At 42.8% G+C, this 102,352-nt stretch overlaps 1 protein-coding gene and 1 long non-coding RNA gene across 3 annotated transcripts; one reads left to right on the top strand and one right to left on the bottom strand.

The window, feature by feature from the left end:
- Positions 1–2,922: 2,922 nt before the first annotated feature.
- Positions 2,923–89,570, bottom strand: ANXA4 (annexin A4). Of its 2 annotated transcripts, none has more exons than XM_010367619.2 (13): positions 89,178–89,570; positions 50,605–50,659; positions 43,425–43,512; positions 25,070–25,164; positions 23,396–23,509; positions 21,926–22,016; positions 18,924–19,003; positions 16,859–16,915; positions 13,425–13,518; positions 10,619–10,714; positions 9,981–10,039; positions 8,516–8,638; positions 2,923–3,938 (listed from the first exon to the last, which is right to left on the bottom strand). In XM_010367619.2, exons 2-13 carry the CDS (start codon positions 50,611–50,613, stop codon positions 3,879–3,881), a joined length of 966 nt encoding a protein of 321 aa, XP_010365921.1. In that variant the 5' UTR covers positions 50,614–50,659; positions 89,178–89,570; the 3' UTR covers positions 2,923–3,878. The 2 variants fall into 2 exon arrangements, with proteins under 2 accessions (XP_010365921.1, XP_010365922.1); XM_010367620.2 differs by lacking the exon at positions 89,178–89,570 and adding an exon at positions 86,368–86,435.
- Positions 31,007–42,028, top strand: LOC115894253. Its single transcript, XR_004054323.1, has 3 exons — positions 31,007–31,217; positions 41,116–41,286; positions 41,623–42,028. It is a non-coding gene; the product is annotated as an uncharacterized LOC115894253 (long non-coding RNA).
- Positions 89,571–102,352: the final 12,782 nt, after the last annotated feature.

Raw genomic sequence — 102,352 nt, 5'->3', positions numbered from 1 at the left:
GCAAAACCCCAAAGCTATTTGGTCTCCTTGCGGGAGCTCGGCGCTTGCGGGGGCCACGCTCTGCTTTGTTGGGCGTGGCCTCCTGTGAGAGGGCCCCTAGGCTGAGGCGCTATGCTGGATTCCTGGGCTTCCTTAACAGGAGCCCTACCCTGCTGTAGACGTGAAAGGAACCCGTTAAGTTACGGGAACGTTCCCGGCACTCCTTTCCTTTCCTCTCAAGTGCCAGTGGGATGTCCGAATACGGTCTGGCACCATGACTGTCCGTACTCAAAAAAAGTGCCTTCAGGAGGCCCTAGCAAAATTGACAAGTGTCTGCCTGGAGGAGCTGCTCTTGTGATGGACTCCGGACAGCGAGCGTTCACTCCCTGACTCCCTTCTGTTACTTTTTAAGTAAAATAATAAAAATATTTATCCTGTGGACCGACCACTAGCTTGAAATTTTATACTTGGTTTCGTTCTTTTTTTCCTCTCCGCTTTATTGAGGTGTAATCGATGATTCATTCTTTTTAAATAGAACAGTACAGATAGGCAGAAGCCCCTGTGTACCTCCTCCATCTCATTCTGTCTTCCTCCCCAGTGGCAATCACTGTGCTGAGAATGTTGTATATCATTATGTCCATGTATGTCCTTATATGCGTACCCATATTTTCTTTTGCATGTTTAGACATCATGGAACGGAATCACAGCTGTACCTCTCACTGTGCACCTTTCTCCTCTCAAAATTATACTCTCGAGATTTGTCCATTTGGTCAATTGCTAGATAATTTTCACTGCTCATTGAATGACTGAACCATATTTGTTTTTACATTCCTTAGTGAGAGAGGTTATTTCTACTTTAACGGCCTTACAGAGCAGCAATGAATATCATGTGCAATGGATTCGCCAAGCCGATTCCCAGAAGTGAATTTACTGGGAAATTTGCAACTTTGTTAGCTATTACTAAATTGCTCTCTGGGTTGATTGCATCAATGTACCAATTTAGACTCCCATCGGCAGTATACGTAGTTTGAGGGCCCCAGTGGACTAATGTCTGATTCGTGTATGAGAAATCTGAACTGAGAGAGGCTAGCCGACGCAGCTTGGGGTGGAGGTGGGAGGCAGAGAATGATGGCTGCAGAGGGATCAGCTTGCATACACAGAATTTGCCAGCACAAAGAACGTGCAGGTGTTTCCCATGGAGCAGATGTGGACCACCATGAAAGAGCTGGGATAGGATCATCTTAGGTCCTGCCCAACAGGTCTAGGAGGAAAGCAATGAACTTCAGCACTGAGAACCTCAAAGAGTCACCAAATTCCTGGAGGCTGAAAAAGGAGTACACATTTGCCTTGCCAAAGGAACCGCAGGTGAGTAGGATGATGAGGTCGACAAAGGAACCCACAAGAATGCCTACAAGAATCAACTTTAGTCTGTCAGAGTCACGCAGGGCTGATCCTCTACCACTACAGCAATGACAGTCAGGTAACAACTTTCCTGCTCCCCTTAACTCTCTTCTCTGCTACAGCCCAGACATGGTAGGTTGGGGCAGGGGAAGAACGTGGAAGGAAAGCTAGGTGGAAAAAGAAGAGAAGCCCATAGTCACCCTTTCCCCAGAAACCAGCTTCCTACTGGCAGTAGGCCAGAAGTAAGTGAGGGAAGAAGCCTCAACTATAGATCAAACTTGGAATTTTGACTGGATATATTACTTACTAAAATGACACTGTTTTATGACCTTAAGGGACTACACAGTAGGACTTTAAAACCTAAGACTGAACAGAAAAATTATGACTCTATTCTCTATCTGAATCTACATCTAAAAGAACTAGGCCCGCTGAATAAATGTAAGTGGACAGTGGGGAGGGAAAAACAAAGTTACTTCATAATTATATCTCAAAGTCATGCTAATTCAATATGACAAACTTTCCTCCAGGGTGACTTTATCCTACCTTCTAGAAATCTGGTGAATAAATGCTATTTGTTTTAAAATTTTGGCCAACCTATGTATCATTTAAACATAAAACTTCTACCAAAAAATTCACCATGCTTCCAAAGACAAAATAAAGCTGATTTGGAGATTCTGTGGTCTTCTGGGAAGGCCCTGAAATGGCAGTATTATTTCCTGTAAGTAACTGGAGTGACTAAATATTCACATAAGTAGCTTCTACCAGTAGCTGTAGCTTTTATAATAAACAACACAAAACTAAAAAATTATTATTCCACCCACCAAAATACAACGGATGTTATAAAATGAACAAAGAAGGCAAGTATTCTTACTATAAGAATATAAATGTCTTTCATACATTTATGATATTTAATATAAATGGTCTACTTAGAGCAGACAGCATCACTCATTTCCAGAGAATAAGTTCATACATTATTTTATGATATTGAGTAGTGTTTGGCATATGTGAACATTAGCCAGTAGGCATACATAAGACTAAATATGTGATTTTTTTCTTATATTTTAATTCCTATAGAAACTGAGCAACACAAGGCCTTCAAAAATAGCTCCTTTCAGGGGTTGGGATGAAAAACCTCAGAAGGTGAAAAGTGGATCACAGAAAGACTATACCTCGTTTTAAAGACACTCTCCTCTCCTCCCCTCCCCTCCCCATCCCTTTAAGATTTGGTTTCTCGCTCTGTCGCCCAGGCTGCCGTGATCTCGGCTTACTGCAACCTTCACCTCCTGCCTCCTGGGTTCAAGCAATTCTCCCTGACTCAGCCTCCTGAGTGGCTGGGATTACAGGCACCTGCCACCAGAGCCAGCTAATTTTTGTATTTTTAGTAGAGATGCGGTTTCTCCATGTTGGCCAGGCTGGTCTTGAACTCCTGACCTCAGGTAATCCACCCACCTTGGCCTCCCAAAGTGCTGGGATTACTGGCGTGAACCACTGCCCCCAGCCTAAAGACACCATTTTAAAATTAAAATTATTTTTCCATGTTCATACAAAGTGAACTTTTTAATTAAATCCAAGTACATCTTCAGAATGTTTCTGGAGTTGAAAGGCACAGTGCAAACAGAAATTACTACAATCAACGAAATTGAAAAAGATTTTAAAAAGTATTTTTAGCACAAAAAAGTTTTCTTTATATCAAACTAAATTCAGAACATTACATAATTCCCAGAATACCTAGTTTGAAGCTTATTTGTTTTTTCCATTCACTTGCAAGCTGGATTAAGACATTAACTATCATAATATGGAATGTTCGGCATCTATGTTTGGTAACCAGATGTATATGGTTTGTATAACCATACTTTAGAATTTAGTTTGTTCAGATAAATTGGTTTTGGTATACGTTGACTACAGAAAGTGATTTCAACATAAGATGTGATGAAGGAAGTCTCCCATGAAAAACTTAGTAAGGATCAACTAATGCTATGGACAAAACCTAATAAAAGAGATTTGTAGATGCTTTCAAGGCTTTGACTATGAAATATAGACAACTGGATAGGCGTTCTCACTAACCAGATGCTTACAATTGCAAATGAAGAAAATACTAGCTACTCTAAAAATTAGATTAGGGAAAAAAGTGATTTTAGAACAGTTTTCCATTTAAAAAATTTTTCACTGAAAAGAAAATATGGAATAATTTAATATATTCAATGTCTGTGAAACACAAGGTATAAAGTAATCTTTTAAAAACATGGAATACATTTTTATTTCTATTTTTAAATCTCCATTTATGTCTTACAAGCTTTGAAATGCAAGTACAGCTTTAAAGCATTATAATGACTAATTATAGGCGAATAATAATACAGACAGTCTATATCCTAGGAGGCAGCTGTAGGCGTTTTAATTGGAAATAAGCATTCTGAGATAATGATAATAGCAGTGTAGAAAAATGAAGTTAAAAAAATTCAAAGTGTGGAGAATCCTCCTGTCCTTCTGGGATTTTTATTTTAATCGTCTCCTCCACAGAGAACAAGCAGTACTTTCCTGTAGTCTCCGGATGTGTCACCCTGTTGGATAGGGAAGCAAAGTTAGATAAATAAATTTTGAAACAAAACACACAGTTCAAAGTCATCTAAGCCAACTTTTTCAAGCTTGGCTGGATTTTTCTTAGCTTTAAATTTTTTTTTGTTATTTTTTATTACAAAGGTAATACTTATTTAGTGTAGAAAATAAAGACAAAAAAGAACACAAAAATCAACCATTATTCCATCATCTAGAGACTACTATTCTTATCATTTTGATGTGTGAATGTCCTTCCAGTCTTTTTTCTATGTATTTAGATAACCAATGTGATAGAACAGTAGTAGTCTGTATTCTGCTTTTTCACTTAACAATATAGCCTATTTCCCTATTTTGTTAAATTTTTTTTTTTTTTTTTGAGATGGAGTCTCGTTCTGTTGCCCAGGCTGGAGTGCAGTGGCGTGATCTCAGCTCACTGCAAGCTCCACCTCCCGGGTTCACACCATTCTACCTCAGTCTCCAGAGTAGCTGGGACTACAGGTGCCCGCCACCATGCCCAGCTTTTATTTTTGTATTTTTAGTAGAGATGGGGTTTCACCATGTTAGCCAGGATGGTCTCAATCTCCTGACCTCGTGATCCGCCCACCTCGGCCTCCCAAAGTGCTGGGATTACAGGCGTGAGCCACTGTACCAGACCCCTGTTTTGTTAAATATTATTCTACAACATTATTTAATGGTTACAGACTATCCCATTGTACGCAGGTAAAATTATTTAATCACATCCTCCCTCTCCCTATTGTTGGATATTTATGTTGTTTCAATTTTTCACTATTATAAACACTGCTTCAATAAGCATATTGTAGTTACATTTTTGTATATTTTCTTAATGATTTATTCTGGACAAATTTTCATAAAATAGGAATTACTGGACTAAATGCATTTTCTTAAACCTGTTTTTTTTTTTTTTTTTTTGAGACGGAGTCTCGTTCTGTGGCCCAGGCTAGAGTGCAGTGGTGCAATCTTGGCCCACTGCAACCTCCGCCTCCCAGGTTCAAGCGATTCTGCCTCAGCTGCCTGTGTAGCTGGCACTACAGGTGCACACCACCATGCCTGGCTAATTTTTATATTTTTAATAGAGACGGGGTTTCACCATGTTGGCCAAGTTGGTCATGAAGTCCTGACCTCAAGTGATCCACCCACCTCAGCCTCCCAAAGTACTGGGATTACTGGTGTGAGCCACTGCACCCAACCTGTTTTCTTAAACATTTTGATATGGGTTACAAAACAGTCTTCCAGAAAGGTTCTATAATTTCTACATAGAAATTTTAGTGGTCATAATTAATTTTTAAATCTTTTATTTATTTATTTATATTATATTTTTAGAGACAGGGTCTTGCTATATCACCCAGGCTGGAGTACAGTGGTGTGGTCATTGCTTGCTGCAGCCTTGAACTCCTGGGCTCAAGCGATCCTCTCACCTCAGCTTCCCAAAATGCTGGGATTTTAGGTGTGAGCCACTGCATCTGGCCTAGATTAATATATATTAGTCATTCGTGGGGACTAGAAAAGATGGAATCTCTGTATATAGGGTTCAAAGTTTAATAAATATCTGTTAAACTCAATCTTAATATATCCTTGTTTATACTTTGCCTTACTGATCTGCCAAAGCATAGTATGTATTAAAGTCTCTCACTAGCATAGTAATTCCATTATATGTTTTCTTTGGGAGCCTCGAGTTTCTTATTTATACATTTCAATGCAATATGATTTGGCACTTGAAGTTTCATAACAGTTTAATCTTTGCTGTGAATTGTTGCCTTTGTCAGTATAAAGTGATCCACTCTCTCCTATTTAATACTTTTTCTCTGTAAATTCTTCTTTTTACTAATAGCATAATCTCCACTTTCTTTCTTATATGTCCGCTTTCTTTCCCTGGTGTTTTTCTTTAAGCTTTTTATATGTCACTGTTTTTTAGTTGTTTCTTATAAACAGCATGAAGTTGGATTTCATATTTTTACCTAACCTGAGAGTTTATTTTTATAACTTTTATTTTTATCTTTTGTCATTTTTTTCTATTATTTACATATTTTATGCTTCTATTCTGTGTCTTTTGTTTCTTTTGACAACTATTATTGAATGAGCAATGTATTCTTTTTAATCTTTTCTAGTGGTGTGTGTGTATACACACATATATTTACATATTTATATATACAGACATATATACACTAGATTATAGTGTTTTCTTCCCAAGCCAATCAATATATTTGTACTCAATCATTTTAGTGTTGGTGTAGTATTATATTGTATGAATTTTCCATAATTAATTTAAGTTATTCCCTATTAATAGTAATAATAATATAAAATTATATACTATAATACCATATTATTGATATAAATATAAATAACATAAAGCAATGTAAATAATATAATGCTGTGATTAAGTATTATAATAGTCTACTCTTTTCACATTTCATTAAACAATTTTATTTAAATTCTTTCAGAGACTTTTTATTGTGGTAAAAAAATATATATATATAATTTGTCATTTTAACCATTTTCAATGTTACTTTTACAGTGTTATGTAACCATCATCACTGTCTATTTCTAAAACCCTTTCATCACCCCAAACAGAAACTCTGTACCCACTAACCAATAACTCCCATTCTTTCCTCTCCCTCCAAATTCCTGGTAACCTCTAATCTACTTTCTGTCCCTATGAATCTACCTATTCTACATACTTCATAAAGCAGAATCATACAATATTTGTCCTTTTGTGTCTGATTTATTGCACTTAGTATATTTTCAAGGTTCATTCATGTATCAAAAATGTCATTCCTTTTTTTCATGACAGCCTACCATTGAACATCATTGCTTTTTATGTATGTATATATATTTTGTTTAGTCATCTGTTGATAGATATTTAGGTTGTTTTCACCCTGTGCCTATTGTTAATAATGTTTATGTTGATGTACAACTAGCTGTTTGAGTTCCTGTTTTCATTTAAGTATATAACTGAGAGTGGAATTGCTGGATCATGTGGTCATTCTATGTTAAAAATTTTTTTTTCTTTTTTGGGAAGGGTCTTTACTCAGGCTGGAGTCTTGAAGTGGTACAATCATGGCTCACTGCAGCCTCGACCTCCCCAGCCTCAGGTGATCCTCCCACCTCAGCCTCCTGAGTAGCTGGGACTACAGGCGTGCACCACCACACCAGCTAATTTTTGTATTTTTTGTAGAGACAGGGTCTCACTATGTTGCCTAGGCTGGTCTCGAACTCCTGGGCTCAAGTGATTCACCGGTCTCGGTCTCCCAAAGTGCTGGGATTACAGGCGTGAGCCACGATGCCTGGTCTATATTAAACTTTTTGAAGAAGTTTGGTGCTTAAAGTTTCTTAACAGACTGTTTTTCACAGTGGCTGCACCACTTTACACTCCTACCAATGGTGCACGAGAGTTCTAGTCTCTCCATATCATCCATAAATCATTTGTCATTTCCTGGGGTTTTTTTATTTTTATTTTTTCTTGTTTGTAGTATATTTTCCCATAACTTCACTTACTGTCATCCTTGAATCTTAAACTAGTTATACAGTTCAGCTCTGCAAAATCAAGTTACCTTATAGCCTAGCCAGACATAGAAACAAGTTCCTGCATGCCTTGCAGACATAGTAACAAAATCCACAGCTTGGTGGGGCATGGTGGCTCATGCCTGTAATCCCAGCACTTTGGGAGACCGCGAGGGGTGGATCACTTGAGGTCAGGAGTTCAAGACCAGCCTGGCCAACATAGTGAAACACCATTTCTATAAAAAATACAAAGCTCATGCCTGTAGTCCCAGCTACTCAGGAGGCTGAGGCAGGAGGATCACTTGAACCAAGGAGGTGGAGGTTGCAGTGAGTGGAGATTGTACCACTGCACTCTAGTCTGGGTGACACAGTGAGACTCCATCTCAAAAAAAAAAAAAAAAAAAAGAGAAAAATCTGCAGTTTAAATCACCTAATTGTCACACCTCTCCAAGCTTTGAGTAAGATTCAGAATATTTAATTCACAGATCAAACGCTAATTTGAAGCTTGCAGTGCAGGCAACCTTAGCTGCTAGGGAAATCTGTCTCACTTTCATGTCCATGAGAGTCTTCTGGCATCCTCAAGAAATAAAATCCCAGGAAGCCCGGCTTTGAGGGAGGTGAATCATTTCTCACCACTACCATGCCCTCTTAGGACTCCTAGAAGTCTGGTGCCTGGTAAAGAACAGTAATTCAGGATAACTAAAATGCTTTTCCATGTTCCCAGCAGACCTCAGCTAGCCCTGCATAGGACTCTGGATTCAGTTGTTTATCTTCTATCATAATTAGGTAGACGAGGAAATTGTGGGCTTAACACTATTCATTAAAATGTAATCTTTGTCTGGGGTCAACATAAAATAATTACTGTATTTAGAAGGCAAATTTCCAGTTTGTATCCTGGCAAAGGTTTAAATATCTGTGTGAAAGAAGAGAGACTGGAAATATCGGGAGTATCATCTTTAAAGGAAATTGTATATACCAAGAAGAGGGGACAAGTGCTAAATGCCAAGGTCAGAGGGGTCCTTTTCTGGATCCTTTCCTCTGGACTGAGGCTGCTGTGACCTACCTTGATGAATGAGTACAGAGACTTTCCATAGAGTCTCTTGAAGTGTGCCCGGATATCCAACATGTCAATTTCTGCTCGAGAAACCATCACTCTGATGAGGGTGTCATCATCGGTGCCCAAGCCCTAAGGAAGAAAACGAAATCCAAACATATACAAAAACCTAGCTGTTTTTCAGTGTCTTCTTTAGTCTGCCAAAGCAAGACTAGAGATGACTGTGCTGATGATGTCCTCTGCTCCACTGCTTGGCAGTCCTGAGGAATATCCTCACTCCTCATCACGGTATTCACAGCTCTCCACAACTCACTTTTCCAGTGCTATATGTTCTGACCACAGGATGCTGTTCCCTGCTTTTCTAGAGCCATAACCTGTGCTGTCCAGACATACCCTGCCACCTGGCTCACCTGCGATTCCTTCTCATAGAGTACTATCCTTCCCTCCCCAGCCTTATCACCCCTTCCCCTCGCCATGTGAAATCCTCTGATGTAAAACTTTTACATTTGGAAGGTCCTGCTCAAATATACCAACTTCTTTATACATTCTTTGCAGACTCCCTATCTCAGAAAACAAATATTGAAAAAAAAAAAAAAACCCTTTCCTCTGTGTTTCTACAATGTTTGGATCCTCAACTACTGTCTTACATTCTATCTTGTTGTAATTGGTGTTTTGCACATACTTGTCTGGGCTAGACATTCTTTGAGAGCAAGTTCTACATTTTTCTTTTCTTTTCTTTTTTTTGACACAGAGTCTTACTCTGTCACCCAGGCTGGAGTGCAGTGGTGCGATCTCAGCTCACTGCAACCTCTGCCTCCTGGGTTCCAGTGATTCTCTTGCCTCAGACTCCCAAGTAGATGGGATTATAGGCGTGAGCCACCATACCTAAGTTTTGTATTTTTGCAGAAACAGGGATTTCGCCACGATAGCCAGGCTGGTCTTGAACTCCTGACCTCAAGTAATCCACCCGCCTCAGCCTCCCAAAGTGCTGGGATTACAGGAGCCACCGCACCTGGCCAAAAACTACATTTTGACCTTCCCTGCACCTCCTGTGATTCTCAGCACAGGTGCCTGCAGAGTACGATGGAGGGTTAGGAATATGGGCTCTGGAGCTAGAATGCCAGGTAAACACCTGGCATTCTAGCTCCATTACTTCCTCACTGAGAATCTTGGGCAAACTGCATATCCTTTCTATGCCTCAGTTTCCTCATCTGTAAATTGGGGGTTAGTAATAGTACCAGCCTCATAGAGCTGTTGCGGGGATATAATTAATCTATTAAAAACAGTGATCTACACATCCTAAGTACTCAGTAAATATCACCTAGTATTATTATTAGCAGGCACTCACTGAAGTATTCGATGAATGGAATTGGATCTTTCAGAGCAAAGTTTGGATAGGGGATATAAGTAGGCTTAAGAAGGTGGACACAAGATAACTCAAATTCATTTAGATGCTAAAAATAAGGCCATTTACCTTCATTGATTTATAGAGCTTTTCAGCAAAATACGCAGATTTGTTCCTCATGCACTTTACTGGCAAAGAAAAAAAAAGAAGAAATGAAAAGATTACGGATAAGACCCATGAAAAAAGGAAAGTGACAGTTGTTTCCTCTGTTTCTACAAGTTATCAATATTTGCTTTGCCAGGGAAATTTTAACCAAGCAATGTTTCATGAACATAGGCTATGCTCTATGTATTTTCACAGATAGAAAGTACCCTCAATTTATCAAGTTCCTCGAGAAGTAATTGATAAAGTCTATCAAAGCAAAGGGTGGTATTTCGTTTCAAAATGAGGATTATTGTATCTGCCATATGAGACAGTTACTAGTTTCTAACCATTCACAGACTTGCAAGCTGCAGCTTGTTTATCTGCACGCTATTACCTTTCACATAGGAGATACAAAAGCATAGAAGATATAAAATATATAAACCACATGGCACAATAGCAATCAGGTTGTATATGGTATTTCTTGTTTAAAAACCTGGAATGTACCATGAGTGATTCAAACAACTTTTTATCTCTGAAAATAATTCTGTATCCCCATATTGCAAGCTGATAATGAGAAGGAAAATCTATAGACATTTGTTTCTCTACTCCCCCTACCAGCTTACCTATAGCCAGCAGAGCGTCTTCAAAGCTACCTGATGTTTCAGATTTAATACTCTGTTCAATATCCTTCTGTGATATCCTTTTGTATTCATCAAACACTACAAACAATAACAAAATAGTATTATTGGGAAGAAAAAATAGAGGAAACTGAAATGTATGGAGCAAATGAGCATTTTTAACTAGCCTACACTATTTATTTTTCAGCATACTTGAGGAGGAAACTAATTAGTAATGTGGGTAAGCACACAAGAGGGAGGTGCAGAGTGGACAAGAAGGAAGAAATGCTGTGATGTTTGCAGGACACCAGTCAAGTCCTTTCCCTTATGTGGGACCCTTATCCATAAAATGGAGATGGCCTCTGGGGACCTTTGCTTTCCTTTCTCATTATTTCCTTAATAAGTAGAATGTGTCTTTTTGTGTTTTTGTCCTTGGCAATCACCTCCCTGTCATCTCCTTTTTGGCTCATCAAAACTAGAACAATTCAACTTCTTCAAAACTGAGTCACAGTTAATAACAGCTGGTTGCATCTTTTAAAATACTTAAACATAATTACATTTGTTGTTGTTGTTGTTTTTTTTTTTTTTTTGCTAAGTATTTTTGAATGTGGTGAATATGTTCCCCTCTCTTGCTGTCTCCTTCTGGAACCTTCTTAGAGCAGGTATCCATTTTATCTTCCCACCATCGCCTTCTTTGGGGTGCTGCCTCACTTCCATCAATGTGATTTTAACAGGGCTGTCAATCAAGGGACACCATACTCAACAACATACACCACAACCTCTGTCAAACACGTGAGCAGTTCACCCAGTCAGGACCCATTAGACTCTCTCCTGGGAACTTTTTAATTGAGCAGCTCACGGGGATGGCCAAAAGCACTGCGTCATCTTTACCCTCAGAGAAACCTGTTAAACTTCCTGGGTGTCACACTCAGAGGTTCTAATTCAGCCAGTTTCAAGTAGGGGGTCAATAATGAGCATCTTTAATAGAGAACGAACTTCAGAAACTCTGCTTTAGAAATAAAATCCATTATTCCCTTCTACTGAGACCCCCAGAACTGCCTTGATTGCTGTTCTTCCTGAAGGTGTTCAGCTCTCTGTATAAATCTGTGAGCTACCAGTATTTTCCATTTTCCCTCTTGTGCCATTCTATATTATTTCTTTTTTTTTTTTTTTTTTTTTTTTGAGACGGAGTCTCGCTCTGTAGCGCAGGCTGGAGTGCAGTGGCCGGATCTCAGCTCACTGCAAGCTCCGTCTCCCGGGTTTACGCCATTCTCCTGCCTCAGCCTCCTAAGTAGCTGGGACTACAGGCGCCCGCCACCGCGCCCGGCTAATTTTTTGTATTTTTAGTAGAGACGGGATTTCACCGTGGTCTCGATCTCCTGACCTTGTGATCCGCCCGCCTCGGCCTCCCAAAGTGCTGGGATTACAGGCGTGAGCCACCGCGCCCGGCCCATTCTATATTATTTCATATTTTTTTTACTTAAATTGAAGTCAGTGTGTGTGGCTTAGAATCCAAGAACTTAATTGACACATTTCTAAGCCTCAGTTTTCTCCACTGTAAAATGGAGAAAATAATTACTGCTCCACTGGGTGTTGCAAGAAACAATGCTTATAAAATGCTTAACAATGCACCTAGAAAATAGAAAATTATTAACAAAACCATAGTTATTATGAAACCTCACCATTATTGTTGGTTGGTAAGACAATTATGAAGTTTTCCTAATCCAAACAGTGCTTAAAATATTTTCTCCCGGTGGCTTACAGATATTTCATAATTGCCTAACTATTGACTTGCACCCAGAAGTGAAAATGCTTGCAAATGCATTTATGCACTAAATCGGCTTCTGAGGACCTGCAGTTCTTGGAAAATACCACCAGGGGGAGATTCCTATTATTTGTAACCAGGCAAGGGAAGGAAATGAAGTAAGAAGCTGAGTCAGAAGTTTGTGTTTCTGATAGTAGCCTGGGATATTGATTAACAGGAGTAATCACCTGTTTCTTGTCACTGTGAAAAATCTGAAATAATTACAACTTCAGAATGTGTTGTACTTCTCAATTGCTTTATGTTTTCAATTCAACAAACTCATTCTCAAATTTCCCACAGGCTTTGCAAATCAGTGTGTGTGACTAAAAAGGTATGGTGGGTGGGTTTATAAAATTATAATGTACTTAAAGATCTAAAGAACTCGTATAAAAGATGAAATATCTTATTAAACCCTTACTGCTGTTTAAAAGAATATAAACCTGACAGCAAATATTCTAAAATTGTCTAGTATCTTTCCCCCAAATAAGTTAAAATCACATTACAAAGTTTATATTTATCAGAAACAAATCAGAAACATTTCAAATTTGAAATTATCCACTATTCATCTCATACAACGTAACCCCTAAAGAAATCACTTGTATTAGCTTTACAGCTTGGATGGTACACGGGAATAAATATCAACCAACATTGCTATTTTATTGCTACCTGATCTACTACAGATTACTTTCATATGTAACTAAATTAGAATGCAAATACTGGGGCTACTTTAGAAAAACGACTGACTATGAAGGTCAGTTTCCTAGAAACAAGAATGCCAAACTTCTATGACTACATGCATTTTTGCTAATTATTCATAATTAATCTTTCAGAAATTAGCTTTCATACACGTCATTGGACTAATACATTTCCAGGGTGAGAATCTAAGACACTTGGGTACAATCAGTTCTTTGTACCCACTGAAGGAGAAAAGTTATCAATTACTTATGGGCAATACAGTTTTTGCTATCTTTCACACCCTTTCTTTGGGAAATGAAGTAAGTGCCTTACCATGCAACAGGTGATTTCGGTTCCGGGAACAGAGAACAGTTAGAAATTTTACCTCGTCTGTCCCCCATTTCTTCTCTCCAGCCTCATACAGGTCCTGAAGCCAAACAAAGCACAAGTCTAAAACTCCAAAAAGGATGTGCCAGGACACAGGCAAATATTTCCAGAAGCTCAAAGAGCTGAGGTAGATTAGTTTTATTTTGTTGGTGATGGGGGTGGAAATGGTGGTGGTGAGTGGAAATGACTCAGGACCCTTCCTCAGGCTGCTGGGACTCCGTCATACCTTCCTGAGAGGCAAGGCAAACACTGGCAGTTCCCTAGCTGGAGACTACATGGTTCTAGCTTAAGAGCTAAAAGAAATGTCCTAGATTTGGGCTGTCCCCTACAGTTGCCACTAACCATATGTGGCTGTTTAAATTTTCATTAAAATTAAATACAATTTAAAATTCAGCTCATCAGTCACACTAGCCTACAGGTGGCCAGTAGTCACCCATACAGGACAGTGCAGATGTGGAATGTTCTCATCACTGTGGGGAGTTCTATTGGATAGCCCTGCTCTAGAATGATCTGTGATTTTCCTGAGGCTACAGGTCTCACAGTAGAACCAGGGACCCATTGCCAATTGCTTACATTCCAACCAGGTAGGAATACAACAAACTGATTCTGCTCAATTTAACTACATTATCGCTAAATTCAGAATTACTGTTCATTTATAATAAGCAGCTGGCCTGTTACATTTCTCAAAAAGATCTTAACTCACACATATTGTCGCTCGTTGGGCTTACCTCCATATACTCCCCTATTTTTTCACTTCTTTCTCTGATTCCCTCACTGCTTTAAAGTCAATTCACATAATCACAAAAATTTAAAGCTGAAAGCGTTCATCTAATTCACCTAATTCAAAAACGTTCATCTTATTCAGCACTTCTGAAACTTGAATCTCAACAGGCTTGTGACAATTTATTTTATGTCAACTTGACCAGGCCATGGGTTACCCAGATTTTTGCTCAAACATTATTCTGGGTGTTTCTGTGAGGGTTTTTGGATGATCCAATATGGAAGAGGGGCCCTCATACAATCAGCTGAAAGCTTTTGTTTTCAGGAACAAAAGGGCTGACCTTCCCAAGAGTAAGAGGGAGTCCTCCTGCCTGACTGCCTTGAGCTAGGGCATCAGTTTTTTTCCTGCCTTTGAATGTGAACTGAAACATCAGTTCTTCATGGGTTTCCAGCCTGCTGGCCTTCAGATGGGAACTGCTCCTGGTTGTCAGTCCTTTGGACTCAGACTGGAACAAAATCATGGCTGTCCTGCATCCCCAGCTTGCTGACTCCCTCGGAAGATCCTGATACTTGCCCACCTCCATCCTCTCTTTCACCCTCCCCCACCACACACATACCCCCTCTGTGTGTGTGTGTGTGTGTGTGTCTGTGTCTGTCTCTCTGTCTCTCTTTCTCTCTCTATTGGTTCTGTTCCTCTGCAGAATTCTGACTAATAACATTGCTTTAATTAATAAAGCATAGTAGTTGGCTGGGCATGGTGGCTCATGCCTGTAATCATAGCACGTTGGGAGGCCAAGGCAGGTAGATTGCTTGAGCCCAGGAGTTTGAGACCAGCCTGGGCAATATGGCAAAATCCCACCTCTACCAAAAAAAAATTTAAAAATTAGCCAGGCATGCTGGCATGCGCCTGTAGTCCAGCTACTCAGGAGGCTGAGATGGGAGGATCACTTGAACCTGGGAGGTGAAGGTTGCAGCGGGCCAAGATTATGCCACTGCACACCAGCCTGGGAGACAGAGCAAGAACCTATCTCAAAAAAAAAAAAAAAAAAAAGAATAAGATACAGGTTAGTGGAAGTGACACTGATTTCTGAGACTAGATCATAAACAATCATGCAACCGCCATTGGTTCCACTGGAATGCTTGCTTTCTGGGTGCTCCCTTTTGAAACCCAGCTGCTATGCTCCAAGAAGCCCAAGCCACACACAGACCTCTATCCCCTCTAATGAAAGCAACAAGTTCTCTTTTGCATAAAACTAAGTTGTTCATACCTCACACACTGAATGGGACCAATCCCTCATTATGGTTATGTACTGATTAAGAATACTGGGTCTATGGCCAGGCGCGGTGGCTCATGCCTATAATCGCTGCACTTTGGGAGGCCATGGCAGGTGGATCATTTGAGGTCGGAGTTCAAGACGAGCCTGGCCAACATGTTGAAACCCTATCTCTACTAAAAATACAAAAACTAGCTGGGTGGTGGTGGTGCATCCTGTGATCCCAGCTATTCGGGAGGCTGAGGTGGGAGAATTGCTTGAGCCTGGGAGGGGGAAGTTATGGTGAGCTGAGATCACGCCACCATACTCCAGTCTGGGTGACAGTGAGACCCTGTCTCAAAAAAAAAAAAAAAAAAAAAAAGAGAGAGAATACTGGGTCTAGATGCCAATTGGTTCAAATCCTAGCTCTGTCCTTTATTATCTGTCTGAGCTTGAGCAAGGTACTTGACCTCTCTAAGCCTCAGTTTCCCTGCTTGTAAAATGGGGATAGCAATACTTACCTTATGAAGTTATTGCAAAGATTCAATGACATACTTAATATAGAATTTAGAACAGTGGGCAGGGTGCGATGGCTCATGCCTGTAATCCCAGCACTTTGGGATGCCGAGACAGGTGGATCACCTGAGGTCAGGAGTTCAAGACCAGCCTGGCCAACATGGTGAAAACCTGTCTCTACTAAAAATACAAAAAATTTGCCGGGTATGGTGGCAGGCACCTGTTATCCCAGCTATTTGGGAGGCTGAGGCAGGAGAATTGCTTGAACCCAGGAGGTGGACGTTGCAGTGAGCCAAGATCACGCCATTGCACTCCAGCCTGGGCAACAAGAGTGACATTCCATCTCAAAAAAAAATTTAGAACAGTGTTTGGTATCTGATAATGACCCACTTTTTATTAGCTATTAGTGTTATCTGGCCACAGCTGATTAGACCATGGGTTGGTTCCAGGACAACCATCACCAGGCTGGGAAACAGACAGGCAAATGCCTCTTGGGGTTTCCTATTAATTTTACCCAGCAGGGTATACACTGTGCCAGGCTATTTTATATAGGTTCTATCAAATGTCCTCTTTGATGAAGAAAAATGCACAGTGAACAGTCCCTTTCACCTCCAAGGCATTCAGAAGACACTCAGTGGTTCTCCGGTATTGCCACACAATGGTCCTAAGGTTGAGAAACCTGGAACCCAGAAGTGCTTATATAATGATGTCCAGCCCCAGGTACCTCCGCGAGAAACCTGTTATTAAAGGCCATCTGTGGGAATGTTTTTAAAGAACATATCCAAGCCTGGCTAATATACACTGTAACATAAGATGTTGTCCACCCACTAAGGCCTGTCTTATTGGCAAAAGAGAAGAAAACTGGAAGAAAGAAGCTGCAGTTCTACCAACCTGGGCATCCTGTCTCACGAGAGCATCGTCCAGATAATTTCCTTCATCCCTCCCACCCTGAGGATGAGAAAAACAAACAAAAAGTAATTTGAGAATATACATGAAGATCTGGGGACACCATTAAGATAGCAGGTCTAGAGTAATGAAACAAAATACCATGAGGAGTGGGGCTTCAGACCCAGGGACGAAGGACAGACATCCTCTAAACGTGCTCGCATTATTACCATGGCTCTGATGTGTGCCTAGAGGGCTGAGGCTCAGTGTGGCCTCTAATGTTGCATGGGTGCCTTTGCCAATAGAAGGAGAAGGAGAAGAAATGCTTCCCAGGGACAGCTCCCTCCACTATCTCCTGGCCTCACCCACCACCCCACTCTCCTGTGTCTTCCCAGCTGACTCATGCCTTCCTAACTGGCAAATCTACATTGATCAACCTCTGCCAAAGGGGGTCAGGGTGTGCTTGTAGTTCCAGCTACTCAAGAGGCTAAGGTGGGAGGATGGCTTGAGGCCAGGAGTTCAAGGCATTGAGCTAAGATGGCACCTGTGAATAGCTGGCCTGGGAAACACAGCAAGACCTTGTATCTTAAAAAAAAAAAAAAAAAAAAAAAGCTGGGGAGGCTGGGAACAGAGGAGAGTCAAGAGAATATGGGACCTATGGTGGGACTTGAGGATCCCATAAAAATGTCCCCCTACCCCTCACCAACACCAGCTCACAAGAAGGCAGGGTGGAAGCCTCTGAAGAATGCTAACAAGTGACAAAATGGGCTACTTTCCTCTAGTTTTTAGGCTATTTTTATTGTTACATTGTCTCGATGTTCTATGGTCTAGGCATGCCTCATCAGAGTGGTAAATATGGGAGGAAAAGAAAAAGTGGGAAAGAAATATGAGACACAGGCAGGTGTTACTAAGTAAATATTGGAGACAAGAACAACGTGAAAATTGGAGACGATCTCCAGGGTTCTGCTTCTTTAAGTGTAGGAGGAATAGCAGCAACATTAACAGAAACAGACAAGTCAGGAAGAAGAGCTGGTTTGAAGGGAAAATGAGTTCCAGTTTAGTTCATGAGGACTGGTTTAAGGGGACAGTAGAATATCCATAAGGAAACATCTAAAAAGCAATGTGAAATGAGAGTCTCACGCTCAGGAAGGAGGCCGGGGATAAAGATGCAGTTGGGAAGTGAGGTGAAATGTCTCGAGTCTCCAACTTCCCTTTTCAGGCACCCCCTGCCCCACCTAGCTCAGTCCTGCTTAATTTTCCAGCTGGAATTTTCCAGGTAGCTTCCTACCTGGTCGTCCAGCCTCCAGTTCTCACCACTGTTCATCCTACACGTCACTATTACATTACTCTTCTGAAAGTGCAGCTCCAGTCACATCACTCCCATCATCGTTGTCATCATCATGTCATCTACTGCTCCCAAATCAGTAAGTGTAAACTCCTCCCAACATAGAATTCCAGTTTATCCTCCCACCCTGTTTCCAGAATCACCAGCCCAACTGTTCAGTCAGTTGTTCCCTGAACCCCATGTTCCCTGCCTTGTTCTTGCTGTTCTTCCTGTCTGGAATATACCCACCCACGTCTCTGCCTCTTGAAATTCTAGTAATCCTCCAAGTCCTCTCTGAACCAGCATCTCTGTCATGAAGGCTTTTCTTTGTTTCTACAACCAAAATTTCTCCTTGAGTCTTCTTTTTCCTATGCGCCTCTCCTTTGGCATGTAATCTTCTCATGCCTTCTAGCAACTTGTGTACCTGATGTATTCCCTTATGACAATATATACTCTTAAGGCCCAGGAACTGCCTCTGAATCATCTTCATAACTCTCAATGCACTGAGTGACAGGGGGATCTGGCAGGTATTAGGTACTTGTAAATATCAAATTAAAGTAGAACAAATGGGCATGAAGGATTAGCCAGAGTCTCTGAAGAAGAAATAAGATAAAGGAACAGAGGGGTCCAAGAACAGCACCTGGGGAATATCCACATGTCAGGGACTGCAAGGATGAGAAAGGCTGGCAAAGGGGATAGAGTGGACGTTTCAACAAAACCCATCCCCCATCAGAAGCAGTCACTCACAGCTGACAGAGACACCAGCACTCGCTGGAACATGAACGATGTGTCAGAGCGAATGTCATCTTCAAGGCTCCGTCCATATTCTAGCAAGGGAGTGAAATTAGCTACATCAGAATAAAGAGTGTTGCCCAATGCCCTGTCACACTCCAGAGTACTCTGTCCCCTCAAGACCAGTCTGCTTATGGAAGCAGCTTATCATGAGGTTTTTTTTCACCCCACACACAGTTTTTCAAAAACTAAACTCTGGTAAAATGGTCAAGATAAGCTTATCCTGTCACAAGATATTCCTATTTTTGTTTTGTTTCTTTCTAGATGGAATCTCATTCTGTTGCCCAGGTTAAGAGTCTGGAGTGCAGTGACACCATCTCAGCTCACTGCAACCTCTGCTCCTGGATTCAAGCAATTCTCCTGCCTCAGCCACCCGAGTAGCTGGGATTACAGGTGCGCCCCACCATGCCCGGCTAGTTTTTGTATTTTTAGTAGAGACGGGGTTCTGTCATTTTGGCCAGGCTGGTCTTGAAATCCTGACCTCAGGTGATCCACCTGCCTTGGCCTCCCAAAGTTCTGGGATTTCAGGCGTGAGCCACCGTACCCAGCCGAGATATTCCCGGTTCTTAAAATGTGGGGTTGAAAAAGCTGGAGCTAAAATCCTCCCTCTGTGCTTCCTGCCACCCAGGGGTATGATCTGAATGTGGTTCTCAGTGATGCAGAGAGAACCACAGCTGTGGAGCAGCCCCTGCTGCTTCATGGATGGAAGGCAACCACACAGGAGCTTCTGAACCCAGCTTTGGAGCGGGGCTGGGGTCGGAGCACTGTCAAGGGCAAATCCTAGCATATGCCTTTCTGCCATGTCTCTCACTTGGGAGGTTCTGACAGGTTATCCACGAGAAGTTCCATGGCCAAGCACAGTGGCTCATGCCTGTAATCCTAACACTTTGGGAGCTGAGGAGGGCAGATTGCTTGAGTCCAGGAGTTCGAGACCAGCCTGGGCAACATGGTGAACCCCCATCTCTACAAAAAGTACAAAAATTGGCTGGGTATGTTGGCGCATGCTTGTAGTCCCAGCTACAGGGGAGGCTGAGGTGGGAGGATCACCTCAACCTGGGGAGGTCAAGGCTGCAGTGAGCCATGATCATGCCACTGCACTCCAGCCTGGGCCAGAGAGTGAGACCCTGTGTCACAAAAAAGGGAGGGGGAGCTTCGGCAAGAAATTAAAAATCACTTCTTCATTATTAATTTTTAAAAAGCAAAAACAAAAAGAGAAGCTCCAGCCCTTCATAGCCCTCAGGGAAGAAAACCCTCATTGGGCAGATGTGGGGACTGGGTTGCTAAATCCAGACTCCTAAGGTTTAGAATCTCCTGCTCTGAACACTTCCCACAAAGCTCTTATTGTGGTTGTTTTTCTTTCTTTCTTTTTTTTTTTTTTTTGAGAGGGAGTCTCACTCTGTTGCCCAGGCTGGAGTGCAGTGGCCGGATCTCAGCTCACTGCAAGCTCCGCCTCGCGGGTTCACGCCATTCTCCTGCCTCAGCCTCCCGAGTAGCTGGGACTACAGGCACCCACCACCTTGCCCGGCTAGTTTTTTTTTTTTTTTTTGGTATTTTTTAGTAGAGACGGGGTTTCACCGGGTTAGCCAGGATGGTCTCGATCTCCTGACCTCGTGATCCGCCCGTCTCGGCCTCCCAAAGTGCTGGGATTACAGGCTTGAGCCACCGCGCCCGGCCTTGTTTTTCTTTCTATAAAGGTAACACATGCTGACCACAGAAGACTTAGGAAAAAACAAATAAGTAAGATGAAGGGACAAGGTGAGGAACTCCACTGCAATCCAATCACCCAGAAATAATAATCACTGATAACATTTCTGTAAATATCCTTCCTCATTTTCCCCCATATGCACACATTATCTTCATTTATTTAAAAAATAATGTGTTATTAACTGTGTTAATGTTTTAAAAATGGGATCATAGCATACTATTTTATGGCTTGTCTTTTTCACTTATACATACTACACCATTTAATAAATACTTTAATAATATTGTTGGCCAGGTGCAGTGGCTCACACCTGTAATCCCAGCACTTTGGGAGGTTGAGGTGGGCAGATTGCTTGGGCGCAGGAGTTTGAGACCAGCCTGGGCAGCATGGCGAAACCCCATCTTTACAAAAAATACAAAAATTAGCTGGGTGTGGTGGCGCACGCCTGTGGTCCCAGCTACTCAGCAGGCTGCAGTGGGTGGATTGCTGAAGCCCAGGAGGTCAAGGCTGCAGTGAGCTATGATGGAGCCACTGCACTCCAGCCTGGGCAACAGAGTGAGACCCAGACCCTGTCTCAAAAAAAAAGGTTAAATAAAAGAAAGAAAAATACTCTTTAAGTTTTAATGACTACATAACAGTTCATTGTGTAAGTGTATCATATTTTGTTTAGACACTCGGCTACTGTTGGACATTTTTAGCTAATGTAGACAACACTGAATAAACACTGTGAGATCTAAACCTTCATTCATTTTTAGTTATATTCTCAGGGCAAAAAGTCAGGCATTTTTTAAAGGCACTTCGTATGTATCACCCTCTGGAGGTCTCTAAGGGGGAGTGAATGGCTGTCATTCTGATTTGGCTGGAGGACATACAGTCCAGTCTGAGGGGAAGACTATGGGCCAGACAGCCCCTCCAGACCATTCCTTGGAATGCTAAGATCTGCTGGTGCCACCACTTTTGAACAAGTAACTTAGATTCTTTGTCTGATAATAAGGAGCAACTTTCCAACTTTTAGGGTAATAAAATACTGCACTGGGTAGGCAAAATAGTGTGTCATCTTCACCTGAGAAATCTTAAGAAGCCAACAGACCACCATTTGCCTAAACAGGGATCTCTCTCGAAGCAGAGCTTGGCACTGAGGATCCCTCATGCTCAGCATTCTATGAAAAGTCTAATCAGCAGACAACCACCCGCTGCTACGCTCATCCTCTCATCCAGCGAAACCTCAGCCAGGGCCACTGCGGATGTCACGTACGCTGCTGGTAGGTTTGGCTTATGCGCCGGATCTCCTCAGGGGTCCGGGAGGCCAGGATCTCAATTAGGCAGCCCTCATCAGTGCCAGCTCCCTAAACAAGAAACCAGAGGACAGGGCTATATGAGCCAGTTTACAAAGCCGAGGCCCAGACACAGAAGGAATACAGCCATGAATCTGCAGAGAATAAAGACAATCCACTGTGTTCTAGCAACAGCATTTGTTCACTTTTATTGTCCCGCCTGAAACCCAAAGTGTTTGCCATAATAATTATGAGTAATAACAAACATTTCTAGGCTGTTTACTATGTGTTGGTTACTCGAGGATAGGTACAGTTTCTGCCCTCTGGGAACTTAATTTTTCCTTGACCTCTTCTACTCTCTTCCTCTGAAGGGCAGAATTTTCTGGCAAAGACTTTGTCACCTCTTTGCTTTCCCAGAGCCTGGCCCAGAACCTTCCACAAGTCTGAGTATTTATTGACCTGGTTGAGGAGGATAACTGTACTCCTCGACTAATGATGAGGAGTACAATACGCTGAAAATTTTTAAGTAGAACCATCCTAAGTTGGGGACCATTTGTATTTGCATTACATACTTGGTCATTAAAATTCGGCAGACCCAGGCTAGGGCACAGTGGGTAGGTCATCTAGGGAAGCCAAGAACTCTTTTGCCAGTTCTAAGCCTATAGTAGACCTGGAGGCCCCATGGTATCAGTCATAAAGTTACATATCTCAAAAGTAGTTAACATGACCACAAAGTCTCTAGAGCTGTACTAAAAGCGACAATTATAATCACTCCCCATTGAGCCACAGGAAGGAGCAAGTGATGCCCTTTATGGAAAAGAATTTTTAAATTATCATTGGTATAATGTAATGTTGTTTTCAAGTTGTCATAAATGAAGGAAAATCTCCTATACTTTACACCTGCCACTCTCAGAAGGCCTTGGTCATAGTTTCTTTTTTAAAAAAATTTAACTTTTACTTTAAGTTCAGGGATACATGTGCAGTTTTGTTATATAGATAAACTTGTGTCATGGGGGTTGTTGTACAGATTATTTCATTACCCAGGTATTAAGCCTAGTACCCATTAGTTATTTTTCCCGATCCTCTCCCTCCTCCCACCCTCCATCGTCCAACAGGCCCCAGTGTGTGTTGTTCCCCTCTATGTGTCCATGTGTTTTCCTCATTTAGCTCCCACTTGTGAGTGAAAACATACAGTATTTGATTTTCTGTTCCTGCCTTAGTTTGCTAAGGATAATGACCCCCAGTTCCATCCATGTTCCTCCAAAGGACATGATCTTGTTCCTTTCTACAGCTATTCCACGGTGTACATGTACCACATTTTCTTTATCCAGTCTACTATTGATGGGCATTTAGGTTGCTTCCATGTCTTTGTTATTGGGTGACAGTCTCTTAAGAAAGCACATCAGCGTTTGCATCAACAGCACCAAGAGCACAAGAGGAAGAGCACAGACCTTCATGGCCCTTTGCAGCTCTTGCACGTCATACAGCACCGTGGGCGTCATCATCCCCACAATCACCTGCTCGAAATTGCCACTCAGTTCTGACTTCAGGTCGTCTATCAAGTCCTGCAACGCAAGAAAGTAGCTCCACTTAACTGCGACAGCAAATGAGACTAGCCACTCTCCAGTGTGGTCCAGGGATGTCTGGGGTCTCCAAGACCCTTTCAAGGAGCCTGCAAGTCAAACCTATCCTCGGAATAATACTCAGATGTTATTTGCCTTTTCACTGTCATTCTTCCACAAGCATACAGTGGGCTATTTGACATTGTCTGTGCATCAACAACTGTTCAAATACTCCCCCCATTTTCAAGTACATATCTGTACAAGACCAGATTTTCTTCATATACCTCAACCCAAACAACATATCATAACAAATTGAAGTAGAAATAGATATGAGAAGCCATCTGTCTTCCATTAAGCCAGACATTAAAGAGATCTGCAAAATGTAAAATGATGCCAGTCTTCTCACTAAATTTTTTTGTTTTGGGATATATAGCTATTTTTTCATTAAAATGTTATTTATAGTAACATACACTTATTGTTTTTACTAAGTTAACAAATATATATTTTTAAATGCCCTCAGTTTTAGTTTCTAATAAGGCAAATATCAAAAGATAGAACCCACAAAACCAAAAGTCCTAAAAAATTTAAGAGGTAAAGGAGCCTTAAGGTTAATATGCTTGTAGACACCGATGTAAATGTACTTGCCTACTTAACAATATGTCTTGAATGTATTTCCAAGTCAGTATTCACCGATAACCTTTTTAGCAGCTGTGGAGATTTCTATGGATAGGTGCAATATAATTTCTTCTTTTTTTTTTTTTTTTTTGAGACAGAGTCTCGCTCTGACGCCCAGGCTGGAGTGCAGTGGCACAATCTCGACCTCACTTGCCTTGGCCTCCCAAAGTGCTAGGATTACAGGTGTGAGCACCACACCTGGCCTAATTTCTTTAACTAGTCGTCTGGTTCTATTCTTCTATTGTTATATATATAAGGCATTTAGTTGTATCTTTGTGATCATTCATGATTATTTCATAAGGCTCAATTCCTAAGATATAATTTACAAATATAAGTATTTGGAAAATGGACCAAATTCTAAAGATGTTTATTCACATTTCCTCCTGGAACGGGTCAGAGAGTTTAAGAACCTGTTTAAGATCAATTGACTAAGAAGGATCGTAATCGTTCTTCTTTTTTTTTTTTTCTTCAGATGGAGTCTTGCTCTGTTGCCCAGGCTGGAGTGCAGTGACATGATCTTGGCTCACTGCAACCTCCACCTCCTGGGTTCAAGCAATTCTCCTGCCTCAGCCTACAAAGTAGCTAGGATTACAGGTGCCTGGCACCATGACCAGCTAATTTTTGTATTTTTAAGTAGAGATGGGGTTTCACCATATTGTCCAGGTTGGTCTCAAACTCCTGGACTCAAGTGATCAGCCTGCCTTGGCCTCCCAAAGTGCTGGGATTACAGGTGTGAACCACCACACCTGGCCTCGAGAACATCTTTAAACAAGACAAAGGATCGATCTTTTAAAACACAGGGTCACTTCAGGATCCTAGATCAGGAAGAGGCCCTGCTTCCTGTTGCTGCCAAGTCAGCCAGACAGAGCAGGAAAGACTGTGGCCTACCCTGCCGATGGTGCTCTTGTAGGCCGTCCTGATCTCCTGGCGCTGGGCGGTGTTGCGGTAGGCAAGGACGCTAATAATGGCATCTTCATCGGTGCCTGGGGACAGAACAGAGACAGCGGGTGAGTGTTATTGGAGAGAGGAATGAGAAAGCGGGTTCCTCTGCGGACACTGGAGTTACCCAAACACACGCAGAGGGCTTTCTAAGAAAAGAGGCCCTTATTCAGAGGGTTTTCTACTTTTTGGGAAACAGATGCTAGGTTTGGGACTTACCCTGTCCTTTAATTGGCTGTTTACTACTGAACAAAATGGTTAACTTTCTAAACATTAGTCAGTTTCCTTATCTGCAAATGTGAATGATGACAGTGATTTCCTTCAATAGGCTGCTGCAAGTGTTAAACAATATAATTAAATGCCCAGCACTTACTAAACATTTAAAAAATGTTGGCTGGAGTAATTATTCTTCCTCTCCTCTAGAATTGTGTGTTTTTTTTTTTTTTTTTGAGAGGATGTCTTGCTCTGTCGCCCAGGCTGGAGTGCAATGGCGCGATCTCAGCTCACTGCAACCTCCGCCTCCTGGCTTCAAGTGATTCTCCTGCCTCAGCCTCCTGAGTAGCTGGGATTACAGAGCTGTGCCACCACCCCCAGCTAATTTTTGTATTTTTAGTAGAGACAGGGTTTCACTATGTTGACCAGGCTGGTCTTGAACTCCTGACCTCAAATGATCTGCCCGCCTCGGCCTCCCAAAGTGCTGGGGTTACAGGTGTGAGACACCGTGCCCAGTCATCTCCTCTAGAATTCTTTTCATGTCTTTTGAATCTCCTATCTCTCTCTTCCATATTCTTGCATTTTCTTTATCTCTTTATCATCTCCTCTGAGTTTTGAAACAATTCAAACTTGTCTTTTAATTCACCAATTTGACATTTTGCAGAGTTTAAATTGGCTGTAACTACGTTCACTGTGTTTTAAAATCTGGAACTATGTTTTTCACTTCTAAGCTATCTTTCCTGAACACAAATGGTTCCCTTTTAGAACTGCTGACAAATTACCATGATACAACATCTTACCAAAACTTTAAGCAAAAATTACAAATTAAAAATGTTCTAAGTTTTGCTTGCCTGTTTCTTGCAGCAGCTTTTACAAAGAGACTTTATTCTGATTTTTCAAATTGGTCCCTTATCTTTATAACAGCTGGGATGTTCATAAATGTTTGGTGAATCTTCTGTTTCCTCGTTGTTTATGCTGTATGGGGGGTTGGGATAGGTTTCAGAAGTGATTCTACTGAAAATATTTCAGGGAGAAGTGAAAAAATACAGCCTCACCTTAGTTATCCTTGGCAAGATTAGAGATAAGATGTGAGTTGTGGAGAGGAAGCTATAGAACTTTAAGTTTACATACCTTGGGGATCACTTTCTGTTCTTTTTTTTTTTTTTTTGAGATGGAGTTTCGCTCTGTCACCCAGGCTGGAGTGCAGTGGCACAATCTTGGCTCACTCCCTCCGCCTCCCAGGTTCAAGCAATTCTCCTGCCTCAGCCGCCCTAGTAGCTGGGATTACAGGCACCTACCACCACGCCTGGCTAATTTTTTTTTTTTTTTTTTGTATTTTTTAGTAGAGATGGGGTTTCACCATGTTGGCCAGGCTGGTCTCGAATTCCTGACCTCAGGTGATCCACCTGCCTCAACCTCCCAAAGTGCTGAGATTACAGGCATGAGCCACTATGTCCAGCCGTGTTCCTATTTTTAAAAAGGAGAGGACAATCCATACAACAATCAGTTTCTCCCTTGGCACTCTCAGCTAGGAGGGGGTGTGGAGGGGGCAGAGAGGGTTCATTACCTTTTGTTCTCTCCCTGTTTCTTTGAAAGGGATCACTCTTCTCCCCAGTCAAGCCAAGCTGAAATTCTCAAAATAGACTTGATTTTTTTTTTTTTTTTTTTTTTGAAGCGGAGTCTTGCTCTGTGGCCAGGCTGGAGTGCAGTGGCGCCATCTCAGTTCACTGCAACCTCTGCCTCCCGGGTTCAAGCGATTCTCCTGCCTCAGCCTCCCTAGTGCCACCATGCCTAGCTAAATTTTGTGGGGTTTTTGTTGTTGTTGTTGTTTTTTTTTGAGACGGAGTCTTGCTCTGTCGCCCGGGCTGGAGTGCAGTGGTCGGATCTCAGCTCACTGCAAGCTCCGCCTCCCGGGTTCACGCCATTCTCCTGCCTCAGCCTCCCGAGTAGCTGGGACTACAGGCGCCCGCCACCTCGCCTGGCTAGTTTTTTGTATTTTTAGTAGAGACGGGGTTTCACCGTGTTAGCCAGGATGGTCTCGATCTCCTGACCTCGTGATCCGCCCGTCTTGGCCTCCCAAAGTGCTGGGATTACAGGCTTGAGCCACCATGCCCGGCCAATTTTGTGTTTTTAGTAGAGATGGGGTTTCACCTCGTTGGCCAGGATGGTCTTGATCTCTTGACCTCGTGATCTGCCCACCTAGGCCTCCCAAAGTGCTGGGATTACAGGTGTGAGCCACTGCACCCGGCCAATAGCTTTGATTTTTTCACCCTCTCCTTTCCTCTACATTCAAGTCCACTGTCATGAAAAATGTTGCTTTACAGCCTCTTTTGCATTCTTTCCCTCTTTTTATTTCCTACCATAACCACTCCAATTCAAGATTTCAGGGTTTCTTCTTAGACAAGTGCAGATGTCTGCTAACGAGCATTCTTAACTCCTGATTGGTCTTCCCAGAGTCTTGCCAGATTCATTTGTGTAAAAAGAAAAACTCACAATGTCCCTCCCCTGCTCAGAAATACACAATGGCTCCCCATCATCTACTGGATTTACTTTAGGCGCTGCAGCCTGACATTTGAGACTCTCTACAATATCCCATTCACTATTGTAAACAGCCACATAAAAGGACACTAGGCAGCCAAATTCACGGACTCAGCTCTTGAAATATTGTGCTTTACCCAACTGTGCTGCACTCCACGCTCCTGACCTCTTTCATCACCAGTCTATTGGTTTATATGTCTCCTTAACCCCCTCCATTTAGCATCATGATTCTGGCATATGTTGTTTCCCGACCAGTGCCTGTGGGACAACTCCCCGTCTGTGATTCTTATGGGTGGCTTTCTCAGTAGCACCCCCTAGAACCTCCTTCTGGTACCTGCTTTCTCAGAAAGCTCCTGCTTTGCAAGTACCTCCTGCTGATACAGGAGATAGAAAGAAATTGTTTAGGCAGATAGTGAGGGCAGGCCGGGTGTGGGGGCTCATGCCTGTAATCCCAGCACTTTGGGAGGCTGAGGTGGATGGATCACTTGAGGTCAGGAGTTCAAGACCAGCCTGGCCAACATGGTAAAACCCTGTCTCTTATTTAAAATATAAAAGTTAGCTGGGTATGGTGGTGGGGGCCTGTAATTCCAGCTACTCGGGAGGCAGAGGCATGAGAATCACTTGAACCCGCAAGGTGGAGGTTGCAGTGAGCCGAGATCATGCCAGTGCATTCCACAGCCTGGGTGGCAGAGCGAGGCTCCATCTCAAAAGCGAAAAAAAAAAAAAAAAAAAAAACAGATAGTGAGGGCAAAAGAGTCCTTGGCAGAACTTCCCTTCTAACAAAAAGCAGCCCCCAAAATCTTTTTTTTTTTTTTTTTTCTAACAAAGAGAAGCCTGAAAGATCAAGCTACAAACGTAGATAAGGAAACTGAAAGCTTGCACAAGGGAATGCTGGCCACTGTGCCAATAGAAAAGGGCTACCTGGGGGCCAGGCATGTCCACCATGGAAACTTCATCTTCCCTTTTTTGTTAGCATGTGTACAGTAAGAAAGAAACGTAAGAAAGTACAGCTCAGGCTGAAAACCCACCTGCATAATAAAAGACTGGGGTAGTGGCTGCCAGAGATTTGTGCCCTATGCAGATAGCCCACCTGTTTCTAACTGGTTTTTGGTGCCCTGTGTAGATCAGACATCAGCCCTCCCCATCCCCAGCCCCTGCCACAGCTCATCTATAAACCCCTTTGCATTTCACTGTGAATTGGCAACCCATTTTTCTGGAATCCCTTTCTGTAGCAGACAGCTAGTCTCTTTCTTTTCCCTATTAAACTTCCACTCTTAACCTCACTCTTTGTGTGTCCACATCCTTGATATCTGTGGTCATGAGACAACAAACCTTGGGTGTCATCCCAGACGAGGCCACTTTCACTGCTATAAGACACTTTTCTGTGTATTTACCATGACTCCCCTAGACCTCAGCACATGCCATTCCATTCATCTGAAACACCTTGTCTCTTAACTCTGTTTACAGAAACTCAATCATCTCCCAAGGTCCATTTTAACTTCTACATCCTCCAAGAAGCTTTGCCCATTGCCCCCAAGTGAAACGTGATCTCTTCTCTCTGAACCCCAGTGGGATCTTATTTGTGCCCCTCCTGTTACTGTTATATTATGAATTAATCATAGTTATTTCTGTGCAAGCCTTAGCTGTGCTAGCATTCATAGACTATTTGAACACAAGAACTAGGGATTATAATCCTTGTCTCCTCCAACAGTCTGCTTTGCATTGGCCCACACATAACAGGCACTGAAAAAGGGTGGTTGTGCCAAATGTCTCCTCACCCTTTATGTTGCTAATTTTGAATGTGACCTGGGCTACATTTTGAATTATGGTGTCCTTGTAATACACCAAAGAATTAGGATAAACTGAAAAAAAAGGTGGGTCCTGTACTTTTCTCTTTTTATGAAAAAGGGAAAAGAAGAAGATACATAGATTCAGGACAATGTTCTCTTCAGAGATGGGCAGCAGCATAGAACAGTGGCTTAAACTCCAGCTCGGGAATCAGACATGAGGCAGCTGATCATGCAAAGATGAAAGGAAAGTGTTCTAGGAATTACCTAGAATCCTGAATATACCACTTAGTAGTTCTGGGACCATGGGCAAGTTAACCAACTTCAGTCACTATACTTTACCTTCTCAACAGTAAAACAAGCTGCTGTCAGGATTAAAACAGATAACCCATGGAAAGCATCTATCTCTATGTCTGACGCATAGTAGAGCTTAATAAACATTTCCTATTATTGCTACTGTTGTTACTGTTAGCAACCTTGAGGCTGAGTAAAATGAACTCTTTTTGGATAGAAAAGAGTCATGGTCTCACGGTCATGTGTTTTTACCCCAATCTCAAGGAGATTCTAAATAGCAGCTAAGAACCAGGGGATACTTCTCTAGCCAAAAGTCCACTGAGACAAGGTCTTGGGGGTAGAGGCTAGGCCAGGTAGCTTGTGGTGCACATAGAATCACTGTACCTACCCAGCATGAAGGTGGTGGCCCCCAAGGAGCTAACTGGAGGGTAGCATGCTGGAAGACACTACCAGTGTTATAGGACGCAAAAATAAATTATTTAGGTAGACATTTAGGGTAAAGTCCCCCAGCAGAAAACTTTCCTTTTAACAAAAAGCAGCTCAAAAATAGCTCCCTTTCTAACTACACACAGTTAAAAAAAATCACTTCTAACAATAAGCAACCTGAAAGTTCAGGCTGTAAAACACAGATAAGACAGCTCAAGCACAGAAGGAGGGGTGGAAGTCTCCTGGGTAATCGCCAGCTTCACACTTATACAGTGGGCCCCAGTAAAACAGTGGGTCTTAATAAGCACATTCCTTTCCCTTTAGGTGCACTAAGATAGAGAAACTAAAAGCAGACTGGGGGGATGCCTGCAGCTGCAAGAAGATGTATGGGAACAGACACAGAAACTCTCCCTCCCAGATAAGCAAGACAAAGAAACACAGACTAAGAGTCAGCCTATGTGGTCAGGGAATGGGATAAGAGCTGATAAAAAAAAAATTCTGCTCTATACAGACAGCACACTTGGTCCCAACTAAACTGTCAGGCCCTAAGAGGATAAGATATCCCCTCCTCATGAGGCCCCTCCTCCCTAGACCATTTATAAAAACCCTGACATTTTTACTACTGCTTAGCAACCTGCTCTAGACCCCTCTCTGTGACTGTTCTGTTCTGTTCTTTTGCCTATTAAACTCCTGCTCCAAACTCACTCTATGTGCGTGTGCATGTCCTCGACCTCAATCTCCTTGGCCATGAGACCAAGAACCTCAGTATTTACCCCAGACAACAAGGCTGCTTCATTTTGAGGGCTCGTCCAGGATTTGAAGGTGACTTCATCAGAATGGTGAGTAAAGGAGCTGACTCTACTTTCACTTCCGAGGTTTCTTGTCCTCCGTTTTTATTCTCTCAAATAACTATCAAAAACACCAGGCATCTGACAGTTGATTAAGGAGCCACAAGGGCTGGCCACCAGTCTTGAAGACTCAGATGTGAGGCTTGCCGGGGAGGACCTAGCCAATCCCCTAGTGACCTCAGGGTGCTGGGAATGTTGGCTCTGTCCAAACTAGTTTCTTTTCATGGAAGGCCTGGCTGTTGCATGGGGCTGGAATAGGTCCTGGAGCAACTGAGAATTTCTGGCCAGGACCACACCCTGGTGTTATTCAAAAGGCTCCTGGACTGACCTCAGCCTCTGACTGCCTGACTGGGTGCCAGCCACAGGATCCCCAAGTTTTCCTATTGCAAATCTTATTTTCCTCCTTTCCTTTCTGCAGTCACCATGTCTCCCATCCCCTCTCTGTATGAAATGCTGCAGGAATTTTTACAGCCCAGGAGATAATTCAATTAGGCAGGCTTAGCAACCACCTTAGTAACCAGGAATACAGTTCAAGGGATTGCTGTTTTTGTGACTTTTTACAGATAGGGGGATTCCATGATCCAGATCTCAAAGACTATTTTACTCCTAACGATAACACTTCCTGGGTTTGGGTGGGAGGTTACTTTGCCCCCAGTAAATGCCCCTCTGTCTACTTAGACTGTTTCTTTTCCCATGTGAGGAGCCAGCACTGTCCAGTCAGACTGGATAGCCCCTCTATGAGGCGAATTAACTTTCTCCTGTTAGGAGGTATGCTGTGGGGACAGCTTGCCACAGGTCAGACTTCTCTCTCCGTCCTTTGTTTAAAGAGCATATGGAGGCAAAGTTACTGCCTGGTATTCCACTAGCACACCTAGTAAAACGGGAATCCTCTCCATGAGGAATCTTGTCTGTCCTTTGCTAAAAGTCTCTGGCTTTTCAGTTCTTCTCCCTTTTACATCCTTCTAATAGATACCAAACCTTATGCCTCCTCTGCAAATGGGAGAACTCTGCTTTCAGCAGTGAAGAGGAATATGTCCTCCAAAACCAAATTTTAGTCTCAGTACTCTCTCTGTTAGCAGGAAGGCCACCATTTGACCCTTATGTTCTCTGGAGACACCCATTCTGCCTACAACTAGAATGGCATCGAAATAGAAAGGGGATTTTATGTCTGGAAGTTTATCGGAAACACCACCTAAGAATAAATTCTCTAGTCCGGTCCATAATAGCAGAGTATAAAGCTCAATCCAGTATACTCCCTCCATTAATGGGCCTTGCTCAAATGTAAGAGTTACATAATCTCTCCTGAGACCCATTTATCAAGAAGCCACGTGGGTCAGAGGGTAATTATCCAATTATTAGGCAGATGACTAAGGTCATACAGGTAAACATGACTGGCCCATTGATTAGGGCCTCTGGTATTATGCTTGGGGGTCACACCTGCAACCATTGGGCTGCAATTATGGTGCTGGGACCTGGGGACCAAGGAGGGAGAACAGCTGGGAGGACGCTCCTACTGTGTCCCCTCCTCCCTGAGTCACATTGAAAAGAACCAGAAGACCGAGGAACACCTCTACTCTTGTCTCTTTTTCAGATGGGTAACAAGCCATCTTTGGCCGGCACTCCTCTGGAGTGCATTCTGAAGCACTGGGACTCCTTTGACCCTAAAACTTTGAAGAAAAAGCAGCTCATTTTCTTTTGCACAAGGACGTGGCCTTCTTACTGTCTCTGGAATGAACAGACATAGACAGCTGAAGGGAGCCTTGATTTTAATCTTATCCAACAGTTAGATCTTTTCTGTAGACAGGAGAGCAAATGGTCCAAGGTGCCCTATGCACAGGCTTTCTTTGCCCTGCAAGACAACCCTGACCTTAGCAAGCACTGCACAATTGACTCAGCTCTCTTAGCAATCATATCAGGCAGGTCTGTGGAGAGTAATTCCCCTAAGTCAGAAGAGCAAGTTTTGGAGGAGCCACTGGGGGCAGCTTCTAAGTGCCCCAGTCCTAGTTTTCCTAATATGGGGCCCCCTCCAACTGCACCATCAGCTCCTCCAGCTCCACCATCTCCAAAGCTCCCTACTGCCCCAGCTTCACTCCTACCCCTACAAGAAATGCCAGATGGAAGGGGCACCTCTAGGGTACATGTTCCCTTCTCATTACAGGACCGTAGACAAATAAAGGAAGACTTGGGCCGATTTTCTGATGACTGTAATACGTAGAGACCTTCCAAAATCTAACTCAAGTGTTTGACTTCACATAGAGGGCTGTTATGCTGCTTCTAAGCCAAACCCTCACTGCAGCTGAAAAGCAGGCAGCTCCTGATATCAGAAGGAAGCCACAGAAACAGGTTATAGGACCAGATAGTACCTTGGAAGATCTCCTGAAGGTGGCCACCTCAGTCTTTTACCATAGGGACTGGGAGGAGGCCCAGGAGAAAAAGAGAAAGTGACTAAGGCTCGAGTGGCTGCTTTGCAGGCTTGCAGAGTCCAGGATCCTCAGGAAGCAGCCACTAATTGCTACTGGTGTGGCAAGCCAGGGGACTTTGAGAAGAATTGCCCAGGCAACAAGAAAAAGCCACCTTGACCCTGTCCAGCCTGTGGTGGAGACCAATGGATATTAAACTGCCCCTGAAGATGGAGGTCACTAGGTCCAGAACTGGTCTCACAGATGGTCCGGCAGGACTGACAGGTCCCAGGGCTCAAACCCCTGGCTCCAGTGGCTCAGACTGCCATCACTGCTCAGGAGCCCCGGGTGATTCTGGAAGTTGAAGAGAGGAGGGTGGGCTTCCTCCTGGATACTGAAGCCAGTCTCTCTGTTCTCTTGTACAATCCAGGCCTCCCCTCTTCCCATAGCACAACCATGGTGGGTGTCTCAGGAAAGACTCTAACCCAATATTTCTCTCAATCCCTTAGCTGCAGTTGGGGGAGACTTATTATTTACACATGCCTTCTTAATTATGCCTGGAAGTTCCACTCCTTTATTAGGTAGAGACATTTCAGCCCACATGGGCTCAGAGTCCTCATGGCCCCAGGACAAACTCTTTGTCTTCCCTTAGTGAAAGCCAATATTAATCCAGAAGTGTGGGCAACTCAAGGAAGAATAGGTCAAGCTAAAACTGCTAGGCCAGTTCAGATCCACCTTAAAAATCCCACTTCTTGGCCGGGCGCGGTGGCTCAAGCCTGTAATCCCAGCACTTTGGGAGGCCGAGACGGGCGGATCACGAGGTCAGGAGATCGAGACCATCCTGGCTAACACGGTGAAACCCCATCGCTACTAAAAATACAAAAAACTAGCCGGGCGAAGTGGTGGGCGCCTGTAGTCCCAGCTACTCGGGAGGCTGAGGCAGGAGAATGGCGTAAACCCGGGAGGCGGAGCTTGCAGTGAGCCGAGATCCGGCCACTGCACTCCAGTCTGGGCGACAGAGCGAGACTCTGCTTCAAAAAAAAAAAAAAAAATCCCACTTCTTTCCCTAACCAGAGACAATGTCCTCTAAAGCCAGAGGCCAGAAAAGGACTAGAAGCTATTATTAATAACCTAAAAATGCAGGGCCTCCTCAGACCCTGTAACAGTCCTTGCAACACCCCTATACTAGGAGCGCAAAAACCCAAGGGGGCATGGAGACTAGTTCAGGACCTCTGCCTCGTTAATAGGCCATAGTCCCAATTCAGCCAGTAGTCCCTAAAGCCCACACCTTGCTGACTCAAATACCTAAAGGAACTAAATGGTTTATAGTCCTAGATTTAAAGGATGCCTTTTTCTGCATACTGTTACATCCTGACTCTCAATACCTGTTTGCCTGTAAGGATCCCTCTGGCCAGACCACGCAGTTAACATGGATGGTGCTGCCTCAGGGATTTCAAAACAGCCCTCATTCGTTTGGACAAGCACTGTCAAAGGACCCTTCTAAGTTCTCCTGTCCTCAGCTCAGGGTCTTGCAGTGTGTAGATGACACTTTCCTCTGTGCCCCAATCAAGGAAGGCTCAGGAAGACGCTAAGACTCGCCTCCATTTCTTAGCTGAAAGGGAGTATAGAGTCTCAAAATCTAAAGCTCAGCTCTGTCAGACTTCAGTAAAGTACCTAGTTGTAGTCTTATCAGAAGGGACCAGAGCACCAGGTAAGGAAAGGATTAGGCCCATTTCCTTTGATAGTTAGGAAAATTCTTGGGCATTAAATGGATTTTGTAAACCATGAGTACCTGGGCACAAGGAAATGGCTCACCCTTTATACTGCTTCATAAAAGAAACTCAAACAGTTAAAACTCACCCCTCTCTTTTTGGGGAACCTAAGGCTCAAAAAGCCTTTAACCAGCTAAACCAAGCCTTCCTGGCTAATACGGTGAAACCTCGACTCTACTAAAAAGACAATAAAATTAGCCGGGCGAGGTGGCGGGCGCCTGTAGTCCCACCTACTTGGGAGGCTGAGGCAAGAGAATGGCGTGAACCCAGGAGGCGGAGCTTGCAGTGAGCCGAGATGGCACCACTGCACTCCAGCCTGGGCGACAGAGCGAGACTCCGTCTCAAAAACAACATAACATAACATAACATAACATAACATAACATAACATAACATAACATAACATAACATAACAGCCCGCAGTATTTCCATGGGGAAAGCATTTAGTCTCTATGCAACAAAAAGGAAGGAAATGGCCCTGGAAGTTTTAACTAAGGCTTGAGGTCCAGCTCAACAGCCAGTGAGTTACTTAAGCAAGGAACTTAAAACTTGGTGGCCAAAGGATGGTCAGCCTGCCTCCAAGCAGTTACAGTAGAGGCTTTGCTGGGTGCCAGAGGCCACTGGGTTAACCACAGGAAATAACTGTTTAACCCCACACAATGTAACAGGACTGTTGTCCTCTAAGGAAAGTCTCTGGCTAACAAACAATTGCCTCCTCAAATACCAAGCTTTGCTGCTAAAGGGATCTGCAGTCCAGTTGAAAACCTACCCTTGCCTGAGCCCAGCCACTTTCTCCCAAAGAAAACTGGAGAACCTAAACATGATTGTGAACAGGTAAGTGGAGCAAACTGGGTAAAACAAATAATAAGAATCACTGTTTGCATTCTCTGTAAAGTTTTAATTAATGAAAAAGGATTTTCTTAAAGAACATTCAGCTCAATTAAAAGTGGATATCCAAGCTATGGTTATACTTAAAAGGCCTTTATGTTTTTCTTTTCATAAATCTTCTTTTCCTGGAAAACATTTTTTTATTTTTTTCTCAGTCGACTGAATTGCTTTTTTTTTTTTTTTTTTTTTTTTTTAACTGTGTCTTGCCACTCTTGGTCTACCTAGAATGACTTCTGGTGGCCTGGGACTCCTTGGGGAAACAGAAAAGGCGCCACAAATCCCATTTTAGGAAAAAATCTGTTTTCCTCATGGAGCTTCTAGAATTAAAGGTGAATAAATACTTCTCAAAATCTGTCTTTGTCTTCCGGCTATGCTTGCTTATTAGGCCCTGGAAACTGTATTCCTAGAGTTGTTCTTAAAGAACCTCACTCGGGGCCGGGCGCGGTGGCTCAAGCCTGTAATCCCAGCACTTTGGGAGGCCGAGATGGGCAGATCACGAGGTCAGGAGATGGAGACCATCCTGGCTAACATGGTGAAACCCCGTCTCTACTAAAAAATACAAAAAACTAGCCGGGTGAGGTAGGCGGGCGCCTGTAGTCCCAGCTACTCGGGAGGCTGAGGCAGGAGAATGGCGTGAACCCGGGAGGCGGAGCTTGCAGTGAGCTGAGATCGCGCCACTGCACTCCACCCTGGGCCACAGAGCCAGACTCTGTCTCAAAAAAAAAAAAAAAAAAAACAGAAAAACAAAAAAAAACCTACTTCGGAGGCCAATAATCCAACTGGGACATTGGCACATGCAAAATCTTATAACTACTGGATCTTCTTCCTTTTGTCTGTGTGGTTACGTATATGCTACTTGTGTAATGTCTATTTAAAAAAGGAACTCTAATTAATTGGCCTAAGAAAAATAAATGCGTAAATCAAATATATAATTTTTTTTTTTTTTTTTTTTGAGACGGAGTCTCGCTCTGTCCCCCAGGCTGGAGTGCAGTGGCCGGATCTCAGCTCACTGCAAGCTCCGCCTTCCGGGTTTACGCCATTCTCCTGCCTCAGCCTCCCGAGTAGCTGGGACTACAGGCGCTGGCCACTACGCCCGGCTAGTTTTTTGTATTTTTTAGTAGAGACGGGGGTTTCACTGTGTTAGCCAGGATGGTCTCGATCTCCTGACCTCGCGATCTGCCCGTCTCGGCCTCCCAAAGTGCTGGGATTACAGGCTTGAGCCACCGCGCCCGGCCGTAAATCAAATATTTTTAAGGGAAAAATAAAAGCTGTGGTACCTTTCAGTTCATGTGACTTCAATCTTTAAAAATAAAAAGAGTCTTAGGAATTATTGGCAAAGTACAAATGTCTTCAAGGTATCAAAATGTGGTCTAAATTCTGCAGCTCAAATACTAGGTTTGCTAAATGTTTTAAGGTTATTGTAAACTTTTTTTTTTTTTTTTTTTTTGAGCCGGAGTCTTGCACCACCCCCAGGCTGGAGTGTAGTGGCGCAATCTCGGCTCACTGCAAGCTCCGCCTCCCAGGTTCACGCCATTCTCCTGCCTCAGCCTCCCGTGTAGCTGGGACTACAGGCGCCCGCCGCTACGCCCGGCTAATTTTTTTGTATTTTTAGTAGAGATGGGGTTTCGCTGTGTTAGCCAGGATGGTCTCGATCTCCTGACCTTGTGATCCGCCCACCTCGGCCTCCCAATTCTTTTTTTTTTTTTTTAAGACACAGTCTTGCTCTGTCACCATGACTGGAGTGCAGTGGAACAATCTTGGCTCACTGCAACATTTGACTCCCTGGTTCAAGCGATTCTCCTGCCTCAGCCTCCTGAGTAGCTGGGATTACAGGCACGTGCCACCACACCCAGCTAATTTTTGTATTTTTAGTAGAGACGGGGTTTCACCATGTTGGCCAGGATGGTCTCGATCTCCTGACCTCAGGTGATCCACCTGCTTCAGCCTCCCACAGTGCTGGGATTACAGGCACTAGCCACTACGCCTGGCCTTAAACTGCTTCTTGAGCCTTTACAAACTGTCAACTTGCCTGCTTCACAATTGGTAGGGCCTGGGAACATGTGGAAGTAATCATGCCCCTAACTATGCTGAAAGGAGTCAAACTTTATCTGCATCTAGCGCATAATTAAAACAACCTAACAGGTTTTACATTAAAGTTAAAAATTACTAAAAGTTACCATTATAACATGTGATTGAAACTACTGAACATGGAATTGCATGCAAAGTGTGTAAAAACAGTAAAAGATGTTTTTATTTAAAGATTATAAGAAGGCATGGAAATGTATATTTTGCTTAGAAATAAAGAATTGTCTTAAAGTAGAAGGTTTAAGCAAATTGTAAAAAAAGTTGTAAAAATTAATCTTGCAAAGAAAACTCTGTGTGTGAACATATTAACTAAATCAAAAGGGCATTATATGGTTTTTTTCTGTAAATTAATCACTGAAATAAAAGCACAGCAAGGTTTTCTTAAAATGCTAATCCCCTCTTTAGCAAAACATGTCAAGGACTATAACAGGTATGTGAAAATCTCACTTCATGGTCAAACTGGTTAACATTAAATAGGATTGTCTATAATGTTTCATTTAAAATTAAGGTTAACATTAATAGTAAACTAATGCAAAAGGTAAAATTTAACTTTCTCTCTTAACACAGGAGTTTCATGGAATATAAAAGAATGAATGGTTTTTGCTTTTTTAAATTTCTGGCTCATCATTTTGGCAAAAACAAAAAACGGTAATCTAAAAGTCTATTTCATAATATCAAGTGTTTTAAATTTTAAATATACTTAACAGGCTTCCCAAAGTCAAACTTTAGTCTCAAGGTTGTCTTTCCTAACCCCTGGCTTTTGGGTACTGCAGAGGACCCCTGAAGCATCTAGAGGAGAGGTAAACAGAATTATTTAACATGTTGAGGTACATAAAATTACCAAAATGATGTCTAATACTCTTCAGGTTATATTTTAGGGGATAATATTAACATGTGTTCCAAAACTGTATGGGATGTCTGTGGTTCTAGTGTCTGAATGTGTGCTATTACAATTAAGCTTGTTATGCTGGGTTTTTGAAAACCACAAAAATAACGAAATTTCTTTGTTAATTGTATTTCTGACTATCCAAACTGGACATTTTGTCATTTACAGACAATTGTTGTTTTGTTTTAATTACCTTCAAAAGATGGTTTGTAATCAAGCCATGGGACTTTAACAAGTTCTCTCCAATGCAGGTTTGTCATGACCAAAAAATGTACAGGATTCATAACAGGCTAAAATGTTTATAAATATCAAACAAAACAAAAGTTAATGGAATGAACTAAACTAATAGAAAACTAAAGCAATATTCCTCATTTATGCTTAGAACATGGCTAATCCTTATTTTATTTTTTAGAGTCAAAAAAATTTGTCTTTAGCTACAGCCTTTGATAACTAAGCAAAGTGTACTACTATAGGCAAAGTTTGGAGCATGTTTATTTCTCTCTGCCTAATTCCTCTAGAATTTGGAAACTAGTTATAAATATTCTTAAATTACAACAGTATAGTTGTTTGAATCAGTGCAGCAAGAATCCATTTTCTTTTTTTTTTTTTTTTTTTGAAACGGAGTCTCGCTCTGGCGCCCAGGCTGGAGTGCAGTGGCCGGATCTCAGCTCACTGCAAGCTCCGCCTCCCGGGTTCCCGCCATTCTCCTGCCTCAGCCTCCCGAGTAGCTGGGACTACAGGCGCCTGCCAGGTCGCCCGGCTAGTTTTTTTTTTGTATTTTTAGTAGAGACGGGGTTTCACCATGTTAGCCAGGATGGTCTCGATCTCCTGACCTCGTGATCCGCCCGTCTCGGCCTCCCAAAGTGCTGGGATTACAGGCTTGAGCCACCGCGCCCGGCCAAGAATCCATTTTCTCTTGCAACAAAACACAATTGGAAAAACTGGTTGTTTTACCAAGGCTTTGACTGGAAGGGTATGTTTCCCTTTAAGGAATCAAGCTTAACTTGCTGAGCCAATAAAAAGCCCTGGGGAAAACTGGCCTCATACCTGTCTACACAGTCTCCATACCGGGTTCCCGACCTGCGGTGAGTAAAGAATGTCACTTTCTAACAGCCCTAGGAACCCCATGCTTCTGGAACCTCAAGAAGGAAAATAACTTATCCAACTCACAGGTATTTAAAAGTACAAACCCATGGCTGGGCTTGGCTTTAAAAAGTCCTATCTAAAATTCCTCATGGAACAAGGTTCCATCAAAGCCAATCTAAAAGGCCTGTGTAAGGATGATTATTCTTGCTGTACTTTATGCAAATAATTAGGCCAAGTATAGGACTGAAGTCTGTTTTACAAACAGCCCAGTCCTATCATAGATTGTTTTTAACAAAAATGAAGACAAGAGAAAGAGAAATTATGTTTTAAAACTTATCATACCTCTGTTATTAACTTCTAGTCTCATTAGTTGTTTTTAAGTTCTTGCCGACATTTTAAACTATCCCTGCTTATTCCTGTCAACCAACCAGCAATCTCTGGCTGCAGCTCAGAGAAAACAGAAAGGCATGGGTGATAGAAAAATCTGGAAACATGTTCTAGTTCTGGGCAATTATCCTACAAATCCTGCCAGGTAAACTGTAACCCCAAGGTTTCCCTCTTTTTTGGGAAAGTAAGACCAAGGAAGCTAAACAAAGCCAAACCCCATATACCCACTTACAACAGCACAACCCATCTGAATGGCTCACGGGTATCAAATAAACTCTGTTGTCATGGTTACGGCCTATCCTGCCCCCATTAATAATAGTCGTCTTAATACTCATATTTGGAACCTATATTCTAAACCTCCTTGTAAAGTTTATCTCTTCTCGTCTAGAAACCAACAAGCTTCAGATGGTGCTGCAAATGGAGCCGAAAATGAAACTGCCCTCCTACGAAGGACCCTTAAATCAGCCCCGGAGGAAGCCCCAGCTGCTGTTCCCCACACAACACCACTCTCCAGCAGGAAGGAGCCAGAAGAAATGTCACCGGGTTTCCCCTAGCGGCAGTTAGGGATTCCATTTCTGAGGGGGGAAATACAGTATAGGAGTCAGAAATTATTTAGGTAGACAGTCTACCTAAAAAACTGAGTCCCTGGCAGAAAACTTTCCTTTTAACAAAAAGCAGCTGAAAAATAGCTCCCTTTCTAATCTCATGCAGTTCAAAAAAAGCGCTTCTCTTCTAGCAACAGGCAGCCTGAAAGTTGAGGCTGTAAAACACAGAGAAGATGGCTTGAGCACAGAAAGACAGGGGGAAGTCTCCTGGGTCATCACCAAACTTCACACTTACACAATGGGCCCCAGTAAAACAGTGGGTCTTAATAAGCATATTCCTTTCCCTTTAGGCGCACTAAGATAGAGAAGCTAAAAGACTGGGGGGATGCCTGCAGCTGCAAGAAGATGTGTGGGAGCAGACACAGAAACTCTCCCTCCCAGGTAAGCAAGACAAAGAAACACAGACTAAGAGTCCATCTGTGTGGTCGGAGAATGGGATAAGAGCTGATAGAAAAAACTCTGCGCTATAGACATAGCATACCTGGTCCCAACTAACCATTGGGCCCTAGGAGGATAAGACATTCCCTCCTCAGAGCCCCCTCCTCAGTAGCCCGTTTATAAAAACCCTGACAATTTTACTACCACTTGGCAACCTGCTCGGGACCCCTCTCCGTGATGGAGAGCTATTCTTTTCTTTTGCCTATTAAACTCCTGCTCCAAACTCATTCTCTGTGTGTGTGTGTGTGTGTGTGTCTGCAACCTCAATCTCCTTGGCCATGACACCAAAAACCTTGGTATTTACCCCAGACAACAAGGCTGCTTCACCAGCCTTCTCACATTAAATTCCACACATTGCATGTCAGTGCTGTCACAGCTGTGTCTATCACCACAGCAACAAGCAGAGGGACTCAAGGCAAGAATGTGGACTTAGCGCTGATGACCCGGAGCTTGAGATGGGATCTGTCTAGTGTGAGCCATGGCTCAGTTTCACTCACTATGTGACTTGGTGAGTTACTTGGCCTCTCTGGGTCTCAGTTTCACATGTGTAAAATGGGGCTAAAATGACAATAGGAATAGTTGCTTTCACTAAATCACAGGTTGTTGCATGTATCCAATGAGATAATGTTTGTGAAAGTGCTTTGTAAATCTATGGCACTATATACATACCAGCACTAATTGGAAAACAAATGCATTTCTAAAATTTAATATGCAGATTCATGATGTTGTAATTCTTTTTTTTTTTTTTTTTTTTGAGATGGAGTCTCACTCTGTCGCCCAGGCTAGAGTGCAGTGGCGCAAACTTGGCTCGCTGTAAGCTCCGCCTCCTGGGTTCATGCCATTCTCCTGCCTCAGCCTCCCGAGTAGCTGGGACTACAGGCGCCCGCCACCACGCCTGGCTAATTTTTTTGTATTTTCAGTAGAGACGGGGTTTCACCGTGTTAGCCAGCATGGTCTCAATCTCCTGACCTTGTGATCCACCCGCCTCGGCCTCCCAAAGTGCTGGGATTACAGCCTTGAGCCACCACTCCTGGCCGATGTTGTAATTCAAAGCAGGTTTAAACAATAGGGGAAATCCATAACAAGTATATTAAATGTATCATTCTTTATTAAAGTGAAGAACTAATGCCCCTCCCCATCCAATTTGTCCCAACTTTTCTCAACTTGTCCCATGTGTTTTCTTTCCCTCCCTCCCTCCTTCTCTTCCTTCTTTCCTTCCTTCTTCCCTTCTTTCCCTCTTTCTTTCTTTCTTTTTTGAGATGGAGTCTCATTCTGTCTACCAGGCTGGCGTGCCATGGTGAGATCTCAGCTCACTGCAACCTTGCCTCCTGGGTTCAAGTGATTCTCCTCCCTCAGCCTCCCAAGTAGGTGGGATTACAGGTGTGTGCCACCATGCTTGGCTAATTTTTTTATTTTTAGTCTAGATGGGATCTTGCTATGTTGGCCAGGCTTGTCTCAAACTTTTGGCCTCAAGTGATCCGCCCACCTCAGCCTCCCAAAGTGCTGAGATTACACGTGTGAGCCACCACACCCAGACTCCCTTGTGTTTTATTAAAGGAAGACCCACGTGATGGCCAGCAGAAATGGCACTCTCCTGTGTGACCCTGTGATGTGCAATGAACGCAGGAGGATTCACTTCCAGCAAGACACTTACCGAGCCCTTTCATGGCCTTCCTCAGGGTCTGGGCATCTTCCATGGCGTTGAATCCTGAAGCAGCTTTGACAGTACCTCCTTTGGTTGCCTGAGCACAAAAGACAGTGATGTTACTGAGAGGCAGCCTCTTACCAACACGGAGTCATCTCATTCGGCAAACATTTGCTGAGCACTGACCATAGCCTAGACAGTATTCTAGGTTCTAGGGATATGGCAGTGACCGTGAAAAATGGAGCTCTTGCTCTCCGGGACTGATGCTCTAGCTCATGGGAGGCAGACAGTGAACAAGCCAACAATTCTCAATTCCATAAACTGCCTGGGGGTGAGCAGTGCTGTGAAGCAGATAGAGAGGTCCTGCAGGCCCATTCTGAGGAGTGACATTGAGGTTAAGAGCTGAATGAGATGAAGCAGTTGCCCATGCAAACACGGAGGCAAGAGTTATGGGCAGAGGAGACAGCTCCTGCAAAGGCCCTGAGGCTGGAACTAGTTTGTAGGGAGAGCAGGATAGAGGCCAGTGTGGCTCAAGTTGGTGGGCAAGGAGGGGAGGGGAAGATGAACTACATCACTGTGGAATCCCGTTCCCCCTAAAAGGGAAAAATATCAAACCTGAATCCAATCAAGCCTCTAGAGCCAAAAACAAATTTACAGTAAATAGGAGAAAGGAGAATGTTAAACCACACCAAAGGGTTGCAGTCAGCAAAATCCAGACTCTGAGACACAGCACTTAACAAACGACCTAGGCCGGGCGCGGTGGCTCAAACCTGTAATCCCAGCACTTTGGGAGGCCGAGACGGGCGGATCACAAGGTCAGGAGTTTGAGACCATCCTGGCTAACACGGTGAAACCCCGTCTCTACTGAAAAATACAAAAAGCTAGCCGGGCGATGTGGCTGGCGCCTGTAGTCCCAGCTACTCGGGAGGCTGAGGCAGGAGAATGGCATGAATCCGGGAGGCAGAGCTTGCAGTGAGCTGAGATCCGGCCACTGCACTCCAGCCCAGGCGACAGAGCAAGACTCCGTCTCAAAAAAAAAAAAAAAAACAAAAACGACCTAGTTTCTTCGACAAATAAATGGCAAGGAGAATTTAAAGAGAGAGATGGAAGGGAACTACAGTTTAAAAGACATTGAAAAGGAACATCAATGATCATAATGTGAACCTGTAGTACCATAATTTGGATCCTAAACAGTAAAAAACAAAAGACATTTATGAGACAATGAAAATTTGAACATTGACATTTGATGACACTAAGGACTTGGTTTTAACATTTTTAGGTATAAGAATGGCATTATGGTGATATTTCATTTTGAAAAGAGGTTTAATCTACTGAAATAGTTTACAGATGAAATGACAAGATGTCTTGGGTTTGCTTCCAAATCACACAGGTGGAGAGAAAGGGGAGGAAGTGGAGATAAAGAAGAAACAGGCCGGACATGGTGACTCACCCCAGCAATCCCAGCACTTTGGGAGGCTGAGGCGGGCGGATCTCTTGAGCCCAGTAGTTTGAGACCAGACGGGGCAACATGGTGAAACCTCATCTCTACAAAAACATACCAAAAGATTAGCTATGCATGGTGGCACAGGCCTGTAGTCCCAGCTACTCAGGATGCTGAGGTGGGAGGATCTCTTGAGCCCAGAAGGTGGAGACTGCTGTGGGCCGAGAGCGCACCACTGTGCTCCAATCTGGGCGACAGAGTGAGACCCTGTCTCAAAAAAAGACAAAAAACAAGAGTGACGATGAGTTTATAATTATTGACAGGTACACAAAGGGGTTCCTTATAGTATTCTGTTTACTTTCATATATGTTTAAAGTTTTCCATAATAAAAATATTTAAATAAATGAACTAAAAATAAAAAAGAAGGAAATCAGAGAGGTGGGCTGGGACCAGAGCAAGGCAGCCCTTCAAGCCAGGTAAGGAGTTTGTATTTTATTCTAAGTGCAGTAGAAAGCCACCGACAGGTTTTGAGCAAGGAGATGGGGACACATGATCTGACTTATCGATTTAAAAGATCCCCTGGGCTGCTGTAGGGAGATGCAGAGACCATCTGAAAGCCTGGGCCGAGATCCGGGGGTGGGATATGAGCTAGACTAGGGTGAAATAGTTAAGATGGAAATAAACAGGAGAACAGACAGCTCAGCACGTGTTTTGGAGCAAAGGCGACAGAACTTGCTGATGGACTAACGTGGGAGGTGAGGAAAAAAAAGAATCAAGTATAACTCTAAATCTTTTCCCCTGAGCAGCTGGGTATCATTTACCCAGACGGGGAAAACCGGAGGAAGACTACTAGATTTAGGGTGGCAGTGTGGGGTGGGATTTAGAGGTTCTATGTTGGAAATGTTCAGTTTGGGATGTCCATTAAATATCCCAGGGGAATTGTCAAAAAGACAATTGGTTACACAATATAAGTCTAGAGGTCACATCCAGCATAATAAAGTTAGGACGCATCAGCATTTGGGTGGTACTTGATGAGATGACCTGGAAAGAAAGTGAAAATAGGGACAGGAACTTAGGATAAGCCTGGGTCTCTCCAACAGTACAGGTCCAAGACGGGAGAGCCCAGAAAGGATGGCTGAGAAGGGGCGGTCCTTGAGCTCATAGGAAATCCAGGATCGAGCACTGTCCAGAGGCTGAGGAATTAGGGAGTAGCTGGCGCTTGGTCTAAGAAGCTTAGTGGGAAGGAGCATAAGCACTGGAGTGGGGTATGAATCTTATCTTTACCTCTTTCTAGCTGTGTGGCCTGGGGACATTTCATTTTTCTCACTTGTATATTGGGAATAATGATAACTCACAGAAACAGGATAATATGGGAATGTACTTAGCACAAAACCCAGAAAAAAGTAAACACTAAAACAAAAACTCAGAATCATCATCATCATCATCATCATCATCATCAAAGAGGACTTCAGCTGTGCCTCCATAATAAATAAAATAATGAGATTCTTTCATCTATTTCTTGTATTACACCTCCACACAAGCCTATGGGGTAATGCCAAAGCAGAATCTAGGATGGAGCATTTGTGCAAGGTGGCAAAAACGGTGTGGAATAGAGTTAAAGTTTTCTGATAATCTAATTGGATCCAAGAATGTAATATGGGCCATCTAAAGGAATGGAGGATTTTTATACCCTTAGTGCAGTTCTCTAGTGAGCCTGACTTGAGCTTACTGCACTAGACCACCCTGGCCTGGACCTCTCAGGCCCATAGTGGCCCACATCAAGCCCGTCCAAGTCCTCAGGTACCCAGGGCATAGGCCTTCTCTGCTGCAAGACCAGGCTTCCATGTCCTGGATATGGTAAACATTTAGCACTTGGCCATCACCCTTCTATGTCTGACAGAGGAACGTAGAAATGTATGACATCAACTTCCTTGGGCGCTGTTATTGGATGAATTGTATCTCCCCCACAAAAAAGACACATTGAAGTCCTAACCTCCAGCACCTCAGAATGTGACCTTATTTGGAAATAGGGCCGCTGCAGATTAATCAGTTAAGATGAGGTGATACTGGAGTAGGGTGGGCCCCGATCCAGTATGACTGGTGTCATTATAAGAAGATGTGGATATGAGAAGACAGAGATAAAAGGGGCAAGCACCGTATGACAAAGGCAGAGACGGAAGTTATGCAGCAGCAAGCCAAGGAATAGCTAGGATTGCCAGCAAACCCCCAGAAGCTAGGAAGAGGCCCAGAAGGCTTCTGCACAGGTGTGAAAGGGAGCACAGCCCTGCTGACACCTTGCTTTGGGTTTCTGGCCGCCAGAACTGTGAGGCAACACATTTCTATTATTCTAAGCCACCCAGTTTGTGCTATTAGGTTGGTGCAATTACTTTTGCACCAACCTAATACTTTGTTTTGGCAGCTTCAAGAAACTAACAGAGTTACTTTACTTCTTTTCTTCTATTACATATCAGTAGTAATATGCAAATTGGTGACTTGCTGTCAGAACTCCAACATGGCCTTTGGCCCCAGCATGAGACAGCTTTCTGAGTTGAATGTTTCACAAGGTTCTTTTGGAACTCCCTTATTGAAAAATTTTTGGATGGCACTCAAACACTGCATTCAACTATTAAGCAAACTACATTGCTGAGGGACACTACTGTGGGATTAGGATTAATATATAACAAGGTGAATCAATAGAGGAATTGGCAAGGGTGGTTCTGTTTACCAGTTAGCATTCTTAGTGACTCTTTTTCTCCAGGAAAAAGATCAAGAAATGTGTTCCCTGTTAGCATGATAAATACCCATATTGATTAAATTTCCGGGTATAATATACCATTATCCATTCTGGGAAGATATGGAATTCTGTCCCAAGAGGGCCCATTGTGATAGCAGGCAAAGGAAACAGAGGATACAGGAAGGAATGATGAAAATGAATAGATAAAAATAGGTGCCATATCACAATTGATGAAATGTTGTTATTACATTAATAATGAAGAAGATATATGCCAAAAAGAACGGAATACAATACAATGGAATACTAATTAGCAAAAAAAGGAATGGAGGAACAAACTACTGATGCAACAACACGGATGACTTGCAAAAGAATACAATGCCCAGAAAAAGAAGTCAGACACAAAATAGTACCTACTCTGATTCCATTTATAGGATGTTCTAGAACAGGCAAAATTAACTTATGATAACACTCAGAACAGCAGTTGCATTGCCTGTGTGGAGTGGAGGGTGGGAAGGGGAGTTGATATGAAAGGGGCATGGAGGAGCTTCTGGGAACGATAAAATGTCCTACCTCGATACACGAGTAGGTTATGTGGGTATATACATTTGTCAAAACTTATCGACCAGTAACCTTAAAGGATGTGCATTTCACTATATGCAAATTATACCTCCATAAAACATGTTTTAAAATCTTGAATACAATGATTTAAAAACATATTGTAGAGAATTCGGCAAATTTTTTAAACATTAAGAAGAAAGCAGGGCGCGGTGGCTCACGCCCGTAATCCCAGCACTTTGGGAGGCCGAGGTGGGTGGATCATGAGGTCAGGAGTTCGAGACCAGCCTGGCCAACACGGTGAAACCCTGTCTCTACTAAAAATACAAAAAATTAGTCGGGTGTGGTGGTGGGCACCTGTAATCCCAGCTACTTGGGAGGCTGAAGCAGGGGAATCGCTTGAACCCAGGGCGGAGGTGGTAGTGAGCCGAGATCACGCCACTGCACTCCAGCCTGGGCAACAGATTGAGACTCTGTCTCAAAAAAAATAAAATAAAAAAATTAAGAAGAAAATTAAAACATAACCACTAGAGTAAATAATTTTAATGATATGAAATGTAATACAAACATTACATTATCTCATTAGCATAGAGAAGAGGTAAAGCATAAGATCAGAGTGAATACATAACTTGTTTCCTATACTAAGTAGAGGAAAAGAAAGGCTATAAAACTGTTGTTTATCCTCTTATTACTTATTGAAAAATCATTATACATATGAGTAAAGTCTAAAATAAAATAATGGCAAATAGTTGGTGTTTCCAATGTCGCGACTGGATAGTGTCGTTTTCTTTTTAAAATGTCCTTTATCTGTCTAATAAATAATAGTCAGGACAGAAAAACAGGTTTTAGGAGGAAAGATGAGAGCAACTGAGGTAATTTTCCTAGAGTGGAAAGCACACAAAGGGCCACTTGATTACAGTCTTCATTTGTAGGAAAGCTGTGAGCCTCCTGAAGACAGGAAAAGCATCTCATTAATTCTGAGTCCTAGTACCACATCTGGCACAAAGTAGGGGCACCATAAGCATTTCTGAATAAATATTCTCCATGTTGGCCAGGCACAGTGACTCACGCTGTAATCCCAGCACTTTGGGAGGCCAAGGTGGGAGGATTGCTTGAAGCCAGGAGTTTGAGACCAGCTTGGGCAACATAGCAAGCCCCTCATCCCTATAAAAAATAAAAATAGGCCAGGCTGGGTGGCTCACGCCTGTAATCCCAGCACTTCGGGAGGCCGAGGTGGGTGGATCACGAGGTCAGGAGATCAAGACCATCCTGGCTAACAAGGTGAAACCCCATCTCTACTAAAAGATACAAAAAATTAGCCGGGCCTGGTGGTGGTTGCCTGTAGTCCCAGCTACTCAGGAGGCTGAGGCAGGAGAATGGCGTGAACTGGGAGGCGGAGCTTGCAGTAAGCTGAGATAGCACGACTGCACTCCAGCCTGAGCAATAGAGGGAGACTCTGTCTCAAAAAAAATAAATAAATAAAAATAAATAAATAAAATAAAAAATAAAAATAAATATTTTTTAAAAATTCTCCATGGCCAGGGAGAATCAATCAGCAAGAAATTGATTTTAAACTAAAGCATGAGAGATTTGGGGCACACATGAATAAGCCTTTGACTGTCAGAGATCATGAAGAAATTTCTGGAACATCTAATGCAAAAAAAAAAAAAATTAAGAGTATATTACTCTTTGTTCAGGATAATTCACTTTACACATCCATCTTCCTAAAGGAAGGCATCTCAAGCTGGCAGGCTCTCCAGTTCCTCTCTAGGTATAAGATTTCCACTTCTATTATTGCTTCCTCCAGAAGACCATGGACCAGAATTACTTGTCTATTCAGAAACATACTTGGGTGAGAGAAGGAGAGCAGATGGCCAGCCTTAGGTAGAGCCATGTTTTCAGCTAAGAGGCTCAGCTTCCACCTCAGAGCTGAACTTTACAGAACTCTCAAAGGGATTCAATTCGATGCTTGTTCCAAAGATCAGATAACCAAGGTCCAAGGCGTCTGATTACTGTGTAAAGCAAGAGGCGGCCGACACAGCCATCTTGTTGGGAAATACCTCTCTTGAAGAGCCTGAAATGATGTGGCTACCTCAGAATATGGATAGCAGTCCTCTTCTGGTGGTAGAACCTGCAGAATTTTTAGTTTTTCCTTTTTAAATGTTCTAAAATAAACATGTAGTGCTTCTGTAGACAGAAAACTACAACTTGTTTCTATATTCTCAGGATGTTAAAAGAATTCAAGTAATTCTCTCTTTGAATCAGTTTTCAAGGTCAAGTTGCTTACCACCCCTAAAAGAAATTTAAATGATGTTTAGAAATAGATCTGCCTTTTCATGTCCTCCTCCCTCCCCTCTGTTGAGTAAACAAGGCTTTGTTTAAGCTAACAGTCGCTGCGCCCACATTCTGTACCTGTTGGCAGCTGGCATCAGATAAGGTTGAGGTAGTTCACAACTTACCATGGCCATGACTCTAGGTCAAGATCAGAGTTCAGTCACCCAAGCAGAAGTTCTTCTGTGATAAAAGCAGAGGGGAAATGATTGTGATGAAGGAAATGGCATTAAAATCATTTATCAGGATAACTTGCAGTTTGCATGAAGCTAAGCCATGAGGAAATGACATCCAACTTAATCAAAAGGCCAGTTACTGATTAGCCAAAGATATAAGGAGTGGGCTAGTAATTAGAGGAACTGTGTAAAAAGTCAAGCTTATCATACTGGTAAAATATTTTCCCACCTGTTCTTCTGTTTGGAGATACACACGACAGAAAGGATTCCTATTGTTTCGTTAGGGTAAGGTACCATTACTTGTACTCAAGCTGGACACAGATTCTGAACTGAATGTTATAGCAGACCAGAAGAGGTTCCCCCTTTGAGAAAAGAGATAATCCAACTGCATCAGAGGAAAGTACAGCATACCAGCCTCCCCTCTGTGTGTGCATCTGTGTGAGTGTGTTTGGGTGTGTGTGTACGTGTGTGTGTGATGACAGGCCGGCAGCCCAACCAACATGAGAATCTTTTCATTTCCCAATGGTGATTTTTACTGCCACTATTCTAGGATTAAAGGTGTTTCTTCCCTTTAAGCTGCAGGCTTATACACTTAACTGTGTCCTCGGTTTTCAGCACCCCCTCTTTCATCATCATCACACATTTCTTTCAGTTGTTTAGAATGCACGAAATGTCTTCATTGTAGTCTAGGACTCTTGTGGAGTTCTCGTGATATATAAACAGTTCCCTAACGGCAGCCCACCACCTCCTGTTCCCATATCTAAGTCATATGAACAAGGCACCTGCTCTTTTCTTGTTTTTTTTTCAGTCAGGGTCTCCCTCCATGTCCAGGCTGGAGTATAGTGGTGCAATCATAGCCCACTGCAGCCTCGAACTCCTGGACTCAAGCGATCCTCCTGCCTCAGCCTCCCGAGTCACTGGGACTACAGGCGCAAACCACCTGGATAAGGCTCCTTTTCTCAGAATTTAGTTAGATCTTTGATACTCAAAGAGTCATCTGAGAACCAGGAGTACGTGCATTCCCGGGAGCTTGTTAAAAATGCAGAATCTGGCTGGGCAAGGTGGCTCATGCCTGTAATCCCAGCACTTTGGGAGGCTGAGGCAGGTGGATCATTTGAGGTCAGGAGTTTGAGACCAGCCTGGCCCACATGGTGAAACCCCATCTCTACTAAAAATATAAAAATTAGCTAGGGGGTAGTGGCACACGCCTGTAATTCCAGCTACTTGGGAGGCTGAGGCAGGAGAATCACTTGAGCCTGGGAGGCAGAGGTTGCAGCGAGCCAAGATCATGCCACTGCACTCCAGTCTGGGTAACAGAGTGAGACCCTGTCTCAAAAGAAAGAAAGAAAAAGCAGAATCTCAGATCCCTACCCCAGACCTACTCCCAGAATCTGCATTTTTACAAGATTCTCCAAATATTTGCCTGTACAGTAGTTTGAAAAACACTGGTCTAGATAATCTGACCAAGCAACGTGCCTTTTGATGATAACTAAGTCCTTCTTAACCCACCTGATTACCACTTAGGCCTTGTTTGATCACATTTGCTTTTTACCTTCCAGTTTCATTCTCCCTGTTTCCCATCATTCATTGCCCACTGACCCCTATTACCTGCGGGTTCAACTAAGGGGAGAACCAACTAGTCCTGGGGCACAGCCTGAGCAAAGGTGCAGAGTGGGAATGAGCTGCAGTTTCAGGGATAATGAGGAAATGCGGGCATGACAGCAGAGGGCTCATTCCAGGGAAGGCTCAGAAACAAGTTGGAAAAGCCAAAGTAAACTGAATGGTATGGGCCTTGCATGCCTGGCTGAGGAGTCTGGCTTTACAGCATACCACAGGTCATGGGAATACTGTGGAAAGCTTTTTGTCATTTGCAGAGAAATGCCATAATAAAAGAAAAACTTTAGCAAGGTACTGTACTTTACTATAGGGTAAACTGGAAAGAGAGACTGGAGTGAGGGAGAAGGAGTTAAGAAGGCTTGAGAGATGACTACAGGAACAGATGGGTAGAGGCAAAGGCCTGGGCAGGGTGTGGCACTGGAATATGATACACGGGGGATGTTTGGAAGGCTTTATCAGATGTAGTGACTCATGGACTGTATAGATTTACTCATTCAATCACCAAATGTTCCTAAATGGCCTCTCACAACACCTCTCCAGGCACACCTGTTCTGTTGAAAGAGATAATGCAGTGGATAAGACAATGAACCTGCTGTCAAGGTATTTATAGTCTACCAGGAGAGATAAACAACACATTTATTTTTTAATTTTATTTTTTACATAACTAGACATCTTTATCTTTTGACAAATAGCTTTAACAAACGTAATTTTCAAGCTCTTTCCACAAAAGAAATCATTACTTGAGCCCCCTTATTAAAAAAAAAAAAAAAAAAAGATTCATTCTGACTTCTCTTTCCTTTTTTCTGCAGGCAGAGTGTTGCTCTGTTGCCCAGGCTGGAGTGCGGCGGCACAATCTTGGCTCAGTGTGACCTCTGCCTCCCAGGTTCAAGCGAGTCTTCTGTCTCAGCCTTCCTGGTAGATGGGATTACAGGCATGCATTACCATGCCCGGCTAATTTTTGTATTTTTAGTAGAGACCAAGTTAGGATTTTAAGAATCCAAGACAGGATTTCACCATATTGGCCAGACTGGTCTTGAACTTCTGACCTCAAATGATCTGCCCACCTAAGCCTCCCAAAGTGTTGGGATTACAGGCGTGAGCCACCGCACCTGGCCCTCTGACTTCTCTTTCTTTCTTTCCTTTTTTTTTTTTTTTTTTTGAGACAGTTTTGCTCTTATTGCCCAGGCTGGAGTGCAGTTACATTTAACAAACGTAATTTTCAAGCTCTTCCCACAATAGAAATCATTCCTTGAGCCCCTTATTTCATTAAAAAAAAAAAAAAAGGATTCATTCTGACTTATCTTTCCTTTTCTTTGGAGGCAGAGTGTTGCTCTGTTGCCCAGGCTGGAGTGCAATGGCACCATCTTGGCTCACTGCAACCTCTGCCTCCCGGGTTCAAGTGATTCTCCTGCCTCAGCCTCCTGAGTACCTGGGATTACAGGCATGTGCCGCCATGCCTGGCTAATTTTGTATTTTTAGTTGAGACAGGGTTTCTCCATGTTGGTCAGGATGATCTCGAACTCCTGACCTCAGATGATCCGCCCGCCTTGGCCTCCCAAAGTGCTGGGATTACAGGCATGAGCCACTGCGCCCAGCCCAACTTCTCTTTCTAAATGCCAGATATACATCAACCAGGCCTTTTCTGACCCCAGAGACAGTAGACTTGGTGACAGTGCTGATATCTGCTGTAGAGATGCATTGTAATTTGGCTAAATCTAATTCGTTCTGATATTAACAGGCCCAGCATAGGCTGCTAAAACACTTTGACAATTTTAAAATATATTTTTAACTCTTACTTCTAACTTCTACTCAACTTTTTTGCCACCAACAACAAATTTTAGAAGGAATAAATGAGATAATTTCTGATTTTGGTGAGATGATGAAAATATAACAGGATGAGAGCACAGAACAAGGATCGGCAAACCACAATAGCTCACGGGTGAAATCCTGCTTTTGTATGACCTACAAGCCAAGAATGTCATTATATTTTTTTATAATTGACTAAAAAATCAAAAAAAATGATATTTTATGACGTGAAAATTATACAAAATTCAAATTTCAAAGACTTATTGGAACAGTCACACGTGTTTGTTTATATTTTATCTGTGGCTACTTTCAAGCTACAACAGCAGAAATGAGTAGTTGTGACAAAGACCATGCGGCCCAGGAAGCTAAGAATATTAACTGTCTGGCCCTTCACAGAAAACATTTGCTGACCCCTGACATGGAGGATAACAGGATCAGGTTACCAGGAAGAAGCTGGCCTGGGCAGGGCCATCCAGGAGGCATCTCTGAGTTGACATCTGAACTAAGACCTGAATGAAGGGAAGGGGCTAGCCAAAGTTCTGAAGGAGAACTCTCAGGCAGCTGGAACAGTCAGTGCAAAGGCCCTGAAGCAGAAATGGACTTACTGTGTTTGAGGGATGGACAAAAGCATTGTGAACAAGGGCAAGAGTGTCATGAGATGAAGATGCAGTCAGGCCATATAATATTGTGACCTAGAATAAGGAATATACACCTCTTCATCCTCCTATTCCTGGTACAGAACTCCTAAATCCCTTGGAATTTTCTAAGTGATAAGAACAATAAGGGTGAAAGGAGCATATTTTGTTATTCATAACAAGCCCCATTAACCACACCTGAGTTCATGTTAATGTGGGGATGTCTGGAAAGCCACCAGATAACTATAGGATGGGGGACTGGTTGCTCCAGTAAAAAAACTCTGTAATTAGAGAGTTGGAATTTTCAGTCCAACCTCTCATCTCATAAGAGGGGAGAAGGGTTGGAGACTGATTTCATTACCAATGGCCAATGATTTGATCAATCATGCCTATGTAACGAAGACTCCATAAACACCCAAAGGACAGTGGGAAATAGGGAGTAAAGGGTTTGAAGAGCTTCCAGGTTAGTGAACGCATGGAGGTGCTAGGAAGACGGTGCATCTGGAGAGGCCGTGGAAGCTGTGAGCCCCTCCCCACATGCCCCCACTCTATGCATTCTTCCATGTGGCTGTTCCCAGACTGTATCCCTTTATTATAAACCGATAATCCAGTAAATAAACTGTTTTCCTGAGTCCTGTGAGCCATTCTAGCAAATGATGAAAGTCAACAGGGGGTCATGGGAACCTCCGATTTCTAGCCATTCCATCAGAAGCACAGGTGACAAGCTGGACTTGCCACTGGCATCTGAAGTGGGGAGGCTTGTGAGACTGACCCCTTAACCCAAGCTTGTCCAACCTGTGGCCCATGGGCCACATGCAGCCCAGGACAGCTTTGAATCTGGCTCAAGACAAATTTGTAAACTTTCTTAAAACATACGAGATTTTTTCAATTTTTTCAATTTTTTTTAAGCTCAGGAGCTATTGTTAGTGTTAGTGTATTTCATGTGTGGTCCAAGACAATTCTTCTTCTTCCAATGTGTCCCAGGGAAGTCAAAAGATTGGACACCCCTGCCTTAACCAGTGGGGTCTGTGCTAATTTGATAGTGTCAGAACTGAGTTAAATTGTGGCATACCCAGTTGGTGTCCAAAGAGAACTGAAGAACTGCTTGATGTGGGAACCCCCACCCCGCCTCCTCACCCACCCACATCTGGTGCTAGAAGTGAAAAAGTGTTAAAGTATAAGGAAAAAATTGTTTTCCTATACAATCGGTGTCAGAAGTGAGGTTTGCTAGTATGGCCCTGGCTTGCAGAAATATGTGGTTTGGAAAGAGAAAGAACGAAAGGGTTAGGGATGAGGAACTTTGATTCCTAGGTGGCCACATGGTCATGAGACAGGCAGGCTGGTGGGCTCCCTATTTTTAAACGGTCTGGACCAGGCATGGTGGCTCATGCCTGTAATCCCAGCACTTTGGGAGGCTGAGGTGGGTAGATCGCCTGAGGTCAGGAGTTCGAGATCATCCTGGCCCACATGATGAAACCCCATCTCTAATAAAAATATAAAAATTAAGCTGAGCATGGTGGTGGGTGCCTGTAATCCCAGCTACTCAGGAGGCTGAGGCAGGAGAATCATGTGAACCCCCAGAGGTGGAAGTTGCAGTGAGCCAAGATTGCACCACTGCACTCCAGCCTGGGCAACAGAGTGAGACTCTGTCTCAATAAATAAATAAATAAATAAATAAAATAAAAATAAATAAAATGGCCTGGAAGAAAATGATAGAAGCCCTTCACTCAAGCTCTAACTTATCTAACTCTCAGTCAATTAATAACAAAAGACCCAAAAAGCTTATTAACCACAAGCTCCTATTTCAGGGGGCTGGGGACTTCCCTGGAGCCCTGCATGCATAGCTAGACTTAAAAAGTCCAACCTACAGTTACCCTTCCTCATTTTAAGGCTCAAAATGAGTGGGGTGGAGATTTAAAATGCTAATGTTGCATATGATGCATGAAGAAGCAGGCTGAGCTACTGTGTGAGTGCTAGAAAAGCCTCTCCTATACATGCTCCGATGTAACCCTTTCCCATGGAAAGACCCTATAAAACTAACCCACACACTATCCTCTGAGAGCAGTCTGTTTCTTTTCCTTTCTCAGCACTGGCTCCCTTGTGCACAAGCCAAAACAAACTTTTTCTTTGCTGCTATGTATGGTGATTGCTCTTGATTTCTATCCTGGGTAATTACAAGAACCCAGGGCATTGGTAACAGCCACCCATGGTACAGAGTAGCATACCATGCTGAGATCTGTTAGTAAAGGTAAAAGCTACCCCAAGGAGTTGGCTTACTGGATGCATAGGGAAATGCAAAGTAATATGAAAAGGCGACATATTCAATCCCTTGCTTATTGTTATCTGTAATAGCTAAAATAAAATTAAAAGAGAGTGCTGGGTCAGACCAAGCTCAGATTTCAGTGAGTCTATGCTCTAGCCACTAACTGCAAAGCCACCCACCAATGGCAAAATTATGCTGAGATTACAGACAATATCACTAAGAACTCTGGTAACCAAGAAGGCAGTTCATGTGGGGTGAAAGGCAAACCATGAAACGATTGAAAACACAGGGTAGAGTGTGAAGAAATTATTTCTTTTCTTTTCTTTTTTTTTTTTTTTTATGACAGAGTCTCACTCTGTCGCCCAAGCTGGAGTGCAGTGACACGATCTCAGTTGCCCAGGTTGGAGTGCAGTGACACGATCTCGGCTCACTGCAAGCTCCGCCTCCCAGGTTCACGACATTCTCCTGCCTCAGCCTCCAGAGTAACTGGAACTACAGGCGCCCACCACCACACCCGGCTAATTTTTTGTATTTTTAATAGACATGGGATTTCACCGTGTTAGCCAGGATGGTCTCAATCTCCTGACCTCGTGATCCGCCCGCCTTGGCCTCCCAAAGTGCTGGGATTACAGGCGTGAGCCGCCGCGCCCAGCCAAAAATTATTTCATTTTGTAGATCAGTATCATAAACTTCCTGAAGAACCTTTATTCAAATGTGTTGTGTGAGTAACTAAGTGAGTGACAGTGTCTTAGGTTTTGAACACTGCAGAGTATTCAAAGCACTAGCATTCACGTTTGGGTTGATGCAGGACCCACAGCTCTCCGTGGAGCAATTGCAGATGTTTCCGGTAGTCCAGAGGCACAGGAGGTTATTCCTGAGAGAACATCCAGCCTGGTGGACTGGAGAAAAGCCACACTAAGGTCTGTTTACCCTGAGAAGGGGGACTGTTCCTCTCCCCTTATAAAAGTAGAACACCCCTGATGAAGCAGCTGATATGCTTCATATACAAACCACACAGGACTGGCTTGATGATCATCGGGGTATTTGTCTGATGAATATGCCAGTTACCCAGGTCATGGTAAATGCTGTGGTTAAGGGGGCTCCTTTCGGCCGGATGCGGTGGCTCACGCCTGTAATTCCTGCATTTTGGGAGGCCGAGGCAGGTGGATCACCTGAAGTCAGGAGTTTGAAACCAGCCTGGCCAACCTGATGAAACCCCGTCTCTACTAAAAATACACAAAATTAGTCAGGCGTGGTGGCAGGCGCCTGTAATCCCAGCTACTCGGGAGGCTGAGGTGGAAGAATCACTTGAACCTGGGAGGTGGAGGTTGCAGTGAGCTGAGATTGCACCACTGCTCTCCAACCTGGGCAACAAGAGCCAAACTCCATCTCAAAAGGGGGAAGAAAAAAGGCGGGGGGGGCGCTCCTTTTACATAAACACCTCATATAACCTTAACCGCTGCAAAACCAAGGGAGTCTTATTGAATTTGCTCTCTCAGTTTCCCCTTATGGGTCTTACAGATGCTAATAAAAACATAAGGTTAGTTAACAGAAGAATGGAGAAAGGCACAGAGAGTCAGAGACTCGTCTTAGCAGGGTGGAAATTTTTAAACAGTTATTAACACATAGGGCAGGACGAGATGGCTCACGCCTGTAACCTCAGCACTTTGGGAGGCAGGGGCGGGCAGATCACTTGAGGTCAGGAGTTCGAGACCAGCCTGGCCAACACAGTGAAATCCTGCCTCTACTAAAAATACCAAAATTAGCAAGGCATGATGGCGCATGCCTGTAATCCCAGCTACTAGGGAGGCTGAGGTACAAGAATCGCTTGAACCTGGGAGGTGGAAGTTGCAGTGAGTTGAGATTGTGCCACAGCACTCCAGCCTGGGTGACAGAGTGAGACTCTGTCTCAAAAAAAAAAAAAAAAAAGAAGACGAAAGAAAGGAGAATAAAGCAAATATTGATAAACAAACAAACAAATAAAAGTCATGGGCAGAGCTTAAGACCTTCACAGATCCCAGCCAGTCCTTGGTCTGGAGGCCCTGTTTCATGTCATGTGAATGATCCACATGTACCCATATCCCTTGGTAAGTATGATTCATATGCTAATTGGCTGACAACCCTGGCAGATACAGCTTTTCAGAGCAAGGGCCTTCCCTTTGCTTTCATGTAGTTTTGGAATAAATGACAAGTGAGGAGGCAGGGATGGGGGACACCTCTCCAAAAAAGGCAACCTTTAATATGAACATTCCACTCCTTTTTACCACATCAAGAAGTGGAAAGACACCTTGATAAAAGCCTTCTGGAAATACTGAGAGTCATTATGCAAGGAGCTAGAAATATTTCACTTAAGGAAAAAGAAGGTATCATACTTGAACACTGGATACTTTTAGTCAATTTATTTTGAAACTCGGACAGCACACAGTGTAATATACACATTTATATACAGACAGCTATTGTTTATTTATTAAAGTTTTACTAGTATGAAACAAATTTCTGTTTTTGTTTAAAACAGAGTCTCGCTCTGTTGCCAGGCTGGAGTGCAGTGGCCTGATCTCTGCTCACTGCAACCTCCGCCTCCCAGGTTCAAGTGATTCTCCTGCCTCAGCCTCCCCAGTAGCTGGGATCACAGGCGCCTGCCACCATGCCCAACTAATCTTTGAATTTTTAGTAGAGATAGGGTTTCACCATGTTTGCCAGGATGGTCTCGATCTCCTGACCTCATGATCTGCCCACCTCGGCCTCCCAAAGTGCTGGGATTACAGGTGTGAGCCACTGTGCCCAGCCACCAAACAAATTTCTAAATAGAGTATAGAAATAAATGCAGAAAATGGTACTCCTTGATTCATTGTTATATCAGATAATATGTATAAAGTCAGTCTACACAAATGCTTATTAGCCTAGAGCCTGGCACCTGGTAAGGCTTCAATAACTCTTGGCACAAGGATGGGGGGAGCAGAAAGAGGAAAGAAATGCACCCCCCAAAACACAATTGCTATAGGCCTCTCTTAGCTGCACACAATGGTAACTCCCAAGGACTGAAAAGCCTTTCTTCTGGAAGCTCCACCTATAACCTTCCCACCTCATTTTCCACCTGCCTCACAGTGCCATACTCTTAGCAGAGCCTCTGCCCAACATTCTTTGCTACCTCAGCTTCCTTGATTCCTTTGCTCTTTCTTTCTGAAGGCCTTTCTACAATCCATAAGCTGCACATTATGACCAATTCCACAATGACTCAGACTGTGTTGGGGGTTTAAAAGCTCCTTTGCTGCTCACAGATGGGGCGAAATAATTAGCAACTATACCTCAGTTTTTACATCTGTAAAATTGCAAACATGCCCCCATTTTAGGGGTGACTCAAATAACTCTAAAAGCATCAGGACTGTTCCAGATGGAAGGATGAAGCCTGAAGGTGACGCACTTTTTAGTGATGTCTTTAAAAACCTAGGGTTGGCCGGGCGCGGTGGCTCAAGCCTGTAATCCCAGCACTTTGGGAGGCCGAGACGGGCGGATCATGAGGTCAGGAGATCGAGACCATCCTGGCTAATACGGTGAAACCCCGTCTCTACTAAAAAATACAAAAAACTAGCCGGGCGACGAGGCGGGCGCCTGTAGTCCCAGCTACTCGGGAGGCTGAGACAGGAGAATGGCATGAACCCGGGAGGCGGAGCTTGCAGTGAGCTGAGATCTGGCCACTGCACTCCAGCCTGGGCGGCAGAGCAAGACTCCGTCTCAAAAAAAAAAAAATAAATAAATAAATAAAAAATAAAAACCTAGGGTTATGAAGAACATGGGTAGGTGAGTACAGCTTCTTAACAGTGTCTGAACTCTACAACTATGGCTTATGATAGGGATCTGAAGTTTTAAGGCATAGTTTTAGAGCAACTGAAAGATCGTTGGGAATTAAACATATGAGACCTATCTCAATAGCAGTTACCAAAGGGAAAAATAAGTTGTAAATAACTTCAACTTATTCCAACTAAGATTAAATAAATTCATGGAAATAATTTACAATGAATTCATAAAGAAAAAGTAGGTATGTTGAGAATACATCTATCCTGGTTTCCAGGATGTCCAGAAGGATAATAATACACTACAACACAAACTGCCTGCTTGTATCTGCCAGAAATGGGCAAGCCAGGTGCTGACTCAAGTAGAAAGTTTATGTCCTTATGGCAAACTGCAGGGATGTGGAATAAGGACTTCTGATTTCAAGTCCTATTTAGTAGGCTATATGCGGAGGCAATGGTGTGGTGCATTCTCCTCTCTCACCCAGAATTTGGAAAGCAGGCAAAGTAGATACTTCCCTAAGCATTAGACTAGTAACATCAGCAAACACCCATCAAAACAAAGATATGCAAACGCATTTTAATGAGAAAGAACAGCTTCTGGGTTGAAGCAGGCTTGATGGAAGGTATTAACATGTTTAAAGAAAACTTGTGTCTATCAGCAAAGCAAGCTCCATGCAAAACTGGCACAGATGCTTACTTTGAAACATTCATCTAAGCCCTGTCCTACAGAAAGGGTGAAGCCAGTGGTCAGGGGTCAGGTATTTCCCCACTGTGAAGATGAATTCTGTCCATCTAATACTTCCTTGTTCCATGGTTGCCAAGCACCTTTTAGACTAGAGTTTGGCTTCCCAAATCAACCTGTCTACAAATATTGGAGCATGAGGATTTTTGCCTAAATTTTATATATATATATATATATTTTTTTTTTTTTTTTTAGAGACAGGGTCTCACCCTGTTGCCCAGGCTGCAGTGCAGTGGTACAGTCATAGCTCACTGCAGCCTCGAACTCCTTAGCTCAAGAGATCCTGCCGCCTCAGCCTCCTGAGTAGCTGGAACTACAGGCACATGCTACCATGCCCAGCTATTTTTTTTTTTTTTTTTAATTTTCTAGAGACAAGGCCTTGCTGCATTGCCCAGGCTGGCCTTGAACTCCTAGGCTCAAGCGATTGCCCGCCTCACCCTCCCAAAGTGCTAGGATCACAGGTGTGAACCACCATGCCTGGCTCCATATTTCTTAATATAGATAAATAAATTAGCAACATGTGTGTGTCTGCATGTGTGTGTGTTTGCACATGTGTATGTGTGTACAGGTTTAATGAGCCTGGTGAATAGGAACCTTCCCTTTCTTGCTGTGCTGAGAGAGAGTTTCTCTGGGTCTGCTGGATGTTGCATTGTGGTGAATTCACCCCAGTAACTGATGCTCTCCTTCAGACCCCATCACAACTTGGCAGCCTCCATTCAGGTTCCTAACATTGACCCATATCCCAGAACAGGCCACCTGAGCCTACATTATGAAGGGACCTGCCAGCCTTGTGGCACATTCCTACAGAATCCTTCTCTTCGCTGGAAGATCACATGTGAGTGAGTCATTCACTATTTTTCTTTGGTACATGGTTTCACTTTACAGCCCACAAAGATGACAAATTTAAACCACTGGTCTGCGGATTGCGAAGGGTGTGACTGGGCCCCACCCAAACACTAAAGGCTTTCAAAACCGTCTATGAAATAGGAAAATGACAGTAACTCTCTTTTTCTCCTTCTTTTTTTCTTGGAACTTAGATCCTTCTAAAAGTAAAGGAAGTTTTATTGCAGTGATGGGGTTTGAGTCAAGAGAAATAACATTTTAAACATATATTCAAAGGCAAGATGTAGAAGCTAAAGGAATGAAAACAAATTTGGAAGCCTGCCTGCTTGGCCATCTGAAGTAAGAATCGATTCCACCCTAGCACCCAGCTAGTCACTTACAGAGGGTCTTTTGTCCATATTTTGGCCAGTTATTCACAGCATTGTTGAAGGCAATAATAATCCTTTCAATCCACAAGTAATTCAAAAATACATATCTTAGGCCTGGTGCAGTGGCTCACATCTGTAATCCCAGCACTTTGGGAGGCTGAGGCGGGCAGATCACCTGAGGTCAGGAGTTTGAGACCAGCCTGACCAACATGAGGAAACTCTGTCTCTACTAAAAATACAAAAATTAGCTGAGCGTGGTGGCACGTGCCTGTAATCCCACCTACCCGGGAGTCTGAGGCAGGAGAATCTCTGGAACCTGGGGGCAGAGGCTGCAGTGAGCTGAGATCACCCCACTGTACTCCAGCCTGGGTGACAGAGGAAGACTCCATCTCCAAAAAAAAAAAAAAAAAAAAAAAATGTATTTTACATATAATTTAAAACATCCCACGCCTTCTCTGCCCTTCCCACATCATGCCAAAGCCAGTTTTGCCTAAAAGGCAGGGGAAGGAGGGAAGGAACACTTATTAAATACTCCTCCATGTTATCTTAATCTACTCAATAACCTCTGGGACAATGACTATTATTTCTACTTAACAAGTTAAAAACTGAGACTTAGAAAAGTTGTGTAATTTGCCTGAAAGTCACACAGTTGGCATGCGGCCCAACTGGGATGAAACACCTAGTTTGCCTGATTTGAAAGCCACTAGATACTACAGTAGTGAAAACTGGTTGTGGTGAGTTCTACCTTGTCTTAAGAGGAAGGGCTAATCTACATTTTACAACACTAAGGAAAGTCACAGTGGCCTCAATGGTTGCTGGGAAAGTTGGTTGGGTCCCACATGCTGATAGTTTAATCCTTGCTTTGTTGTATGGTCTTAGTTCCCAGGCTGAGGCTTCGAATACTGCATAAATCAAAGCATATTCTAATAAGCTTTATAAATGTGCAGCTTCCCTACCTTGTTTCTCTGGGCACCATATTCAACTTGCTTCAGATATAATGAAGCACCAAATATAGTGCTTTAGATTTTCCTAAGTAATTTTTTGTTTTATTTTTATTTTCTGAGTGACCCCTAGTGCCACCTGTGGACTACAGCCTTTGGAATCTTGGTTGGCTGTTTTTTTTGTTGGTGGCGGGTTTTTTGGTTTTTTGTGTTTTAACTTTTCTTTTGAGATGGGGTCTCACTATGTTGCTCAGGCTGGGCCTGAACTCTTGGGCTCAAGTGGTCAGCCTGCCTCCACCTCCCAAAGTGCTGGGATTACAGGCATAAGCCACTGCACCTGGCCTTCTGCCTTTTAATTGCAGACAAACTAGTTGGATTTCTCTCCCCCCAGGCCAGTGAGCTCAGAAGCAAGAAGCTGATGTGGTGGTAAGGCTGCTGATTGCTATCATGGGACCGACAGGATAGTTGTACTGATGTTCCATATTCATTCACCGACTCATTCAACACACATTATCTGAACGCCTGCCCCATGTCAGGTACCATTTGAGGTACTATATGGCACGCTTTCCTTTCTGCCTGTATACCTTTCATGACAGTATATGATCCCCTATGCCTTGTAAGTTTAAGAGTAACATGCCATTTAAAAAAATCCTGGAGGCTATGGAGATGACTTGGTTGAACTTCCTGCTATGAGGACTCTACAATTTTTCGCAGTGGTCCTCTCTCAGCTTCCAGTCACCCTGTCTCTGGTCCTGGGGTTCACGCCTCCACAGGTAGGCTTTGCCAGTGCTAAGCAGCGGTAACCATCAGGAGAGCTGGCCTTATATTCCTTGTTCTGTCCTCTAGAGCCAGAGGGACTTTATTTTAAAATAAGTATTTATTGAGCTAGTTGTACTGAATGCCTATGTGTTTTGTCACTATTATATCATTTTGCCCTATTATTGTCCAGTGGACTGGAAATGATAATTTAAGTTTTAGAGAAGTTAAGCATAGTACCCCAGGTCACTCAGTAATAGGTGATAAGAGCTATGTTTTCATAGGTCTGCCTGTCTTTAGAGACCTTTATAGATGCTGAATACATGCTATAATATATACTTGCATATACTATATAAAGTATGTGTATACTAATGTGTATAATTATATAAGTATTATATATGTATATACACATACTTTCAATATGTGTATATATGTATATATTTACATAATATGCATAATATATGCAAAGTATATATATAAAGAGTGTGCATATATGTGTATAATTAGGTGAAAAGGCAGATGACAATTCTAGAAGCTTTTAGAATAATGATAGAATAAAAACTAAATTGTTACATTTCTTGCTGAGCTAAAACTTTCTCATTCTTCATATCTTTTAACAAGCTGGATGCAAAAAACAACAAAAACCTTCCTCTTCCAGACTTATCTGATGGAAACTGGACCACACTTTGATGGGCAGACAGATGGCCCCGGTCAAACGTATTTAGTACAAGGCTGGTGGCCATTTCAAGAAAGCGGCGCATTTCTAACCCCCACACGCTCTAATTCAGCCATACAGCCTTTCTGGTGGGAGAACAATGCGGCATGGCTCTGTAATATGTCTCTTTGGGCAGACATATGGTCAGAGTTGTGCCATCTCCAGCTAAAAGGGACATAAAGATTCCACACAATCACATTCTGTGGCCCCCATCCCTTAAAACAGGGCCCAGCATCCTGTGTTTAGTGATTAGTGCAGGTAGGGAGGTCATGGCTGATCCAACCACAATAGCAAAGTTCCCAAAGTACAGCCTGCTTCAGAGACTACTGATGCATCATGCCTTTGGGGTATCTGAATCCAGTGTCAAAACAGGTTAGATATAATGACCCCATTTGGTTATGTTTATTTTAGCACCAGCAATGTTAAGACTATCCAGTATATACCAGTAGGGAGAGAAAGGAATGCCAAAAATAGCTCTTTTAGCTCTTGCTACAAACTGAAAATATTATGGGCTTTCATTCAAAGCCTCAGATGGAGTTGGCACAGCTGCAACATGTGCTTTCCAGCCCTGGATGGCAGTTGCTTATGCTTTTGGAGGCAGCGCCCCTCCAGGCTTAAAGGCACAACTCTTCTTTTGATCACTCAGGGTTGATTTTCCCTGTTTCAGATCAAAATGTGAAGTAAACCATACATGACAGAGTAATTCTAAGGCTAAAATATAAGTATGCAAAGAAAATGGGAGTAGAAATAGAGGGGAAATTCTTGCCCCCCAGAAAGAGTGCATTTCTGCCAGACTGGATTGCTAGGGTAGAAAAGACTTTAGAGAGCGTCCGACCCACCCCTCCACTTCTAGCTAGGAAACAGGCCTATCTACAGGTGAGTGATGGGTTTGCCTTCTGGGCAGTGTCCTTGGTAATAACACGTTAAGTTCTGTCAGCTGACACAGGTCTGGAAGGTGTTGGCACTGTGGGCAACACAAATTCACCCTGGGATGGGCGATCTATGCCACCCTTCTGATGAGAAAAGAAGGAAAAGTGCAGGTCTAAATATGGTGCAGCCAACTTCCTGGCCTAGTTGCTAATTTTGCATCATGGGCCATTCAGATAAACAGAAACTTCTCCTTCAATGACCACCCCATCCTTCCTCCATAACAAAGTGGTTGGAGCCCTGGAGCACAACCACCTGGGTTTATAATCCTCCTAAAGATACCTTCTGACTGGGTGATTTGGGCCAAGGTATAGTCTCTTGTGCCTCAGTTTCCTCATGGGTAACATAGAGTTAATAACAATAGTTCCTTTATAAGACGACTGCAAAAATTAATCAAGTTATTACATCATGTAAGTACTTAGAATGGTGCACTGTGTACTCAACAAATGTTAACTACTCTTCTATTGCTGTTCTCTTCCAAGTAATCTTTATCACGTCTACAGTATTCTAGCATTACCTGTTTAGGGAGTTGTTTAAGGTGGGGTTACCAAATCTACCCACATGAAAAGCATCTGCGGCGTACAGAGTTCAGGCATTCACATTTACCAACAAGTCAAACTAGATTCCTTTGCAGTTCTTCTGGTCACCAAGTCCATAAGGTCCTCAGTGTGTGTCTGTCCTCTGACAAAAGCATTATCCAGTTGTATGAATTCTAAGGCAGCATCTTCCCTCACCAAATTCTCATCCTAGGCCTCTAGTTTCCTGTTTCTAAATTTTAGCAGTGCCTTGAACATAGCAGGCCTGCAAGAAATGCTTGCTGATTAATTGAACTGGCTGCCCCTGAAGCCATAGGACTGACATTAATTGCTATGGCTCCTTGGGCTTCCTGAAGGCCTCATTGCTAGGAAGAACCCTCTCCAGCCTTCCTCAGCCCTCCCCAGGATCTCCTCCTCTCACTTTGTTTCTGAGACCCATCGTATTCTCTAACCAACCATTAGCACAGTATCAAACTCCAGTCACACTGGGGTTTATTTTCCATCCACATTTAATTTTAGACTAGGGGTTTGGATAAGCCTCAAAAGCACTACTCTGGCTAAATGAAACCAAACAAAGTATTTATATGAAATGCTAGAACAAAGCAAGCTAATATATAGTGCTAGAAAGTGCAAAAGTGGTTGTCTGGGGCCAGTGATTAGGGGCACTGGTGAGGCAGAAGGGATACTAACTGTAGAGGAGCATGAGGCAATATCAAGGGGTGATGAAATGTTCTTTACCTTGATTGGGGTAGTGTACCCAGATACGCACATCTGCCAACACTCACTGAACTCCACTCACACCCATTAGAATGGCCATTAGAATGGCTATTACTCAAAACAGAACAACAGAAAATAACAAATGTTGGTGAAGATGTGGAGAAACTTGAACCCTTGTACACTGCTGGTAAGAAAGTAAAATGGTGCAGCCACCATAAAAACAGTACGGCAGTTCCTCAACAAATTAAAAATAGAATTACTATATAGTCCAACAATTCCTCTTCTAGGTATACATATACCCAAAAGAACAGGAAGCAGGAACTCGAAGAAATGTTTGCACATCCATGTTCACAGCAGCATTATTCACAATTGCCAAAAGTGGAAGCAACCTAAGTGTCCCTCAACAGATAAATGGATAAACACAATGTGGTGTGGGGTGTGTGTGTGTGTGTGTGTGTGTGTACACATACGTACATTGGAATATATACAGTATTATTCAACCTTACAGAGGAAGGAAATTCTACCACATGCTGTAACAGCGATGAACCTAAGGACACTATGCTAAGTGAAATAAGCCAGTCACAAAAGGATGAATACTACATGAATCCACTTATATGAGGTACTCAAAGTAGTCAGATTCATAGAGACAGAAAGCAGAATGATAATGCTGGGGGAAAGGGAAGAGGGAGTTACAGTTTAATAGCACAGAGTTTCAGTTTTACAAGATGAAAAGAGTTCTGTGAATGGATGGTGGTGATGGTTGCAAAACAATGTGAATATACTTAATGTCACTGAACTGTTACACTTAAGAATGTTTAAATGTATTTCATGTGTATTTCACCACAATTTTTAAAAGTTGATTTTAAATGTTAACTCCTTAAAAGAAACAACGACTCATCAAACTAACCACTTAAGATGGGTGCATTTTATGGTGGCATAAAACCTAAGTAAGAGGTCAAGTTCTCAACCTAAGAGGCTCACAGTGGCCTCTCGGGGAAGCACGCCGCTGTTGTCCATCACTCAGCAATGCCCACTCTAAGGCAAAATCCAAACCAGTGTAATCCATGTAGCTTTTGCACAGCATCATGAGTAAAATCATCTCCTCAAGTATAACTGTTATTTAAAGAGAAAATGTGTCAAGCATGGTTGGAGTTACATCATGTTTCCTGATGTGTTCTCAGAGTTATTTTAGAATCAAAGTCCCTCGAGGAAACATGAAAGGTCACTTAATTTCATGTTCATCTTTCAGAAACACCATTGGTAAACTATTACAGGTGAGTGTGAAACTAATACAGAAATCCCAACTGGCTGATCACACAGGAACCCCAACGCGTTCATCACAAACTACTGGCATTGATCTCCAGTTCTTGTCCGTTCTATCACCAGGGGTTCTCATCTGTCCGTCTGCGCTTAGGCCCCTTCAGTCTCTCTTTATGGGTCACAAACTACAGGCCTCCATTTCCCAAGGTCCAAATTCCAAGGCTGGCCAGTAATGTTGGTATCTTTTGTTGTCGTAGCAATCGTAAGTCTTAGGGATAAAAGAAGAGGACCTTGTCAGAAAAAAACTAAGACCAGGTGCGGTGGCTCACATCTGTAATCCCAGCACTTTGGGAGGCCGAGGCGGGTAGATCACGAGGTCAGGAGTTCAAGACCAGCCTGACCAACGTGGTGAAACCCCATCTCTACTAAAAATATAAAAATTAGCTGGGCATGGTGGTGCACACCTGTAATCCCAGCTCCTCAGGAGGCTGAGGCAGGAGAATCGCTTGAACCCAGGAGGTGGAGGTTGCAGTGAGCTGAGATCATGCCACTGCACTCCAGCCTGGGCAACAGAGCAAGACTCCATCTCAAAAAAAAAAAAAAAAGTACAGGAGGGAAGGGATTTGCAGTGAGTCAGTGATAAAGCCAGACTGTCATCCTTGTTGGGTTCTATTTGCCTGGAATACAGGCATTATGCAGTCCAGAACTTTCTTTCTGGCTCTAAACACACAACATCAACTACCTTTATTTGCCCATGTGGGGAAAAAACAAAAAGCCCTCTCTTTCCAGATGAACTGGAAAAGCAGCTTCGTTTCCTACACAGATTTCAACTGGCTCCACCTTGGAGATCTGGAAGTGAGCAGAGAGTAAGTACTGCTCTCTTCAAAGTCTCACTTTGTTCTGAGGCCTCCCGCGCCCTGAAGTCATCAAGTTCCAGCTCTTTGGGCAACTCCTCCTCCCCTTGGATCAGTCACTCCCTCTCTGGGCCAGGGCAGGGTTCTGTCTCCACATCTTTCCAAAATTCAAGCTGACTCTGGCAGAAGAGCACAGAAACAGAACTGTAAAATTCTTGCACAGTGGATTTCTGATTCACGTGAGGAACTCACGCGATCCTCCCACCTCAGACTCCCAAAGTTCTGGGGTTTCAGGGGTAAGCCACTGCACCCAGCTATGTTTTAAGATTGATAAAGATTCTTTATCTTTTGATGAATTGATTTCAGTTGATAAGATTGAAAAACAAAGGCATGTTACTGGTGTACAATTGAGGAGAGTGGCAGAAGCATCACAGCTGGCACAGTAAAGAACAAGAGATGGAACTGACAAGAGAGTTCGTGAATTAACTTGGAAAGATGCAGTTTTTTTTTTTTGTTTTTTGTTTTTTTTTTTGAGACGGAGTCTCGCTCTGTCCCCCAGGCTGGAGTGCAGTGGCCAGATCTCAGCTCACTGCAAGCTCTGCCTCCCGGGTTCACACCATTCTCCTGCCTCAGCCTCCCGAGTAGCTGGGACTACCGGTGCCCACCACCACGCCCGGCTAGTTTTTTGTATTTTTTAGTAGAGACGGGGTTTCCCCGTGTTAGCCAGGATGGTCTCGGCCTCCCCAAGTGCTGGGATTACAGGCAGAAAGATGCAGTTTTAAAAGTGAGAGGCTTTTCACTTCAAAGTCAAATTCTTCTAAAAAACATGAATCAGTTTTTTCAATGTGCATGCAAATATTAAAGGAAAATTATTTTACAGTACTTGATCTAGTTATTGGAAAAATTTTGCAGTACGTTTGAAATTATTTGAGCACGTAAATTGATGTGAAACTGAACATTTCATGAAATCTAAATACAGACAAAATATTTGATGAAAAATTTGCATTTAAATTTGGATGTGCTATCAGTTTAAAATACACATCAGACTGCTACAACACAGCATGAAAAGAAGCCTATAAAATATCTCCTTAATAACGTTTATATTGATTACATGTTGAAATAATACTTCAGGTATACTGGGTAAAATAATCTATACGATTAAAGTTAATTGTGCCTGTCTCCTTACTTTTTTGAATGTAATTATTAGATAATTCAAACTTGCATTCGTGGCTTACTTTATATTTATTTTTAAATTAATTAATTAATTAAATAAAGATGAGGTGTCACTATGTTGTTGCCCAGGCTGGCCTTGAACTCCTGAACTCAAGCTATCCTCCTACCTTGGCCTCCCAAAGTGGCTCACCAGTGTGAGCCACCACACTCAGCCTCACTTTGTATTTCTACTGCATAGCACTACTCTACACATATTTCATCTTATTTGTTAACAATTGTTATAGCTAATGTTGACTGAACATTTATTATGGTCAGGTACTGTTCTGAACACTTTACATGAACAGTGAGACTAGCTCTTTAAATCACGCACACAAAAACATGTTTATTTATCTTCTCAGTGCCTTCATTTCCCCATTTGCTAAAAAAGAAAAAGAAAAACATAATATGCACCTACATCAAAATGCTAGAAAACAAGGGAAAAAAACAAAGCCCCATAATATTTAAAAGAAGAGTCTATCTCTGAAAATAATCCACTGAATTATTCAGAAGAAACACTTAGGAAACTATTAGGCATCCTCAGCGTTTGGTAGAATAACACAGCATTCCAAACAGAGAAGACTGGCTGGCACCAACATATTACTCAATCCTTTCAGACTACAGATTTTGGCTTAAATATTCCATACTCATCACATCAAGGGCAAGATTCATTTTCTATGACCATCCTTCTTCTCCCTCTATTTAATCAAGTGACAAGATATTTTAGATTTTTAAACCATATGTGCATTCAAAAATGACTTGCCAACTCATATCTAAATATCACCCTTTTCACTACTGTTTGGTTTCCATGAAATTGTTTTTTCATAAAAATGGAATCCCCCCTAAAAGAAATGAAGACTAACTGCAGAGGTCATAGAAAATGTAATACTAATACCTCAAAAAATCAAAAAAGATAAAACAGGCCAGGCGCAGTGGCTTACGTCTGTAATCTCAGCACTTTGGGAGGCCGAGGCAGGCGGATCACAAGGTCAGAAGATCGAGGCCATCCTGGCTAACACGGTGAACCCCATCTGTACTAACAATACAAAAAATTAGCCAGGCGTGGTGGCCGACACCTGTAGTCCCAGCTACTCGGAAGCCTGAGGCAGGAGAATGGCGTGAACCCAGGAGGCGGAGCTTGCAGTGAGCCGAGCTTGCGCCACTGCACTCCAGCCTGGGCAACAGAGCGAGACTCCGTCTCAAAAAAAAAAAAAAAAAAAAAACAATTAGTTGTCTTTTTAATATTAATCTTTATTTAATTTTGAATTTTAAAGATAATATGTGTACACGGCAAAAAAAAATTATTGTTTGGTTTTGTTTTAGCAGCCTCAGGATCTTATGGTAGTAACAATGAAGTACGCATCCTGGACAGTCAGTGCTGGTTTTATTCATCCCTATTAACCTCTCCTTCCCTCTAGCTGTTATTATTATTGTTATTATTAAAGAAACCTGTGTGATCTGATAAACTTGTTTTCCAAACCCTGCAGAATCTAGGTAGAGGTAGAATTTTTCACTGCAGTGTTGAAAATAATGAATCTTTCCACACTTACAAATACAAATGATTAACTTTCACAGAATTTTAGAGACTGGAAAGCCATCAGCAATCATCTATTTCCCCCTTTCATTTTATTTTGTAGATTATTAAATCAACTTTAAACACTGTAAAGGACATTTTTTTAAGTAATGTAAACTTACCATCTACTTTCTGTTTATTCCAGTCTTTCAGCATAGTTGTAATCACAGTATGTATATAATTTTGTGTTCTACTCTTAATTTTCTATATTTTATACAATCACATTATTTTACTATTTTACTATAGTCTTCCATCAAACTGATATAATTTACTCAATGTCTCTACTATTGGTTGTTCAGATTTTCTATCTCAGAATTATAGTCTTTTTTTTTTTTTTTTTTTTGACAGAGTCTTTCTCTGTCACTGGAGTGCAGTGGTGCTATCTTGGCTCCGCTTCCTGTGTTCAAGTGATTCTCCTGCCTCAGCCTCCTGAGGAGCTGGGATTACAGGCGTGCACCACCACACCTGACTAATTTTTAGAATACTTTTAGTAGAGATGGGGTTTCACCATGTTGGCAAGACTGGTCTTGAACTACTGACTTCAGGTGATCTGCCCACCTCAGCCTCCCAAAGTACTGGGATTACAGGCATGAGCCACTGTGCTTGGCCTATAATCTTTACAATTAGCTTTGTAGATATTTTCTTCTGTTGGCTTATTCCTTGTGATATCTGATAATTAGGAACATTCTAATTGTCCTCCAAATTTATAAGGCTATCCAAAGCCCAACCACCCATAAGTTAGCTTGCTTGCTCAATTTATTTATTCTTAATTTAATATTTAGGCATAAAATTGAACCTTATTAACTTGCCTGATATTTTTTATTTTTTTAAGAAACAGGGTCTCACTCTGTTGCCCAAGCTGGAGTGCAGTAGCACAATCATACATAGCTCACTGCAGCCTGGAACTTCTGGGCTCAAACAATCCTCCCATCTCAGCCTCTTGGGTAGCTGGGACTACAGGCATGTGCCATCACTTCCAGCTAATTTTTAAAATTTTTTTGCAGAGATAGAGTCTCCCTATGTTGCCCAGCAGGCTGGTCTCAAGCTTCTGGCCTCAACCGATCCTCCTGCCTCAGCCTTCCGAAGTGCTGCGCTTATAGGCCTAAGCCTCTGTGCTGGGTCTCCTTTTAACCTTAGTAGTAGGGGTCGGATACGGTAGCTCACGCCTGTAATCCCAGCACTTTGGGAGTCCAAGACGGGCAGATCACTTGAGGCCAGGAGTGCAAGACCAGCCTGGCCAACATGGTGAAACCCTGTCTCTACAAAAAACACAAAAATTACCCAGGCATGGGGGTGCACGCCTGTAATCCCAGCTATGCCGGACGCTGAGGCACAAGAATTGCTTGAACCCAGGAGGCAGAGGTTGCAAATATTTGTTTTCATATTTACTACACTGGGACAGAGATGAAAAAGAATAAGATATAATATTGGGTACACTCTACTGTACTGCAGGTAGGGAGTATAAATTGGACAGTACTTTTTTTTTTTTGAGACAAAGTCTCGCTCAGCCACCTAGGCTGGAGTGCAGTGGCATGATCTTGGCTCACTGCAACCTCCCTCCCCTGGGTTCAAGTGATTCTCCTGCCTCAGCCTCCTGAGTAGCTGGGACTACAGGTGTGCGCCACCACGTTCAGCTAATTTTTGCATTTTTTTTAGTAGAGACCGGATTTCACCATGTTAGCCAGGATGGTCTCAATCTCTCGATCTTGTGATCCACCCACCTTGGCCTCCCAAAGTTCTGGGATTACAGGCATGAGCCACTGTGCCCAGCCCTGGACAGTACTTTTGGAGGGCAATTTGGCCATTAGAAAACTGTATGCACCATGCAACAAGAATTCTACTTCTTGGGATTTATCTTTCAAAATATAACAGAAAAGGCTGGGCGCAGTGGCTCACGCCTGTAATCCCAGCACTTTGGGAGGATGAAGTGGGCAGATCACAAGGTCAGGAGATCGAGACCATCTTAACTAACACGGTGAAACCCCGTCTCTACTAAAAAAAATAAAATAAAATAATACAAAAAATTAGCCAGGTGTGGTGGCAGGTGTCTGCAATCCCAGCTACCAGGGAGGCTGAGGCAGGAGAATGGGGTCAACCTGGGAAGCGGAGCTTGCAGTGAGCCAGGATCACACCGCTGCATTCCAGCCTGAACAGAGCGAGACTCCACCTCAAAAAAAAAATATATATATATATACACACACACACACACAGGAGTTCAAGGCCAACCTGGACAACAATATATATATACACATACAGAAAAATGGCTGGGTGTGGTGGCTCACACCTGTAATCCCAGCATTTTGGGAGGCTGAGGCGGGCAGATCACCTGAGGTTAGGAGTTCAAGACTAGCCTAGCATGGTGAAATCCCGTCTCTACTGAAAATACAAAAAAATTAGCCAGGCATGGTGGCGCATGCCTGTAGTCCCAGCTATTTGGGAAGCCGAAGCAGAAGAATTGCTTGAACTTGGGAGGCGGAGGTTGTAGTGAGCCGAGATGGTCCACTGCACTCCAGCCTGGGGAACAGAGCGAGACTCTGTCACAAAAAAAAAAATTAATTAATGTAATTTAGTAAGTAGTAGGAACACTGACTCTTCCTTTTTTTTAAACTTGTATTCTTCTTTGTGAATTATTGGTGCATATGTTTTGTCCATTTTTAGGATCTTGGTGCTTTACTGACATGTACATTATGCATATATTATAAATTTTAATATTTTATACCAAAAATTAATTCTAAGTATGTTTCCAATTTAATATTCTTCTTTTAGTTTTGCATAGTCAAAATTTGGGAGAAAAAATTCAAATTATACCTGTCCATCTTTTCCTCTGTATTCCTCCTTATTACATTTCAATAGTTAGAAAAGTCTCTTTTTCATGGAAATGTTGGTATCTGTTGAGGTGGGTGATGAATAGTTACATGGCGATTCATTTTGCTATTCTCTCACTTGGGTGTATATTGGAAAATGTTCATAATAAAAGCTTTTGTTCTTTTTTTTTTTTTGAGATGGAGTCTCACTCTGTCGCCACCGCGCCCGGCTAATTTTTTGTATTTTTAGTAGAGACGGGGTTTCACTGTGTTAGCCAGGATGGTCTCGATCTCCAAAAGCTTTTTTTTTTTTTAATGCTAGTCCAGGGAAACAGTAGAAGTGGAGAAGAAACAAAGAAATCTCTGTAACTGGCTGTGATCAGTAATAAAAACTTTTTAAAAAAACTCTCTCTTCCTCATTGCTAGAAAACTCATCCTATTTTATTTCTACTAGTTTTTCTCCCACCCCTTTCATCTTACAGTTGAGGAAAGGCACCCAGGAGGTTAAAAAGTAACTAGCTGACTGTGACTCATCTTCCCCCCTACTAAACTTAGCCACCACCCTTTCTTTTTTAGGCACAGCAAAAACACCCCAAGGTAGGGCTATTTGGAAAGGGCTAGGATTCAATTAAAGAAAGCTGGGCTGGTAGCTTCCAAGCAACTGTTGTTTTATTCCTACAAACTTACACCAACCCTAACCCACACGGTAAGGCCAGGGATGTGCTGATAAACCTAATAGCCAGCTCTCCAAGGAAAGGACACCCTGATGTGTAGCCACTTCTTTGGTGTAAATCTTTGCACCCTGACCAATCTCAAGTTACTATTGTGATGTCACTGAACTGGGAGTTGGGGGTAGATGGGCAGCAGCACCCCATTACACATTAATACCAGTTTCACCACACAGATATAATAGACACAAATACCCTCAGGAGCATAGATAACGGCAAAAGGTAACTTAAGAATTATGAAATGATGAATTGTTTTAAATACAAATTACTTATAAATATTCATATTTCAATATAACTTATTTACTCATTAGTTCATATAATTTAATTTTAAATCACAGCTGGCTATATTTAACAATCATCTTGCAAAACCTCTAAAAATTTTAACAGTCAGTTCTCAGGGCCTGATACAAGGACAATTTAGCACATCACTGGGAGATAGAAGAATAACAAAAGCAAGACTTTTTTTTTTCCAATCATGGTAACATATATATAGCAAAATTTATCATTTTAACCATTAAAACATTTTTTTTGAGATAGGGTTGCCCCGGCTGGAGTGCAGTGGTGTGATCTCAGCTCACTTGAGTCTTGACCTCCCTAGCTCAAGCGATCCTCCTATTTCAGCCTCCCAAGTAGCTGGGACTACAGGTGCAGGCCACCATGCCTGGCTAATTTTTGTAGAGACAGGGTTTTGTCATGTTGTGCAGGCTAGTCTTCAACTCCTGAGCTCAAGTGATCCTCTAGTCTCAGTCTCCCAAAGTGTTGGGATTACAGGTGTGAGCCACTGTGCCTGGCCTATTTTAACCATTTTAAAGTGTACAATTCAGTGGCATTAAGTACATTCGCAATGTCTTGCAACAATCATCATCATCCATTCCTAGAACTCTTCCATCATTCCAAACAGAAACTCTGAACACGTAAAACAGTAACCCCCTCACCTCGGCCCTTGGTAATAACCTCTATTCCACTATCTGTCTCTATGAGTTTGACTATGGTAGGTACCTCATGTAAGTGGAATCATATAACATTATCCTTCTGTGTCTGGATTATTTCACTTAGCATAATGTTTTCAAGGTTTGTCCATGTTGTACTATGTGTTAGAATTTCATTCCTTTTAAAGTGAAACCAAAATTTCAAGACCAACATTTAGAGCCACCATCAGTATACAGACAATTAACCAGGCCTGGAGGGAAGATGCATTGACCCCACTTCACCTTCTCACTTCTTTTGGAACAAGCCCAGCCTAGAGTTACCAAAATACAGAAGGCTAGATGAATCCCTCTATGCAAAACACAGCCAGAGGGGAAGGCCCCGGGATAGCCTAGGAGGGAGCACAAAAGAACGTGGAAAGGATAGGATGTGTGTGGCAGGCATGATAAAATCCTATTATGTCATCTTTTCAATGAACCCAGATCAGTATTATTTGTTCTAAAAGTGTGGTTTCCAGACGAACAGCATCACCATCACCTGGGACCTTGTTCAAAGTGCAATTCTTAGGCCCAACCCTAGATCTACAGAATCCTAAACTCTGGGGATGGGATCCAGCAGTTTGGGTTTTAAGAAGCCTCCAGGCCATGCATGATAGCTTGTGCCTGTAATCTCAGCTATTGGGAGGCTGAGGTGGGAGAATCCCTGAGCCCAGGAGTTTGAGGCCAGTCTGGGTAACATACCAAGACCATCATCTCTAAAAACTAAAAATAAATAAATAATCTTTGTCAAGTGCAAGAATCCCGCCAAGTGATTCTGATACATTCTGAGGTTTGAGAACCCTAGTTCTATAGTAATAATTCTAGACTCAAACTATTGATGTCTAAAAGGTCCCCAAACCACCCCATGAGCATTTCATAAATATAGATTGCCAGTCATGACTTTACATCAAGTATGAGGAAATGGGAAGGGGGATAAGTTATATTAATGGGGGAATTTATAATACCTTTTTTTTTTTTTTGATATAGAGTCTTGCTCTGTCGCCCAGGCTGGAGTGCAGTGGCGCGATCTCGGCTTCACTGCAAGCTCCGCCTCCCGGGTTCACGCCATTCTCCCGCCTCAGCCCCCAGAGTAGCTGGGACTACAGGCGCCCGCCACCTCGCCCGGCTAATTTTTTTTTTGTATTTTTTAGTAGCGACGGGGTTTCACCGTGTTAGCCAGGATGGTCTCGATCTGCTGACCTCATGATCCGCCCGTCTCGGCCTCCCAAAGTGCTGGGATTACAGGTGTGAGTCACCGCGCCCAGCCATTATAATACTTTTAAAACACTTGCATAAACATGACTTAGGAAGTATTGTGTTTGCCAAAGATTATTTAAACAGCAGAGTTCTCAAAACCATCCACTGCAAACATGCATTACTCCTGGTAGGCCAGATCTGGTATTCTATGATATCTGTGAAACTCCAAATTAAATTCTCTTCCCACAGATGGGTGCTGGCATAGGCTGTCATGAAGAGCATTCAGGCTTAGAATCCAGAACAAGAACCAAGTTCCAGTCCCCGTTCTGCCCTCCAGATTTAACCCACCTATGAGAGCTGGTTTATTTTGGCATAAAATTGGGACAGTAGCAGTTCCTGCAATGCACAGACTTTTTTGCAAAAATCAGCAATAATGTCAATCTCCATTACACTTTCCTTCTTCCTTAGGAGCACCTTCTTTCTGTTTAGAGAGTGGGTTTGGTAAACCAGGAAGGTGGGGCTAGCCCCAGAAGGAGATAATAAGTGGTCCAAGGCAACCCCATTTGAACAGCCATGAATGGGTTAGGAGTGGCCACGTGACCCACTTCTGACCAAAAAGAAATAAGGACAAACCTGCTAAGACGCTTTGAAGTTCCTCCAGGCTAAAAAGACAGAGTCAGCCAGCCAAATTCCCCCTTTCTCCTGGCCCTGGATGTTGTCAGGACATGATGTCTGGAGCTATGGCTTCAAAAGGATTCTACTTAATGTCGATTGTATAGCGTCTGTCTAGCTTGTTATATGAGGAAAGTTCTCAAATTCAAAAGTACACAAAAGTCATGTGGGGAGCAGTTAAAATACAGATTTTTGGTGAGGACCCTGAAGATCTTGGGTAGGCCCCAGAAACTTCATTTAATCCAGTTTAAATAAGCAACCCTGGCATTCTCCTCCTAAGAATCAGTCCAGGCCCTGTTTCTTACACAAGTGGTTTTCAGACCCCAGTTCCAAAACTGCCACTCGCTATGTGTGCAGCCACTCACAGTCTTTACTTAAAATTTATTTTGCCCCTATCATGTGCGAGGTGTGGCAGGAGAAAGATGGAGGGGACATGATCTTGCTCTCAAGGAGCACGTAATCTCCTAAGAGAAATAGAACAGGTATATAAGTAGTCTAAGGACAAAGTGGCATGTGAGAACTATTACAAATTGCATTGCAGGGTAGAGGAAGATGGACAATGTACCCCTAAGAAATTCAAAGAGCTCTCATGTGACTTAGGCTTTGAACAATAATGGGATTTCAATAGGGAAATAATTTTCCAGGCAGAGAAAACAGTAAAAACAAAGCTCCCACTATGATTATGAACACTGAGACTTATTTGGAAAAGAGTAGTTAGTTTGGAGTTGAGTGGGAGTTTAAGGACACCATGAAGGGAGCAAGAGCTACAAAAGTAATTTTCAAAACTGGATCATTTTTGTAGCAGGCCAGGACTAGAGGGTGGACGAGATTTTCTAGGCCATGGGAAACCGTCCATTCACACTGCACACTTGTAGCAAGGGCCGAGTATGTGCTCAGCAGCACTGTGCTAGCCAGAGGGGACTGCATGGTCCCTGCCCTCAGTGGAGCTCAAAGCTGAAGAGAGGAGGCAGGTATGTGATCAGACATAGTAAGGTGTGAACATTCCCATCCTGGGGAAATCACAGAGTCAGGAGTGTGTAGGAGAGGCCCCTGACCCAGATTATATCAGGGAAGGAGACCGTATCTAAGATGAACATTGGAGGTCTGGACAGGCTAAGCAGGGAAGCAAGGAGCCATGTTTCTCCAAGGCTAAATCTCTGCCTTGATTTCCTTCCTGTTACCCAGCACTTTCATTTTATCTGAAAACATTTATTACATAACTTTGCCATGCACTGGGGCAGCTGCAAAGGGAAGCAGGGATTTATATTCCAGGCCAGCAGTTCCTTACATGGGATCCTCGGACCCTCTAGGACCTATCCCTCGATACTCATCTGGCCTGTCTCCCATACACCTACAGAATGGATTTAGTTTCTAAGGGACCTCCATCTCCACCTCTGGGACTTGCCTGCCGTGACAGACATGCCATTCCTTCAGTGTGCTTTGGTCTAGCTTTCTCATCTCCATGACTGTGCATAAGCCCTTCTTCTCTAGCCCTGGCTCAATATAAAGCTTCCTCCTCCCGGAAGCCTTCTCTGACCACTAATGATACAGTTAGGTGCACCTCTTCTGTTACTCCATGGCAGTCTGCACATATCTGTCAAATTATTATACTAATCATATAGTCCTATGATTTTTGAATCATTGATTTACTGATCTGAGTCAGTGTGTTTCATTCTTGAATCTCTAGTGCCTGTCACTTATATATAAAATAAAGAAATGCACCTTTGCCCATTTGGCAGAGGCCACTGACCTCCTGCCTAGCTCTCGAAGACCCTACCCCAAGGTTCGGAGCTGTCTCCCCTCCCTTTAGATGCTGCCCTAAGTCTTGCTCCCACGAGGATGGGCCACCAGAGTCATGATGCAGCACATCATCCTGCTTCAGCCTCCGCTGTCCACTCCTCACCTGGACCCCCTGCATACTCAGAATGACCTAGATCAATATTAAGTTCATCTTAGACAAGTGGTTTGGACTTAGACTCTCCTTCCCCTCTGAAAGAATTCAGCCCCATGGCTTAATCTCCCAGCCCTGTCTTTTTCAGCTGATTTCCCTTTATATTTATTTATTTATTTATTTATTTATTTATTTATTTATTTATTTATTTTTTGAGACAGGGTCTCATTCTGTCATCCAGGTTGGAGTTCAGTGGCATGATCTTAGCTCACTGCAACCTCTGCCTCCAAGGTCCAAGTAACCTCCTACCTCAGTCTCCCCAGTAGCTGGGACTATAGGCACATGCCACCATGCTTGGCCAATTGTTTTATATTTTTGGTAGAGTAATGGTTTCGCCCAGGCTGGTCTCGAACCCCTGAGCTCAGGAGATCTACCTATTTTAGCTTGGGATTACAAGCATGAGCCACTGCGCCTGGCCTGATTCCCCCACTTTTAACCCATTATACAGAATGGTAAAGCATAGGATATAGTCATACTGACAAGTTTAAATCCTGGCTGTGCCACTCGTCAGTGTGCAACTTTGAGCAAATTACTCAACCCCTTTGTGCCTCTGTTTCCTCATCTTACATTGGCAATGATAATACTAGTACCCACCTACTATGGGTGAAAATTTAATGAAATATCATACCAGATGTCTGGCACAGGGTCAGGATCATAGAAGACACTTGGTGAACATTAGCTATCAATGTCTCCAGCAGAGAGAGGCAGGTCTCTCACAGACTAAGACACAGTCTGGCTGAAGATAGGGGTCCAGGCTCCAAAGTCAAGGTCAGGCCCCTCAGTACCCATGGCCATTGATATCACCAGAAGAAATTTCTCTGACAAAGGCCCCTGCCCCAGAAAGTCTACCTAGTCTACGGGTCCTGATTTATTCCATCTACCTCCTGTCTCTGCTTCTGCAGCAAAAGACACCCTGGAATCAATCAGACCATTTAAAAACAGAGCTAGGCTAGGTGCCATGGCTCATGCTTGTCATCCCAGTACTTTGGGAGGCTGAAGCAGACAGATGGCTTGACTCCAGGAGTTTGAAACCAGCCTGGGAAATGTGGTAAAACTCTGTCTCTACAAAAAATACAAAACATTAGCTGGGCGTGGCAGTACATGCCTATAGTTCCAGCCACCTGGGAGGCTACAGTGGAAGGGTCGCTTGCATGCAGGAGTTTGAGGCTGCAGTGAGCCATGGTTGTGCCACTGCACTCCAGTCAGGGTGACAGAGTGAGACCCTGTCTTAGAAAAACAAAAAGAAAAACGAAACAAAACCAAAAGCAGAGCCTTCTCCACCATCCAACTAGAGGCACCTTTACATTCTTTTAGGAACCAGCTACCCAAGTGAAACACACGGCAAGAATGAGCGGTAGCTACTTTATCTCATTGGAAACTGAAGGATACTTGCATGTTAGTTCTTTGTACACATATAAGGAAGTATATGATCAAATGTTAATTTTACGGTTGGAAAATCTGAGAATTATACATTCCTCATTTCTATTTAATTCTCTCCCTTCACAAACAGTGTTAAATGGGCAGGTGATATCTGTAATGCTCTATTTTTTTTTAATTAATAGGTAACATATAAACATAATAAAAAATTCAAATAGTACAAATAAGTACATAATGACAAGTCTGTAAGACTTTCCTTTCCCCTCCCCAGGCAACCACTCTTATAATTTTCCTGTGTATCCTCCTAGAAGTATTTAATGCACTAATAAGCATATGAGAATATAGATAGCCTCCATCTTTTTTTTTTGAGATTTTTTTAAAAAGTAAAGTACAGCTTTACGTGGTATGCTACCATATTGGTGTATAAAAATGATGGAGGCTCTCACGCCTGTAATCCCAGCACTTTGGAAGGCTGAGGCAGGTGGATCACTTGAGGTCAGGAGTTTGAGACCAGCCTGGCCAAAATGGTGAAACCCCATCTCTACTAAAAATAAGAAAAAATAGCTGGGCGTGGTAGTGCACGCCTGTAATCCCAGCTTCTACGGAGGCTGAGACAGAAGAATTGCTTGAACCCAGGGCAGAGGTTGCAGTGAGCTGAGATCAAGCCACTGCACTCCAGCCTGGGTGACAGAGTGAGACTGTTATTAAAAAAAAAAAAAAAAAAAAAAAAGAAGTAGGGTATATAAGCATCTGTACCCCACTGTAATGTCAAGTAAAATCACTCTGTGATTTTCCTCCATGTATAATATGGGGGAAAATGAATATTCCCCCATAAAATATGTATTAATACAAAATTAATGTGAAATATAAGGTAAAATTAATAAAGTAAATGAACATAATTTATGTAATATAATGTAAAATTAATATCATTTACAGAAATTAGTTATAATTTTATAATTAACACATTGATGTAAAATTAATATTCCCCCATAATATATGTATTTTTCCCCATCTATGCCTTTTCTCTAATTATCCTCTTTTGTAAGTTGACTTTTCAGTAAACCTTCAGAGGGCAAAGGGGATCCTTTCGCTTGTCCCCTACAGTAATTTTATACAATATTTTAAAATAATTTTGGGCCAGTGGTTCATGCCTGTAATCCCAGCACTTCAGGAGACCAAAGCAGGAGGATCACCCAGGAGTTTGAGACCAGCCTGGGCAACATAGCGAGACTCTATCTGTACAAAAATTTTTAATAATAATAATAATAAGCTGGGCATGCCTATAGTCCCAGATACTCTAGAGGCTGAGGTGGAAGGATTGCTTAAGCTCAGGAGTTTGTGGGTATGGTGAGCTATGATTACACCAGTGCATTCCAGGCTGGACTACAGAGCAAGACCCCCTTTCTAAAAATTAAAAAAGTAACAATTTTGTGTATGAAACAAAGTTTTGACCACAACTCATTATGAGAAGTCAGGTGTGACATTTCCACTTGCAGTGTCATGTCGGCACGCAAAGTTTCTAATTTTGGATTTTCTTTTTTTTTTTTTTTTTTTTTTTTTTTTTTGAGACGGAGTCTCGCTCTGCCACCCAGTCTGGAGTGCAGTGGCCGGATCTCAGCTCACTGCAAGCTCTGCCTCCCGGGTTTACAGCCACTCTCCTGCCTCAGCCTCCCGAGTAGCTGGGACTACAGGCGCCCGCCACGTCGCCCGGCTAGTTTTTTTTTTTTGTATTTTTTAGTAGAGACGGGGTTTCACCATGTTAGCCAGGATGGTCTCGATCTCCTGACCTCGTGATCCACCCATCTCGGCCTCCCAAAGTGCTGGGATTACAGGCTTGAGCCACCGCGCCCGGCCTACAGATTGGGGATACTCACGCTGTATCCATGACTGAGTTTAGAACTGTGTCTATAAACTCCTTGAAATTGTATGAAAAATGTTAAGTATATATTTATTTTTATCAAGAAAGGATCCATGGCTTCATTCAGATTCTTATAGGGGTCTGTGATTCTAAGGATGAGAACCAGAGTCAGCAGGTGCTTGCACAGCATCAAAAAGTAGCAGTAGCAGAAGCTGAAGTTGGGTAAGACTCAGAAAATGTTTTCCTGAGTCCCCTGTAGAGGAGTAAGAGAGAAGATGCTGGGAGCTGATCATGGCACACGCTTATAGCTCTAAAGGACCTTCTCCAGGGAAGATGGTTCAATCGCATATAAACCAGGAGAACTTGTTCCCAGTAATCACAGGGCCCCTCTATATTAGATTCTGTTAATGATTTAACATGCCACCTCTCTAGCAGGGGTGAGTGTCTAAACCCAGAGGAATGAATCCACAGTGACTGGGCAGGGAGGTCTCTTGATGACTTGACAAAATGAAGTAGAGGTGGGCATGGGGGGGCTTCCTGCTCCGTTATATGTCAGGCTGCTTGTTCTGTGTGTTGCTTCTAGGCCTAAAGGGTTAATTATTTCATAAGAGAGGAGGAGGAAAATGAAAGGATTTTTTTTTTTTTTTGAGATAGAATCTTGCTGTCACTCAGGCTGGAATGTAGTAGTACAATCTTGGCTCACTGCAACCTTTGACTCCTGGGCTCCAGTGATTCTCCCACTTCAGCCTCCCATATAGCTGGGACTACAGGAGCACACCACCACACCTGGCTAATTTTTATAGTTTTTTTCATGTGTTTGTTTGTTTTTGGTAGAGACAGAATTCACCATGTTGCCCAGGCTGTAGAAGGTCTTTTCCATAGTAATTTACAGTCTGACACTTGGCTGCAATTTATTTCTGGTGCTGATTGTGGATATAATATTCACTCTATTTTTTCATTTCAAGCAGTATGGACTAAGAAGCAGTATGGCAATTTACTGACATCAAACAACCTGAATCTTTAAAAAGAATTCTTCAAAGGTGGCGGTTCAGGTTCCCATAGCAAAAGCTCTCAGTCCAGTTCAAACAAAACCAAACACTAATAAATTACTCCCAATAAAACCAACAACAGACCTTAGATAGAAATCCTAAATTCCTCAGGGAATTAATGTAGTACTCCATCTCAGTTTCAACTAAGTTAATCAACAAACAAACAAACAAACAAAATTCAGTTGGAGCTCCACATTGTTCTAGAGTTGTTAGTGCTGTAAGACTATGTGGTGAGTTTACAGAGGAAAAAAAAAAACTGCTAATCAAATCACAAGGGAGATGTGATTGGTATAATAAAGAACTATCCTTGGCCGGGCGCAGTAGCTCACGCCTGTAATCCCAGCACTTTGGGGGACTGAGGCAGGCAGATCACGAGGTCAGGGGTTTCCACCCTGACAAACATAGTGAAACCCCGTCTCCACTAAAAATACAAAAATTAGCCTGGCATGGTGGCGTGTGCCTGTATTCCCAGCTACTTGGGAAGCTGAGGCAGGAGAATCACTTGAACTTGTGAGGCAGAGGTTGCAGTGAGCAGTGGGTGACAGAGCAAGACTCTGCCTCAAAAACAAACAAACAAACAAACAAAAGAACTATCCTTGAGAAGGAAGGTTTTAGCATTTACCATATTACCTAGAGTTTATACATAATAACCAAAATCTAAGTTTCCTTGGAAAGGTGATATGTTTTTATTAATGCTTTATTCAATTTATGAAGTATGCACATATTCATATAAGTGTTTCTAAAACATAGTTTCTCAGTCGGGCATGGTGGCTTACACCTGCAATCCCAGAACTTTGGGAGGCTGAGGCGAGCGAATCGTCTGAAGTCAGGAGTTCGAGACCAGCCTTGGCAACATGGTGAAACTCCACCTCTACTAAAAACACAAAAATTAGCTGGGTGTGGTCCCAGGTACTCAGGAGGCTGAGGCAAGAGAATCGCTTGAACCTGGGAGGCAAAGTTTGCAGTGAGCTGAGATGGCACCACTGCACTCCAGCCTGGGTGACAGAGAGAGACGCTGTCTCAAAACATAAAAAAAAAAAAAGCATAGTTTCTCGAATTGAGTCCCGAATCCCAGTCATCCAGGGAGCTGCTTAAATAAGCAGAATCTGAATGTTGTATAAGCTTCCTGGGTGATTTTGATGCACCCTGAAGTTTGGGAACTACAGCTTTAGAAGTTACCTGAGCTTAACCTGCTAACCCTTCCCAGCTCCATCAGAAAAGGGCTGTGAACCTCTGCCTGAACACCTCTAGTGAGAGAGCTCTCGCCAACATCAAGGCTGCCTAGTCTGTGGGTTTTAAAAGCCACTTCCTCAAATTCAACCAGAGCCTACCACCCAGCTCTGCCAAACACCTCAAAGAGCGAGTTTATTCCCTTGTCCACATGTCAAACACCTCTGGCATTTAGGGCTGTTGGCTAGCATGCACCCCCCACACTCACTGCAAACTTCTCTCTTCTTTTTCTTTAGAGACAAGATCTCACTCTGTCACCTAGGCTGGAGTGCAGTGGCACAATCATAGCTCACTGCAGTCTCAAACTCCTGGGCTCAAGGGATCCTCCTACCTCAGGCTCCCAAGTAGCTGGGACAACAGGTGCGCTCCCTTTCCAGTTGAAACAGTTCTAGTTCATCCAACCCCATTTCACATCAGCTTGACAAGAAGAAAATAAGAAAAAGAAAAACATTTGTTCAAATTTAGTTAACAATCTACGAAGCCACAAATCCAAATTACTATGAACCAAGCACTGATGGAGTTATGGTAGGGCGGAGAGGATAAGAGAACAGGCTTTTGTATCCTGGCGGCTGGATTTAAGCTTTAGTTCACAAATGGTCTGAACTTGACCAAGGACGATGATATGGAACCTTGGGATCCTCAGCTGTAAACCAATGTTAATAACCCCAGTGCAGGTTGAAGTGAAGATTAGATAAGACAGTCTAAGATGAGTGTTACTAAAAGTTGCTCCAGGGAGGACACTGCAGTGTCTATCAAACTGCCTCCATACGTAGCCCTAACTGCAGTGAAAACAAACCCTCAAGGGCTAGGTTTGGACCAAATTGCAGCCCAAATCCCAAGCAAAATGTTTTCGAGGTTTCTTGTTTTAGATTTAAAAGGTATATAATTTTTGGATTCTACTTCAAAATATATCTGATTGTTTTAGTATAAAAAGTGTTTTTAATCTGAAATATTTGTGTAAAAGTGACACTCAAAGAAAATCTCCTCCTCTTGTTTTTGTTTGTTTGCTTGCTTGTTTGTTTATCACCCAGGCTGGAGTGCAGTGGTGTGATCATAACTCACTGCGGCCTTGAACTCCTGGGCTTAAGCGATCCTCCCTCTCCAGCCTCCCAAGTAGATGGGACTACAGGTGGGCGTTACCATGCCCAGCTAATTTTTAAACTTTTTGTACAGATGGGGTCTTGCTATGATGCCCAGGCTTCCCCACCCCTTGTTTATTCTGCAACTTCAGGTACTCCCTGGCACACTGCCCACCATCCCCAGTGCCTGCCATTCATCTTGATCTCCCTCGGAGAAAAGCAGGCTTAGTCTACAAGCAGATAATAAGTGAGCTCAGGAAAACAAAAGAGTGGCTGGACATAAACAAAGAAACATACCACTGGACATGAGCCTGGGGATGACCAGGAGACTCACCCTTTAAACACTAAGGCCTGGAGTGGTACATGGCTTGACTGTGCAGGTTACTCTCTAAATTGCTTGCAGAGAAAAATGATCCCTAACCAAATGCAAGAACATCTAGGAGGGAAATTCACAGAAGCCTTTGATCCAGTAGCTGTGTGTCTGTGCCTGCCTACATGTGGGTGGGGGCAGGGGTGTACTTGCATCCATATCCTCAATCAACAGAAATCTGACATGAGCTGAATGAAGATGGCCTTGGCCTGATAGGGCTCTGGGGAGTCAGCAGCTCTTGGGTCGCTGGGGTTATCCATTTTCTTATTCCTGTCCACTTCCTCTCCTAATTGCTCTTCCATTTGTGTCTGAGAATTCCCTGGCAACGAAAAACCTAGGGTTTGGGCGCTGGGCATAGTGGCTCATGCCTGTAATCCCAGCACTTTGGGAGGCTGAGGCAGGTGGATCACCTGAGGTCAGGAGTTCAAGACCAGCTTGACCAACATGCCAAAACCCCGTCTCTACTAAAAATACAAAAAAATAGCCGGGCGCAGCGTCAGGTGCCTGTAGTCCCAGCTACTCGGGAAGCTGAGGCAGGAGAATGGCGTGAACCTGGAAGGCAGAACTTGCAGTGAGCCAAGATCGAGCCACTGCACTCCAGCCTGGGCGACAGAGCAAGGCTCCATCTCAAAAAAAAAAAAAAAATTCTAGGGTTTGGTTATCGATAGTTACCAGTTACCTCCTGAGTAGCTGGAACTATAGGCACGTGGTGGCATGCACCTGTAGTCTCAGCTACTCAGGAGGTTGAGGTGGGTGAAACACCTGAGCCTGGGAGGCAGAGTGAGCTGTATCCAGGCACTGCACTCCAGCCTGAGCTACAGGAGTGATACTGCGTCTTAAAACAAAACAAAAAATTAAAGGGCAAACAGTAGGGAATGGAAAAGGGTGGTGGGGTGTCATGGACTGGTGGGCAGGAGAATGGATAACTTGGAGAGGACCACCCTATCTATCCTTCCCACTGTCAGCAGGAGAGAGCAGATACCGAGTTCCATGAAAAGCACGAGTTATGCAGGACCCACTGTGCTCTATCAGCTCAGAAGACTTGCATTGACCCGGGGGGCACTTCTGCCGGCAAATTGTTGAGAAGCAATCCTCCTTGGCCCCAAAGTCTCCAGCTGGTCAAAGTCATGACAAACTGGTGAGACTGCGCCACTGGCCAACTCAAGTCATGGATCCTATAATGATCAGACTCCGATGTGCCGGGCACTGTGCCGAGGGCATTAGACACACGAGAAGGTAAGAAAATGGTAAGGATCTAGGAGAAAGGAGTAAGTTTCTTAAATGGAGTAAAGAAAGAATCAAAGAGTAAACTGTAAGAGGTGTTAGGCGCAGTTAGCTACAGTCAAGATTATCTCGGTCCTTTCTTTTTGATGCCCGAGCCCAGCACACGGACTGAATAAATAACTGCCGTGGTCTCTGACCCGCGTCCTGAGCTGTGTAAGCGGCCCTGGATGTCTGGATGGTGCCAGTAGTTAGGCGCCGCACTCGCCTCCCTCTCGCCCACCCGGAGCGCGTCCCGGGCCCGCTGGCCCCCTCCACCGTGTGGCCGCCCGGGCTTGCCCGCAAGCCGGCGGCGAGCACCCACTCTAGGGCGCAGCGCGGAGCCGGGCATCCCCGCGAGACGCTCTCGGGCCATGTTCCACGTTCCCCGAGCCCAGGACCCCCGGCCCGGAGCCCCTTTACCCCTCGTACCGAGGCCGGGCTGCGCTCCTCCTCTGCGGCTGCGGAGGTCACACCCTGCTCAGGGCCAGACGGCGGGTCTTATCCGGGACGGCGGATCCGCCCCGCTTTGGGGTGGAGACTGAGCCCGAGTTCCTGGTTTTTCCTCTGCCCACGAGACCGGAAAATCCCTGGCTAGGCGAAGCGCACCTGGGGCCCCGGGCCTGGACGGCCGCGCCAGGAGCTCTCTGAGGGGCGGGCCTCGACCCTCGGCGGGTCCGCCCTCCACACGTGCCCGCGCCCCGGGCCGGCCTGGTCCCCCGGCCTCGCCCCCTGCCCGGATTGGATAGTGCCGCCAGTACCGCCAGCCCCGCTCCTGGTCCCGCAGGGTGGGAGCAGTTGGATTATCGGGGTCCCAGTTTCCCGGGCGCTCCACACCCTCGGAGGGCCGAGCCCGGGCCACCTCGCCAGTTCCTCCCTGCGCCTGCCGCGCCCAGCTCCGCGCGGAGCCGGAATCCCGCCGCGAATCCACGCTTCCCCCAACCCCGGAAAACCGTTTCTCTCCTAACGGCAGGCTAGTGCCGAACCCGTGGCCGGAAAAGTAGAAAGTGAAATCTGAAGGGTACATTTCATTTCCCTCTTTCACATGAAAACACATTCCCGAAAGTTTCCAGCCCTTCCCTCTTCCCTGTGCGCCCAGCAGGCCGGGAAAGCTTTGGAGTAGGAGTTAGGAGCAGCTCCGGATCTTTCTCTGTACTCCTGTGAGTGACTGAGGTTTAGACACTGTTCGTAGCTCCCAGGTTCGACTTGGCGCGGCGCTCATCCCTTGTAATAGTGTTGTGTTTTCATATCTGCTTCCCCTGCTGGACACAGCGTCTTGAAGCCACCAACTAGGGCCAGGTCGTCTTAGCACCCATGCCCAGCACCGATTCCGCCACGTAGTGAATGCTTGCAGAATGAATCCGTTGAGTCTATAGGCAAATTCGATTTTTTAAAAAAACAGAGAACAGCCCGTTTGGGGAGTGTTTTCTATCCGACACATCAAAATCTAAGTGGTTAATGGCACCCTTAAAGCTGGAGAGGTAACATTAAATTATTTCATTAAGATGTAATTTTAAAAGGTGGTTTAATATGGTTTAGAGCATGGGTTTTAGGATCAGTCTGATTTGGATACTAAAACTGGTTCTGCCTCTTTTGTCTGCATGTGATAACTTAAAAAATTAAGGCTGGGAACGGTGTAATCCCAGCACTTTGGGAGGCCAGGGCAAGTGGATCGCTTGAGCCCAGGAGTTCGAGACCAGCCTGGCCAACGTGGTGAAATCCCATCTCAAAAAAAAAAAAAAAAAATACACACACACACACACACACACACACCCACACACACACACACACATTAGCCGGGTGTGGTGGCATGCGCCTGTAGTCCCAGCTATTCAGTAGGATGAGGTGGAAGAAACACCCGAGCCTGGAAGGTGGAGGCTGCAGTGAGCTGAGACCGCACCACCGCACACTAGCCTGGGCAACAGAGCGAGACACTGTCACAAATAAAAAAAAAGAAAGAAAGAAAAGAAAAAATAAGTAAAATAACTAGCCGGGTGTGTAGCCACGCCTGTAGTCCCAGCTACTGGCCAGACTGAAGCAGGAGGATCACTCTAAGCCCAGGAGGTCAATGTTGCAGTGAGCTATGACTGCACCACACTGCACTCCAGCCTGGGCAACAGAGTGAGACCTTGTCTCAAAACAAAAACAAAAACAAAACAAAACAAAACAAAAAATTAAAGGGCAAACAGTAGGAAGAAATGAAATACGGATAATTCATTTCCTCAGCAAGATGAGAGAGACACTGCATCCCTTACAACCAACAGTTAGTCTGCGTGAGGTGGCTCAGACTGTAATCCCAACACTTTGGGAGGCCCAGGTGGTTGCTTGAGGCCAGGAGTTCGGGAGACTAGCCTAGGCTACATGGTGAAAACCTGTCTCAAAAAAGAGAGAGAGAAAAAGAAAAAATTAGGCTACACGAAAAAAATAAAGGTTAGGAATGAAGCAGACGCTGTTGGCACCCCGCTCAAATAATCTTTACTAGGTGGGTGCACCCAGCCCCAGCTCACTGCCCCTGACTGCCCACTTCTGCCAACATTTGCGCTCAGACCAGACTGGGGAAGCCACAGCTAGAGACTAACTTTTTAGGGTATAAAAGGCCAGGAATAAATCTGCGGTACCCTTCATATGCCAGAGCTCCCATGGGATCAGACTGAGGCTAAACTTCATCAGAAATTAGCCCAGTTTCTCCCTCTGGCCTATCCTATTTCCCTCACTTACCTAGAGGCTTCCCTCGAGAATACGCTCACTACAGCACTTGCACTAGAATCCCAGGATCAGGCTCTGTTTCTAGGAAACCTGATCTAAGAGTATTTAAAAAATTAATATAATTATAGAAATTCGACTCCAAGAAGCCTTTAAATTAAAGACAGGGCTGGGTGCTGTGTCTTTAATTTAATCACGCCTGTAAACCAGCACGTTGGAACGCCGCAGTGGGAGGATGGTGTGAGGTCAGGAGTTCGAGACCAGTCTGGGCAACATAATGAGACTCTCTCTCCCCCACTCACCATGTCTCTTAAAAAAAAAAAAATAGCCAAGCCTAGTGACGCACACCTCTAGTCCCAGCTACTGGGGAGGCTGAGGCAGGAAGATCACTTGAGCCCAGGGGTTTGAAGCTGCAGTGAGCTATGCCTCTGCACTCCAGCCTGGATGACAGAGCGACCACGCCCTACCCCCCGCAAAAAAAAAACAAAACACTTTTTTAAATTAAAAAAAAATTTAAAATCTCACAAGGACAAGGGAATAAAAGAGGAAAAATAATAAGAGTTTGGAACCTGGAAAGCACGTGGACAGGCAACAACTGACTTAACAGACCTGAGAAAGCCGACTTCCAAACCAGGAGTAGGGAAAACCAAGAAACAACATGACAGTGGGATTTCTCGGGATAGGAGAGTTTGCTGCACTGGATGCGTTTGAAAGTGGGTGTGTAGGTGAGACTAAACCCAGGACGATTTCTCGTAAGTCTGTACAAGAAGCAGTGAGCCTCCCCAACACTGCACAGTGGCCACTGCTCCTCTTCCGCCAGGGCGGATGATTGGACGCGTGTTCTCTGAAGAATCATGCAGGGCTCTCTGGAATGGGGACACCAGACGTAGTCGAGGTGTTCTGGTTGTCTAAGGTTGCCTAAAAACCACCCCAACACTTGAAGATGACTTAAAACAATGACCATTATATCTCATGATTTTCTGGGTCTGAATTTGAACTGAGCAATTCTTCTGTTCCACCTGGCACCAAGAAAGGTCACTTGGTGTTATCCAGCTGGCAGATGGGCCAGTCTGGAGAACTCACATATTGGGTACCATGATCAGAAGAGCTGGAAGGTTGGTCTCGACTGGCACTGTCAACTAGAGCATCTACACATGCCCTCTTCACATGGCAGGCTCAGGGTCAGATTTCCTTCATGGAGGCTCAGGGTTTCCAGAAAGGATACTCCAAGACATCCAGGCAGAAGTTACAAGGCTTCTTATTATGCAGGCTTGGAAGCTGTTGAACGTTATTTCTGTTGCATTCAATAAGTCATGCCTGTCACTAGGGCCAGCCTAGATTCGAGGGAAGGGGATTAGGCTCCATCCCTGAGTGGGGAGGGGTGGGAGGGTGCAAAGAACTTGCAGCCATCTTTCATCAAGGCCAATAGATGAACACAAGACTAGGGCTACTGCACTGAAGTTGAAGAGCCACATGAAACTTAAGATGATGTCTACTGAGCTGCTTGGTATTCTTCCCACTTGGCTCCTAGAACTCTGGCAGCCAGGATCAAACTCACTAGGATGGGGAGTTTGGAATATTCTTCTCTGGGGAATCTAAGAGGAAAGACCTGAAAAAAATGTAATCATTTGCGCAATTAAACTGGAAGAACCTGTTGGTCAACTCATCCTTGTCAAGCCCCACCCACTTACACACGCACTCAGGGCTTCCAGGCAGCTTTGCAGATCTCACTCTTAGGTTTGCGAGATAAAATACAGGACACTTAGTTAAATTTGATTTTCAGTTAAACACCAAGTAATGTTTTACTAAAATATAAAATACTCATGTACTATAAGTATGTCCAAAATATTGCATGAGACATACTTATACTAAAAATTATTCATTGTTTATCTAAAATTCAAATTTAACCAGACATCCTGTCTTTTTTTTTCTTTCTTTTTGTTGCTAAATCTGGCACACTTAAGTAAGAGCAGGCAGCTGAAGGTCATCACAATGTAAGGGAAGGATCTGACATTAAAGACAGAACCCAAAACATGCTAACAGGAAAAAAGAGACAAGGAAGGAAAAGAGTATATAGGGAGAAGAAAACTGAGAAATCTATTATTGATCTTCTCTGAGAAAGATCAAACAAAACAGAAAAACTGGGCGCAATGACATGAGCCTGTAGTCCCTGCTACTTGATAGGCTGAGGCAAGAGGACCACTTGAGCCCAGGAGTTTGAGGCTATAGTGTGCTATGACCACACCTGTGAACAGCCACTGCACTCTAGCCTGGGTGACATAGCGAGACACTAGCTCAATAAGTAAATAAATAAATACTCTAAAAAAGGAACACTCATAGAACCAAACAAAGCTCTTTTAAATTAAAAATACAATAGCAAAAATGAAAAACTCAGTAGAATGTTAAGAAGATAAAGTTAGAAAATATCCTAGAATGCATAGACAAAAGGCAAAGAGAAGGGGAAGAAATATTAAAAAATAAGAAGATTAGAAAGCCAGCCCTGGACATCTGGGAAACGGGAAGAAATGAATTATTCAATTATATATTTTGAGAACTAAAGAGCATGCATTTCCACATTGAAAGTGCTCACTGAGCACAGTGCAATGGACAAAACCAGAACCACACCAAGGCACATTGTGATAAAACTTCAGAAGACTGAGGACATAGAGAAGATCTTACAAGTACCCAAGAGGAAATAAGGTTTCACATAAAGGATCCAGAATCAGAATGGCATCTGATTTCTCAGTAGCAAAGCATGAAACTGAAAGACAATGGAATAATGTCTTTAAAATGCTGAGAGTAGGCCGGGTGCAGTGGCTCACACCTGTAATCCCAGCACTCTGAGAGGCCAAAGTGAGTGTATCACTTGAGGACAGGAGTTCAAGACCACCCTGGCCAACATGATGAAACCCCATCTCTACTAAAAAATACAAAAATTAGCCAGGCGTGGTGGTCGCCTGTAATCCCACATACTCAGGAGGCTGAAGCCTGAGAATCACTTGAACCTGCGAAGTTTCAGTGAGTCAAGATGGCACCACTGCACTCCAGCCTAAGTGATGGAGCGAGACTCTGTATCTAAATAAATTAAATAAATAAGTAAATAAAATGCTGAGAGAAAATTATTTCTAACATAGATTCTCATACCCACACAAATTAGCAGTCAAATGTGGGAGTAAATATATTTCAGACACGTACAATTTCAAAATATTTATCTCCCATGTATCTTTTCTTAAGAAGTTTTCAGATGATGAAAGCTTTTCCACCTAAACAAGGACATAAACCAATAAACGTTTTTCTTAAAAAAAGGCAATAGCAGAATGAACAACTGAGAATTGAATGATGGGGAAGGGTAATTCGTTAATACTATAGTTATGAACTTCTAATTTTTCTTAACTCTAGAGTACAGCTAACATTTACTTACTGTATGCACTTACTATGTGCCAGTCAGTATTCTAGGTGCTTTAAATATACGATATTAATGAGTTAATCCTCACATGGCTCTATGAGTTAGATACTCTCATAGAGTAGGTGTCAAGAAGTATTACTATTAATGGTATACAATCATTTATTAATTCAACAAGTTGCATTAAACTTCCTACTGCAGATTGTATTTTTCAGAATTGCTGCAACAATATGTTCAGTCCCATGTGCTCTTCCAAAAACCCTGCCCCCAACCTCAATCAAGAGGTGGCATCTAAGTCCTTTCACCTTGAACCCAGGTAGGCTTCATAGATGGATTTCTGTGACTGCACAACTAAAGTAATGCTATGTGACTTTCAAAACTGGGTCTTAAAAGGAGATCTGGTCGTCTAGCTCTAGGCATCAGTTAGCTCTCTTGCTCAGAACATGTGCCTTTGGAGTATATAAGTACAGCAGCCCTGAAACCACCACGTTGCAGAGATCATGTAAATAGACTCCGTGAAAATAAAGAAAGAGTCAAGCTTTGCCTGTTTCATCCCCCAGCAGTTTGAATTTTCCCAGTCCTGGTGCCAGGCATGTGAATAAGGAAGCCTTCAAGGCCATTCCAGTACAATCTCTGTCTCATGGTAGCCAGGTGACGCATTCTAAGTGGGAACCAACTAGCTGAGCCCAAGCATCAGAATCATGAGAGACAATAAGTAATAAATGACTGTGGTTGTTTCACACCCCTGAATTTTGAGTGTTATTTTTTGGAGCAATAGACAAGAAGAACACTTCCAGGGAAAATTGGGTTTTAGCCTAGACTTCTGAATCTCCTCTCTAAATACTCACTGAAATGGCCCAACACATGTAAATAGGGGATTTTTTTCCCAGACTGGCAAGTCTTTTCTCTGATACTGCAGTTGAGTCCAAAGCTCATACCGTTTATTGCACAACAGCCAATAAGTTGAGAGACAAGGTGTTGAGGCAAGGAAGATGACTTTGTTTCAGGGAGCCAGTAAAAAAGATGATGGTGGACTAGTGTGCTAAAGCACCCTAAGTTGATAGATTTTTAGGCTCTTTTATGTTGGGGAGAGGGGAACAGGGAAGAAGTTAAAGTCCAGAGGTGACTGGTGACCACAGACATCTGGGCATCAACAGGGGTCCAAGGAGGTTACAAATCTTCCTTGTTCATAGTTAACTGCTTGTCAGATCCACCCTTTTCCTATAAATCTTTAAGACAGCATTGTTACTTGTGTACATACTTCCTTACCTCCTCAGAGATCTGTTTCAAAAGACAGATAGTCATTAGTTCTACAGTTAAACTATAAAATAAATTATTTCCATGATTAACTTGGCCTACATGTAGGAATAAGCAAAAGCAGTTAGCTTGTGAGATTAGAAGCAAGATGAAGTCAGCTATGTTAGATTTTTCTCATTGTTACAATTCCCCAGTATCAAAGGTTCCTTCCATAATCTTGTGGAGTTGGGGACAACAGAATGTTTTCTCTCGTTTGGCTACTTTCCACTGGGCAGGGTTGACAAGGGGTGACTGTGGAATGAAACTATTTGACCTGGCTAAGGAAATATTCCTTAATGCTCCTTTTAGGAGCAATGATTATGGGCATCTCCCTTCTTGTTTCTCCAGTTTTTGAGCTAAGAGGGGCCCTCTAGTAGTGTCAACTTGAGTATAGTGTACCTACAGTTTTATTCCAGCAAACTTCACTGATGAGTGGGTATTCAGCAACATCTCAAACAGTCCCATTCACTTGTTCCTTCCAGGTTTTTAGGAGGACCTGATCTCCCAGTTGAAAAGGATTTAGGGCTACGTCTGTGGGATGAGTAGTTCTGCATGTAATATTTCACTGGGCTCAATTTCAGCCCACTTTGGGGAGCCACTCTAATCCACAACAGGGCAACTAGCAATGCCTTATCCCAAGTCAAATTAGTTTCTTGACATATTTTAGCAATGTTTCTTTTTAGGTATGGTTCATCTTTTCAGTTTTTCCCGTCAATCATGATCTCCAAGATGACAATCTAAAAGTTGCAGAAAGGGGCAAATCACAGTTTCCCTTGGCACTCCTATAACTATTATTGTCCTGTTTGAACCAGGGGTACATGGGTGTTGACTACAGAATATATGGCTCCTGCATCAGTAAGAATGTAAATAAGTTTGTTCCCTACTGTCAATTGTACCTGGACACCTGAGGGGATATGACAACAGATTGACTAAACGTATATATTTAGCATGTTACAGGAGGGGCTATAAATATCCATAAAGGACACACATGTATTGAACATGTATTGAACATACATGTAACATGATCCATGTTTACCTTGGGGTAGAGGCTTAACATTTAAATTTAACCAAACCAGTCTAGAAATAGGCTAGTCCCATTAAACAGCTGTGTCTCATTTTGGGTGATGGCATTGCAGGTGGGAAAATAATAAATACTCAAAAACAATGGACAAGGCTAGAATCTAATACCAGGTATACTATAGTTTTCTTCTGAAATATAATTTTTCTCTTCAGTCCTGTATTTCTATCAAAGACAAGTCAAAGTAGAATCAATTTATTTGCAAAATAAGTTTTAGTTTTATAATACTTGGCCTGATTATTTGCCTAAAGTGCAGCAAGAATAATTATTTGCTGCACTTTAGGCCTTTTTTAAAAATTTGGCTTTGCTGGGACTTGTTTTTTCACAAGGAATTTCAAATTAGACTTGTTAAAAGCCTCCAGCCCAGCCAAGGATTTAATTGTGCCTGCAGATACCTGTATGAATTGGGTGAATTCCTCTCTTCTCAAGATTCCAAAATAACTTGGGGTTCTTAAGCCTGTCAGAAAGTGACATTTTTTTTACTTAGTACAGGTCAGGAACTTTGTAAAGAAATCACACAGCCATGGTATAAGGCCAGTCTTTCCAAGGAGCTTTTTATCAGCTCTGTAAACTCAGTATCAATTCTTCAAACCAGTCTGAGCGTATCTTTAAAAATGTCATTCTAGTCAAACTCTTGGTAAAATAACCAGTGTCTCCATCTGTGTCCTTTTGTAAAAGAAAACAGACTTAGTCAAATAACTATATTGCAGTAAATTAAGAATACTCACAAATAGTTTCCAAATTCTGAATAAATCAGGTGGAGAGAAAGAAATATGCTGCAAATTTTGGTCACGAGAGTAAACTTTACTCAATTATTAAACACTGTATATAGTTTAAAATAAAAAAGTTTTCTTGACTCTGAAAAACAAAGCAAAAAGAATCATCAATGTTTCAAACAAGAAAGTTAAAAAATCATTTTAGTCCTCTATTAATTCAGTCCCATGTAATTAATTCTTATTTTGCTTGATGCCAAGCTAGAAATCATCATTAATGCATCAACTTTTCAATTAGAGTCTGGGAATTTTTTTCTCTAGTCCAAATGGCACAATCTCCAAAGTTATCAGAAATCTGCATTCGAGAGTACCTGTCAGGGTCCTTTTCATGAACTCCCCTAAAGAAGCAAGTTTTGGATTATAGCTTTTTTAGAAGAATCAGTGTAAAACAATTAATTGTAAGTGACAAAAGTCTTAGAATAGCCATAAAGGCAATTGACATGGAAATTTGGCTATTTCTGTGGTATACAACAATTTTACATAAAAATCGTAATTATTACTGATAACATACACTAAGACACTTAAGAATTTTAGAAATCTCATATAATTTTGGAACTCATATTAATAACACATTTTTATATTAATAAATATAACCCAAAGAAAGTTAAACATCATTTTATATTTGACAATGCTTCCTATATAATTTTAGCATACTAATTAAGTCTAATATGTCTCTCTTAGACCTTCAGAGGACTTAATAGCTAAAAAATTAGTTGAGGGTTAAAAGGCTAAGTTAAGAATTTCAAATTTAATTTTGGAAAGTTTATTAAATATTGAAGCTTTAAAACACTTGAGATCAGCCTGGGCAACATGGCAAGACCCCATCTCTAAAAAATAAAAATAAAAAATTAGCTGGGCATGAGGGTGCATGACTATGATCCCAGCTACTTGGTTGAGGTAAAAGGATTGCTTGAACTGAGAAGGTCAAGGCTGCAGTGAGCCATGTTCATGTTACTGCACTGCAGCCTGGGTGTCAGAGTGAAACCATGTCTAAAAAAATAAATTAATAAAATAAAACACTTGGGATCACAGGTCACATGTCACTGTGAAATAGCTGTCATTCATTTAGTCAAAGTGATCATTTAAAGATTTCAAAAAGCAAAGACCTTTACTCTTTGACAGAGAGGAGACTCAGTTCCCAATCATGAGACCTAATAAAGATAGCATGAGGCCAACTAAATCAGTCTCCATGTCTCTCTCTCGCTTCTTTTTCCTGCAGTTTACTCAAATGATAAACAAAAATCTTTTATTATCTTATTAGTATTACACAAAATTTTTGCTCAAAAGAGAAAGCCAAATTTTACCTTTGTATAGTGCATTATTCATATTAAAGATACTTTAAATAAACCTTATAAACAAATCTATCTAATTTCAATCAGTTTGACCATAAGGTAAGATTTCCATAAACCTTTTATAACCTTTTACAATTTTCCATTAAAAAGCAGATCAGTGCCCTAAGGAAACCTTGTTCTTCCTACACAGTGCTCAGACAATGGCCTTGCATCAATGTGCTTTTGATATTAACGTTTAATTGATAGAGAAACTTTGAACTAATTTTATCCCTCAAAATCAGCCCCTATAATCTCATACACCCACCTCTTCCATGTTAGTGCCTGGGCCTAGAGGGATTAACAAGTTTTAATTTCTGGATACATGCCTCAGAAGCGCAATTCATTTTGATTGTCACCTTCTGCCTAGTCTGAAGACAAGGCTTTGATTCGTGTCAATGTTTAAGATTTAGCAGGAGTCAGTGACTTTTTCAGACCTGGGAGTCAAAGCCCTATAACATAACACCACAAAGACTTTAAAAGCAATACAGAAAGTTACATGGATGTAAAAACTTTAATTCTTTTATGTCTCAGTTTCCTAAGGAATCAAAAACTTAGTAAAGATAACAAGGAATTGTCTTGATAAAACATAAAATGTGTTTTACAGGTCAGTTACAAAAAGGTAAAGAAAGACCATCTGTAGTGTGATTGCTTCTCCTTATGGGAAACCCATTTAGATAACCTGGAAGTCAAACCTGATGAAAAGGTACTTGACTTAATCAGACACAGGAAGAGTGTGTCCTGGGTCATGAGTAAAATTTCTTGGTTACATGAAACGATTTAGACATATCAAGAAAAGCCAAGGGTACAGAATCAAGTTATACTGGAGGAAAACGTTCCTTTTTTTAGATCTTTAAGGTAAGATATTTTAGCATCAGACCACAACCTAGTTAGAAGTGCAGGAAAAAATTTACAGGAGCTGCTGAAAAAGTTTAAGGAGAGAGTTAACATTTCAGGCCTTCTCAAGGGGAGAAAAAGCTAAAAGCAGCAAGATACAACAGAAGTTGAACTTCTGATATATGAACTGATAAGTTTTCAAAAATAAACAAGTTACAGAGCTAAAAATCAATATCTCTTACAATTTTATTTAGAGAAAATTAATACCTTAAAGAAATCTTGTTCTAAAATAGGAGACAAAATTTAGAAAGATTATTATGTTTCCTTTAATTATAACCAATTTAATCACATACAAAATCCCTTTTATAAATTCTCTTTTCTTTATAACCTTCCTTACCAAAAATACATCTTCATATCCATAACTTGCTTCACAATTCTCTTTCCTATTTACTGCTTCCTTTCTGCTCCTTTCATAAATAACTTTGAAATAATCTTCAAATTATGTAAAATTATTCTTTTTCTCAATAAGAACACAACTTTAGATCTTATATTCTCTCATCAAAAACATATCTCTTACTTTGATACACTTTCTATAGAGAATTATATATTAACTAGAATTCTTATTTTTAGTAACCTTAAATTTTGGTAAAAACCTAAGAAACAAGAAATCTTGAACTATCAGATATTAGTATTTTCTAGGTGAAACCACTCCACAATTTTTAGAAACTTATGCTACCATATCCTAACCCTTTCTTAATTGAAAATGACCCAGGTAGCTAATGAGCATCCAAAATAATTTTAAGATTTTAAATTACAAAAAATTTACCTACAAGTATTTATTCTATTCATATTCACTGAATTCATTCATTTTTAGCAGTTTATCTAGATTACTTCTGAAAACTGAGATGTTAGACAGAGCTAGTCATCATTTCATGTTATTTTTTGTTTGTTTGTTTGAGATAGAGTCTCATTCTGCTGCCCAGGCTAGAGTGCAGTGGTGCGATCTCAGTTCACTGCAACCTCTGCCTCTCAGGTTCAAGCAATTCTCCTGCCTCAGCCTCCTGAGTAGCTGGAACTACAGGCACGTGCCACCACACCTGGCTAATTTTTGTATTTGTAGTAGAGACAGGGTTTTGCCACATTGGCCAGGCTGATCTCGAACTCCCGATCTCAGGTGATCTGCCGGCCTTGGCCTCCCAAAGTGCTGGGATTACAGGCGTGAGCCACCGCGCCTAGCTCTGTTATTTTCTTGTTAACCATTTCTTACAGCCTGTGAATATCAGATGTTCATCTAAGTAATAACCTTAAAGTTAAACATATGGGGCTGGGCGCAGTGGTGCACACCTGTGAATTCCAGCACTTTGGGAGGCTGAGGTGGACAAATTGGTTGAGCTCAGGAGTTTGAGACCAGCCTGGGCAACCTGGTGAAAACCCCATCTTCACACACACACACACACACACACACACACACACACACACACGCAAATACAAAAATTAGCCAGGAGTTGTAGTGTGCACCTGTAGTCCAGCTACTCAGGATGCTAAGGTGGGAGGATTGCCTGAGGCCAGGAGGTCAAGAGTTAGCTAAGATCATGCCACTGCACTCCAGCCTGGGCAACAGAGTGAGACTATGTCTCAAAAACACAATGAAAAAGTTAAATGTATGGGTACTTTTGCCAATAACCCAGAAGGCATAGCTGTTTTCATTATACCAACAATATTAAATGAGTCTTACTTGTCAAAAAAAATCACATAATCATTCTATTTTTGTCGGGGTTTATAGGTTTATCACCTTTGTGCCAAACCCTAGCACCTTAAAATATCTAGCAAAGCAAATATAAAGTAATCAGTAAATTCAGACAAAAATGTATGATGATAATTCTGAAGACATTTCTATTTTTATTTTACTGATAACTTTAAGACTAGTTTATTAAAGATTTACTTAAGTCATATGAACTTGAAAGTATTTGAACTTATTTATTTAATTTATGAGGACTCATTTACTTATAAGCCAATTCGGTACCATGCTAGACCACCAACGGTGAGTTTTATCTCAACACCAGCAGGTTAATAACAACCGATTCAAAGCAGGCAGAAAAGGAAAGAAAGAGATAGAGAGCTTTAGAAGTCCCTGCTTAACTCGATAGTCGCAGGTTAACCATTTGAGCTTTGACTTTTTCTTACTGTAA

The sequence above is a fragment of the Rhinopithecus roxellana genome, chromosome 17 (assembly GCF_007565055.1).
Source record: "Rhinopithecus roxellana isolate Shanxi Qingling chromosome 17, ASM756505v1, whole genome shotgun sequence".
Classification (NCBI taxonomy): domain Eukaryota; kingdom Metazoa; phylum Chordata; class Mammalia; order Primates; family Cercopithecidae; genus Rhinopithecus; species Rhinopithecus roxellana.
Note: the sequence above shows the minus strand (reverse complement) of the source record. Positions and strands in the feature narration are given on the sequence as shown.

Coding starts and splice junctions, on each gene's coding strand:
- ANXA4 (XM_010367619.2), bottom strand. Junction 22,017..23,395: donor AGCTGCAAAGGGCCATGAAG/GTCTGTGCTCTT, acceptor TTTCTTGTTTAG/GGAGCTGGCACTGATGAGGG. Junction 19,004..21,925: donor AAGCCAAACCTACCAGCAGC/GTACGTGACATC, acceptor CTCCCTTGCTAG/AATATGGACGGAGCCTTGAA.